Source organism: Calonectris borealis, chromosome 1 (genome assembly GCF_964195595.1).
Source record: "Calonectris borealis chromosome 1, bCalBor7.hap1.2, whole genome shotgun sequence".
Taxonomy (NCBI): domain Eukaryota; kingdom Metazoa; phylum Chordata; class Aves; order Procellariiformes; family Procellariidae; genus Calonectris; species Calonectris borealis.
In genome coordinates this window covers 7,236,328-7,362,259 of record NC_134312.1, presented here as the reverse complement: position 1 = coordinate 7,362,259, position 125,932 = coordinate 7,236,328, and the positions used below count along the sequence as shown (strand labels likewise).

At 41.7% G+C, this 125,932-nt stretch overlaps 4 protein-coding genes across 15 annotated transcripts; 1 reads left to right on the top strand and 3 right to left on the bottom strand.

The window, feature by feature from the left end:
- Positions 1-25,201: 25,201 nt before the first annotated feature.
- CDC123 (cell division cycle 123) lies at positions 25,202-63,638 on the bottom strand. 4 transcript variants are annotated; one of them, XM_075143657.1, is made up of 14 exons: positions 63,417-63,503; positions 62,849-62,938; positions 62,256-62,327; positions 59,890-59,944; positions 59,023-59,055; positions 55,344-55,439; positions 54,526-54,632; positions 46,667-46,715; positions 44,957-45,032; positions 41,855-41,977; positions 38,091-38,119; positions 32,487-32,615; positions 30,583-30,720; positions 25,202-29,772 (listed from the first exon to the last, which is right to left on the bottom strand). In XM_075143657.1, the coding sequence occupies exons 2-14, from the start codon at positions 62,890-62,892 to the stop codon at positions 29,746-29,748; spliced, it is 978 nt and encodes a 325-aa protein (XP_074999758.1). In that variant the 5' UTR covers positions 62,893-62,938; positions 63,417-63,503; the 3' UTR covers positions 25,202-29,745. The 4 variants fall into 4 exon arrangements, with proteins under 4 accessions (XP_074999758.1, XP_074999749.1, XP_074999772.1 ...); XM_075143648.1 differs by lacking the exon at positions 62,849-62,938 and having other exon boundaries at positions 63,417-63,638; XM_075143671.1 differs by lacking the exons at positions 41,855-41,977; positions 62,849-62,938 and having other exon boundaries at positions 63,417-63,638.
- A 57-nt stretch (positions 63,639-63,695) lies between these two features.
- Positions 63,696-77,302, top strand: NUDT5 (nudix hydrolase 5). Of its 2 annotated transcripts, XM_075143605.1 has the most exons (10): positions 63,696-63,835; positions 65,718-65,822; positions 68,003-68,111; positions 71,705-71,772; positions 72,892-72,944; positions 73,622-73,729; positions 74,280-74,375; positions 75,383-75,484; positions 76,617-76,670; positions 76,953-77,302. In XM_075143605.1, the coding sequence occupies exons 3-10, from the start codon at positions 68,049-68,051 to the stop codon at positions 77,060-77,062; spliced, it is 654 nt and encodes a 217-aa protein (XP_074999706.1). In that variant the 5' UTR covers positions 63,696-63,835; positions 65,718-65,822; positions 68,003-68,048; the 3' UTR covers positions 77,063-77,302. The 2 variants fall into 2 exon arrangements, with proteins under 2 accessions (XP_074999706.1, XP_074999713.1); XM_075143612.1 differs by lacking the exons at positions 76,617-76,670; positions 76,953-77,302 and adding an exon at positions 75,876-76,609.
- Positions 77,303-78,355: 1,053 nt separating this feature from the next.
- SEC61A2 (SEC61 translocon subunit alpha 2) lies at positions 78,356-94,664 on the bottom strand. Of its 6 annotated transcripts, none has more exons than XM_075143531.1 (13): positions 94,345-94,464; positions 93,084-93,151; positions 92,083-92,216; positions 89,121-89,186; positions 87,169-87,247; positions 84,121-84,252; positions 83,868-83,977; positions 83,094-83,247; positions 81,972-82,132; positions 80,795-80,992; positions 80,379-80,570; positions 80,152-80,228; positions 78,356-79,462 (listed from the first exon to the last, which is right to left on the bottom strand). In XM_075143531.1, the coding sequence occupies exons 3-13, from the start codon at positions 92,179-92,181 to the stop codon at positions 79,276-79,278; spliced, it is 1,455 nt and encodes a 484-aa protein (XP_074999632.1). In that variant the 5' UTR covers positions 92,182-92,216; positions 93,084-93,151; positions 94,345-94,464; the 3' UTR covers positions 78,356-79,275. The 6 variants fall into 6 exon arrangements, with proteins under 6 accessions (XP_074999632.1, XP_074999624.1, XP_074999641.1 ...); XM_075143523.1 differs by having other exon boundaries at positions 94,349-94,464; XM_075143540.1 differs by lacking the exon at positions 94,345-94,464 and adding an exon at positions 93,956-94,297.
- Positions 94,665-99,655: 4,991 nt separating this feature from the next.
- DHTKD1 (dehydrogenase E1 and transketolase domain containing 1) lies at positions 99,656-121,365 on the bottom strand. Of its 3 annotated transcripts, XM_075143490.1 has the most exons (17): positions 121,184-121,365; positions 119,173-119,328; positions 118,187-118,398; positions 116,200-116,394; positions 115,610-115,879; positions 111,096-111,267; positions 109,338-109,536; positions 108,144-108,456; positions 106,965-107,049; positions 106,159-106,298; positions 105,609-105,759; positions 104,281-104,387; positions 103,027-103,191; positions 102,559-102,641; positions 101,273-101,442; positions 100,676-100,761; positions 99,656-100,198 (listed from the first exon to the last, which is right to left on the bottom strand). In XM_075143490.1, exons 1-17 carry the CDS (start codon positions 121,347-121,349, stop codon positions 100,097-100,099), a joined length of 2,772 nt encoding a protein of 923 aa, XP_074999591.1. In that variant the 5' UTR covers positions 121,350-121,365; the 3' UTR covers positions 99,656-100,096. The 3 variants fall into 3 exon arrangements, with proteins under 3 accessions (XP_074999591.1, XP_074999601.1, XP_074999610.1); XM_075143500.1 differs by lacking the exon at positions 103,027-103,191 and having other exon boundaries at positions 121,184-121,362; XM_075143509.1 differs by lacking the exons at positions 118,187-118,398; positions 119,173-119,328; positions 121,184-121,365 and adding an exon at positions 117,294-117,596.
- Positions 121,366-125,932: the final 4,567 nt, after the last annotated feature.

The following is a 125,932-nucleotide window of genomic DNA, read 5'->3' as shown; positions in this document are numbered from 1 at the left end:
GTCAGCCTGTAAATCTAAGTTCTCTTTTCCTTATTTAACCTGCATCTTTAGCATCACATGAATGTGCCTTTTTTGTGATAAAATAACTCTTATTTGAAGTAACTGGTAATATAGAAATCTCTGGAGCCATTACAGTTTTAATGAGAAGTGTATGAGATGCTCCTATTAGGCAGGGACCACTGGCACAATAGACCGTAACAGCCCCTTCGGAGTCATTACAGTCTGTCATGTCAGGCTGAATTTAGGGAGTCTGTAATCTTGCTTGACTGACAAGCTCCTGCAGAGCTATTGTAGCTATTTGAAGAACAGGTAGTTTTAAAAAATGAAAATCTTATATGAAATGTTCTCTCTGGAGTGGCTGCGTATAGCAGGGCATGCTGCAGCTATGTGGCTCTGTACGGCTGTATTCAGTGTTTAATTACATACCACCAGATTACAAGAACATTGATAGAGTGGTAAAAGGAAGCACGCAGAAATGCCAAGACTGCCGATGAAGCCTCAGTTGGGGCCCTTTTTGTGGCTGCACGGTGGCAATCTCTCATTACCTGGGCATGGCTCTGCAGCTCTGCCAAGGGTTATGTCAGAAAATGGCTAATGAGCAGACATGGCTGATGTGCGTTTGAAATGGCTACACATGCTGCACGTGCACCCAATCACTCTATGCAATAAAAACCCAAACCCTTATATTGGAGATGTACAAATTCCAAATTTTTCATAAAGCCTCCTATGGAAATTTAGGCGAGAAGTTAAAAATCAACTTCTATGATGTGAGATATTTTATTTCAGAATAGTGATCTAATTTGTGGAGTAATATTTAAAACTATATTTTTACCTCTTCGATCCTTCCAAGTAATGTTGGGGTTGCATACATATGGTACGGCTGCGCTTGACCACACTCACTGCTGGCCCTTAATATGGGCGCTGTGCAAACTACATTATAATGAGCATAAATAAAGGAGTCACGTCTGCTTTCCAAGCTCTTTCACTTGCAACCTGGTTTTCTTCTGCTTAAATACTATAATATTGGATCTCTTTCCCAAAGTTGTTTCTGAGTCATACAATATAATCTTCCTTTTCAATTTCAAATCAGCACTATTGATGCTTTTCTGCAAGAACAGCAGAAACGTGCCTGTTGCTCGGCTGCCCAGGTCTGAGCCCGACAAACCAGCGCCCGCACGTCCGTGTCCGTGCTTAGGGTTAAAACCCCACGTGCAAGCTATAGTTTCATCTGCAAGGCAGCAACCTCCAGCATCTGAGCCGGAGCAGCTTCAATGTAAAACAAACAACACCCAAGCACATAGCTGCTCTCCGCTGCCTTTACTACCACGTAGCAACCTCAGGTAGTGGGTTTTCTGCTTCCAGCAGAAAAAAATTGGGCCAGTCTTACCGAGAAGGTGGATTATTGGTTTCACATGCATAGGTACGTACACACGCAAACTACAGTGCAGCAGGAGGAAGGTTATTTGGTGCTGGTCTGTTCACGTGGGTGCTGATAGCGACGCTGTCATGCGTGAGTGTAGCCCTCAGCAAGCAAATCAAAGCAAAATGACATCTCGGATGCTTCATAGCCTCTAGGACAAGCTTGAGATGAAATAAAATCCTGGAGGAAGGCATCTTCAAATTTGGCAGCATGGGTTACTGTCTTAATTTTGTTAGATGCCAGGTCTGACTAGCACGATAAACATTCCCTTCAAACTCACTTTTTTTTTCACGCATTCACAGCATTTCTTGGTATTTTCAAGGATGGGAATGTTGCAGCTCCAGTGGCTGACCCAAGGTGGAGGAAATCCTCTTGGGAATTATACTGAGTCCTGAGAAAATTAACTTATGACAAGAAATGCTCACTTAAAAAAGAGAGAGAAAATTGATTATTTTGAATTAGAACTTTAAATGCTTATTTAAATGAGAAAATTGCTTATTCTTTAAAAAAATGGTTCAATGCTATTTCTTTCATTAGCATAATAATTTAAACAACCACAGTTTGAAAGGTGTACTTTGGTAGGGGACCACAGATTTGGGGTTTTCACCACAGGTGAAACTAGTGCTTATGGTTGGGTTTTAATGTTTTCCAGGTTAGTTTTGACACCACAAGTTCAGTACAGAAAATTACACACTCAGCTCTAAGCGTGTCCACAACAGCAGACTGTCTGCTGCAGCTGATGCCAACAGCAATGCTCCTTTGAGCTAACTGAAGACTTTTCAGTGTCTTTAGGGGACTTTGACTTGGTCTGTACATCAAGAGGATGCACGTGAAGGAAAAAAAGAATCCACGCCAAACAAGAGACTTCTGCAGGTTTTAGATACACGGTGTTTTGTGTTCTTTTTAAGGTTAATTACAATCAACGTCCTTACACCCCCCCCTTAAGCACGTTAAAGCCTTAGATCAACTTAAGCTCTTTAAGATGACCTAAGGCCCTTGCTCATCTTAGATAGCTAAAACACTCCCCAAAAACATACAAAAGCAAGGGAGAGGAGATGATAGATGGTTGCTGCCTGTGCTGCTTTTCTCACAGGGAGGAGGGAGTTTAAATTGCCGTAGGGTTTTTAACCATGCCCGTAAAGTGGAATAAGCAAGCACTGATACAGGCGTGAATCCTCAGCCTGCAATTAGTTGCCTGAAGACCATCTGGTGCTTGGTTAAGACCCCAGGTGCTTGTATTACTCGTGAGGTTCATAGATGCCAGCCAACCTCTTTAAATTGTGACTTTTCTTCCCTGGTTTTATTCTCATCTGAATAAACCTGGGAAGTTAGAGTACAAAAGTCTTGACAACATGATGCAGAGGCTGCTTGTTTCACTCTGGAAAAATTGGGATTTAAAAGAATAATAACCAGGCTGAACACATCACTTAGAATCTGCTGTGCCATATGTGCATTGCAATAAATCCTTAAACTCAGCGTTGTAAATCACAGTCGTATAAAATGTAGTGGGGGAAAAAAACTATCACTGCCAAAGCAGAAGAGAGAGGAGTAACATGGTGGTAAAGATGAACATGAGCAATGGGAGAGCAGGCAGGAGCTGGACAGGAGAGCAGAGAACAGGTGAGAGATAGGCAGGACAAAGAGATGAGGGACAGGAGATGCTCCTGGGGCAAAAGTTACAGAAAGCAAAACCACACACCCCACTCGGTTCCTGGTGTTGAGCTCCAGAGACCCAAACCTCGGTGTTTCCCTGCTGCCAAGCACCCGGTGTGAAATCACCACCAAAACACATCTCGTGACTTTAGAGAGCTGCCTGGCTAACACAAACCCTGCTCGTACCTCTCCTCTCTCACTCCCTGAGCTATGGAGGTGGAGATCTGGGCTTGGGATCCAACAGGCTGAGCCTTACCAACAAGCAAAGTTTTGGTCAAAATGAGAACTGGATCTTTCTTCGGTTGGTTTGGCTGATTTGGCTTTGCACGCTTGGTTTTTGGGGGAAGCAATCTACAAAGTTTACATTGAAAGGACATTAGGTGATGAGGTAAGGACTCAAAACCTGCAAAAATATCAAAAAAAAGAAGTTGTGCAAAGACTTCCAATACAACATCATAATATAGGTTTACTTGGTTTGAGGTTGGTTTTTTCCCCCCCAGGATTTCTCCCTTGCTGTGAACGGTTCAGCATAGGGAATTCAGCTGCACAGCGAAGGAGCTGCCCATAAGGGTGTCCTTCCCATTCCTGCCGCCCCATGTGGGACACTCAGGCTGGATTTGCACTGGGAGACAGGAACAAGTCAATGGGAATTCGGGCACACAGAGTGCGGTGAAATGCCGAGTGCTCTGGAAGATCAGATCCCTGGCGTCGCAAATTGAGCACCCAGAATTAGCAAGCGCGTTTGATCATTTTGGCTTTAATCTCTCTGTGCCTCGGTTCACCAGCTGGTGATATTGCAGGAGCGCTGTGAAGATAAACGCATTAATATTGATCAGATGCTGAAGCATTACAGAGGCGCTTGCGAGGAAATTCATGTTGAATTCAGTGTGTGGTTTGACCGGCATGTGTTAATGTGGCCTAGAGCAATTCGCTGGATTAAAATAACCCCAAATGATAGGTGATCAGATAATTAAAGGATGCATCACATTCCATGTGCACAAAGGCCCAAATTGTGGCTGTGCAGGCTGTTTAATTCTGGCGTTTCCTAGCTCCTGAGAGTTTGACTTTACAACCTTACTGTCTTCTGCACGTGGGGTTTATAGCCCGTACCCTGAGGAAGGAGGTTTATCTGAGCACGCCCTCTCTCTGCACCACCTCCGTGCACGTCCCTGTTGGTCTCCTCCACCCCCAATAACTTTTGACTCTCATACCCAATTCCAACCACATATAACACCACTGTAGGGAAGCTCAAAAAGATAAGTTTTCTGTGAATGAGGAGGCAGAGTAGAGAGAAAAGATGCAGTTTTCCCTCCCCGGAGAGAGAGAGGTCGCTTTGCTGGATGCAAGTGCAGCTGGAGACACGAGTCCATAGGACGTGGGGCTCCACTGGTTTAGCTGCTCACCACCGCTCTTTCATCCGATGGGCTTGTGAACCTCAAAATAACAGGTAAAGGCCAGATCCTACGGGCTGTGAAGCAGTCAGTGGTCACAGCTACGCTGATTGGCACCGTGGAAGAGCCTCTCTTCCCTCTCCAGCCTGGCCCATGGTTGCACTGGGTCCGTGTTCACCCTGAGGATGGATCATGACTCCTTATCTTCATGCAATATGACTGTTAAGGCTGTACATCTGCTATGAGTTTTCATCTTCCTGAGCTTGACATGCGCATCTGAGCCACGTGAATGTTGCATTTACACAACTCACTTCCAGGGGTGACCGGCCAGGGTCGTCCCCTCCAAAGGACGTGTCTTATTCTGGATGTCTCCTCCGCTTGCACCCAGGAGAAACGTCGAGAGCCTCCAACACCATCTCACCACACCGATGGAGTCAAATAATAAGTGAAGAGTGGAGGAAAAAATAATTAAATGACACAGGCGGGGGAAGAAGATATGGAAAGCCATTCACTTGCCTATGAAGTAATCGCTTTTTTCATTTGAGCAGAACACTCAGCTATCTTTTATACTGTTGTTGGTAAAGTCCTCTTAGAAGCTGGAAATTAATTTTCTTTTTTTTATCTCCTCATTTTCTCTCTTTCCCATTTGGTGAACATTGCTGTTTTCCCATGTTTCTCACAGAACTGAAATGAACTTGGCTCATTTCGTTCTTTCCTTCCACAGACATCGACGTTGCTGAATAACGAAGAGAGAAGGAGCTTTGCTAATTATCGGCAGTCACCGCATTAAGTCCAGGCTGACATTCCACTCGCATGCACGAAGAGGCGCAGTGCCATCGGCAGGCGATGAGATGTGAGACAGCAGCCAGAGCTGAGTCTCGTTGCTCAAACCGACCCAGAAGAGAGATGAGGTGGTTTAGTCTTTACCAATGGGCAGATTCCCCATCCCAATACGTTATTTAGGCCTGCTTTCAGTGATTTCCCACTACTTATTTTTAAGCATCAGAGGATTCCAGGTTCAAATGATTATATTTGTTTTCAATCATGATATGACACAGAAATACACATTTGGAGCAGTCTCTCCATTCTGGTTTTCTACATAAACTTGCTGCCTTTATGAAATGAAGGCTGAGATTGTCCCCTTGGCCTTTCACTCCAGGTGTTGGCTACCAGAAAAAAAGTGAATGCCTTGGAGCAGGCAGTGGAAAAATCACATTGGCATTTTATCTTCCACAAAGAGATCTCCATGCGTAAAGGGAGGTCCGACTGCCAATAGGGAGATCTGCTGGGGAACGTATTCTTCCCCTTCCCCCTGCAAAAGCCCCAGGTTGAGGACCAGCATCCCTGGTTAACTGGACAGCAAGCTGGGAAGCAGCTGACACAGCCTGACCTCGCATTTATTCACCCCATTTCCCTCTCCATCATGTTATTCATGCCCTGAAGGCCTGCATGAGGCAAGCTCGGGCCACTAGCACCAGCTCCTTGGCAACAGGGACAGTGGTGGGAAGGAGAAAGAAATGTTGCTGGGCATATCCCAGCCTCTTCCAGCCCTGCAATAGCTGGGTGGACCTTAGCAGCCCATGGGAAGCTGCAGACCCCCAAATCCAGGGTGGGACCCATTAAAAGCTTGGGGTTCCATGGGTTGGTAAAAAAGCTAATGGGTGAAGAAGACCTACAGGAGAAATGGGTCCCACCTGCTTGGAAGAGAAACGTAGAATTTCACGTAAGCATGAGCTTGCTCAAATCTAAACTTTTGTTTACATAAAACCGGCTTTTGCAATGGATTCAGGCCATGCCCTAGAGGTCCCCGGCAGGGTAAAAATTTGGGGTAAACCCCAAATTTAGTGGGTGCTTTAGAAAAAGCATAAGAGCTTCGTTCCCCCAGAAGAGGGACATGAAGATTGCCCCGGGCTGTGCCCCAAGTTCAGCTCTTCCTACATAGAGGGTAAATATCTGAACTTGAAGCTACCAGTTGGGCTGATAGAGGACATCTAATGCAGGTGATAATCCTGTTCACAAGACCAGGCATCACTCAGGGAGTAGCCATAAACCTGGCATGGGGCATGGGATGATCTTTTGGATCTCGGCTTAAACACTGTCTCGCTCTGCACAGTCCCCATCAGCAAACAAGTGATGGAGTTGAGCTGAAGTTGCCCGAGGGCTAAATCAGCGCCCTCCACTCTTTGCAAGCCACTCTCCATTTACACAACAAAATTACCGGATGAGTTGCCAAGCAAAGAAAGGGTCCAATTTTGCAATTTTAGCCAAAAGTATCATTCACTGCCAGAGCTGAAAACAGAAGTTGCCAGTGTTTAGTAAAAGCAGACATTTTTTGGAAAGTTTTACTGGAATTCCCGCCTTTCAGGCCGCCAGGGCCAGTGTCAGCCGGTGTAATTCTTCCAGCTGTCCAAATTCATGTCTGCTGGAATGTGAGAAGACTGTGAAAAGATCTCCAGAAGGTGAATTATGCAGAGTTTGGTGGAGAGGGGAAGGATTTTAGTAGAAGGCTGAATCTCATTTTTCAGAGCTCTAAAACTCAGCTGGAAGAATGTGCTTTCATTTAATTGATATGAAAGCTACTGTGCCACAAAGGTTGCTTACACGGTGGTTGATCAAACGCGTGTTTCTAAGCCTTGTGCCACAATGCAGGTGGCTTTCCTTGATGGAACTGAAGTTCACTTTGTGCTTTTTGAAAACTGTTTAATTGAATGGTGTATCTTAGGCACTCTCCCTTAATTAAATTTGCATAGGCATAGAAAGTGAGGAAAGCCAGGGTGCTTGATCGAACTCTGCTCTTTTCATTTAGCAATACCCATTTTCCCCTCCACCATCGAGCTGCCAAACCATCTCTCAGGCCAACTATGGGCTGAATCACGCCTTCACGGGCTCTCGGCGGCTCACTCTCTCTCGCCTCCCACGCACGCACGGGACTATGAGCAGTGACTGCTGCGGACAGTCTGCTCTACAGCCACATCAAACCCCAGCAGCTGTCAAAAAGAGGCCCCTCACCTTGACTTCGCAGTTATTTCTGCTGGAATGTGATGATCTCTGTCCTATTTACCATCAAGGCTCTTGTCTTGATTTATCCTCGCTGCACGCTGTTTGATAAGCAGCAGCAGCATCTTCGTTATGGAAGGAAAAACTGAGGCACAGAGAAGCCTTTGGCCTGATCAACCATGTCATTGGCATGTTTTAATTGGGTTGAGTCTCACTGACACTCTTGCACCTTAACACAACCCTTCATGGACACCTGAACTCCAGCCCCCAAATGTAGGTCTATGTCTCCAAATAGAACAAAAGCCTGGGGTGAGAAACAGCTCAGGAGCTTGGCTGCATCTCTCACCGGCTGCTCCTCCAGCCTCACTCAGCTTTGGCTAATCGCTTGGACCAAAGAGACTAATTACATAGTGGTGTCCCATGTCTCTCCACGGTTTCTGTGACATGGTTGCGGGGCTCCACGGTTGGGCTGGGACCTGGCTCTGCTCAGGAGAGGCAAGGCAGAGCGCAAGGAAAATGAGCACAAAAGCAACTATTTGGAAAGAGCCAGGTATGATCGGGCAGGAGCAACCTCCTGCCAGCTCCCCACAACCCCCCGGGCTGCCATTGCCCCAAAATTATCTACCAGACGAAGCATTCAACCCATGTTGCCACCACCTCGCTACGCCCACGAGTGACACCTTCTAGCTGCACCCTCATTCCTTCCTCTCCCAAACCGAGCCATGGCTTTTAGCTTTTCTCCACACATGGCATCTCCCATACAGCCGCTGATCGCCCTCCCACCGGAGAGGAACTCGGCCACTCTTTGTTCCCACAGGTCACTTTTTGAGTGGGACTGCGCTGTGTTTTGCCATGTCCATGTGTTTCCAGTGCCTGCTGACTGCGCCGGCCGTGGTCAGATAAGATCTAATCAGGGCTCTGCAGGCAGGAAAACACCAGCTAGCGCGAGGTTTTACATTGTGCACCACCATCTTCCTCGCTGAGCATTTCCATGTAAATTCAACGCCCTAACAAAAGCGTTTTCTGCTCTATGTGGCCTTTGCTTTATTCCTGTTTAACCACAATTCAGAGCTTGCCTGCTGCAGCGCAAGTTCTGTCCTGGTCCCATCTCCATGGTAAGACCCCAACTACCTGGGCGATAGTGTCCCTTCTGAAATGGACCTTGGTGGACATTCTCTAGGAGAACTGAAGCATGAACCTCACCTCCCCAACTTGCTCAAGTATCAGAGCCCGTAAGCTTCGGTTTCGTTTGCAGTGATGGTTTGACTTGATTCATTCCCATGTTCAGAAGTCAACAGCAGGTTGATGTTAACAATCCAGTTGTCAACTATAGCTATTAGGGCAAACCTGCCAGGGTTACCTGTGGAAATCCAATGCCATTGCAATGATTTGTATGCTTAAAAAAAAAATCAGAGAAAAGCGATGGTGTCCACCCGTGTAATTCCCATGTAAGCTGCCGTGTTCAAATCCTTTTTATTTCAAGACTAATGATGCACCAGGCTGCAGGGTGCAGACCCTTGGAAACTTTATACCTCCTTATCCTGCCGAATTGTGTGCACCACAGGCATGTTATACAACTGTTTTTTACAGTTTTAATTAGCCTTAACTAAGAACCCTAGGCCAGGATCAAATGGTAAGGAGGTGACAGAAGGGTTTATTTATCTGGCAGAGGTACCTTAACACAGATAGCCACAGGTCTATGGCCAGATGACTTCACCAGCATGAGCAAAGCCCCACAATTAGGGTGAGCTCATCCTGCCCTTGTACAGCTGCTTCCACCCTTCTGCTCTCTTGGGAAAACAGACAAACATCACCAAGCATTGCAGGGACTGTTTGGAAAGATTCAGACTTCTTGGAGATTGTGCATGCACCGTTTACCTTCACCCTTAGGTTTTGGGTGCATCTGCTGTGCAGACAAAGCCATTGCTCCCCACCAGTGTGGTTCAACTGGGGAATCACGCTGTGGATGAAGGTCTGGAAAAACCACAATGCACCTGCAATTCTCCCAAGAAGCCCATGACAAAGACCTGGATTCATCTCACCTACTTTCAACCTTGAGCACACACCACATCTGAGCTTGCTGTCTTGCTTAAGTCCATCCAGTCCACCTCGGACACCTACCAAGGGGATGGAGGTGCCCATTGCTCAGCAAAGCGGGGCTGCTGGCTCAGCACCTCACTTCATCGGACGTGACCCATCCAAAAGACTCCCTTGGTTTCCATCTCACTGCACATCTAAAAGGCAGAGTGGATTCTTGTCCTCTTGCCCACCATCATCAGGGCAGGTTAGATGGGTGGCTGGTTTCCAGCAGTGCCACTGCTCAGGCAGTTTCTGACTGTTAAAGCAAAGCAGATCTACCGAGGGCAATGAACTGAAAATCACAGCACAAACGAGAACAGATCTAAACCAGATCCTGCGCTAATACCTGAACATACCACGTTTTCCTTAAAGCCTTGGTTATTCACATCAGGAGCTGGATGGGAAGAGTCTGTTTAACCCAGCCTATTTGATTCTTAATTTATGCACCAAATGAGAAAAATAAGATTTCAGCAGAGTTTTTTTTCAACAAAAGCTTCTTTAGTTAGTGAAAAGGGCTGTTGCAGAAATGCCTGCCCTTCTCCTGGAAGGGGTAATACTGTTCTTGATGCCGTGTGTCTTATTATAGCACCGTGACATGGGTCTTCTTGTACTCTGGGTTACTCTGTGTTTGTCACGGGCTGGAGCGCACAGGATGGCTGTTCAGACAAACAGCTCTCTTCCAGGAACCCACCGCACCAGCAAGCCTGTAATAGCCACGTCTGTGATGTTTTCGACCCAGCACAGGCTCATTTGTTTTTCCCGTTACCTCCCAGCACAACAACCCCATCCGCCCCGCCGCCGCTTCCCGTCCCCCAGCTCCGTGCCACTTCTTCCTCCAAGAGGAGCCTCTGCACTAACACACACGATGCCTTGCTCTCCTTAAAAATCACCTCCCAGCCAGACCTGTTTGCCTGAGAATGGCTGTCTTCAGAGTATATTCTATGGGGGGAACCATGGCTGTTTCCTCTTCTTTCCTCTCTTTTCCTTACTGCTCTTATTATTCCTCCCCCATCTGCCTCCATGCTGCCATAAGAAAAACAGCAACAAGGTCTCCTCGCCTTCTCCCTTAAGGGGAGTCTGGATTAATTTGGAAAAGCCAGGCCGATAGCCATGTGGGCATGCAGGTGTATGAAGAGTGGGAATATTTTCCTTTTAGGAAGCAATTTTTATTAAAAAAACCCATAGGGTGGCTGTGGTCGGGGAGGAGTGGGTGCATGAGCTGCTGATGCAGGGGTAGATCTTGTAGGTATCAATTTGGGACCACTTCTCCTTATATTCTATGTTATATATAGAATATAGTAATTATAACAGATATTGGGTTGTTGGGTAGGAAAAGAGGCTGTAAATGAAAAATATATGAAGATACATTTGCTCCCGATGGATTTTTTTTTACTGCTATACTGCCAGCTTCTCTTTAAGTGGATCCACAAGGTTTATTCATGGCAAGCCAGGACATTTGCTTTCCCAAAGCCGAGGCAGGTTTCAGAGAGACAGGCTGGTGGCCGAGGCAGTTTTCATGTCAGTTTAATACCAGGCGACTTCATATCAAAAATTCCTGGTTTCAGCCAGCTGTGCGTGATGGCTCCCGACTTCAGCGTTCAAAGTGCCGAGTGGCGACCGACAGGTCTGAAGGTGTCGTGTCACCATCATCATCCCTTCTCCAACATCAGTTTGAAGCCAACGTGGGATGATCCTGGTAAAACTCCAGTGGAGAATTCAACAGTCAGTGGAAATAAAGTTATTGCCAGTTTGGCATGGGGGAATTTGTAGAAGTGCAAGGACCTAAAGAAAGGGAAATTATAGAGATATTCATAATTGGCACTACTTTTTACCTACTGGCACTGTACAGGAACAAGGGACATTTTGTGAAAGATAATTAAAATTTAGTAAGAAAATACTATTCTTAAGACAGAGTCCAGCATTTCTTCCATCACCGGCCTCTCAGCCCCGGTGCAGCGCGGTTGTGCGGGCGCCCAAAGGGCTTTCACCTTCGCAGTCCTGCCGTTCTGCACTTCAGGAGCAGAAGTGACACTGCAGCAAGGGGCTTTAACAGAAAGACTTTTCTCCCTGTTTTCCCCCTTCTCTAGCAATGCACTTTTCCACCATCACGAGTTTCTTTGGTTGGGCTGTTTCCAGCCTTGGCAAAATGAATCTGGAGCCAAGGAAGCATCTTTGTTGTTTAATGGCTTGGCAGTGTGGCCTTGCTGGGGATGCTCTCCCACCCTGCCACTTAGTGATGCTAAATCAATATTAACCACAGGAGCTCCCAGCAATGGGCTCACGCAGCCTGTTTGTCATTCTGATGTGCCCTGCGCCGAATTGAGAAACCAAGCACTTGCTTTCCTTCACCCAGCCCTTCTTGTGGGAGGGATGCTCCTAAAAAACATTCCCCATGCAGCAGCTGCCTCCAAATCCTGCCTTCGGGCCTCCTCTGCTGCAAAAGCTACGAGAAACATCGTCTGAATTTCGCAGCTGAGACGAAGCAGGCGTCTCTGACCAGGATTGCTTCATACGTCCTCCGCTGAACCGGCTGCACCCTCCTGCCGTCCCCTGTCTCAGCCTGGAAACGCCGTGGGAGAAAAACATCACATTTTTGATCAGCACATAAAAGAAGGAGGAAAGTCAGGGACCAAGGGCTTTTTCTACAAGGCAGGTGGCATTGCACATAAATAATAAAAAGGGATATTTTTTTTTCTTCAACTTTACATAGATAAATTGAAAGCATGAACAAACAGCTACGGTCCCAGCGTTGCCCCGACCATGCCTTGACACCAAAAGAGAAGCAGCCAGGCACTGGCATCAGCGAAGGGGATGCCAGGGCCAGCCGGGCACTCGGGGCAGAGCTCCATCGCAGGGGGGGGAAGGACGGATCCTAAGCAGGTTGTTTGAATGCAGCGGAGAGTTTGCTTCGCATTGCTTCAGACTGCTTAGTAGATCGGTAGGACAGCCTAAGGTCCATCTCTTTACGCAAAAGCCCTGGTTTGCACGGGGAGCTGCCCCAGGCGATGCAGAGATAAATGTGAGTTGCTTCCCAAAACCGCTGCTCCCTGCACCTTCCCAATCCCCACCGGCCTCCAGCTAACGTTAGAAGAGCCACAGGACTGCTCTTCGAATCACTTCTGCCTGTAAAGCTGTGGTTAGCATCTTAGACGGTATAAATTTGGAGCTGTGCTGATTTCTATCAGCAGAGAACGGTTTTTTAGTTTTTTTTTAATGAGAGAAGGTATGTGCTAAGGAGCACATTTGTTTCCACTTTTGTATCTGAAATGAAAGGGCAACTATTCTTGTTTGGGGATAAAGTCTAAAGGCCTGCTGGCAGCTCTCTCCCAATGCGTAAAATAACAATTTATTCTTCTAACCATAAGAAAACATTGTTTTTTCCTTTTTTCTCAGCACAACTGAAAATGTGAATTAATGACTCGTTTCCCACATTCTCGACTGAAAAGTCAAAAAGCTATTTTTTGCCTTTATCCTGAGCGCCCAGCTCTCACAGTAGGGTCAATAAAATGACAAAACCCCAACGGCGGCAGGGCTGCCAGCGTTGCCCGTGCACTCATGAAGATGTGCTGCAGGAAAAAAGTCTTTCTGCTGCTGCCGCATACCCAGAGCTCTGGAACTAACGTGCCTGCAGCCCCGGGAAAGTGTGATGGGTTTTTGCCCAACAGGGAAAAATATTTCTTTCAAGTTTTCCAGTTGTTTTAGAAACTAAGGAATGATGATGCTTTAGTAGCTCAGGGGCTGTAACTGAGGCAGACTCCAGCAGGACTGATGCAGGAATAGCTGTTATATTAGAAGCTACTTAACCAAGAGCCTTTATTAAAAAACATATTGGATTCTGAGTATCTAAAATCCGTGACTGCTTTAGTGATTTAGTCCTTATTCAGAGAAAAAAGCAGTACAACTGGTGCAATGGTACAATGTCATTATATTTATATTAATTTATATCACGAAGACAGAAAAACCACACCGATCTGCAAACTTTCATACTGCTATAAAAGCCGAGAGCGAGTTTGTGAACTACGACTGAAATATCCATTTTCACAGCCGGCTGATGGGACCTTTCTGCTATGAGTGCCGTGCTGTGATTTCTCCCCGCAGTGAGGATGCGCTGCCAGACCGGGGGTGCGCAAACTGAGTCCCCCCCATCCTGCACGGGACTGTGAGCCCCAGACACACCAGGAGACCACAGTATAGGTTGTCCCCATGCAATGCCCAAGCTGGAGACCCTAGGCTAAAGAGGTTGTGGAGGGGGGGAAAGAGGGAGATGGAGGCAGAATTGCCCTAGCAGGATGTCTGGGGCTGCTGCTGGCTCGCAGGGCTTGAGCAGGAGCAGGGGGAGACGGGGGGGGGGCTATTCCCTGGCAGTATCTGCATCAGGCCACTGTCTGGGCAGTGCAAACTCATCTTTGGATACCAAGATTTAAGTCTGTGGGAAAAACTCAGTAAGACCCCATAAGCCATTGCATCCCAAGCTGAGCCTTTGGTCCAGGTCCTGGGCACCTTCTGTTGCCCCAAACCTGGTTTTCTAGCAAGACGCTCTGTTGTCATCCTCCTCAGGGGTTTGGACTGGCAGATCCCTTAAAAGCAAGCGAGGATGTGGCTTTGTAAAGGTGCTTCAAGGAATTCTGCACACAAATGGTGCTCAGGACCCCTCCGGATCCAGCCCTGCACATTCAGCACAGCTTGCTGGTGCAAAGCTTTGAGGAGTCTTTCAGGTTCAGGCGGGCTTCTGTGCTGCAGCCCATCACAAAGCCTGTGAGCAGGCCTGTGGGTGCCTTTCTTCTTCAGCATTGCAGCTTATTAAGGCTTTTCACAAGGAATATTGGCTTTTGTGCTCCCTTAGATGAATTGGCAGGCCCTAATGAGCTATGAATGCAGTTTAATAAAGCTCACATTTGGAGGACGGAAATGGGTCTGTGGAAGGAAATGAATGAAGGCGGGAAGGCGGGGGAAGGAGGGCAGAGAGGCGCACGGCCTCGGAGCATGAAAAAGCCAAAGATGAAATTTTAAGGACTTGCAGAGTCTTCAAACAAACCTTGGAAACAGCCAGAAGGGAATATCTGCTTCCCCCAGGTTGTTTTTGGGAATCGCTCATATCTATGCTAAGTTACTGGTTCCCAAACGTGCTCCGGGAGCTGGGACAGGAATGGTAGAGGTGAAAAGCTGGTCTGATACACCTGAGACCTTCACAAACAGGCCTGATGCTGAAGAGGAAGCTGCGGAGAAGTAGACTGTGCCAAGACTGCAGCTTTACTCCAGAACGATGTGAGCAGCCACGCTGCAACGCCCCGGATTCAGGGACTCAGCCCACACCTGACTGTGTCGGAACAACGAACCTATGTGAGATATCCCAAATGCTGGAGTCATCCCACTGTGGGGCAAGCTTGGACCCGGACTCTGATGTCCTCCCAAAAACCCACCCTGCAGGCAGACCCCGGGCCAGTCCAAGCCAGGAGCTCAACCTAGTGTTGAAAGCTGCAGAAAGAGGTCCAAAACGCATCCCCTTAGTATATTTTCTTTGGCAGCCTCTTCCAGCACAGGACAGACTGATGGGATGTAGCTAATTGCTTAGCTGGCCTTCGTTACTGTAACCTGAGCATCGGGTTTTCTGGCTCCTTCTGCTTTCTCTCTCATCACTGTCCAGAGCAGAAGTTGGCTCCGCACACACCTAGTTCTCCTGATCAAGTACGGATGATGTTCTGAGAGCCAAATCGATCCCTTGGTCTCATCCTAGCAATTTAGACTGAAAATATACTTGGCTTGCTTGCTTTTCTGGATTTTTGGGGGTTCGGGTGAGGGGTTTTTTTGGCTTATATATACAATAAATAACCTACACTCCTAAAAACCAGTTTCAAGGACCAGTCTGTTAGGCGACTCCATCATGCTGGGTTTTGCTTTGACCACTGCACCAGGAACCACCTTTGTAGCACGTCTTGCCTCAACCTCAAGGACAGGTCAGTTCCCGGAGTCTTTAGACTGGATGATGCCATCTCGTGGACAGCTCCTCCAGCTGTTGGAAATAAATCAGATTATTGCAATTTGCATTACCACCACGGAGCACGGTACCATGTAAATCTACTCCCTTCTCCTCGTTCTCCCTCGGGGCTGAATCTTGGAGAAGGTGTGAGGTTTCTGCGGAGGTTTTGGGTGCTCCGGGGCAGGGGGGCTGCAATCTCTCTGTGTTTCCTGGGATTCCTCTATTTAAGAAACATGCTTTTGCATAACTGTGCACAAAGCTAAACACACATTCATAAAGCATCTCCACCCACATACCCAAAGCACAGCGAAAACACTCAAGCTGGAACAAAGGGTCACCTTACACTACCCTAGAGATACATAATTACAAGTATATAGGCAATAAGGCATACTTTATGCTTCCTTTTTAATTTTTTATGTTAAAGTACCAGACTTGGAATACTTAAGTTTGTGTTCAACTTGCAAGGAGTCTCACTGTTGGAAAGGCTCAGCTCAAAATCTACAAATTCATCACTGCAAAGGGCATGGTGTCATTGTCTACAGGATCCAGACCCAGGTTAACCTACATGCAAATATTGGTTGGATCAAGGTAACCATCTCTCTCCTGTTCCGCTCTCCATTTTCACCCCTGTATGCCATGCTAGTAGTTTTCTGCCCCTTACTTTCTATTTCTCCCATGTAGTCCCTCCCAAACCTAATAAACAACATCTGAATTTCAAACTAATAGAATTTACTGAAATCTGACAATTAGACAAAATTCAGGGTTAAGTCGCTAGGAATCCTAAATCATTGTCTTAATTTTCCCCAAAATCATTATATTTTCTTTTGCCAAAAGATGCTCTTAGGTAAATATTTACCAAAAAATGCATTTTTTTTAAACAGACCTGAATGGTATTGTAAGAAAAATCATCAAACAGGAAGAAAAACAGTATAGGCTAGGAGCTAGCTTTTATAAATTGTACTTTAATTAGAGTGGGAAAACAACTTCTTGAAGTTACCAGGTGTGTTATTATCTCTACGTTAAGAGTCTTTTGTGTTTCTTATTAATTAGTTTAATTCAAAGATGCCCTTCACTTTATTGATGACAAAACATATCCAAACTGGGAGTGTTGCCTTTAATTAGGAGAAGCAAGTGCTGGATCTATGAACAGAAACATTTGTAGGAAGTATGCAGCCAGGATTAGCTTGTTTAACAAGCTGTTGGAGGCTCATGGAAAAGGTTGTGAAATATTACGGGCTGAGCACAGCCTCCACGCACGCAGGACTGCGGGCAGCATGATGGATGTGACTCCAGCGGGAGCCAGGGATGGAAGAAAGATGTGTACAGATGTTGAGATGCAAAACACATCCCATGTTTTAGCCTGGTTTCCTTAAGGTGCAGGGCTTTTGTGATTGCTCTGTCTCTCCATCTATCCATGAGAGGTCCAGTGGCCAATTTCTACCAACTTTGACAGCTAAAAATCAAAGATATGAAATAGCTGTGTGTTTTGTGAAAAACAACGGTTGGGTGAAGGAAAAAAGTCTGAAATTAGTGCCTCCCTTAACAAGCTGCAATGTGAGGGCAACGTTTATCTGTTCTGTTTGTCCTTCTGGCTGACCACTTAGCCCACGAGCTGTGAGCCCAGGCACCGCTCAAAATTAGCCCTGGGAGGTTGTGTCTTGCCTTGCCATGGCTGAGGAACAGAAGAGAGAAGTTTGAGGGCAAACAGGGCATTTGGGAGGGACGTGAACTTAATGCAAGGGAGCCTGTGTGGACACAGGGGATGTGAAGCCTTTGGAAATCAGATTTAGCTCTACTGTTCGCAGAACAATTTCTTGCATTTATTTGTTTTAGCCTCTGCTTTGGCTCCTTCTGCTCTTTTTTGCATGGGGAATGCTCAGTCCAGCAGTTCTTCCCCACGAAATCCTCTCCCTGCACAGCTCGGGGTGCTGTGGGTGCAAGGCGTGTGCTGGAAGTCCTAACTCCCGTAATGGGTTATCGCAGGAGAGAAGAGTGAGCTATGAAGGAACATCTCTCTAGGAAAGACCTCCTCATCCTTGCCTGTGGCTGTGGTTTTCAGCCCATCACCAAGGAGTCCCTGGAGGTCATGGATGCGTACTTAGGTGCCTGTAAGAGGCGATGAAGGCAAGCAGCCCAGATTTCCCCCATCCAAGCTTCTGCCAACTGAGAAGGGCTGAAAGCTGCTCTTTTCCCTTGTTTTACAGCAGCCTCTTTAGGCCTGGAGACCTGAATCGCAGCGTCACACACGCATCCTGCCAACATAGCTCCTTCCCTTCCCCGCTCTCCCTCTAGATGGATGGAACAAGACCACTTGGAGAGGCTCCTGTTGCTGAAGGACACCCCTACGATGGGCACAGAGCATAAGGGAGAACCTCCTGCCCAGGGAGGACCTTTTGCAGTCAGAAGTCCTTGTTGAAGAAACCTCAGAAGAAAATGCATCACCGGCAGCAGCACACAATGCTGTGCTCAGGCTTCGGAGGTTCCCAGTAGCTGGTTAATGCCATTCCAAACAGAAACCTGTTTCTCCAGCTATAAATGTCAGCCGCAAGACTGATGGTTACACGTGGCAGTTGCAGGTGTCTGGAATGACTCCAGTTAATTTATTTCAGGGTTGGGTCCTATTTTTCCCCTACGTTAATTTTAAAGAGGGCTTTGCAACCATGAAGTCACTACAGCCCTTATCTCCTGACACATGAAAGCTGTAGGCTGAATAACTTATTAGCAACCTCGATAATGAAAAACACTTCAATATTTAGGACTAATGCAGATTTCCTGCTGAAAAACAATAATATGTAAACAGCATCTGCAGCCATGTGCTCAAGGTAATAATTAAGGAGAATTATCTTTGCTATATGTGTTAAAACAACATAATTGAAGTTAAGAAATTATATGTCCGTATTAAAGAGAAGCAGATAATTTTTTGCTTAGGAAATTAACATCAAGTGGAGTAACTATTTCCATACCTAGAAGAATCTCAGGCTGAATAAGAAAAACGAGAACCAGGTGCCCAAATATTACATCCCAGTTTCTGTGCTCCACCCTGAGAGCCCAGCGTGGAGCAGCCTCCGTCCCTGGGCAGTGCTCCGCTTTCTCCCTTGAAGAGGGAGACTGTGAGGGTCTCAGATGTTCATGGGTTTATGGAAAAGATCCTTCTCCCTGAAGGACAGGGAAGCATGCTGAGCATGATTGGGGGAGCAAGAAGTAAAAGGTGGTTCTTCTATTGATTGCCAAGGTATTTCAGATGTCGGGTATTTTATTTAGAAATCCATTCCCTAATGGCTATCCCAGTAAATAAATCTCACACGCTCCGAGATGGAAGGAGTCATCATCAATCGCTGCTTAGAGCCGTGCGGGCCTGACTGGTGAAAAAGCAGCAATTAGCACTCATTAGTACTTATTTTCAAGTCTTCTTTATGGAAAAGAGTCATCAAAAGCAAATCGAAAGTGTCCAGATTAACCAAAGTTTTTCGATAGTCTAACATTTCTGACTTAAAACTCATTTGAAGTTTATCTGCTAGGTAGCAGAACGTAGGCAAGGCTTGCGCAGACTTAGGTTTTGGGGTTTGTTTCTACAGTGACTGATAAAACAAACTCACGCTGAAGGTTTTCCTGCCCTCAGGGCATTCGCAATAGATTTTTCTCATGGATTCGTTATGGACTGTTAGAGAAACCACTACTGCAGCCTTTCCTTCGGGAAGGGGCTTTCAGAGCATCTCATCACTCTTGCCCATCTTTCCATCTAGCTGCCTGTTTTCATGATGTTTAATATTTTTAAGAAAGCTCTTGATCAAATTAAGTTAAAAATTGAGAGGGGTTGAGCAATAAACACACACACACAGAGCATCATCACACATGATTTTCTATAATTAAAAATTACCAGCAAATAATATTAATGCCTTTTTTTTGTTCCTTACTAAGAGTAAGAAGAACATTCCAAAGAACACGAAATGCTGCAAGGTAAACCCTTTGGGACAGAGGACTTCCAACACCATGCTTTCTTCTTTTTTACATGCCTAATCCCATTCTGCATCTCCTCTTCAAAAGATCTGCTATCCCTTTCCCAGATGTATGCGAGCACAGAAGATACCAGATGAGTTTTCTTCCCCTTGCTGTGAGATTAGAGAGAAAAACCTATCTCCAGGCAATCAAAATCTATCATCAAGCCCACCAGGTCTTTTTGCAGCTCAGTGATGCCAATCAAATCATTTCTGTGAGAGACTTACTGCTATTCCTGGATTCTGGCTGACTTCACTACTTGGTGTGGATCATTGCCTCCTGGAAAAGGGAGAAAACCCAAATCCAATTCCCCCTCCTCTTCATCCCCGTGCACTGAGAAGGGCTGGACCACCACGTCCCCAAAAGAAATGGTGGCAGACACGTGCACACAGGAAAACATGAAGGCTTCCATCTGAAATCAGTGAAATCAAGCACGGATACAACTTTGAAAGGGCACGTGGCACCCACAGGTGAGATTTTAAGTTTGAGCGAGGGTTGTCTCATAGAATCATAGAATCATTAAGGTTGGAAAAGACCTCTAAGATCATAGAGTGCAACCGTCAACCCAACACACCATGCCCACTAAACCGTGTCCCTAAGCGCCTCATCTACACGTCTTTTAAATACTTCCAGGGATGGTGACCCAACCACTTCCCTGGGCAGCCTGTTCCAAGGCCTGACCACTCTTTCAGTAAAGGAATTTTTCCTAATGTCCAATCTAAACCTCCCTTGGCGCAACTTTTTATCTCACTGGATAAGGCAGAAATTTTCACCGCGTCTTGAAGAAGTAGGGTGAGGAAGGGTCTCAAGTAAGACTGAGCATAAGCAATATCATTCCTGCAGGTTTCCCAGACTCCCCTTGTAGCTTCCCTTAGGGCTGGGCTTAGAATGTTTTTTCTTCTGAGATCTCTCCCTGCTCATCTTTGCTACGTATTAGCTGATTTCTTTTAGAAACAACACATGGCTCAGCACCTTTTCCCATATTGAAGGATTCAGATTTTTCTGATGAATCATGTTTTCTTGTGAGAACAATGAACTGTCCCATAAACTATTAATTTAAAGGCAGCTCTTAGTGCATCCCTAAGGCTGAGCTTGAGTGGCCAGGAGGCAGTGGCTGAACATGCCTTGCACTCCGGCTGCTGAGACACTCTGACCCAGGCTTGGGCAACCAACCAACCCTCCCGGCTCTGCCAGGGCCATGGCGTGAGCATACATGCCATTGCCCACAGCACAGCTGCAGGACACGGCTCCCTGGCCGAGACGACACGAACGCAGATCAAGGAGAAAACCCCACTTTCATTGAATGCAGGGAGAGATGAAAAGTGGCAGCTCCGGGGGATCCAGGGCACCCACGGTGTCTTCCTGCTGCAAGAACAGCGGGCAGGCACTCAGCCAAAATGTCCCAGAGAAGCCCTGGCAAGGGGTTGTGCTAAATGTGGCCAAGGAAGGCGAAAAACCCACAGGGAAAAAAAGTCCTTCCTGACCCTAGACCCAGGGCGCAAGCGGCATCTTCGTGCTGCAAGAGCAGCAGGCAGTTAATTAGCCAAAATGGCCTAGCAAGGGGCTGTGCTCAATGTGGCCAAATAAGGCAAAACCTCTGGGGACCAGTGACAATCTGCCACGGGGGAAAAAATTCCTTCCTGACCCCAAACCAGGGCACCCGTGGCATCTTCTTGCTGAAAAAGAAGCATCTAATTGCTGCAAGGGCAGCAGGCAGGAACTTATCCAAAATGGCCCAGAGGAGCCCTGGCGAGGGGCTCTGCTCAGTGCTGCAGAGGAAGGAAAAAAAAAACCCCTGGGGACCAGTGTCAATCTGCCTGGGGGGGGAAAATCCTTCCTGGCCGCCGACCCGGGGCACCAGTGGTGTCTTGGTGCTGCAAGAGCAGCAGGCAGTCGCTTACCCAAAATGGCCCAGAGGAGCCCTGGCAAGGAGCCGTGCTCAATCATAGAATCATGGAATCATTAAGGTTGGAAAAGACCTCTAAGATCATCGAGTCCAACCATCAACCCAACACCACAATGCCCACTACACCATGTCCCTAAGCGACAGAATCATAGAATCATTAAGGTTGGAAAAGACCTCTAAGATCATCGAGTTCAACCATCAACCCAACACCACCATGCCCACTACACCATGTCCCTAAGCGACAGAATCATAGAATCATTAAGGTTGGAAAAGACCTCTAAGATCATCGAGTCCAACCAATGCTGCAGATGCTCTGCAATGCTGCAGAGGAAGGTGAAGAACCCCAGGGACCAGTGCCAATCTGCTCCGGGGGAAAAAAATTCCTTCCTGACCCCAGAGCCGGCGATCGGCTGTTCCCTGAGCATGTGAGCAAGACCTGCCTCCAGGCCCCACCGGGTGGTCACACGTACCAGGGATGCCACCACTGCCTGACCCCTTCCCTCCTGCAACCCAGAGCCACCTCAGGGGCTCCCTAGAGAGGCAAAAAGCCCCCAGCCTGATCGACTTCCCTGGACAGCCTGTTCCAAGGCTTGACAACCCTTCTGGTGAAGAAATTTTTCCCAATATCCAATCTAAACCTCCCGTGGTACAACCTGAGGCTGTTTCCTCTTGTCCTATCACTTGTTACTTGGGAGAAGAGACCAACACCCACCTCGCTACAACCTGCTTCCAGGCAGTTGTAGAGCGCGATGAGGTCTCCCCTCAGCCTCCTCTTCTCCAGGCTAAACAACCCCAGTTCCCTCAGCCGCTCCTCATCAGACTTGTGCTCCAGGCCCTTCACCAGCTTCGTTGCCCTCCTCTGGACACGCTCCAGCACCTCCATGTCCTTCTTGTAGTGAGGGGCCCAAAACTGAACACAGGATTCGAGGTGCGGCCTCACCAGTGCCGAGTACAGGGGCACGATCACTTCCCTACTCCTGCTGGCCACACTATTTCTGATACAGGCCAGGATGCCGTTGGCCTTCTTGGCCACCTGGGCACACTGCCGGCTCATGTTCAGCCGGCTGTCAACCAGCACCCCCAGGTCCTTTTCCTCCGGGCAGCTTTCCAGCCACTCTTCCCCAAGCCTGTAGCGTTGCCTGGGGTTGTTGTGGCCCAAGTGCAGGACCCGGCACTTGGCCTTGTTGAACCTCATACAGTTGGCCTCAGCCCATCGATCCAGCCTGTCCAGGTCCCTCTGCAGAGCCTTCTGACCCTCAACCATACTCTACGATTCACTGGCTGCTCTCCAGTGACCAACGTATTTCTTGCAACATTGTGCCTAAAATGACACACCAGTACACCATCCCCACATCAAACAAAATCTCCCTCATCTCTTCCATCCCCCTCTCCTGCTAGCCCAGAATGACACCTGCCTTTTTCCTCCCCCAACAGCTTATTATCGCCTTGCATTTAATGGTCTCTATTGTAACTTACCCACTCCCACTGCTGCTCTGCCAGCTCTTTCCCCATTTTGTACTTGGATGTCTGATTTCTCCTTCTAACTACAGCACTTTGCACTCACTTTTATCAAATTTCTTGTTATTTCAGGTCATTTTTCCCCGTGTATTTCAGCCATTTCAAATTCTGATACAGCCCTGGAAAGTGCCTGCGTGTATTCTCAAGTCGGTGACAACCGCAGATTTTTATACAGGCTATTTATTTCACCGCTCCAGTCATTAACGAAGTTATGGAAAAATACAGGTCCTACAATAAAATGTATAGCGGTCTCACTCAAAATACCCTCTCTGGCTACATACCAATAACTATTCCAAGTGCAATTTTTCTGCTACGTTGTGATAATTTACTTCTTTTGCTTGTAAAAAGGATATAGTGAGGCAGAGAAAACATTAAATGCATCAGTTTTCTCTGAATCATCCATCGTTTTTTCTCCATCCCCTCATCTTTTCACACTTAATCACATGCCTTTGCTTCTAATTTCTGCAGTTTCATTTTGATTGATCCTTACAAGTCCTCGCTATGCCATTTTTCCTTCACATCAGGAGATTGCTGCTGGGCCATTAAAAAAACCACCTCTCCAGTTATCCCACCCATCATCTCCCAAACGGGCCCAGGCACCAACACCCACGCTTACCCAAACTGCCTTTTGAGGTCCTTATTCTGCTCCTCTCACATCCCTGCTTCCTCAAGAGCACCAAATAGCAACTCCACAGTCACCTTCACCTGAATTACCTCTGACTTTAAGATTTTTAACCACTTCTAAAAAACCTGACTGTAATCCAGAACAGCCAACTCTAGAATAACACCCTGTACCTTCTGAAATACAAACTCTGTCCTCTGGAAAAAAAAAAATCCATTAACTCTTTGTCTTTTCAAGTCTTCCCATGTTACTTTCCCAACAGATACCCAAGTAGCAAATACCTCCCATTTCCACCAGACTTCATAATTTGGGGATATCAGTGGATGAAAAGCTGGACATGAACTGGCAACGTGCACTTGCAGCCCAGAAAGCCAACCGTATCCCGGGCTGCATCACAAGAAGCGTGGCCAGCAGGTTGAGGGAGGTGATTCTGCCCCTCGGCTCTGCTCTGGTGAGACCCCACCTGCAGTCCTGCGTCCAGCTCTGGGGCCCTCAGCACCAGACAGACATGGACCTGTTGGAGCGGGTCCAGAGGAGGGACATGGAAATGATCAGGGGGATGGAACACGCCTCCTGTGAAGAAAGGCTGAGAGAGTTGGGGTTGTTCAGCCTGGAGAAGAGAAGGCTCCAGGGAGACCTTACTGCGGCCTTTCAATACCTAAAGGGGGCTTATAAGAAAGACAGAGAGAGACTTTTTACCAAGGCCTGTAGTGACAGGACAAGGGGCGGCAGTTTTAAACTGAAAAAGGGTCAGTTATATTGACGTTAAAGAAGAAGTTTTTCATTATGAAGTTAGTGAGACACAGGAACAGGTTGCCCAGAGAGGTGGTAGATGCCCCACGCCTGGAAACATTCAAGGTCAGGTTGGACGGGGCTCTGAGCAACCTGATCTCATTGAAGATGTCCCTGCCCACGGCAGGGGGGTTGGACTAGATGACCTTTAAAGGTCCCTTCCAACCCAACCCATTCTACGATTCCCAAGCTTTGGAAATACAGACACTGTTCATGTTCAGCATCATGCCTCCAGCCCTTCCTAAAGCACAGGTCTCTCTGTTCCAGTGCTGCAGTTTATCTCCCAAAGTCTCTGCAATGCCCATCAACCATTTTGACATATACTGACATCGAGTTCCTCCTGTGTATTCCTCATACCGGTGTACAGATGTTTTAGCTTAACGTGTTGCTTCATTCTCTCTCCTGCCTCTTACAGTCCCAGCTCCAATGAATAATTAATTTACATCAATGAAGTGCAACAGTCACTCAGGACATACAGTTTCATAGCATAAACTAAGACAGAAACCAAAATTTCAAGCCCATCCACCACCTGGATTTGAGCCCAAAAGACTAGAAATAACAAGCACTGATTGTTTTCTTTCTCTTGGCTAGAAATGCTGTTCAGGAGTCACAGATCTCTCCTGAAAGTTTATTTGTAACTAGCACACTTCCATGGAGAAAGGCTCTGAGAAGCCAGCATTTTTGACCAACCAGCCAACCAACCTTTGTCTACAACCTGCCAAAACACATCATTGGAAGAAGCCTGGTCAGTTATTAAGAGGACCTTAGAGCAGTCAAAACACTACAATAGTTCGCACACGGAAACACAGCAGGTTCCCCCCCCCCCCCCAAAAAAAAACCCCACTCTTAGTGCAGTGTCTGTGTCTTTATTACTATAAAAATCTATAAACACACATTACTGTTTAAGAACTCTGTACCTTTGAGAAAGCTTCAGGTCTGCACAAAATACCCCTGTTATGGCAACAAGTCTTATTTTAATTCTATATAATTTCAAGATGACCACAAGTTGGAGACTTTCTCTTTAGAGAGGTCATCAAATTCAAACAGAAATAAAGACACTGTTAATTCAACATCCAGGCAAACTTTTGTTAAGACAGATTTATTAAGCCTCTGAATATCAGCATTACCAAGTATCCATCATGAATCAAAAGCACTATGGTCTGTTTCTGTATTACACGTTAAGGTCCATCTTCTCTTAGCCAAAGATATGTATTTTAGTTTATAGTATTATTTCTTGAATTGACAGACTTGCTATCCAAACACAACCTGAATTGTATAACCTTGGCCTCCAAGATTGAAATTATTTACCAGTTGCCAAGCTGATTTGTCTATTTATACCCATTGACAGATACCCTGTGGTCTTCTCCAGCTATTTGACACTTCGGATTTGGGACAGTTTGTGAAAGCTAAACTAACTCAGTCGTGCACAAAGGTACCAGAAGTATTTCTACACAGGTTTGTGCCATGCTATTTCCCATCTCCATGCTACCACAGATCTGTTTTGGAATCTTTTAATCTGGCAACACTCTCCTGAAAGCCTGAAACCATGACAGTTTAGTGTAATATTCTATATTGCTTAAATGGGCATCTGAACTGCATCTCACCGAGTACCTTTTTTCTGGCCAGCACTGCATCCTGGACATCAGCAACAGGAGAGTGCATAAGAATGAGATACATGACATTTCTATTCAGTTGGGATTTTTACAAGCCATACACTGTGACTAGAATCCAACAAGTGGCATTCATTTTACTGTGACTCCGAGCTGGCTATTATTCCCCTCCTTTTAGGTTTTTTTTCAGATATTATAGAGCACCACTCAAAAAAATCTCTAAGAGGGAGGGAAAAAGTGGACAGAGAGAGGTTTTAAAATTCAGATCAGTATTACCCATGTTGCTGCTTATTTTAATCTTAACGTTCACCCAAATATCAGATTGGTGGGTTAGCAAAGATGAGGACAACACTGGAAAAAGAAGAGTCAAAGGAGTACAAACAGAACGGACAGTCTGCAGCCCAGAAATAAAGGAGCATTATTCCAAATCCTGAACTAAGCCAGTACATGTTAATAACTGCTACTTATGGGGTTACTGGAATCCTGATCCCCACTATCCATCTGGGAGATTAAATATCGCAAGCATTGGCTGTGAAACAATGAAGACTTTTCTTTGGCGCTCCCGGCAGAGCTGCAGTCCAAGAACTGAGACTCGCTACACTCGAGCCGTTAGACACAGACAGACTTCTTAAGGGATGCAGTTTGGCAAGCATCTGTATAAAACAATCGCATGCTACCTCACTCTAAAATTTCTCATGTTTGTTATCTAGGTGAGATGACAATTATCTTTATATAATGTTTTAAGCATATAACTAAGAATATATAGCGTACCGTTAGTCCTTACTCAGCAAATGGTTATCATATCATTGAATCACATGAACAAGGGCCCGAACAATTGGAATTTTGTATTTTCCAATTTCTGTATGATGGCTAGAAGCAGAAACTGCTTTTATGATGTCCCAAAATAGAATTAAAATGTCCTACACTATTCAGTTTAAAACTGATCTGAAGCATTTTTAACGTACCAACATTGGCTTCCTCACCTCCCCAAAAGGAATATGTTTGTTAATTCTCCTCACAGATCAAAAGGTCATATGGGATGAAAATTCTTTTAGAAGACGAATCTTTAATCTAGCAGGCAAAAAAAATTCAACATCTGGTTACCTGAAGTTGGAGAAAGAAGCAAAGTAAATATAAAGTACATATTTAAATTGTAAGGATATGATATTTTGGGGAATCTTACTATGTAGAACAGATTTTTATAGTGGGGACTCTTTCTGTATCAGGACCTGAACATGTGACTACTATTTTTGCTCTGCTACCTTTTATGGTTTTCATTAAGACTAAGCCCAGAGGAAGTGGCACAAGTTTCTGCAACTATGAAATAAAGTTAGTTATCAATATTTGATAGCTTGGCTGAGCAGTCCATTAATTCAGATTGGTCATCTGTTAGCAAATCATAGGCGAGAAAAACAAACTTTGAATTCACTTACCACTAGCACATGACTATAAAGAGAAGTTTTTGAGCATGTTAAACAGCTGTTGAAACTGATGAGGGAGGGAGGGGTAAGCGGTGCCAGAGGGCACCGGGTAGGAGACAGGAGGAGCACAGCATGTTATTATGGTAGTCCTTTAACTAGAGGAGCAGCACAGGCTAGCAACAAGCAAAGCCGTTTAGGGAGCCAGGTGCTGGGCCAGAGTCCGATTCCACTGCGATTTGTCCTAGAAGAGCTGAACTAAAAATGCAGAGCACCCACATTGCAGTTCTTGCAAATGTATGAAAGCTGCCAGCAAACGTAAGAGCTCTGCACGGGGATGCCGTTTTCAGGATAAATAATAAAGTCAAGAAGTAAAGGACTGTTAAAAGGCTACCGCTCCAGCCTACTCACCTAAAGGGACGCTCTAGAGTGCACAGGTCCCATCAAACTGGTCCCAACACCATATATGTTCTGGTGAATATCCAGCACAGAAAGCTGTGATAATGGTAAATTAATTAGTGGAGCCCACAAAAAAGATGCAGGAAACTATCTTACAGCTTTAAACCAAGAATTTTTGAAGACAATACTCTGTAGTTCAGAAGCATTTATGAATCTGTTGGAAATTCTAGGGCGTTATCTGTGTAAAGGAAGTGTGGTTAGATCATCACAATAGTTTAAGTTATGGCTAGAAACTTCAAAAGAAAAAGGAAAGCTCTCTTGATTTTTTATGTTTTGAAGTTCCTACCTGATTTAGACACATTTATACTCAAATAATCCCTCTGATAAGGAGGGATGAGAAAAACGCATCCAAAGTCCTGCAGCACAGCAGGATTAGGTATAGTCCCGCCCTGAGTTAATGATCACCTAATTTGTGTACAAAAAGCTATTGAGAAGGAGATTCCATCGCTTCAAGGTAGGGCAGATCCTGTACTTTCAGACTCCAGGAGCTCTAATCTGTGATGTTTCATCAATGTATTTGGTAGAACTGGATTCTTAATCTGCATAATCTTTAACCAGAGCAAGTATTCATTCAAAACTGAAGCTAAATAAAGACAGCAAGTAACAATTTAACATCTAAGAACAGACTGTAACCGAGCACCGTATCAATTTGACAGCAAAAGCAAGGCAAAGAAACATGAACAGCTTCATGTACACACAAAGTATCACATAACTGGTTCGAAATAGGAACCAATTTCCAGGGGCTATGAGCACCTCCAAATGTCCTTTCGTTTCAACAGGAATTGTGCACACTGTTAATAAATTACTGATGTCATGCAAACACCTACATCCAAAAGTCAGTTAGTTCTTCGTCTGAAACTGCCTCTCTCCTACCTCCCAAATAACAGCAATCAGTAACAAGAGCTTCTGTTTCCCCAAATTTAGCCAAGCTTCCTTTTATACAAAAACCATGAAGAAGTACCAAATGAATACAGAATTTTAAGAGCTAAAAGAGTAATCATTTTCTTAAGAAACTCAGAGATGTGATACAAAAGAAACAAGACTGAGTCCACATATAAAATTACAGGTTGATGTTTTGTTTAACTATTTATACTAAAGCCACAGACGATGTCTAGTATGTAATCATGTTAAAAAATAAGTTTCAAGAAAGCTTTACTATGAAAATGAAATGAAATTTGGTGAAGTTTAACGAATTTCATAGCTTTAGCTACTGTGAAAATACTACTTTACTTGAAATGCATTCAGAATTTCAAATTCCTGAAATGCAAAATTTTCAAACCTTAAGTAGTCTACTATAGCTATAGCTGTTCTCTGAAATGAAGTATTAGCCCTCACAACAAATAATAAAAAAAAATCCCTTCTCCACTTTTTTTTCTTTTCTTTTTTAACATAACAGAAGGATGAGAAGTATGAGAAGTGCTTCCAAAACAAAGTCAATATACAATTTTAAAAGGTTACTACAGAAAAAAGTATTCCTTTCTTTCCTTGTGACTATACTATATTTTACGCAAGACTGTGCCTAAATTCAGAGAATGCTTGATGTTTTAACTGCACAAGCATTAAATGTTGTCATATTTATCACTGAAGAGTCCGATGGCACACTTCAATGGCATCAATCTTCACATTATGGGATGGGAAAGCAGTCGTTCAGTTGCACTCAGATTGTTGCTTGCTTGGACCATTGGTATAATTGCATTTAACCTGGAATCCAGTGAGAACTCACCTGACCTTTCATGTTTCCCTGAAAAAGCTTTTCTACACTTTCATATAAACCAACAGACACAGAGGATGTTCTTTCATTGACTATAAAAAGCAGGTTTTCTTTAAATCGATAGCTTAATAGTTACGCTAAATATAGCTTTTGCCACATTTCTTGCTTGTAATTCAATGTAATGCTTCTTGATACCTCAGTCATCTTCTTGCTGATTTCTTTTCTGTCAACGGAACAGGAGAGTTCATAATGTTAGGACACAGTTATCTGAAGTAAGAGCACTAATAAATCATGACAAGTGTTTCCAGATACATTGGATATTAGACAATGACTGCATTTCTAAGCCATTTTTTGAATGGTGAGAGATAATGTTTCCAGCAAATGGAACAGAGCAATATCATCCCTCTCCCCCATCCCAAACTACAGGATTTTATCTCCAGTAAAGAACAAGATTTGCCCATAAGTTAACCAACAGAATATACAAGAACCAGAAAACATGATGGTTGTGGCAGAAGGCAGTGGTCAAGATGAAGGCAACCTGCCCTCCCTTCCCTAGCTTACAAAGATGTCATGTTTTCATGTCACTGTTCATCAAAGGAACAAAGAAATTGTATTGAAAAAGGAACAAGTGTTTAAGGTTTTTTCCTAACGTACTTATCTTCTAACTTTTACAGAAGTTCTTAAAAGCATTAGCTTCAGCCATTCAAAAAATACATTTCCATTTATACTACATTTATATTTACATTTAAATAAGAAAGAAAAGAGCTAGGTCCTTCAGTAAGATTTGTGAAACTATATTCATTGCTTCCTGTAAAGATAAAATTAATTAACTGACATGAGATCAATATGAAAGCTTGCTCTTCATCACTTTAAAAAAATAAATCAACCCAACAATACATTGTATGATGGCTTCATACATTACTTTCTCTGTAATTATGTAACCTATGTTAATTACAAATGCACAATTCCAGGCACTTTGATGTTGCCATTTCACAAAGACGGAAAGTCAGAAATTTTTTTCACTACTTCTTACCAGTTTAAGAAAGTCAATTAATTTGTGAACATCCTCTCCTGTAGAAAGGTCCACAAAATCTTTCGGCAGTCGGTAACTCAGGTATGGACTAGGCTGGACAGTAACATTACTGTTGGTACAACGGAAAACTGGATAGTCCTTTGGAAAAGATATGGGATAAGACAAGAGCAGTGTATGTCAATAAAGGTAGCAATGTTTCTTGAACTCCTCCGTGAAATTGTTGAGTCACTTTGCCAATGAGTATATTTGGCATTCATTCAACTAAACTTGCGCTTTCTAAAAATTGTAGTTTTCTTATTAAAAAACTCTGCCCGCTTAAGAGCAAAAGTTAAAATGATAGTAACAGTCAAATAAAGGCATTCATTCCCTCACTTTAAAGTTTCTACACTGTATCAATTATTAATGCATTTAATATACATACGCTTATAACAGTGCTGTAATAACGGAGCTATCAGGAACTTTGGGCAATAGTATCTACATAAATATGTGGATAAATATGTAGAATCCCTAAACTTGTCTTCACAGTTCCTTGTGTAAACTCATGTTTGCAAATATAATCTTACTGAAATTATGATCTAAGCTTTCCAACCAATTTACTTACTGAAGGAAAAAAAAATCTCTATAAAATATCCGAAAGTATCTCTAAACACTCAATTGTAGCAACAGGTTTTGGATAACTTGATATAATTTTCAGTTCAACACATTGACATGCAATATAATTGTCCACTGTATGGCAATAAGCAGCTTCATTTTAAAGACAGAATTCAATAACTCCACACCAGATTCTGTGATCGGATGTAAGCTGAAGCATGAAGACAAACCATTCTACTTTTCATCCAGGCTTACACCAGAGAAAACCTTGTAAAGCGTCTGGCACTGAGAAAAAGAAATCCTCAAAACAAAATTCAGGTGTCCCACGGACAGCTCAAGAATTGGGAGTGTGTTTTAACAAAGGAGACAGCTTTTAGCAGGAAGGTTCATTGAATGGGTTTTCATACAGCAATAGCCACACAGTGAGACTAAGAGAAAATGGCGTGAACGATAGCCTGCGGAGTGGTGTATTTCCCTTTCAATGTGTTATGAAAATGGAGACATTTCAGTTACCTCTAACGCAGTTTAACAGGTAGAAAATAAAGAAAAGCCCACGCTATCCGACTAGCCATCTCTCCTCAGACAACTACCAAGTGTTTTCCAAGATGAAGTAACATGCTACTTTCTATCTTCTATCCAGCTGTCCAAGGACTCGTTAAGATGTGAGGACTCGGTCTCAAGCATGCAGTGAGAAAAAAGCTGGAGTACAAATAAATGAAGACTATTCCTCCTTCTCTGTATTAACGGGAAGTTATTTGTTTTTACGGAGGCAATGCAGCTTGGAAGAGGGATAGAAAAGCCCTGCTCTGCAAGTCCAGGGAGTTCAACCAGAGGACAAGGCTTCCCTGAGGGTATTCGATATGAGGAAGAGACAGAAGTTAATCTTCTTTTTGCCTCCCCCCAAGCATAAATCTGGAGCTCTGGGAAACTGTATGACAGATATCAGGAACAAAGCAGAACTTTAAGTGATTAAATAGAAAAGTAACAGATTTTAAGAGAAATTGAAAAGAGCGCATCAAAACTGCATAAAAGCAAGTTTCAGGGCATCTTCTTCGCAATGTGGTCAAAGCTGCAATATGGGCTTGTACTGTTTGAACTAAAAATTCCCTTGCAGGCATCTAAAACTAGCATGTGATACTTCTTGAGATTAACTACTGTCTAATAAGGTAGATTCTACTTACAAGGAGTTTGCGTTTCATGAGTTAAGGACACCCATTTACTTCAATTTGATTATAACAAAGAAAGAAAGAAAAAAAAAAGGCCATAATGCCTGTTGGATTTGTTAGCCAGCCTCCCTCACGGCAGGGCTGTACCTGTTCTGTTGCTTCCCCTTCACCCTCGTCTCCTTTCAAGTTTTTCCCAGAGGTCAGTTCTTCCCATGTAAACAGCAGGGAATCTGTTACTTCACCGAATGGGTTAAAATCTATTAACCAAATCTTACCCTGCAATGGAACAACAGAAGAATTAAAACAAGCCACAGAATTAAAACAAGAAAAAAAAGAAAAAAAAAAATCAGAATACACATATATTACTGTAGTATGCTTGGCCTTTAGATAAAAAGATGTCAAAATTGAAATCACCTGGTTTTAAGCACTTAAAATATTCTAACATCCTTTACATTAGACACAGTTTTAAAACACGGCAAGCTACGACTTACTAATTTATTTTATTTATTTTTTTAAAACAGAAGATCAGATAGAGCTCAAATAAACTGAATTCAGTTCAATGCAAGGTGCTTTCAGATGAGACCACAGAAGTTCTGCCTAATCCCCATGGTCCTCCAAGATTCTCAGACAGCATGAACAAGGAATGGGAAAAAAAAAACAACAAAAAAACAAACAAAAAACCAAAAAACCCACAACCCCCCAAAAAACTAAAACAACTCCCACCCAAACAGAGATTTTGCTTTCCATCAAAAGCCACCTCAGCACTGCTGTACATTCAGCAGTCTGAAGAATTGCTGTTCTTGGTCTCAGAAGGGACTCTAAAAATACAGAGTGGGGTCTGCAAAATGCTAGTGGAGATCATGAAAGCTGAAAAGTGCTGCACAGATATAGACAACAAGTAAAGAATAACTTAAAGGCATTTTTAATATAGCCATTACTAGTAGTCCAGACTAGTTTCTCCTGCCTCATCTTTAATACATTTGTGTTCCAAACAGTTCTGGTAGTATGCACAACAGCATGCCTGTTTTACAGCTGAAAAATGAAAGCAGAGAGACTAACATGACATATTAATGGCAACAGAGACGTCTGCAGGGGAGCAAGAAATAGGTTGCGTTCCTTGAGTCATCTCAAGATACAACCCCCAGCATAGGGCCATCTTTTCTTACCCAAGAAAGTGTCATCTATTCTAATAAAACAAAACATTATAATAAATTATAATGAAATATAACTACAACTGCTAGTAAGAATTTGAAAAACAAGTATTACATCTGGAAGAAATCAGATCTATCAAATACGGAAAGAAAAAGGTTGCTGTAACATAAGCAGGACTGAAGGGTTTTACTGTGTTTATTAAAGATCAACTGGAATTGGAAACCAAACCTGAAGACTGTGTAGCTACTAAAAACTTATTTTGCTTTCTCTTTCTTCCCCTCATTCCTGAAGGATCTTCTTTCTTTAAAAGATCTTCCCTATCTTGATACAAACAGCAAATATCTTCAATGATTTACACCACAGCCATCTGGTTTCTAACTTACAAAGATGTTTTTGAAGCCTTCAGTCACAGTAACGTGGAGACTTCCTCTCCCACCCACACTACCTAAGCCACCCCCACAGGCACTAACACACTACAGAATAGGAAACGCATGGAAAACCATACAACGGAGAACAGAAATGCTCTGGCTGATCTGTTATCACCCATAGCGAGTTACTCATGCAGGTGGGGGGAGTCCCAGCACAGAAGAAACCAGTGACATTACTTGTAAACTGGAACTGAGCCAGCGCCCCAACTGGTGAGTGTGTGGTTGCACGCAGGCTTTCACAGGGCAGATCCACGGGGTAAAGCTCTCGCAGAGCAAATTTTAAGAAGCCAAGGCACCGCAACAGCAGTACTAAAACCAGGCTACAAAAGAAACTGCGAGTTGCAGGGACACAGACCTGAGTGGTTTCTTACTTGTTTCGGAAGGGCGAAGAAGCACAAATCTGCGTGGCTAAGTTGTAACACCTCTGCACTCATATTGACACCGTCGGTGCAGAGAGCGAACAGGGGCAACCTCTGCTATCATTTTCCATCTCTGTTCCTCTTCAAAAGGCAGTCACAAATTCTCATTATAAGTGATGTTTTACTTTTGCTAATGGGGACATCTTGTTAGCTCCAAGGCAGCTAATGAACCAATTTAAGCACAGACAGAAGCAATGGCTGGCAAAGTTCGTTCAGCAATTCAGAGAATCTTTCCTTGCATCAGAAATGTTTATACTTAATAAAGGACTTCCCTATGAAAGGTTTTCAGAGACTCCTCCTCACCCCAAATACATGAAACTCAGCTTTTTCATAGGAACTCAAGACCATTTCTCTAGAGAAGAAATGTACCCTGCAAAAAAATGAAAATTGGTTTTGAGACTACTGAAAGCAACACCCATTTTTTGTCAGCACCCAGCAGTATTTCTCCCCCCCTGCAGACAGCAGTACACCATCTACAACACCAACTGTTTCCTTGAGATGGTCTTAAATCTGCACTGAGCTTTGGTAGCGGCAAATTGATGAGAAGTGGCAAAACAAACTAAATATCCCTTTTCAGAGCTCATTAAAGGGAGTGTATATAACTCTGGGTCAGTAACCAAACTGTCTTTTCTTAAGATTACGTGCTCTTTCAAGTCTTACACGCAATGTCATGATTTAAATGTAGTTTCAGATGAGTTGCACTGTGTATCTAAACAGCAGTAGTAAAGCTATTTATCTGCCATCTTCTGGTATTAGTAATCTTTGTCATATGAGAGCACAGAAATGCACAAGCCAGGAAAGCAAAGTTGTGCGTATCTGGAGGGGAAAAAAACCGCAACCTTTATTATATAAGATTTTTTTCTCATCCTAAAACAGGAACCAATAGATTTAACATATCATGTCAGCTTCATGCTTTGTTTTACTAAAGCATTAAGCAGTATGCTGCTGAAAGGAAGTGCCTATGACAAAGGCTGTTTAAAGGAAGTTAAAAGACAGATAAAATGCGAACTGAACTGTTACATCTCCCTAACTCCAGCTGCACCTTCATGCACAGTGACAATGCTCACAAGGCAGAGACACAAGCACTAGTTTGCATGTTAACAAGAGCAGCTGTGAGCTAGCACTGGTCTGGAGCCGCTCACTGCATTTCTTTGCCTTACCACAGTGACTCGTCTTGAACATGGTTACAAGTTGTTAACACCTGGGAGATACACACAGAGCAACAGCAGAGCTGATTCTCAGGCTTGTCAGCTGTTGCACAACGATTGTGAACTGCTAGCAACAACAACAAAAAAAGAAGTAGATCCAAATGAAAACAGGCTACCAGTCCTGCAACATAACTTCTTCAGGACTAGGTCTCCACATGATCCAGCTTGGAAGACTGTATGGCAGCATTTCTTCCTTAAAAGATGACTTGTCTGCAAAGTCAGGCGCTAGCTCAGATGAGCTCGGTGAAGAGAGTGTAACAGGAAAGGCAGACACATAAAAGCTTGTTCTCAACCAGGCCACCGCTGCTTCTATGCCACCCTCCACCTCAACGAGCAGGACCTGCGGCAGCCTACTCCGTACAGTCTCTCAAGTAACTAAAGCAAGCGTGGGGAGGGGGTTGCTCTCATTCACAACCATATCAAAGAACAAGCTTCTCCAAGCCAAATATTTAGAGTTGAAAAGAGTTTAAAATAAGCAGACACTGGACATTTCTCTCATTCTGTAGGTGAGGTTGCCGTGCAACCAGCCTGATGAGGAGCACAGGCTCTGGAAATTAATCACACTCCGCAACACTCAGTATTCTTTTGCTGCCTATAACTCACATACAAAGGGAGCGATGAATAATACAGTTGCAAACCACAAAAGTATGTGTGAAAGGAGGAGGATCTGACACACAAAGGGCTATCTGGCAGTTTACAAGACCTGAGGGTAGAAGGCACCAAGAGATATCTACAAACAGATATATTTTATCTTGACAGATGAAGAAACACTGCTCCTTTGAGATCACACAGGCTGAAACCTTCTACTTACCTAATTTGTCTTCACGCCTCAGCTCGGAGGCAGAGTACCCAACGGCAGAACCTGGTTCAATGACCTGACAGCATCCTCAAGTCTGCCGACCTGAGCCTGGGCAGGTAATTTTCATTACCATTCAGCATGGCTGTTTTTAGCCCGCAGCCCGATTTTAGGTACCTACGTTAAAAGTTGTGCTGAGTAACAGTAGTTGTTTTCCACATGACACACATTCCTGTTTAGTTTCTGTTTTGCAAACTATGGCATGATTTACTACTACACAATTACAAAACACTTTAGCAACATTCAAAGTCTGAATCAGGACTTACTACAAATACTCCCAACTCAACTCAAATAAAGACCTCCTCCAGTCCCGTAACTGTAAACAAGTCAACCAGTGAGACTCATAAATGTATATAGCAAAAGTATATAGCTGGTTTTTTTACATTTCTGATTAAGGATTTGGAAAAAATTTAAGCTAAAACAAAGACTGACTTCTCAGGCACTAATGTGATTCCCAAAATCAGGTTGTGATTCCCAAAATCAGGTTTTGAGATTTAAGGCTACATAACACATTTTTGGTTGTGGTTGCTTTTAAAACAATACATGTGTGCCTTTCAAGCACAATTCATCTGACCTATTTCCCTCCATTGACACTAGGGAAGTCAAGGTGACTAACTCTAATATTGGCACCTGAAGGTCAGAGGGGGACATTTCTCCCCACTCCGTCACTATCTGGATGTTCAGGGTTCTGACCACTGGGTTCCGAGCACTCAGAATCAGAGCTGGAGCAGTTTGAGAAGGAAAAAACAGCTTCCACCTGTCACAAATTGGGCACGCCACATTCATATACTCTTTTGACAACTATCCCTTCGTACCCTAGACTTCCACATATGAAATACAAGTTACCATTTTCCAACCTCACACGGATAATCTGAAGAAACAGTAACGATTAGTTTCAATGAGTTCAGATGCTATAGGGAAAAACGTCACAGAGGGAGGAGGAGGAAAGCACAAGGAATGTTTTTTTGTAAGAATCCCCCGGATTTTTTTTAGTGAGCAAAATACCACCCCAGCTTTATTTTTTGAAATATCACAGCCGTTCTGGCTGAATGTTCAGATACATTTCCATCAAAAGGACCGGGAACCTTAGCAACAGGTAGTACTTCACTAAAACAATTTAGTAGTGTTGCATAACATTGTTTAAGTACCTATCTTAAAAGAAAATGCCCCAAGCCTGTCAGTGTTTAAGAGGCATTTGGATAATGCCCTTATTAACATGCATTAATTTTTGGTCAGCCCTAAATTGGTCAGGCAGCTGGACTAGATGATCATTGTAGGTCCTTCCAATTGAAATATTCTATTCTATTCTAAATTATTTCAGCAAAGACTCTCCGTGTCATAATGAAAACTAAATTGTCTTCAGTAGATTCATAGAACTGACAGAATTGCAGCTGAAGCTAAAGTTATGTGCTTTAAAACAGACTACTTCTCTGAAGATATTTACTAAATAATTACATCACTAGCACAGACATATTTACACCCCTAATCCTATTATTCTCCTACTGCGGACAGGATCTAACATAGAAAAAGACCTGGCGAACAGAATGATAACATCAAGTAGTTCCTTTTTTTTTTTTTTGCCAAGACTACTTCTAGGAAGATGAAGCTATTATTTGCTTCATCTCTATAGCATTTCAGGAGGAGTTTCCACAGAATAAGCAATTATATACAACCTATTGTTCACTTACCCTGCTGTCTCTGTACACGTCAAAAACAACTGAAAAGGAGAAAAATAAAATATATGTTAATCTTAAAAGATATATAATTTCACAGAAGATGTCTAAATCTGAATAGATACTTGTGTACACAGCACACTCTGCAAAGTCAGTATGTCTAAAGAACTGCAAGCCAGAATTAGGTTCATTTCCAAGAGGGAGTTGAAACATTTCAAGAACTACTGTTAATGCACTGAGAGATCAGCTGCCGGGTTTTTCCATTTAATGCTGGTTTCTTCTGTTGATTTTTCCCCCCAAAGAAGAACATTTGATAAACTCTTAGCACAGAGAGAAGCTTATCTTCGACATTACTGCTGTTCGGTTTACAGCAGAACGGAGAAATTTCAAGGAAGGATCAAGACTCCACTGCGTTAGACACTGCGCAAACATTTAATATGAGAAAGTTCCTGCTTGAAGGAGATTAAGGCTTCAGCAGATAAGAAGACAAACAGGTTGTAGGAACAAAGAGGTCAGTGGGTGTGCTGAGGAGGAGGTGGCAGCGAAATGGCTATGTTTAATGTAACCCAGAGCAGAGATAGCACACCTACCAATTATCAACAACGCTTTCAAACAGACCCTTTGCTATTCGGTGATTGACGCAAAGCTGCCCTGCGTAGCTCCATTGTTGTCCCTCCCCTTGACTTAATTAAGCGTGAATCTTTGTACATGCATCTTTCTACTAGCTTCTGCTCTGTATGGTTAAACAAATCTTTGTCTTTCTATTCAGCTAGGGAAAATCGACAGGTAAGCATTCAGGCATGACTACATGCAAAACTTGTACCAGAAAGAAAGAAAGCAAGCAGAAAGAAAGAAAAAGAAAAGCCAGATTTAGAAAAACCTCAGACTAATGCTGTATTGTCACTTTCTCCACTAATAAGGAAGGGAATATTTCAGCTAAGAGATTTCCCAATATATGTGGGAAAAACTAAACTTAGGATATGACTGAAGAACACTTGAGCCTCAGCGACTACTCAGGAAGCTGCCCATCAGTAACAGGGATGTTGATTGATCACGTTCATGCATGTACAGCTACTCAGCAGCTTAATCTAGCATTTCATGCGAAATTGGCTGGGCTAAGGGCAAACCACAACTCAACAGCACCAAAGCCAGTCACGTAACTGTTTTTGACCATGTAGGCTAAAAATCCACACAGCTTTTTGCACAAGCTCAGTTACGTCAATTTAAAATGTCATTCTGGGATTAAGTGCTATGATTTTCTTGAGAAGACAAGCCCGCGGTGGCTAAGTCATCAATGTGAAGAGGAGCACAACAACCCTAAGTTTCTTCTCCAGCTGTTCAACTGAACTTGTTGCCTGTACCGTGTATTCTCATTAGTCATACTTCACTAATGGAAAACTTGCATCTGAGCTTTATTATAAAATGACGCCTCTCAGCTTAAAGCAAGCCTATGGCAATCATTGAGGCTAATGGCATTTAGCAGAATTTACATCCCTGTTAAGACTGACTGCACACCGGTGACTAGTTCGGGACACTCACAAACACTGAACAGACAAGAAAACCTGAACTGCTCGCTCTTCTTAGGGACCACCTCAGAGCAGGAGTGTCGTGGGCCAGTGAGACTGTAGTAAAACTTTACCAGCAATTGCTCAAAATGGAGGGTAAGCCAAGGCTCAACTCTACAGTAAGTATCAATACCTCCAGAATACTCTTCTTACTGGGCTCTTATGAAAGGTATTTAGGAGGTTCTAACATCATTTAGAAGTATTTATAAAGCATTCACCCATCTGTTATCCTACTGCTCTGACTCTGCAATGCTTCAGCTGCTCTGACTCAACTCTTCCATCTGGAGATGCTACCAGACCAACTGGAAAAAGCAGAGCAAACAGCATCAAAATCCCCAACAAAACAAGAAGTCAGGAAAAAGAGCTATAATACCTTTCCTTTTAAAAGCAAACAAACAAGCAAACCCAGATTTTTATTGTTAACAATACATATGCTACCAGATAGTGGATCAAGGGATAAACTGGGGGATGAATGAAGTGTGGTAAAAAAACCCAGAAAATATTTTCTGCAGGGCATTTCTCTGCAGAAGGACAAGTCACCAGCATTTAGTGCTTAAGAACAAAAGGTTAACAAACCTTCATGCCAGAAGGTCATCCTGAAACCTCCTTTTCCCAGAAGGTAACACAGATGGCATAGTTTTATGTTCTTTACATAAGATGACACTTCAGACCTTTCAGTTCACCATACAGCAGTTTCAGAGCCCAAATCTAGGTATCAGTTTCCAAAAATAGTGCCCTGAATTCTTATCTATCAGTCGATTACATACCAGCTAAAATTACTTTGGAGCACCGAGGAAAATGAAAAGACAGTAATCAGAATGTCAGATCTATATGACTGATCTTACTTCAAAACATTAGGGCTATGGACCTATTAAATTAGTACACTGATGTCCAGACTACTAGTCTTCTCCAAGGAGTGGTCCTTGAGAACTTCTCTGGACTGAAATAAAGGAACCCTGCAGAGTCAAATTATTAAGAATTTTAAAATAAGGTAGACTGGCATTAGAAGGTATCTTTTTCAGCAAGTCAGACAGGACAGATCTATTTGACTGCTCTGGTGGCTCGGCAAAATAATTAACCGTGTTCAAAACTTACTTAAAAGGTTGAGTATTCAAAGCTTTACAGAAGACAATACAACTGCCAGACAATTCTTACGTTTATGTATTTTACTAAACTGAGGTTTGGCCCACGCCAGATCCAATTTAAATTTCTTCATCATATTTTTCACCACTCCTGATCACCCATCACAATGGAACACTATTCAATTCTCACTAAACCATGTCAGGAAACTATTTCCAGTAAGATTTGCAAAGGACTCCACATTTAAAGAACAAGACAATTTACTTGGGCTGCTTAGGTATATCAAATACTGTGGCCTTTATTCAAAAGTTTCAGAAGCTAAACTGCTGCGCATCAATATTCTAGGAGAAATTATTATAACTCTTTGAAAAGAAACCTACAAATCCTTTCTTCGAGGAATACATCAATAATTTAGCAGCAAACACCTGGCAACATCTTTATGAACAAGTATTCTTCTTACTACTGAATGCCTTTTTTTAAGCATTTCCTACCTCACTTCTCAGGTTTAGAATTTTTCTTAATTAAAAACAAGTATAAGGGGAAAAAGCCTTCAAAAAAAAAAAGTCATTATGCCTTCTGAAGGGATCTTTCACTCATTCGTTGTGTTTTTCTGAAAAGCTCCAGCCTATTCCTTCAGGGTTTTTTTGTTCCCAATTTTATAGTCATTCAAAACCTACATTGCTCTGCGTACTCTAGCCACAAGAGCTGTAAGACTCTACCAAGTTAAAAAGAACCAAGCCTTGTGAAAGAAATAGCTATGAAGAGAGAGATGCATATCCACAGACTTAAAATACTGGGGATGCCATTATTTATTGAGAAGTACCCATTTTTCCACTGATCTCCAGCAGTAAACTGGAATTTATCACATTGCAACTCGGTGCGCTGTGGAGCCAACGAGCCTGGCTCAGCAACAGGGGCAGGAGGACAGGTCTCATTTCTGTGGAGTTTGCCCTGCAAGCCCTTTCAATTTCAAACCTCCCAATACCCTGCAAAAGAACTTCAAAGAGGTAGACCCTTCATTTCTGTTTTTAAGTCTTTGTAACTATGTATGCAGCAAGTATTTAAAAACCTTCATAAACATCCTCCTTCCCTCCCCCATGCTCCCCTTGCTAATTGAAGCCTTAAGATACTTACAGTCTTCATCCAGGAATTTATACTGCACGTGTTTCTTGAAAAACTCCTGTATTGATTTACAGATCTCCTCATGTTGCTTAGAGATATGATCGTAGTATTGAGTGTAGTCCCTCTGTGATATACCTGTCAATAATTTTAGTAGATTATAAAGAGCTTTAGGCATGCAAAAAACCCAACCAGACAAAATGCAGTTATCAGAGACATGCATGTTATAATTTATATTTCAGAAGATGGGGTTCTCCCAAGATTCAACCATTTAAGAATTACTTGGCTTTATTCTCCAATATTTAAAGCACTTCCATTAGGAATTTTTTCCTTGAACAGTTCTGCCCTATATTTTGTGAACCTCATTTTATATATACAATCTTTGACTATTTTAAAGTGAATTTCAGGAGGAACCTTTGCCTGCATTTAAGTTTCCCGTTCCTGTCTTTTCCTTTCAGTTTCATTCCCCCTGGTTACTCCGGTCAAAAACCTTTTCTGTTCTGCACATCAGATGTAGACCAGAATTTGGAACCATGAAATGAAAGGGGCAGAGGCTAGGCTTGCACATTAGAAAAGATGATAGATCCTAGCATACCATAAAGATTTTCACTTAACTGATTTTTTAAGCATGGAATAAAGCGTACCTGTTTGATAAGGCACTACAGGCGAAACCTTAAATCCTAATATCAATGAGATGGCATGCAGTCTAGTACCTTATTTCTTCCATTTAGCCCCCCAAGGGCTGTCTTGCATATCTGACATCAGATACTTCACGAGCTCTTAATTTCAGACACTTGTTTGTCTACAAGACAATCGTTTAAGTTGACATCAACAGGATTATACACTTGCTTGCATCTTAAGTGACAGAATTCTCATACAGGATGCGTCAACATAAGCCACTGCAATACCCTGCTGGACAAATGTCAAATCAAGACCTGCCCCATTAATGCAGAATAACTCACTCATGCTATTTAGGGGAAGAAAAAGCCAGAATCCCCCAAGAAAGATGTATCGATGGCAGTTTGCTGTTTTAACCATATACAAAACACAAGAGATTAAGTTTTACTGTAAGACAACACTGACTACCTCCAAAGATGTGCTCTTTAAAAAGGTTCATATAAAGTTTATGATGTCAGTGGAACTTTGAATTGTTAATACCACTGCAAAGCTTACTTCGGGTCTAAAAACAAAAACCAAGAGATGGTGGCACCTCAGAGGATGCAGATGCGTAACTGGAAAATCATTCACTACACTATGCAATATCACTCCTTAGTTTGACTGACAGACTTATTAATTTTAAGAGCACGGGAACGTATTGTGAAAAATCTTGGAACTGTCTTCAGAAATGCAGCTGGAGTGCTAGCTAAAAAAAACCCCAACATACTGGCAGATCTACTAGGTTTTAAAACCTAGTAATGAAACGCGCAGAGTGTTTAGTTAGCCAGTAAAAATGCTTTGAGGTATTTGAAAGTAAATATCACTATATATATTCCATAATAAATCTACATTCAAATGTTTTAGAGGTTATTACAGTGATGATATCTCTGGCAGTTGTGGTGTTCCAGCAGCACATAACGGGTCAGGATTCAGCTCTTCCCCCTTCAAAAAGCTATGTCAGTAGCCATTAAGCAATACCAGCTTAACGGAGAATCTCTGCTATTAGCAAGATAAACTCTGTTACAGAGAACTGTAATAAACCTTGCAATTGGCATGAATGGATAGAGAATGGAAAGATGAGTGTGGAAGCACCAGAAAGATCAGCTAAATAAAATGGCTTTGAGAATGGTATGTGTTGGCAGCACCTAGATTATCACATCCCAAAACATCCATGTGGATTTCCATAGGACACCCAGACCAGGAAACAAAGAACAGTGAGTACGTTCCTAATGATTCACAGAGGTGGGACAGGATGGAGAGACAAATTGCTGACAGCTCCTAACAGGTACAAAAAGGCACATCCAAAACAAGCACATAGTCACCATGCTGAGAAGAAGCCAGAAGAAACAACGAGGACCAGATAGCTAATATCCCTTCACTTCCATATCAAGGAATCCTGGACAGACTACTTGTATATATGCATCTTGGTGCTTGTGAATAGGTAGGTATGAGACAGACAAAATGAGCAAACTTGGTTTTATTTTAAAGCAAAAAATCACCTTCCTTCCTCTAAAGTCTGGATTAGAGCTTTGCTACATCACTGCTATAACATCTCCTTGTTAGAAGGGTTTAGGCAGAATGACTCAATCTCATATAAGCACCAGTTCTGTGCTATTTACATTTCTGTTCATCTTTAAAGATTCCATGTAGACCACACCAAAAGTGAATTCAAACTCCAGGATAGTATTTAGCCTGAAATCAAACCCCTCAATTCAAGCAACCTGTATGTGCACTAGATCTCTAAGCTCCTGTTATAGTTAGCAGAGAATAGTCAATACACCTAGAGGAGTATAATTCAGCTAAATTTACCCTAGAGCTGCCTAAAATACATGCTCTAGCACAATCTGCCTGTCCTCCAGCTGTCACAGGTATTCTGATGCACCCATCAGCTCTTTGCATGCTGTGGATACCCTAGCTGTTCAGTGCCACTTGAAACATTTTACATTTAGGTTTTTGAACCAGAGTAAAAAAATCGACAGGTTTTCTGACTCAACTACACTGAATATAATAAGAGCTCAGACACCTCGTACATCTGTGGACATGTTCTGACCCTCCCCCCCCCCCCAACTTTCTGCTTATAATATCCACATGTGGTCACATTTTATCAGCATAATACCCAACTGCCTCTGTATTAATTCTGCAAGCTGGCTACGATGCCATTTGCTCCTGAATATAAGAGTCACTTACAAAGCAGCCTTTGGGTGAAGTTTCTGAGTTAGCAATTAGAATTAAGAATATTCCCACTGTAATATTGAGCATGCTGTGTCGTCAGGCTTTCAAATACAGTGGAAAGAGAAATGTGCACGCCACATTTTAAATTACAGAAAGAAGAAGAAAACATTAATTCCAGAAAGGAGGTGTGATAGGAAAGAACTGTCTTCAGATTTAGCTCTGATTCAAGGAATCAGAGAAACTCCTAAGAACTTCACCTAATAATTTTATCTTTAAGAAAATCCTTACCAATAAGCTTGTTTTCCTTGACAAAGCATCTGAATTCTGCACCAGGGATTAGTTCACACCATCTGCGAAGAACAAGCTATAGAGGAAAAACAAACGACAAAGTATTGTTTCAGAAAAGTAATAGGTAACTTTTTGTCAATAGGTATACCTTCTAGTTTTGCTGTAATGATAAGATGACCTCTGAAGTTATTCCTGATACAAAAAACCAAAACAATCTTAACCTGCGGTTCACATAATCATCTGAGCAAATACTTCAAAGCAATTAGACTTAATATTAATTTCATAGAATCACAGAATGCTTTTGGTTGGAAGGCACTTTTAAAGACCATTTAGTCCAAACTAGTTTAAAGTAGAAAGGTTCAAACTCGACATAAGAAGAAACTTTTTCACCGTGGAGACTGTCAAGCATTGGAACAGCTCCCTGATAGCGGTTGTACAGCTTCCATCTACTGAGGTTTTCAGACCAGATTGATAAAATGCCAAGCAACCCAATTTGATCTTATCGCTTACCCAGCTTTGAGCATGAGAATGGTCTAGAGACCTCCTGAGGCCCCTTCCCACCTTCATTATCTTACATTCTTCCACTTTGTATGGCATTTATAACTGTGAAATTATTTCTGAAACAACTTCAAAGTTACATTAATGATAAAGCATGGAAAACAAAAAACACAACACAACAAATCTGTCATGGAATTGGCAGAAAGTTGCTCCCTAGTCAAAAGAGCTGATGAGCAGAATTAAATTTAACCAAATCAACCTCTATTCTGGTATACACCCAAGTAGAATTCTGTGACGCCTTTGAAGGCGCAAACCAGTTAAAATAAGGACACGGGACAGAAATAGTAACCAAACTATTATAGTCAATAGGACAGACTGCCTGGTAATTAAAGCGTATCTCTAGCACTTTCTCAAGTTTCTGCATTTCTTAAGCTGAAGTATTCAGATTTTGAGGGCCTCAATTACTGCTCATGGGTACTGGAAACTCTCAACACCTATCACCCGCAGAAGAAAAACCTCAGTAATCAAAGGTGACACTCCTAACTACAGTGTAAACATGAAACTCTTTGTTTCAACTTTCAGATGTCTTGGATTTTTAAAGCACATTAAGATAGTGCTTTAAAAAAAAACAGGGTTCATTCACTTTTCTAAAGCCCTTTAAGCCCATAGGATGATAACAAAAGCTATATTTACATAAAAATTATTATTAGAGACATGACCAGATGCTACCATAAAAGCGATAGCACCACATGAACAGTTTAAGGCATTTTTAATATCTACATTGCTAACTTAACATTTTAATCTGGTAACCAGCATATGAAACAAGATACGACAGGCCACTTCAGGATGTCCCCAGCCACCACAGCTAGTTTCTCTCTTAGTAACCTCAGTTGTGATATTCACAAGCAATACTATCAAGAATATATGACTTTCAGTTATTGAACTTGTCCTTCCTGGCAAAACCTGACAGACATGAGTAAACTGCAAGGAGGCTTCAAAAGTCTGAACTTTAGCTCATCTCTGATCTGAAATTAAATGAACTCCTTACGAACTGTAGCGCTTAACCAGGCTTCCCCACACTTCCCCACACTGCCCAAGCAACACAATTAAAACAAACAAAACAAATTTTATGGGCACATACCCAAGCACAAATGGCAGCCTACCTGTGAGCAATTCGTTTAAATTACCTAGAAATCGTGTAGAGAGTCTTACCTCGTAGTCCAAGGAAGGATCAGGGGAATCATCAGTGCAGTGAATAAATCTGGAAAATTAAGGCACAGGCATCAAAATCTGCTTTTACATATAAGATTTTAGCCACAGTGAAAAAAATAACCCTGAACTATGAATCACGAAAGCTACTGTTAAATTATCTCCAAGACGTACAAACCAAGTAAATTCAAGAGATCAATAACAAACCTCCTTTCGACAATCATCAGGAGGTAAAAAAAAGGAAAAAAAAAGTTTTCCTCTTTTCATCTAGTGTAATTTGGAAGCACTTAAATTTGGACAGGGACGTGGCTAAAATGTGAGTGTTTATTCATTGTTGAGTTTTTTGTTTGAATCAACAGTGCTGCTCCTTTCCTCTTTATTGTTATCTTGGCATAACTGTATTCTCAAAGAACCAGATAAACTTGAGCAATCTAATCTAGTTTCATTGCAGCATGTTTTCCCTAGTACTTTTAATGTTTAACTTCCTAAACCACACAACAGAGACACATCATCACGCCTTACAGCAGTTTATTTCCATGAATAAGGGATGCAAAACAGTGCCACTCGGCACTTCTGATTCCACAGCATGGTAGCTTTCTAAATTAAGAGCCTTAAGAAATACTCTTACAAATCCCTTGAGAGTGGGAATAAACAAAACTATTTCCATAACTGCAAGCAGATGTCAAGGTTTTGTCCCTTGTGAGCAGCTGACTCTGTGTGCCACCTTTCAGGAACTATCAAGAATGGAGGCAGTTATACCCAAGCCAACTTCTACGTACCTTTTTGTCATTTTACAGCAAACCTTGCAATAAATCCTGTAACTTTCAAAGGGAATTAGCAAAAGAACATGCATTTTCCTTCCAAGTGTACTCCCTGAGCTTACTGGCAAGAAACTACTTCGATGCACAGAACTGTGTAAAGGGTCACTGCTGAGCAATAGTCTTAAATGGCAACACTGACACTATCTCCCTTTGGCACTGAACTTAGTTAAGGAATCCAAAAGTCTAACATCTCTAATACAAGCATTGCATTTGTAAGACATAGCTGCCCAGCCTTCGGTTTGAAGCGAAGAGCTATTGTAAGAGTTCATGCAGTATGCAGCCAGCAGAAATAAATTTCACATGTTTTAGTTTAGACTTTAATATCCACTACACGCAAAAAAGAAGGGCAATAACAGGCATGCTTTCCAAAAGTACTGTAATCAAACAGATCATATATATCTGTAAGCCTACGTAAACAGGTAACATCCTTCAACTACAGTTTATATGCCCCACAATTTAAGATCTGTCGAGGCAATAGAAACAAACTCACGAGAGCTTGCAGTTTTGCTAGACTCAAAATTCCTCCCTTACTAGCATATATGCCTATCATGCTCAAGAAAATATATCACACACACAAAAACAATCATAAACTATATATAAAAAGGCAGCTGAAGTCCAGCACATGGAGTTTTACAGTCCCTGCACATTAGGACCCGTCGTACCTCTCACAGACTTCCATATCTGAGGTCGGGGTACCTGCAATCTGCTTCATTCCAATAACATGCAGTCTTTTCCAGCAGTCAAAAACCAGCCTTATGAACAATCAAAATTATCCCCTGCTCAACTCTCAAATATTTTGGGTGAGAGCTATGTGGGGAAAGATACTTCCTCTTTCCTTGTAAGTCAGAAAAGGAAATCCTTGGGTGCCATCCCAAGTCACAGACTGCTCAGCTACTGCTGCCAAATCAAGCAAACAGGCAAAATGATGAATATAGACAAAAATACTGCAAGACGCAGTAATGTTATTTTTCCTGAGTCTTAATGATACAGGACTGAGTACAAATGAGGAAAAAATGGGAGAACGCCACGAAACACAAAATAAACTAAGGTTTTGTAGTTTCATTTTCCTTCTAAATAGTATCACGAGTTTTTGTCAACAAAAGGACATTACTATCACCCCTTTTTTGGGGGTAAATTTTGGGCAACTTGAGGTAGTTGCAATTTTATATTTTTTACCAACATATTGTAGCATCAATCGTTCAGACCCAGCTGAATTCATCTATTACATATGGCCTTCTGACCATAAGAGGCAGAAGGCTAAGAGGGGTTTGTTTAACCCGCATCCTATTCAGGTTTGGAGGTACTTGAAAAAAACAATCAGAAAGACTTCAGGAACCCAAAATCGAGAGAGATCTGGGCTCTCTTTTCCAAAGCCTTTGAAAACTGTCATTTTGACTACTACTAAGGCTGAAGGAATTAAACTCTACTGCTTATAGGCCTTGTGCTGTGGTCAACAGCTTGTTTACAGATTTATACTTAGATGTCAAGAACAGAAAGATCAAGGTCTCTTTATATGTAGCAGCTGTATGTTAATCTCCAAATGCATATTCTTGACAACAGAACACACTACATGAAGCCACTATGCTGTTCCGTTTTCAACACTGAGAAAAGTAATTTAAGAATGTCTGTAAGACCTCCAGTACCTATCCTGCTAAGAGAGCCATGAACTCATTTGCAAATCTCTGAGATTTTTCTGTGGATAATAAACTACTCTGAATATAATTAGAATTGTAAAAGTTATTCTGTACCTGACAGTTCCCGTGCTATAACCTCATAGTTTATTTTTAAACCTTAACAAAAAAAAAAAAATTAAGGAGAAACTTCTAACAGCCTTTGATCTGCATCTTTATTTCTTGAATATTGAACCTTGCTGGAACTTTAAGGACTAAAAGAAATAGGAAATTCATGCACCATTCCAAAGAGGATCTTGTACTACGCTGTAAATTGCTAGGAAAAAACGGGATGTGAGTAAAACCTCAAGAAAACAAATTCATCAAAGGCCTCATTTTCCACATCCTCTCATGAGGCACTGTCTACCTCAAAATAGGCTATACTACAGTCTAAACCCTCAGCTACTGTTCTTGCAAAAAGGTATCCTGAGTGCCAAGTCACATCTTTATGAGCCAACACTGCCTCCTATGTTCTGTTAGGAGAACACAGGTTGTTATTCCTCCACATCTCAGAAAAACTTTATAATTTCTTTATAATTTGTAATTCAATATTTAGAAGCATTAAGTCTGGTATCAAAAATGTAGTCAGAATGCTAGCAAAAACCAAAAAGGATTGAAACATTTGCTAGGTTTTAAAGTTAAAGAATGTGCTTAGGAGCCTGATGGGCTAAACCTCGCTCAAGAGCAGACTTTCTCAATTGTTCTCAGAAAGAAGCACTTAAATTTTAACCAAGCCCTCTTATAAACACCTATATAAAAAAAATTGCATCTCCCTTCATGTTCCTTTGTATCTTGCACATTAATACATTTGGAAAATTTTCCTTGGCCCATGGGAGTTGTTTCACCTGTTCCATTAACCTAGTAGATATTTCTTACCTACTAAATGTGGCATAGACGGTCCCTTCACTCTGTTTCCTGGGCTTAGGCAGGATTGAGTGGCTACTTTTAGACTCTCTACTTCACCTGTCTAACCAGCTTCGAAAAGTTTCAGGAATGAACTTCTGGAAGTAACAGGTCCATAGCACCAGCGGGTCCAATAAAATACTGACAGTCAATTTAGAACGCGTAAGTGCACATCAGAAAGCAGCCGTTCTTGCACGTGACTCATACCACCCCTCTATAATAAGTCAAAGGGCAATCCCTACAAAAGATGTTCTCTCCATTAGGTTGCTTTTCAACAAGGTTGAACTTACAGGACTTCTTATTTCACCTCTATGGTTATGATTATTAAACAACTGGAAAAATAAGAAGACTTCAGTGTTCAAAATCCCAATCTGCAGATTTAAAACATCCAGTATTGCCTTGTAGGACAGGAACAATCTCCAAAGCTTGACAAAATTTCCAAGGTTTATTAACGAGCATGACATAACAACAAGCTTATCTTATAATTGAAAGGGTATTATCATATCATTAGATCTATTGCTAATATTTATACCAGTCTCAAGGTGGGCAATTATGTCTTAACAAAATATAGTCCACACATTCTAACAATAAGGAAGAAAACCGTATTCTAAACCAATACACTCAACAGGGCTTTAAAAGGATTTTTGTTCAAAAGAGGAGTTTTAATCACTTAACAGAAATCCCAGTTAGAAAGGGATTTTTTTTAAACACATGTCCAACAACACTAAGGACTAAGCCTATGTTAAAACCTGAAAAGTTAAGGATCACACCACCCACAAGTTTTTACAAGTTTTTTTGTGAACTCAGCTAAGTAAAATGCAATGCTTACTTTGAAGTAGAAACAACATTGACTACATTAACGAGTGCATCACTCTGAAGTCTTTGTTATTTTATACAAAATTAACAAGGAGAAAAGTTAACTCATTATTCTGAATTTTTCAATCAAACAAAGTGTCAACATCGTGAGAGAATCCAAACTTTTAAAACAGTCAAAGCTCATCCAGTCATGCTCAGTATACCTGCATTAAGGCCGTATTTTTTAATGGTTTGTATTGAATTATTGCATAGCTGAAGTTTTCTTGGAACTTGAGACAATTGAGAATTACAGCAAGGGCAGTTCCCTGACCTGAACAATGTATAGATCAATACCAGATAAGCAGACAGGAAATGGGAGAGGAAGGAAGAGGCAAAGAAAGTGGTTTGCCTTAAGTCCCACATCACTGGCAAAGCTGGATTAAGAAACAGATCTTCAAATTGCCTTTGCAAAGTCTTTTCCATATTATGACCCGTGAATTGGATTTTTAAGTTAATACAATTGAACAGAGAAAAACAAACAAACAAACAAAAAAGGGTATACAACATTTCAGCTGTTACTTATGCAGGGCAAGAAACTTCTAGACCATACTGAGTATTAATGTAAGAAGCAGAAATACAGTGCATTTATCCTCCCTCTGAGTAGCCCTTCCAAGGGATTTGGATATCTTTCATTTGTTCAGCACTTCAGGTTCTTATGCCAGCTACATTTTTAATTTCTGCTTGCTAAGGACTAGGGAACGGGCAGCTAATCAATAGTATAATTAAGGAAGACCACTGTTCTGATTCAGCAATGATCATTGCACTGTTTGGGTGGGGACATTTTGTACGAATAACTTAGTAATTTAGAAATACCATGCACAGACTGGACAATAATATAGGCTTTAATCAAGTACAACATATTCATAAAATATAAAATACATAGAGACCAAAGTGATTTTACACATTACACACGTCCCCTTAGTCATAAGTACGACTTCCATTCAAATTCATGGAAACCGCAAGGCTGCACTGCCCATGTTAACTCGATCTTACCAAAACAACAAAGCCTGTTCTGGCAAAAAAACCTCCATAACCCAAATTTATACATTAGATTAGCCTTTATAGGAAGGGAAATAAATACAACACTTCTCAAATGAAACTTAACCTTTAGATTAGGTGATGATCCCACAATCATGTCACAAGGTTTGCTTATTTACCACCCACTAGCTGAGCTGTGCTGTCTGGTGGTGTGCGCAGTCTTACCACATTGGAAAAAGAGTCTAAATCGATTGGACTACTGCAATTTGAGGTGTTGTCTTTCTGCCAGAGGTTATTCTCCCACAGCAGGATCAGTAGAAGAGAGCGTGTCTGCTACAGGCTGCCTAGCCACTACCGTTGTTAGTCTGGTGTGAACTGAAGGTGAAATTACTGATGGTTCAAGTTAGCACCCACGCTGTGAAATCTCACAACACAGCAGCTAGAACGCATTCATTGCCTCTGCAACTAAGTCAGCGCTGTCTGCAGAGGGCAAGGTGACTAGCTGAGGCACTAACTTTACCTGATACGAGAGAAAACCTGACAGAAAATGCACCGATTTCAGTCTCAGCGAAGGTGCTCATTCTACCACGCAAATGGCATAAACGAAGAGCACAAACACACACACAGAGTTGCCACATCTTCTAAATCAAGTGATGCTTGCTAAACACTTGATTGTGTCCCAAACTCATTAGAAAGTGATTAACCAAACAGGAATTCTCCAAGGAGCTCAGGGTGCTTTTTGCTGAACCTCCTTCTATATAAGGATAGTAGAATACAAAACCCATAGTATTTAATATTCACAAAGGGATGATACAAAGTGTACAGTTCTTTTCAGACCCACAAGACTCCGTCCTGAAAGTAGTTACAACAAAGGGCACATTAAATTTTAGTGCTCAACCCTCTGAGCAAACTGTCCTCAAGACACCTGGCCAAGTCACCTAGCCTCCCACTAGCGGAAACCATAAAAAAAAGCTCCTTGGTAAGTCACCAAAGTCTTCTGAGAATCACTATTCACTCACCTGTGAAATGTAAACTACAGATTTGTCATCTCCCCCATCCCTTTCATTCTCTATGATCCCAGAATCATGAATTCTCAATGCTCACAATTGTTTCTCTAGTCCAACATACTTTTCAAACTGTCTTCTCACCCCAACATCATCTCCCCTCCTTCTCAGTCTCTTCCCCTGCACCTCATAATGTTGTAGGCTAGACATAATGTAAAACCGAGCATCAGAATTGGACTGACAGTGTTGCTAGCACTGCATAAATGCAGAGATAAGGATGAGGATGCTACCCATAATTTTTTTAACGTACCAACAATTTGGGGGAAAAGAGTGTTACTAGAGTTGCAGGAATAAAAAAGAAGGCAGTTGCACACCATTAATGCAACTGGCTTCACGTTTTAGACAAGACAATTCTTATCGGGTCATAAGCTACTTAACAAAGGACTATGATGCTTGGTAAAGCATAATATGCTATAAAGCACCTAGAACAAGTGCCCTGCATTTGACTGAGTCTCCTAAGTATTGCAGTAATATAAATAAGCATTGAATAATTGAAAGCGATCTCTTGGATTCCAAGCCATGATTGCCCTTTTTCTTTTAAATTCTGCTTTTCTGGAAGGAAAAAAAAAAAAAAAAAAAAAGGTAGTAATAATAGTAACAAGAACATTAAATTCCAGTAATTTTATTTTCTTCCAGAAAAAGGCTGTATTTTAGAAATGAGTGACATGAATCAGATGCAGGTACTACAGGAGAAAACTGTTCCCATACAATTAAGTACTCTCTTCATGTAAGCAGACAAAATAAACCCCAAGCACATCGTATTCGTAATTTTATCTATATTATCCTTAGTCATAATTCCCGGAGTGCATTTGTTCAAGAGCTACAAGAACTTAGCTCAGAAGGAGCTATAGGAACACATTAGCAGAAGTCTCAGGCATCTTCCAGGCAGCCACACAAACTTCAACAGCTTTAAAATTTGAAAGGGACATGGTAAAGTCATGCTGTATTACCATGAGAAGTGGCAACAGTAAGGTAGGTAGCAACAAGTAAATGCCAACAGGGGTGGAAGGCAAAAAAACCCCAAGATTAAAACATCACTTGCTCTGGAAAGCAACTCAATAAAAATGGTCTTTTCCATAGTGTCATTTCACATGTACTACTTTAATATAATGTCTTCCTGTTTTGCTTTTCACTCATTTGCATATTAAAATCAAGAGAATTAATATAAGAATAAAATGGAGGCTGCTCTACTCTTGTCAACTGAAACGAGGTAAACAATTCTGGTTTACTAGGAAAAACTCACTCACGGTAAGTAACAATGAAGATAATTTGCCTCACAATTCTCTGCACTAAATTGGACCTGGCATTATTTTTGCACGGTGGAGGGAGACAAAGAAGAAGGAGGGAAGGGGTGGGGGGAGCTTCAAAGAACAACTTACTTATTACTGTACCTGAAGCTTATATTACTGTACCTGAACAACTCTTAAACATGAATATGTATTTTCATATCAGATATTTATCATTACTGTACAGTAAAAAGTTAGATCTTTCAAAAGAACTGAAAAGTTACCCTCAGAGGGTCGGGGGTTTTTTTGACTGGGTATAAGATTGTCTCCTAGAAATCTACTTACGGTTGAGTGAGGTCACGAGTAATGAAGTCTGAACTCTTGAAGAGGAGGAAGATGTCACTGAGAGCTTTACATTTCAGAGAGCTGTTCATTGCTATCCAGTAGGCATCCTAAACAAAAAAGGAGATTATCCAAAAATGCTCCTTTACTAGCAGGAAGGAATGCAAGCTGCAGATCTATCACCACTAAATACTATGCAACATTTGAAATACACGCAGAAAATTATTTTTTTATTTTGAGGAAAGCTTCATTAGCCGTTAAAGAGACACGATAGTTATTGCTTTTCTGATGAATACTCTGTTGAAAGCAGAGCAAATCCATTTTAAAAAAACTTAAGTTTTTGCCTTACTGCTTCCAGGCACTTTCTTGGAAGGCTTGATTGAACACAAGTTTCCCTTGAAAATATGATACAAAAACATTTGGGTGCACCCATCCTTAAGGTATAGTTAGAGTACCTAAAAATAACTAGAGGGAAGTTTATTGCTTTTTTAAAAAATGTGGGGTTTATCCCAGGCAAAGTTTTCAACTAGTATCCTAAATGAGAAGAGTCTGACCATCATACTGTTATCTGTGACAAGGATACAGGGTTTTATGTGAGAAAGACAGTGCTGTCTTGCATCAGCCTCACCAAACAATGCACCATCTGGCTCTAATCTACCAGACCAATTTGTGGTGTAGTACTTCACTGATATCTTGACTACCACTCCTTCCTTTTTCAGAACCACTAGTCTCTTCTACTTTCCAATGCATTAAGATAAAACAACCAAAAAAAAATCCTTATGTTAACATCTGTTACAAGTTTTGGGAGTCAGCATTCTTACCCTTGGAGCACTCCAGTTAAGTTTAGGAAAAACACTACCACCCAAGGAACTTATTGCTTCTTGAACTTTAGCTGTAAACTCAGGAAATTCTGGTGCCTGAACAAAGAACAAGAACAACAAAAATATCAATTTCAATACATTTAATAGTGAAGTGTAGCCATTTTCTAAATACCATTAGAAATACATATTGTAGAAGGAATAAACGTGTCCAAAATCAGGATCCAAGAACCCCCAAAAAATAACGTATTTGTAGAAATAGATCACTTAAGAATCAACTCCGACATTCTTTCAATCAGAGAAAATTGAAAATATGTTTCCAGTTCTCACTCTCATTACTAGCAAGATTCCATGAACTTCAGGGGAAAACCCAAAACTTCGTAACATTCATCATGAAAGCTGCAACAGCTGGCAAACATGCAAGTCAAATAAACAGACCTTAAATACATACCTGTTGTTTTATATCTGATGGTAGATTATTGTATACAAATAAGATCCAAGAAGATTTAAAAACAAACAAACAAACAAACTTTCAAAAACAGTTTGTTTAGAATTAAGCATCTCTTTAAAAAATCTAAAATGCAAATATTGTAGCATTCTGTCAAAGTATTAAAAGGTAGAAAGAAATCAGTTTTGTTTTGTAATAGTTCTCTAGTTGCATTTAGGAGCACAGTAAGAGAGCAAAAGTAAATAAATCAATTCACAGGCAATTTGAGTGATAGCTCCTCATTTAAACTTTAGTTTTACAAAATGTTGTTGGTAATACTTTAACTTATCAGCTCCTAAATTAGGTCTTAAAGTAGCTCCTTAACAATATATTGCATCAAAATAGAGGACACACTGCAAAGGTACTGGTTGGATTAGAAAACCTTGTCTTGTAAAGAACATTGTCAATACTGTAAACATAAGATAAGGGAAAAAAAACTCCTCAGGATGCTACAAACTCCACTCTGAATGTGGTGCAATAGAAAAAAACCAGGTTGCTGACCTTTAAAATAATAAGAAAGGATTTCAGGCATATGTCAAAGATTTTTCATGTAATAGGATTTATAGCAAAAAGTATGTAAGAACACTATTTCTGCCTAAGTATTTTTAAACTCAACTCAAACTTCCAGGCTAAAGCTAATTGATGTCTCTAAAATAACAAAGAACTCACAGCCACACAAGTGATCACAAAAAATTCATACATTTTGGCATTTCCTTTCCACAGCCCCCCCCAAATGCAAACAATTAATAAACCCTCTCACATATTAGCGCAGTGACCTAGACTGAACATCAAACATTCTGAATTTTTCCTTAGTATGTTACCTAATCTCCATGGGAAACTACACTTGAAAAACTGAAAAAGCATTTTTCTTATTTTACTTTATTTTTAGAGCTTCAGTCAATTCTAGAAATTGTTCCTGCAGGAAGTAAAACTTTTCAGCCACTGCATTCTGATCCAATCTCCTTTTGTTTTGACAGAAGTCAGAAGTCATACTATATATGTAATTCCAGCACATACTAAGCCTCCGCAGGGAAATGTTACCATAATGTCATTTGATTAATACAAGTGAGGAAATATACACAAGAGGATAGCTCTAAGGCTGCAGAAACAAGCTAGATTCTAACATTTCTTAAATTCTGAATGCCTGACTTTGCAACCATCGATAGTAATGCGCGTTTTTTTAAACACAAAATTTTCTATAATTCTATATTCTAATTCTTCTTCAGAATATAGAAGGGGCAAGGAAAACAAGTTCTACCTGACAACTCAGGTGAGTCATCAAATCAGAATAATCACGACAGCCCACCTTACTGCTCCCTGAGCCAAGAAACCAACAGAGAATTATAACCTAGGATTTATCGTTAGTAAGATACAAATGGCCTAGGCTGACAGCAAATGCAGAACAGCAGTCTCCAGCCTGTCCCACTATTCTTTACACGTCATGTTCCCTAGTGTCTCCCTGTTCAGCTTCCACATCGCTACTTGATCCATTCTCATCTCTTGCAGTAACTCCAGATGCAGCTCCCCACCCTTCTGCATTCTACACAGGCTGTTTCTTCACTCTCTTCATCAAAGTGGTAGCAGGCAACACTTAACAGCACAGATGACTATTTCCATTCTCTCACTGGCCTCAGAGCAGTCCCTGGTTTTCGGGTAGAGAAAGCATATTTGCCACGGATGGAGTCTACAGAGCAATCATCTACCAAATTTACGAGACGGTAAAGAGCACATTGTGAAATTCTACTTTTAGAGTCTCTTTCTTTGACCAAATGTGGGTGTATTTTCGTAAGAACTAGCCACAGGCACAAACCGTGCTTATTATCAACCGTTTTCAAAGTTCCAGGTTTGGCGAAAGACAAAGCCCTGCCAATCTCTGAACAAGAGCCACCTTGGAGGCCAAAACACCCCTCTCCTTCCTCTACCCCACTTTTATTGCTGAGCATGGTGTTATATGGTATGGAATATCCCTTAAGACAATTTGGGCCAGCTGTCCTGGCTCTATCCCCTCTTCTTCTCTTGCCTACCCCTAGCCTAGTCGCTGGGGAGGGGCGTGGGGCAGACTGGGAAAAGAGAAAGCCTTGATGCTATGCGAGCACTGTTCAGCAATAGCTGAAAGTTAACTCCATCCCAGCCAGCCGCAGTAAAACACTAGCTGTAAAGCTGCGATCTGTACACAGTACACAATGCTTACTTAGCTGAACTGAAATCACTTGGCCTATACCCTTCTGATGGGTATCATACCTCTTGATTATGTATTTCCTTATTGTGTTGCACACTATAACGAAACCTGATTCAAAAGTCTGATATAATTTCTTTAGCAACATTAACGTGACCTTCGCAAAAGATAAGATGGATACCAAAATCCTTGTTCTGAATAATTTAAGATCTAAGGCATCTATTTTATCAAAGCTTAGCTATTTGAACTGAAGCTATTAGCGTGTGCAAATTTGGCATGTATTAGTTTTAAAATCTAGGCTAGAAATTCTGTGCTAGCATATGCACAACTCAAAGCAGGGCTGTGTTTATATTGCACCTAATCCAACGTGAGCAATTCAACACTATGTTGAACACTGGGGAGTTAATAGGACTGAAATAATAGTATCAATGGCAAACAAGTGACGCAAGTATATTAACTCTGACAATGATAGGGCAATAGCAAGTTTCAAAAAAGATGTAAAAAAAGATCAAGGAAGCCTGGTTCGTATCCATCAGGATCCTGATTCTAAGCCAGGCACAGTGCACGGAGAGCGTAATGACAGGAAAAGGAAAAAAAAAGATGATAGAAAAAATATACTTAGGAGGAAATAATGGCACAGGTGTAAGAGAAGAGCTGTGAAAATTGAGCTGCAGGGGCTTCGTTTCTTCTGCATCCAGTCTGATTAAGTAATTGGGAGATATTCAAAGTGGTGAAAATGAAAGACAGCTATATTTAGAGCTGTACTTCAGTTCATTTCCTATAGTCTAACAAGTGTGTGATTGTTGGGGATGAAGAAAAGCATTTTATTTTTAGTTAAACAAAATTAAGCCAGCAAAACTTTTTTAAAGTTACAGACATCTACACTGCCATCTGTCTAGAATGGTCTGAAAAATGTTAAATACAGCAACAGATATGTCTAACTGGCACCAAATTTATATCACAAGGTTGCAGAAAGCATACCGCTTACAAACCCACGTTAGGCTTTTACAGGACCTTACCGTAGTTGTGGTAGTATTCTCATCATCCGACCACTGTTAAAAACAAGAACAAATCAAAGGTTACTGGCTTCCTGAGGCATCCTTTATAATTTATGAGAACATCAGAATTCATATGGCTTCCTACAATATGCAGATCAAATCATTGCCCTGGAGCTCCAGGTGATGTAGCGTAACATCACCATCCTCCAATTATCACGGCTGTAAATTAAGACAGGAAAAATATTGTATATTCAGCAGAAGCACTATTCTAAAGTACGGATAAAAGACGACACCTATATATTTTAATTGTGATTTATATCACAAACTTGGACATTTCAGAACTCAACAGAGAGTCTTCCCTGTCTAAAGCTTGTCTCCAGCTCCAGCACTTCCATCCTTAGGCCCATGATCCATTAGTTTCACTTGTATTTCTTTTTCATCTCCTTTTTGTATGTCTGTCACCTCGTGCTTACAACATTTTTCAGCGTTTTTCTTCTAGAATACCCTTCTGAGCTATTAATGCCTCAGAAACTTTCATTGTTTCTGGAAATAACTCCTCCAAATGTACTCCTCCTTCTAATTTTTCAGGGCATGAAACAGCATTAAGTTCAATTCCAACATCCTTCAACGTTCCCTACTTATTATTACAAATGCAATTACCAAAAAATAAAAAAAAAATTAAAGAGTCTTCTGTGAAAGAGCATAGAAACATTTTAAACCTTCCCTGACGGGGAAGTATAAATAATGATGGGTTTACGTTTTTCAAGGCAACTACCATGTGATTATTATTTTTGTGAAGTACTCTCCTCAACTATAAATTATGCAGAAAAGGTCACACATTCATATTTTTCTCAAGAGACTTGACATTAAGTTGCGTTTTATACTGACCTGTATTTCCTCTGCATCGTCACTCCCCTCCTGAGCATGACTTGGTGGATCTTCTCTAAAACAAAAGATTAGCAGGAAAAAAAAATTAAGTACTGGAGTTTGACTTGACTGTATACATTACATTTCCACAGCATCTACCAGCTGCTGATCTCAAAATGTTTTGTAAGAAGATTAAGCCTCAAAACCCCTGCCAGAGAAAAATCAGAGCAAGCCAGTACAGAAAACTGAAGACCAAACACTCTGGCATTAGACTTGGGCCCTACCCAAAACACTTTGCTTCTTTCAAATTAGCAGATCACTTTCTGTTCTGAAAACGCCATAACTGAAGCTTTTCAACACCCTATTAATCATTCTTGTCCAACTTCACTGTACTCTCACAGAAGCACAAATTAAACTTTTTTTTTTTTTAAACAAGTTCAATTTAAATTATGCTTTGCCTCCGTACTCTTTTTCCATGTAAAAATTTTAAAAAATTGAGTTTCAGATGTTGACCTGTGAATTTCTGGTACTGAAAAGAAAATGTCCTCACACTCCACACGCAGAAAAGAAAATCCTACGGCAAGGGGATATGCAGTCAATAGCTTCTTCCTGAAACGTTCCTTTTTCTACACAGGTGAGACTGCTGTTGTAAACATTAGCATATCTGGGAGAAAGCACTTGATTGCAAATATTCCTTTGAAGTTTTCGGTGACTTTTGAAGTTCTTTAGCCAATATAACTGACTGTGAAGATCTTAAAGGAGAAGACCAAGCTCTTGAAGAAGACTTACCACAGCAAGACAGTGTAGCAAACAGGGTAAGTTGAAATGTACGTCCCTGCCAAAACTCAACTCTTCAACAAGCTAAGTCTCTGCAGTCCCTTAATGCACTTCCATAGGGATTAAGCTATCAATGCAGTTTTTGAGATCTAGAGGTCAGATACCGGTTCACTGAAGATTAAAAGCGATCTTGGTCTTGACTGCAAGAAGATCACCTTCACTTCTAACTAAGAAAGTTCAACTCAGAGAAAAACTGGTTTCTAAAAGGGATTTTAAATTGGAAACATCTTAAAAAAATATAATTTGAGTCAATTATACAGCTGTCTATTATGCCACTGAAGACAGCAGAAATTGTATAACAGAGCTGTGAAGTCAAATCCTCAGTTTTAGCTTTTCTGAAGGCTTATTAAAAAATAAATGGCTGCTGCTAAATAAGTTGCACAATTCTGCAGAAGCAGGTGACAATATTACTTCTTATCCAAAATGATTTAAAAAACAATTCTAATTTTCTGAATACCTTTTATTAAAAAAAAAGAATTTTAAAATTAAAAAAGCTCTTTCATCTTTACAAGGTGTTTAAACAGCTTCAATTTTATATAAATTGATTCCTGAGAAATTAGACATAGCTCCCTTACACTCACAGCCTAATTGGTTGCTCTGTGAGAGGCAAACTACCAGTTGGGAAATGATGGAGTGTGGACTGATTTCTGAGTCTGATCATTAACAAGATGTATGCATGCAATAATCATTTTACAAGGAAGCCATACAGTGAGATTCTAAGCAGAAAACAAAGAACAAGGCCTGGGTTCTTACCAACTGTTTTTCCTATCTATCCACCTCATTCTTCTCCATCCAAAATCCTGGCATAGGTATACATCCAGGACATTCAGCCTTGTCATATGCATGGATTATATGTACGCAAATCATTATACAAACTCAATAATCACTAAGATTTTGTATATAGCTTATCTTATTGAGACTTAAACTCAGGTAATGTCACTTCACCCCTGGATAAGGCAGCAGGCATGTGAATGGCGTGGGACAGGTCAAGCCTCTGAACTGGAGCTAACCGTATCAAAGCAACCAAACACAAACCAGCAGGCTGCGCACCCGAGAGACTGGTAGACGCCGCAAGGAAAGGTGGAGAAAAAATGAAAGAACTGTCTCCACTTGGTCTCCACTTGGAATGAAGTGTATTACATGGATTTGGGGTGAGGCACTGGAACAGGTTGCCCGGAGAAGCTGTGGATGCCCCCTCCCTGGAAGTGTTCAAGGCCAGTTTGGACGGGGCTTTGAGCAACCTGGTCTAGTGGAAGGTGTCCCTGCCCATGGCAGGGGGTTGGAACTAGGTGATCTTTAAGGTCCCTTCCAACCCAAACCGTTCTGTGATTCTATGATTTTAGCATCTGCACCAGGCACCAGCAAGTCAAGTTTTACTAACAGCAACAGTCAGCCCATTCACATGCTCATACAGTAGGAGGTTTACTGCAGCCAGACTGGTCAAATTTTAAAAAAACTCATTATGCAAAATATAATATGTGTATACAAAATAGTGCTGTGAATATAAAGTAGTATTAATATTTGGAGGGTGGTGGGAAAACACTCTTTACCTTCCGGAAACCACAAGCGTTCCATCATCCAGCAAATATTCTTTCACATTCTCTGGTAGGGGAAGTATAACGCTGGAAGAAACATGAGAATTTCTTTAATAATTTATTATTAATATTACTTGTTAAAATAATAACGGGTTTAATAAAAAGAATTTGTTTTTTTAATAAGAACATACCTCAATAAGAGTATGTTTTATTCTCTAATGCCACGAAAAAACCCATTTCTCTTTCTCCCCTCTCATCCCTTCCCAAAAAGCAATGCCCATTTTCTCTCCAGGGAAGTAGAGGAGAAGGAGGCAAAAAATATAGATGAAATGCACAAAAATGCCCCACTCCTTCAAAGCTCTAAGAAATTAAAAGAAAGAGTGTTTGTGGCCAGCGAGAAAAAGACAACGTATTGCTCAAACTAAAGGTTTCTCTTTTGAGATCCAAACCAAAATTTGCCTACACCACCCACATGTTCCAAAAATGCAGGACTATCACTAAACTTACCAAAAATATGCATGTGTTAAACACTAAAAACCATAAAAGATTAAATGCTTTGATTACTAAAAGCCTGATGTCAGCGCTTTTTGATCCAGCAGGACAACTACCTCGAGCTTGACTTTACTGAGTTACTGGTAGTTCTCGTAACCATCTCGTGATGCGCAGCAGCACCTTAGAAACTACAGAATTTGCTACAGCTTCTAGAAATACACAGGAACACGAAGTCAGCCACTTGGTTTGGGTGCGTTCAGCCTCAGTTTCTTTGAGCAACCAAGTGGGAAGAGCAGTGATGTGGGTATCAGCTGCTGCTCAGCGCGGAGTCCCAGCAGGAGAGCAGGGAGCACAGGGGTGCCCAAAACATCCCCTCAGGGTGTAGGGACGAGACCCCAGCTCCCGGGACTCCAGCTGATGGCTCGATCAAGCCTTCCCCAGCTCTGCCCCACACAGGTCCCTTACATCCCACCCAGCCCTGCCCCAATACCAGCCCATTTCCAACGCAGCCCAGCCCCACACGCCTTCCCACTTTCACAGCTCCCCTGCGCCCCCCACAGCCGTTTCTCCCTGCCCCTCGCCCAGCTTAGGCCTTCGCCCGGCCGAGGCCTACAGCCAGCCCAGCCCCACGCCGCCAGGGCCCAGCCGCCCCCGGCCCCACACCGCGCCCCTCGCTCCCCTCACCTGCGGATGGTGACGGCCCGGAAGAGCGGGTACCACACGGAGAACTGGCAGTGCACTACTTGCTCTTTCTTCATCCTCCCCCTCAACTCAACCCAACCCAACCCAACCCAACCCAACCCGCCCGGTTCGGCCGGCCTCGGCCCGCTTCGCCCCGCTGCTCCCGGAAGCTCGCGCTCCACCCGGAACCTCCCCCGCAGCTCTCAGCGCCACCCGGCCCGCTATCGGCGGCGCACACGGCGCGGCGCTACCCGGCCCCGCCTGAGCGGCGCACACAGCTGCCGCCCTGCCCCGCCTCGCCTCGCCTCAGCCGCCGCCGCCTCAGCGCTGCTCGGTGCCGGTCCCGCCCGGCCGCCCCCGACCTCACCGCACCCGCCCGCGGTAGCGGCTCCCCGCAGCAGCCCGGCCGCTCTCCCGGCCTCGTACGTGTGTGTGGCCCGAGCGGGGGGGGTTTCCAGGCGGTTACGTTGAAAACACGGGCGGCCTTAGGGAAGCTGCGGGTGTTTTTCCCGCCTAGCAGGCTTTGCTTTCTTGCTTTGCATGTGCTTGTGTAAGATTTCATCTCTCCAGCGTTATAATGGAGCTCTGCAGTGACAGAGCTTCCCCTCTCTCCTCAAGCAGGGCTGCATTTCATTTATTTTGGGGAGAGTCAAGTAATAACTGAATAATACGTTCTGTTTAAGCCCATGTGTCTGTGTCTGTGTGTCCCCTGCGTGGAGGGCCGAGTCGTTCCCATCCGATGCTTTCCTCAAATGCTCTCGCGTCTGCCGCATGAGACTGCCTCCCCAAGCCCTCTCACGCATCAGTTGTCTGGAATTGATCACAACTGGAGATGCTGCTAACCCTCTTCTGCTTATGCAAGATAGTCTTTGTTGTGGTCTGTTCTGCAGGGCGAGAACCAGTTATTTTTCCATATTTTGGTGCTGAGTGGGTCATCCACTGATGAGAAAAATGAAACATTTTCCCCACTTTTTCCTTCTCCCTCTCTTCCGTCAACTTCTACTAATTAATTGTTTTTGTTGCTAGAATTATATTGCTGAAATGCAAGTGAACTGAGTGATGGTAACAAGTTTAAAGTGACGTAGGAGTTTTTAGTGATGTTTTATCTTCAGCGCATATATCTCAGCGTGCTGTCGGTTAAATCGCGCATAAACCGCTGCCAGTGTCCCTTTTCACATTCTTTATAAGAAACCCTGTATTTTGTTTTATCTTGAGCTTGCCTTAGGACACCATTGCTGAGCTTCCATTAAATCTGGTTGCTGTCAGCTGGGATGTGTAGTTTGGATCAGAGAATAACTTTTGAAAAGTGATTTAGAAAAGCTAATCATCTATCGTGTCTTGGATAGGTTAATGTAATTCCCTGGTAGCTTGGCTGCTCCCTAAGCTAATTCACAGGCCTCAGCTGGCTTCAGTTTTTAACTCCTGGAAAGGATAATTTGGAAACTGTAGAATGGTTGGGCATTGCCTTCAAAGGAAACCACTCAATAAGGGAATAAGCAATGGGAATAAAGTTATACCTTTTATAAATGGTACGCGTTTTTCAGGTCTGAGTTTGAGCCCTCCAGTGAAAGAAATGGAACAAGTAGCATGATTTGCCAGCAGTAGCCTGTAATACCAGCCGCAAAAATCATCAGAGAAGGTGGAAGCAGGCCAAACTTTTTTTTTTCCCCATAATTTATAATTTAAGCGCTGTTGATTCGTGCTAAGAAAGCTGATAAATGTGGACACTTTGACATAGTCTTAAAATTGCACCGATAACTCTTAAAAATTTATATTCATAGAGCTTAATCGTAAGTCAGGTTCCCAGGCTGCTGTGCGAGCTGTGTTGCATTTTTAACTCAAATGATGCAGTGGTAATTTTATGAGATGGAATAGCCTTCCTGTCTGAGGGCTGCGAGACAAGGTCTATTCTGAAACCTAACATGGGGCTTTAGAAATAAAACATTGTAGCATTAAGTTTAATTTTCAGTTGCAGCTAATTTTGTTTATGAGCAAAAGGTGTTGCCACCCTTAGCAGTATGACTAATGTGAGGTAGCGGAATTGCAGCCTTCATTTAACCAAATGGTATTTCAGCTTTCTAACGGCAGAAATTCTCACTTCTATACAGTCAACTGAATTTGGAAAAAATTACTTTTTTGGTGGAACTTTTTAAAATGTCACTCATACGTAGAGTTATTGCACCCACTTGTGGAGGAGATCAAAACTACAGAAGCTGAGCTAGATGAGTCTTCCTCTTGTTTTCATCAATTTTAGATTTTAGTGATAATTCAAACCACTGAAGCTGTATAATTTTTTGTTTTAAGTCACAAGCCACCCTTGAATCTCTCCGCTTCAGAAGAGAGCAAGCTGTGTTGAAAAGAGCTTCTGCCATGAGATGAGGTTCTAGTGTGTATTTGTAACTGACGTAGGTAAGTATTAATACTGTTGTACAAACCATTACTATAGCTGCTTGTGGGATTTAGGGTACAATTGTGGTAATCCGTGTTTGAGAAAGATCCACTGATACTTGCAAGCTTATGTAGAAGGATTAGTATGATCAATGGAACAGGCTTTCCTGTGAGGGGAGACTAAAAGAGGAAGACTTATTCAGCCCGATCAAAAAAAGTTTAACAAGGATATGGTTCATTATCTACTCTTTTGATATGTTTATGTTGTCAATCAAAAAGGCTATAATTCTTTCCAAACATAGGAGGTAAGTTTGTTGTAGCTAGGTATGTCTGGTTTTTATGTTTTTAAAGCTGTATACTTCGGGCATCACACAGAGCCTCCTTTGACTGTTTCCTCTGGATGACCAGGAACCTCTTGGAACTGCTATGCTGGGCTGCGCTTCTTCTGCATAAGTTTGGTGGAAAGCTTCATCTTGTATTTTAGAGTGGCCGTTGTCCAGCTACAGCTCTTAAATCCTAAGTGAAGAGAGTTTGAGACATTGCTGGCTCAAGAACAAATGGGTAACAGCTAACTGAACTAACGTGGGATAGAAATTGGAAGATAACCAAGTGAGGTTCTAGAACAGTTTTTCATACAAAGAGTAGAAAGGTAGATAGTAAACCTACGTAGTTTTAAGATGGAGCTTCATTGCTTTGAGAAGAGATTATAGAACATATTTTTGAAAGAATGGAATTGGGTTTAGTAGGTCAGGGTTCCTTTTCAGGACTTATGTTACATAAAAACAATTTGAACGTTTGACCGCTATGACCTACTTCATCCAACAAGACTGTCTTAAGACTTAAAAAAGAGCCTGCCCTGTATACTGAGGAAATGGATTTATGAACGTTAGTTTTAATCCTGCTGATATCCAGAAATATTTTATGCTACCTATTCCTTTTAACTGCTTTCTGGAATTAAATGCAAATCTAATATGTAAGAAAGCTGATTGTTGCTGCATGCTCTTAAACGTTTCACAAATGTGCAGTGGATGTTATCATAAAAGGATAAAGATGAAGTAAAAAATGGAACTGCTGAAGTTGGATATGACAGAGAAGGTGATCACTCGCTTCTGGTACTGTTCATTGCTGGAGACCCCACAGAGCCTTATTAAAACCCTAGTTGAAGTCAAGGGAAAGATTCTTGTTGACTTTATGGAAAGTTTACAACCATCAACGCTAAGAATGATAGAGATCTTTAAGATTAACTCGTCTCTCCTGGTGTTTAAACTGATTGCTTCTTTGCACTGTCTTTTTGCTCATGATTCATGCTGGTTTTCAGGACTTCAGTATTACAACTTAATATCAGAGGTGAGCTTCCTTGGAATAAGAGTTTCTGTGCTGAAAGTGCCCCATAGCTCCACAGTGAGACAGGGGACTAATGGTGAATCTCAGATGCATCTTATTTTTCCGCTGCCTGGTGTGTCTTTCAGCTAGAACTGGATTGAGAGAGTGAGAGGACAATCTTAGCTTCCTAGGGAGCATTAGGATGCAGGCTGAGGCATTGAGCTACACGTGCAGAGCCTTGCTTTGGGCATATATTCAACTGCCTTTTGCATGGTGTTAGCCACATCATTCCCAGTAAGAGAGACTAACTCCATGTGTCACCTAGACTTGCAACACATGGGTCACTTTCTGACCTTGTTTTTTTGGGGATTGAGTCATTTACGTGTTTATTTGTGATGTGTGTAAGGTGGAGGTAGGTTCTAGTTCTGGTTCTTTCGCAATAGCAATTTTTACCACTGAAGTCCTCTTAGTGTAAGGTTTTTTTCCGCTTTCACAGTGGAATGCATAGTCCTGTTGGGGTAATGCTGTGTTGACAGAGCACTTCACCCAGATCAGAATGAAAGAATTTGACTGAAATGGATGAATTTTGTCTCTGTGTGTGTCTGACCTTTGAATAGTTAAGGAGGTGTCTTCAGCCAGCATAGTTACTCGGCAGCTGATACTACTATTACAACTATGTAAGTCAGGGATTTGACCCAAACTTCTGCTTCTCCTTTGAATTATTTGACTCTGAAACCATCTGGTGGAGCTGAAAATGTGAATTGCACTTGCCATCACATGTCCTTAACTTTCTCCAGCAAGTTTTATTTGTTAATTTAGAATGCAGAAACGAACCTTTTAACTTTACTCTGAAAGCAAATATTGACTTTGTTTCATAGTAATCTGGACTTTGCACAGGAGGGGAAAAGCCTGACATTCCTGAAAATGGCAGCTGAGACATCCACAGAAGTTCCAAAAACTGCTAGACAATTCGTCCTTAAAGAAGAGGTATAACATGCTTGGTTTTGACACATGTTTTGTTGTTAAATAACAATTATTTGGGACTGATCAGAATGTTTGAGAGTGCAGATGATAAATGCTATGGATGCTGTATGTTTGTAAAATCTATTCAATAGACAAAACACTTCTTCCTGATGGTCAGAGAGTTTAAAAAAGGTGGCATTTCTCTTTGATAATTTGTATGATTATTTCAACAATGGGGAGAGAGAAATCTAGTGTTGCATTATTTTAAGCTTCTTTTTTTGTATTTTGCAGCTGTTTCTTGTATTGTCTGTTCAGGCTGTTTTCAGTGTTCAGAAATAATGCTGATACCTCTGAGAGACTATACAAATCAGTGGCTCATGAAACTCAGCCTTGTTTTCTATTCCTTTAAGATGATGAACCACTAAGAGCTGCCTTAACATTTAGGATTGTACCTTCTTTGATGCTTTCTGAAAGGGTTTGAGTTTAGATAATTGCTATTCTAAAGACATTAGTAAGGAGGTAGTAAGATTTTTTCAGAAATGTTGTGCTTGCATCTTCACAGAATCAGAAAATATCAGGTCCTGAGGAAGGAATTTGGAGATACTTCTGGGTGCTTACTAGGAGCACTTTCACCCTAATTGTAACTGCCTGTATTTGTTTCTGTTCTCTTTTAAGTGAATTCTTAAAAGTTAATCTTTGGTGTTAAAGGCAGATTTGGCAACAGTGTCACGCTGTTGTTATAACGCAACTGTAGTTTCTTTTATCGAGCGTTCCTTCCTTGGAATGAACACAGTCTTGTAATTTCTTTAGGTTTCATGGTACAAAACTTTTTCAGGAAAGGAGACACTCGCATTGTTGGGATATATTTATCGCTTTTCTCCTTGGGTGTTTTTTTAATGTGACTATTTCTCAAGCATAAAGCATTTCATTTTTGTAAGCTTTTTGGGTTTTCTGTTAAGACCTGTATTTTTGCAGGTAATTTTTTCATTTTATCCTCTTTTTTTTTTTTTCATAATACCTCTTAGTTCTTCTCCTTTGGAATACTGTACTCTTTGGTATCACTGGAAGTTTGTAATTAGATCTTACATATTTTAAGCTATTTAGTTTTTTCAGTCATTTTGTGGGATTAATACAGGAGAGTATTTACCATGCCTCTGCCAATGGCCTGTATATTAAAAGTGGTTCTGTAACTCTTCAGTAACTACGTGGTCTGATGTTGGAGTATCTTCTTCCATGAAAGTAATGGCTGATCTTATTTCCTTCTTCCTGTTTCTGGGAACCCACAGGCAGGCTGTTGTAAGCAAAGCAGATGTTATTTGCCCATCAAAGTAACAGATAAAGCAGTAAAAATCACTAATTCTAAAATTGAGTGTAAGTGCAACACATCCTGCAAAGTGTCCTTAGGCCCTAAATAGGGGATTTAGCAAAACAGAGGTTATGCTTCTGGGCTTCTGCAGGTTTTAATTGTGCACCCAATGAGGCGGGTGACAAAATTCTCTTCTTTTTCTAGGGAAACCTGGCAACTTTCAGTTTTCTCACCCTGTAGGCTGTTAGTATCAAGAGTTTTACCAAACTTTAGAGGATTGTGGAATGCTTCCATTGTAAATATTTATGCTACATGTCCTATAATACTTTTAAATTATTGCTCCATGACAGTAGAGCCCAAAAGCTGTACTTAAGAATATCTGATTAAAAACAAGACACTTTGTTTGACGTGTCCTACTTTTTTCTTTTCTTTTTGTCTTTTTGGAGCTTGGATAGGTGTAATTTCTTACAGACTAGGGATTCCTTTTTCCTCTAAGATTTGTGGAGACGGGATGTGGTTCTGATTTCAGCCATTTTCCTCTTTCTGCTTAGCAAACGATAACTTGGTGACAGGGGTAATGATCTGCCAGTTCTGTTGAATGCTGCAGCAATATGGGACCACGATCAATAATCTAGTTCTTTGTGTTCTCTGCAATGTTTAAAAAAAAATCATTAACACAAAACATTTGGCTGTGTTTACTTAGCTGAAGTATATATATTCCTCTCCTTGGACAACCAATGGAACTTGATTTTCATCTATTTCTCTTTTGGATCTTCCTGTACTCTACTTCGGCAGTGATTTAGGAGTGAATGCAAAGCTATTTAAAATATACCTGAATGCTTCCAAATGGAATTACTTCTTGTACCTGTAATAAGCATAATATACTTCATCTTCTCCTTTCCTGCTGTTTTTGTGACCACAAAGCCATTAGAAAGCCCTTTTGGGAACACATAGCTCTCCTTTTCCAATTCCTGTTATGTGGAAATACTATACTTTCTAAAATAAATGCCAAAACTCCTACTGTAAAATACATGTAGCCGCATTTACAACCATAGGAGTGCTATTGTTATTTCAATTGCCTGTCAAAATAATTTTTCTGAAGAACAGATTTTAAGAATTACATGAGTTCATCCAGCTCAGTTATAATTTACTGGACACCTGGATCGCTTCTGATTTGCCTTCTGCCTCCAGCTGATGCTGTACTGTGCTTCTGTACTCTAGTTATAGCTGTATCATATATTACATTTCATTTCTCTATATTCTCTTTTTAGTTGGTGAATCTCTCAGTTTTAATTTCAAGACCCACGGCCACACAGGCCCTATTTGCTCCTTGTCCTGCACTGGAGGATTGTAGTGTGCCAACCACATGAATGGCCTTTCGGACTTCATCCTTTGCTACAGTTTAATGTTGTGGTTTTTTTCCCAGATCCTCTTTTCCCCTTGCTTATGCTTGCTCCATTGCTGTCAGCAGTGTGTCTCATTACACAATAGGAAGTAATTTGTTCATCTTACTGATTACTTCTGATTTCTGTGGTCAGACCTATGGCCAACTTGATAGAAAATTCTGGAGACAGGCTTCTTGTCTGCCTACACCTTTAGCAAAGCTTAAAATACAAGTTACATTGAAAGAAGTAAACTGCTGGGCTAATACCTAGGGATTTTTCCCTTTTAAAGGAATTACATAAAAGATGAGGTAACATCACAGGGCAAATAAACTCATTTAGCTCAGAAAAGACATTTTGTAATAATGTTAATGCCAAGCACTCAAATCAGCAGCTCTCAGAAATCCTAAAAGGGCAGGTGTCTATCACTGCTCGCAGTTACAGAAAAGAGCAGTTACACAAAGCCACGGTCTGAGATCACGGCAAGAAAAGTTTCAAAATAGTTTAGATTTCAGTCTTGCATGCTTAGCTATTAGGCCGTGCTCTCTGATAAGTGGGCACTCATCAATCACCAGCGTAGCTAAAGTCTGTGCAGACCAGTGACCCTTTTTCAGCTGAAACGTGACCTTTGCAAAATCCTTCTAACAAGATGAGGGCTTTCCAGTACATAAAATCGTTGAAACATCGTTATAAAAGTCACGTTAAGAAAAGTTACTGGGTTTATTTTCTTTCCTCTTCAAGAACTTGGAGTAACTGGTTTTTTCCCTAATAGCTACAGGAATGTTGTTGCATGTTCCTGCATGTATTCTGTTGCTGAGAACTTTGTCTTCAAAAGAATCCCAAAATAGTTGTGTTGTTTCTCCCCTTAGCCCCCGAATATCTTTGGGATTAATCTTATAACGTATTTAACAAAGAATTCTTTATTTTAGGTAATTGTAGAAAGAAAATGGTTGAAGCTTGAAGAAACAACTTACACTGATCCCTTTGGTAAAACCAGGTAATTGCCTCTCTGGCATTTCAGATTCCTATAATGTTCCCAATTGTACAGAATAGCCCCAAGCTAGAGAATATGAGCATTACAAACCTATTACTCAACACAAGATGAGATCTATTCATTGTGCAATTCCTTGATAGTTTGTACTGTTCAGAGAAGAAAAATCTTACTCTTGCAGATATGCTAGCATGTGGGATCAAATTCGGCTCCTAAATTCTTTTGGGCACATTGGATCCTGGTTTGCCTTGCATTTTCTGTTCCTTGTAAAAATGCTATGCAGAAGCAAGTCCGAGCTATGCAAATAGACTGTGATGATTCAGAGAGTCCGTCCCGTGGCTTTTCTGGTTCTTCATTAAGGGCTTCTTTTTCCCTGCTGATGGTGCTGGATCTTGCATACTATTGGTTACTGTCCTCTTGTATATTATCATGCCTGTCCAATTCTTTTCTATGCTTTAGTTTTGCTGTATTTATCTAGATGTGACAACATGGCTTTACTTCCCTCCTTTTAATGCACTGCTTTCTCTAGTGCCTCCCAGTTCATCAGCAAAATATCCTTTTAAAAAATAGCAAAGATTGGAGCTTTTGTGAAAGGATTTTTATTGCTGGTGGATTTTTGCTTTTTACTCATCCCGTTGCTTATTTTGAGAGGGAAGCTTTGGTCTTCCTTCCCTATGCGCTCCTCTTGCGCTCAAGTAACTGATCTGAGAGTTCACAATAACTTACACTGTAAACCTCATGCAAAAGGAAGATAAAAGATAGAATGCACATGGTCTTGTTACAAAACTGTCTTTCAAAATCTGACATGCTTAATATATAAATTGCTTTATTCTGTAGTTTTCCAGGATCACTTTTATAAGACTTGCCTGTTCTGTGACAATCATTTATGTCTTTTTCTCTTCTGCCTTTAAGTAGGCAAAACAAAATTATACTACAGGCATTTTGTAGTGCCAGTACATGACACAGGGCTTGCCGAAGGCCAGCTGTTTTCTTATGGGGCCTCACTGTGTGATGGTATATTTTGCTTTTAAATACCTGCCTAGCCAGGGTAGACGACAACTTACAAATAAAATGGGTATTGTTCCTTTTAATGTATTCATTTGTTCTTTTCTCTGTGTTAAACAGAACTTGGGAAACAGTAAAGCGTACTGGCAACAAAAAGGGCATTTCAGCTGATGGTAAGACGTTAATGACTTTTTTGTTTGCATTTTTTCCTATGAAAGTTCTTCTGATAAACTCACAGTGCAGAGTTAGAGCTGATCTATTTCTGAATGAATGAGGATGCGGAACAAATAGCTCAGCAGAGCTTGCTATACCCCTGAGCTAATGAAATGCTAACTTCAGTGCTGAAGAATCAGAACCTTACTGGGAGTGTTTTCTCAAGATCATTGTATTCCCTTTAGAACAATGGAGCAATTTCAAAGACAGGATGGATGCCCTGATACAGAGTAGCTCACAGACTGATGAATTGGGTCTGCTGTTACGGGCTAGGGATACAGTTCTCTTTGGGCAAAAGAGGGACATGATTTAGCTATGAGAGGAGCGTACAACGGCTTCCAAAGTCTCTGCAGGCAAGAGAGCCCTTCCCTAGATTCTGGTGGGCTAAGGCTCGGTCTTGCTTGGTACGTGTGCCTCCCCTTTGCTGGGGTGCTTTGAAGATCCCGTTTTGGGCTTTTATTTCTCACTGTGCATGATAAAAGGAGCTTAAATTCATAGTTCAGGATCTGGAGCAGGCATCTAAATGTTTAATGCTCAGAGTAACAGTACTTGGGTTCCTTTCCAGATCTAGCACTAAATACTGACTTCCTGCTATACTCAAATACTATGTACTTGTGTCTTCCGTCGCCACTTGTAGGTGTAGCAGTGATAGCTGTACTACAGAGAACTCTCCACTACGACTGCGTTGTCCTAGTGAAACAGTTCAGGCCCCCAATTAACGGCTATTGCTTGGAATTTCCTGCAGGTAAGTGACTGAAACATTAAGATGAGTCACATAAAGCTGACAGTTAAGTGTGTTTAGATGTGCTTGGCAATGTGCTTAATGAAGTAGCTCTAATCAGAAAACCGTGGTGAGCTCTGTAGATCAGTGTGCTATTCAGAAATAGGAATATTTGATATGAAGAACACAAAATAAGTTCATTTTAGCAGATTGGAGACATTTTGCACCATAGTCTGATGGTAGAATATTGCATTTCCCTTCACTCCTCCTTTTTCTAAGAGTCAAAGCATTTGGCTTCTTTCACTCATGAGAATATTAATGCCATTTCCTGGGACGGTAGCATGCTTCTGTAGGTGATTAGCTGATGGTGAGATGGTCTTGCTGCCCAAGACGTGGGCAGCAGCATGATGAATCCTGGAACTGGAATCCTTCCTAACGCCTCAGTTTAGTCCTCTGTAAAATTAGGGTAGTGACAATGTTTCACCTCCTTTGTAAAGCTGGATTAGATCTCGGGATGGGTGTTGTGGTTAAGTGCTAACTTTTTAATTGTTCTTGTGTATTATTTATCTCGCAGGCCTCATTGAGGAAAATGAGACTGCAGAAAGCGCCGCATTGCGAGAGTTGGAGGAGGAAACTGGGTACAAGGGGGAAGTCATTGAATGTACTCCAGGTCTTTGCTTTTTTATTCTTTTTCCAAAGCTAATTCTGTCTGTGATGGGTACTCGACATGTCTAAAATGCTCTAAACCAGAGGAGAAATCTATGCAGAAAAGTCTATGCAGATTAGCAGAGGGTAGTATCCCGTGGCTGTACCAATGAGACTTCGGTCCTTTATGAGTCAGTTGCTGAACTCCTGTTAAACATACAGGACTAAAGTAACAGTTTCATGTCTGTAGGGGAAAACTTTGCTATTAAGATCCTTTACACAAAACCCAATTGTTCAAGCTGTGATTTGGCATGTTAGTATAAAGGTCTAAATTGCTGGACTTAATGTGAACAACATCCGAGAGCTGAGGTAGAACAAATAGCTGCATGATGCAGTCTGAGTGGAGGTCACCCTCATGTCAGCTGCGGGGAGGTGACAGTACTCGGGTTCTCCAGCCGGAAGGAAGAAAGGAGAGAATGCTTGGAGTAAATCCAGAGATCCTTTGGAACGCGATTGTTGCCAGTCCAATGCTTTCCTACATAAAACAAAATGAAGGCAAAATGAGGATCATAAATAAAACTTGAGAAGGTAGGTAGAAAGGTGAGGTAACTTGCGTATGATGTCAAGTAAATGTCGTTACAGTTGAGACTTGGCTCTTGATTATCCGGTACAACTGCATGCTGGGGACTGAGAGCGATGGAGGCAGGTGATGGCAAAATGAGACTCTAACAGCCTGAGGAAGTCTATAAGGGAACTATAGCTTGCAGTTTAATCTTCAGTCTATGGAACAGAAAGTAAACCTAGGTGCTGAAAACAAGTCTTACAAGGAATCTGTAAAAGAGCTGAGAGTTACAGAAACATTACTTTTAAGAACATGTGAAAACAAACTTTTCACAACTTCCAGCATGAACTTCTGCCAAATGTATGTTCTCCTGTTGTATCAGATATATTTCTGTGAAAGTTTTTGTTAAAATGCCAAGGAGCCTGACTTCTGCTTTTGAAAAATTAACCTCTACATGTGCTTGTTGGCAGCTCTCTGCTTGGACCCAGGTTTGTCAAACAGCACGACACACATTGTGAGCGTCACCATTAACGGAGATGAGGCTGAGAATACAAGACCTCGGCAAAAACTTGGTGAGTTTTGTACCATTTATTTGAAAATTCTGAGAAGACAACAAAATGGTGGGTGCATCTCTTCTGTCCCAGCTGATTTAGATGCTGTACATCCTTCAAGTCATACCCTGCAGTCTAGATAAGCAGAGCCGTGTTTCTTTGCTGAATTCATTGGGGAGCCCAGATGTTAAGTGTCAGGTGTTGGCACACCCGGAATGAGAAATTCAGGTGCCAAACTTCAGTGAGGGCCATAAGCACTTGTGAACCTAGATATTCCTCTTAGTTGTGGCTTGACCCTGGAAGTAACTACAGCGTCACTCATGATCAGTCAGCTATCAAAATGCTTTTTAGTTGTAAACTCAAGTGTATTTCAAAATCTATAACTTGACACTTCTTTTTTTTTCACTTGCAGATGATGGAGGTACGTTACGCAGCTGTGCTCACAGCGACATTAAGGTCAAGTGTGATCGTCGTATGGCAAGTTTTACTTAGAAAATGTCAGTTAAAACTGTTTTTTATTTGGGCTTGGTTAATCTCCTGACTCTAAGCAAGCATGCATGAGACTGGCTTTGGCCTGGACATGAAAACTCCTGTGGGGCATTATCGCATCAATTATCTTCAAGGATTGCACCTATAGCACCAGTATCTCAGGAAATACAAATTACTGAATCCACAACAGCTGTAGATCGAGCCCCAAAGACAACTGATTCAGATAGGCAGGGGAGGTGTAAGTCAAGATAAATTCAAGAACAAACTCTTCGTCTTTGTGCTGGTTTTGTCTTCAAATGCATCTACAATCCATTACTGTACCACTATAAGCCAACCCAAAGTCCACTTCAACAGTGTATTTTCCATCTTAGAAGGGAGAAGGTCTCCTTTTAGAAGGATTCTTACCCTCCATAGCTGTCAGCTACACTGTGTTTTTCCCAGCTCTTTTCCCAGTTTCTTTCTGCCAAACCTGTTTTTTAATGATCCCCGTCACTGCCTTCCCCTGTTTAATCGGCCTTTCTGTGATATATGAAGGCTCACAGCTTTTGGGTGGTGATGAGCCAGTTCGTTTCCCCTTCCAAGTTGTAAGAAACAGGACACTGAGGTAGACTTCCTCTACTATTCACTAAATTAAAGGTGCATAAAGTTTTTTCTTCTTTCCTAGAATTTGTGGAAGTTCTTTCACTTCCAAAGAACGACCTACTGCAAAGAATTGATGGTAAGAGCTTTCTGACACATTCAGTGCACTAATGTGAGCTTCCAGAAACCCTTCGCTTCTCTTCTCGTAGCGCCTCGTGACATTTCTCATCCTAGAATACTGTATCTTAAACAAAACGCTGTGAGAGACTTGGCCAGGTAACAGCGTTAGTGATAGCGTTAGGTGTTAGCATTAAGAATTCATGTCTGGAATGCCATACATCTTCATTTTAGTAAAGGACTTAAATTTCTGTAGAGGAGAGGTTTTAGCAGCATCTCATATTTACTTTTTTTTTATTTTCAGAACTCATAGCAGAAGAACATCTTGCAGTGGATGCCAGGGTTTATACTTACGCATTGGCCCTGAAGCGTGCAGCAGAAAAACCGCTCCAAGTTCCTTTTATGAAGTTCTAAAACTAGAAGATGAGAAATGTAGTTGAAAACTGCCCAATTCAGATGGCTTAGAAGTATAACTCTTCTTGTAGTAAAGGTCCTTTGCTTTACTTGTAGAGCAAAAAAGAAGTATTTGTAGGAATGATTCTGATATTTTTATCTGGAAATATGTAACTGACAAAAAAGCGTTTCTTCTAACTGCTCATTCTATCAAGCCTTGACAGAATAATCACAATTAAAATGCTGTTTAATTTTCAGAATGGCTTGTTTCTCGCTCTCTTCGTCATGGCACTTGCGTTTCAGTGTAAGGAAGATGCTTCAGTAACTGTAGTTGGCGTTGTAACAGCGATTGTTCAAACGAGGCAGACGGCAGGCAGAGCGCACTTCTCCCTTGTCCACCAGCAGCATCGTTTCCGCAGCTGTAGGCGATTCCCGGCCACAGGAGCAGCGACAGCTGCACAGGGACACTGCGTACGTGCTGGCTGCGGCGTTTGCAACTGCAGTTTCAGGCACTCCCTTTTATGATTTAGACCTGAAGATGTTGCTATCCTCTTCCAGCCCTAATTAAACTATCCAGAAGATCGGTTTCTTTCGTCTAAGAAAATAGACTCTGACAAGGATGATGACAGTAGCAACAAAACGTCCACTGGTGCAAACCAGAACGGCGCAGGGCCCAGCCAGGGGATTCTGCTTCAGGTAGGGGCTGCTCACCTGCCCCGACACAGCGCCGCCTCGCGGTTCTCCCTCTCCCTGGGAGACGTCCGTGCACCGAGGCAGCACCTCAGTTCAGTCCAGTCACTTCTCACTTCTGCCAAACCAACCTTCCGTGTATCTGCGCAGTCAGCTGCTTCTAATTATGTAAACAACCACCACTGCTTAAAGGTTAGGATCTAAAGGTTGTAATAAACATACGCTAATATCAAAGTCTTGCCTCCAAAATAAATTTGGATGAGGGTGCATAATTAGGAGGACTCTCCTAGCTTAGAAATGAAGCAGAAAACTTGCTTCACAAACAACACGATGTTACTTTTAAGTTACACATGAGAGAAGACAGAAGAGATGAAAATGTGAAATCAAAGGGAAAAAGGCATTGATTACAGCTGAGAGAAAAGCTCAATGGTTTTAAGGGAAGGAATTGTGAGAGTTGTTTTTTAATTCAGGCTGCTAAAAACTCATCAGAATTATATTCTAGAAAGAGGAAGGATAAAGATAAAAAAGGAGCCTTTCAGACCTACCTCACTAACAAAGCATGTTAGAAATGATCAAAAACTGCATATGAATTACATCTTGCACAGATAAGACACAGGAGAGAGCTTAATTAAATAAGTTTATTGTCTAACGTTTACAGTTGTTACACTGCCACTGTAAAGTGCGACAACATAAATAAGTTTTCAGCAGGAACTCCTCGTTCCCCCCCTTTCCCTTCGACGAACACTGCTTTAGGAACCAGGCCTTGCTCTTCAGACTCACAAAAGCGAAGTGGACATGAAGTTCCAGTGGCACAGTTTTCACAAGTACATGTTTAAACAAAGCTCCTGGGCTGACTTGCTAGCATGACGGCAGCTACCGTGCCGTCTCACAGGAGGCCCAGGCAAGACACGGAAGGGCCCGAGGCCCGGCGACGCAGCAAATCTGCCGCAGAACCAGTTCACAGGTGACGTGAGTGTCAGTCTCCGGTAAAATGTTTGCTTGTCCACCCTCACAGCTAAGAGAAAGGTGCCTGGGTGGAGGCACCACGAAGGAGTAAGGAGTGTGGAGTTCAATGATGGGGAAATGCAAGTTAAAAAAGTGTAAAAAAAAAAAAAGAATGTAAAATACCAGCTACAAATAAATTTTGTCAAGAATACTGGCACGTGGCAATCTGAACTCAGATTTTATTTCTTCCTATTAAGGACAGGGAAATAAATTTAACATTTTAATGCTGTGTGCAAAAATGTTTACCGATATCAAACTGATACATTTTACCATCTCACTGTAGTGTTTGAACAGCAAGGTAGATGAATTGGTTTCCAGCATTACAGGCAACACTAGATAATACTTAAACAAGATAATGTAAACTTTATTCTTAAGGCAGCTGGTACTAATGCTGCGCACAGGCACTGCTCAATGCCCGTTACAGTAATGGGACACGTAGCACTTTAAAACAAGTAAAAATAAAATAGCATTATTGGACTAAACGACGCGTGTTGTCAAAATACTTTCCCTTTCACACAAACCATGAAATATTTGGACATCTAGAAAAATAATGCACCTACTCCTCCAACTTCAGCCTGTTCTTTTACAAATATTTCAAAATACTGATAAATAATAGTGACTGCAAGCAGAATGCCAGTGCCGGACCCAATGGCTCCTAGAAAGTCAGCCAATACTGAAAGGGCACCAATGCACAAACCACCAAACGCGGCTGCTGTAGGGATATACCTGTACCAACGGAAAAAAGAGAAAAAAAGAAAGTACTCATAATCATGAATTTTCATCCAAGGATTCTAACAATACACCTACTACTGAAACAACCAACTAGAATATCGAGCAACAAATTTAACGTTGCAAATGCAACTCTGCCATTAGCTCTTACTATCTTCCATATTTGCACAAAGTAGAAACTAAAATAAATATTCACTGATAGGAAAGCTGTGTGAATAACTGAACGCTGGCAAAGCTTTTCAGTTAAAAGTATAAAAGTATACGCACGCTATGCAACCTCCACAGGACCAAGAATAACTGCTTTGACTTAAATATGTAGGGATAAGTCTATCTTTCAATATAGATCTGCAGGCTTTGCAATACTGCACAAAATACTGCTTTTGTAGTGTCATCTTAGTTCAGTAACGGTAACTTAAACACCTGTAAAAATCAAGGTATCTTCCTTTTACAAACATGGAAGAGATTCAACCCAAATTCCCTCATTATGCCACTTAAACAAAAGACACCACAGGTTAATCTCTTACCTACACCTTCTGCGTTACTATGAAAGGCGACAGCTGAATGGGAAGAATCTTGACATTTGAGTGAAAAGAGCTTTTTCCGAGAGTATCTGCTCCAGCTGACACCTCCCCAGCACTCTGAACCGCCCAGTACAGCAGCACCGCTGGAAGTCAGCCTTTCCTTACCTGTTAAGCTCGTGAACCATTGAAGTATCCCTGTGGCCTCTCATCACCATTTGCTGTTCTTTGAGTTGCTTGGCAACCTGCAAAAAACATAACTTTATGAAACTGCTGCGGTGTTTCATAGTCACCCAATATTTAGTCAGAGTAATAACTGATCAATTAGTAGCTAGTCAGTTCTAAATTAGAGGCAGGGTTTGAAAACATTTAGGCACGTTTATCAGAACACCTACATCTTTTGCTGATGACCCAGACACCTCAATCCAAGTCTTTGAGAAGAATGCACAGGATCCCAACATAAATATTATATACACTATTACATGGACAGGATCCTCAAATATTGCACCCATGGATTCTGGAGGGGACAAGTAGTAGCACAGGCCACCAACAGGGTAAGAGCGAGCAGGGCCACCACCACTGACATCCTGTGAGAGGGGAAGAAAAAGGCAATTAGCTATTTCTCACAGATCTCTCGCATTCCCATCCTGTATTTAAAGAGGAATTCCTCTTCAATGTTTAAAACAGCTTTTAAATACAAATGTTAAAAAGTAAGTCTTCCAGTTTTCTGCTTCTTAAATACCAAAGTTTCACAACGAAGTAACATATACATATAATTTTGTGCAGTTAAAAAAAATGGTAAAATACTTACTGCCCACTGTCCTAATAAGTTCACCAAGAAGTTGCCACTAAAACGAACAGACAACATCTGGGAAATGACATAGAGGTTCGAAACTAAGGCAGACTGCAGAATGATGGGAATGTTGGAGGTATAAAAGAGCTTGATAGGATAGCTACTGTACTGTCCACGATACCGTGCAGACTTGATAGGTAAATCAACACGAAATCCCTACGGGAAAGAACACAAATGCACCAAGCTTATTTCCAAGACACAAGGTATTCCTAGTATGCCTAAAAGCTGTTCCTGACCACAGAGTTCTTGCTATTAAACAAGGAGTGCAAGGTCTGAGACAGGCTTTCTGCTAGGCTAGATTACAAATTTTAAGGATTTATAAAAGTGTTACTGCTTGGTTGTATTACATTCTTTTTACATAAACATTATTCTCATCTGCTAAATAATAGGGTTTGATAAAAGCCTTTAATGGCTTTTAACTTAACTAGCCAGTTACCAGCAGACTTGTGTGTGGCAAGCCCAGCCTTCTGTTTTCTGGGGCAGGCTCCTACCTGAGTAGACCCAAGAAATGCCACATAGATTTGAAAACCAGATAATTATTTTTTTTTGCCAGCACTCTGACTTAACAGCTTTTTTTAAAAAAAAAAAAAAATCACCATATGGATCTCCTTTAGTGTCCATTTTAGTAAATACTTAAATTTAAAAAGGAACACTAGCAAAGTATTTCAAGAAAATTAGGGAAAAAACAGTAAGCTATGCATTAATTACATGGTTGTTTTCTAGAACAAATCTGTATCATGCACACCCAAAGAAGCAAGGTTCTTAAAAGAATACCTTTGGACAGAGCTAAAGTCAACTATAAATATCAAGTATATCATTTGTGTGATACGACCACTGCAGTTCCAGAATCCAGTTTTAGTGAAAATACTCTCATAGAGTGTATGGCATTTAATGGAATGTGAGATTACATCACTGCCCGAGTACGTCTGGCTATAAAATTTAACAGCTGTACTGTCACAGATGTATGTTACAGAAATAACAATATTGAAATAAAGAGAGGTCCTTACTCAAAGCCAAACTACTTCAGTTACTCTAGTTTAACTTTTACATTTTTTCCCAATGACTGCAGTGTCTAGGGTCCATGCACTTCTACCTATGCAGTTGCAGAGCTACTACGAGGAATTTCTCAGTTTACCTGAAAATATATGACTACAGCAAATACAAATACTGTAGCAATCAGATTCATGAGATTGGGCAAATTCTGTCGGTAAAAAGCCTCCCGCAAAGCCCGGACTTTGTCAGTTCGTGTAGCCAGAAGATGAAATAATGCAATCACAGCACCCTCAAACTCTGTTCCTGCACGAAGAAAAAAAGTAAAAGAATTTTTAATCTGTAAATTAAAAACACTTTAAAAAATAGTATCTTTCTTTTGAAAATTTTAAGAATGACACATATAAAATCAGATATAATAGGACGTAAATCTTGTTACAACAAATATATCACAATATGGTATTCTGGTTTAGCTTATAGAATGTAGAATAATCTACCAAAACATTATTCCTGGTTAAAAAACAAACAAAAAAAACCCCAAGTCACACACATGATAGAATACTCTTTTTCTTTCTTTTTGGGGGCAGGAAGATGATTGGAAGAAATAATAAACGAGGAGAAAAATAGCTTTAGAAAAGCAGTAATAAACGCAATAGACAGAACGACTAAAAATCAGGTGAAAATGAAAGCAAACTAAAAACATGGCTCAGGATTTCAAATATATGCATTAAACTAGTTAACTGCTTGATGCAAACAGGCTGTATGGTAGCTTGGTATTTCTAGGGTCTGAGGACAACCCGATGTCAAAGACTGGCTGAGAAAAGAACAGATGGTAGTTTTTGAAGAATCAAACCAGCTTAAAGTAGTTTGAGGCACCAACTATAAAAGTATCCTATAGCCACCAACAACAGTTGGATCATAAACAACTCCTCTGAACATACAGAATTTCTTATCTTCTCTATTTCTATCGACTAAATGATGCTAAAACAAGACTATGTCGGTTTGGAAATCCAAAAATCTTCAGTCAAGGGCTTCAAGTCCCTTTTTAACTTCCGCAATTCAGATCAGCAAAGGCAAACTTGTAGGTTATTGATCTTTACATAAGTCAGACAACATTTTCATCTTCAATGTTAGAAAATTGACTTTAGAAGTTAATCAACACACATTAAAACATTTTTTTTAATATCCCTCCAATAAACACCTGAGAGTTTACATATAGTATACGTCCACTGAAACACGTTGTAACTAATTGTAATTGCACACGTACCTCTGCCAGTGTTGATGGTAGTGGGACTAAAAGCCTTCCAGACAATGGTTTCACAGATATTGGTAGCAATAAACAGGGAAATACCAGACCCTAAGCCATAACCTTTCTGTAGCAACTCATCTAACAGCAACACAATCAAACCAGCAACAAACAGCTGTGGGAAAAGAAACAAAACTGAGCAAAAACAAGAATAAATCAAGTCAAGAATTGTGTATTAATTCCCTGCTTCAGTATTTTCATCATGTTGGAGAGTGATCATTAAGTTTTTCATCTAAAATATCATTCATGCAGTATTTTTGCCCTCTCACGTACAAATGCTTGTGCATCTCACCTGGCAATGATCTCTCTGACTTTTCAACACTGACGCTAGCAAACAGATTACTCAGTAAGCCCTTTTTTCAAAAAAGTGTTTAAGTTTGTGCATTTACTGCTTTGTGTTACAGGATAATGTCTCAAAGCTGCATCTGTGCCATTTAGTGAGAAGTCCTCCATGATACTCAACAGCAGCTACTGCTTTCAAAGTCTACTAATACCTGTATCTTGAATCAAACAGCCACTCCTATCTGAAACATTTTTGGTATTAACTATCCCAACTTTCTCCTCCTTTATGGAATATTTAGAATTTCTCATATATAGACAGACAGATATAAAGGATGATGCTTTACAGCATTAAAAATAAATAAATAAATGGCAACCAGACATAGAAAGGTTTTTCCTTCCAGCTACGCTGCATCTAACCAGCCTCAGTTACACACAGAATAGCTCATTACAAACCTGAATTATAATAAGAAGGCAAATTCCAGCACCCATTTCAGCAGGATCTCCATACATTCCAGTCATAACATACACAATGGCTTGCCCAATGGTAATAATCATCCCAAATACTAAAACAAGAGAGAAAGCAAATCCTTTAAAAAAATCTGCTGAAATCACCTACCAAAGAAATCTCACATCTAGTATCACTTAGGCAGGCTGCTTTCCCAAGAATAAAAATATGCTTATTAATTTTAATTGGAGCAGTGCTTACATTTCTGAGCACCATTGAACAAGGCTCTGTCTTTTGGAGTATCACCAACTTCAATGATCTTCGCTCCAGCTAGCAGCTGCATGATCAAACCAGATGTCACAATGGGCGAGATACCTAATTCCATCAAAGTACCTAAACAGGAAGGAAAATTAATACAATTGCCATTCAAGCATCTCCCCTACAGAATTATACTCTGAGGATATTAGGTCTGTTGAAAGGTTTCTGACCTATAAGGAACATTTTTCATAACGCTTCTGTTGTGGTTTAACCCGGAAGGCAGGCAAAGAGCCGCTCGCTCACTCCCCCTGTCCCCCTCAGTGGGATGGGGGAGAGAATTGGAAAAGAAAAGTAATATTCGTCGACTGAGATAAAGACAGTTTAATAGAACAGAAAAGGAAGGGAGAATAATAATAATAATAATGATGATAGAATATACAAAATAAGCGATGCACAATACAATTGCTCACCACCCACTGACCGATGCCCAGTCAGTTCCTGAGCAGTTGTCACCGCTCCCTGGCCAACTCCCCCCAGTTTATATACTGAGCATGACATCATATGGTATGGAATACCCCACTGGCCAGCTGGGTCAGCTGTCCTGGCTATGCTCCCTCCCAGCTTCTTGGGCACCTGGCAGAGCATGGGAAGCTGAAAAGTCCTTGACTAGGGTAAACACTACTTAGCAGCAACTAAAACATCAGTGTGTTATCAACATTCTTCTCATACTAAATCCAAAACACAGCACTATGCCAGCTACTACGAAGAAAATTAACTCTATCCCAGCCGAAACCAGGACAGTTTCAAACATGTATATTCCAGTACAAGTATGATCAAAACAGACTGTTATCTCCTCACAGAAGAAGGCTGCTGTGTTAAAATCTGTAATGTTGAAGGCAGCATGAGAAACCTATGTAGCTTTTCACTTCAAGTATTTTTGTGAAACCATGCCAACACTAAAGGTCAATGCGCGCTGAAGCTCAGCTTTTTGGCATATCATATCAAGGAACCTTTCACTGGAAAGCATCTTGTCCCTGGTTGTTTACTCTGTCAGTGCTTCAACTGTCACATTTTCCAAAAGTTTAGTTTTGAAGACCACAAGGAAGATGCTGCAGATCCACAGTGGCTGAAAACACCACTGTTGGAATCCCTGACTCTAGTTAAGAGCACAGAAGCTTAGGATTAAACTAGTTCTTAACAAAACAAACACATGTCATTAAGATGTTCTACTCTGCCAATTCACCTACTAGCGCAATGTCACCGAGGTATCAACTTCCAACTGTATACAACTCAAACAGGGCGATATAACTCCATTTCCCCCTTTTTTGGAGGAAGTATCATTCTGCATTTCTCTTTTCCCATATATCAGTTATTTATTCAGAAACTGCTTCCGGCAACTTCTGCCAGTAATTTATTCAGAAACTTTGAGTTACATGTGCTGCTTAATACCACCATTGGCTGCCCCTTCCCTCTTACAGTATAAGGAAAAAGTGACTATCCGTTCCCTATCCGCTTTTTTCCAGAGATGAGGACTTAAAAGACATTTGGGTTACACACATTTCATGGCAATTTTATTTTTTAGGATCTCTTTCTATAGATTAATATCTACCTTAGACTCTCCCTGGTGCCTTTTCCCAAGCGTTTTTTTTTTTCCAGTTACACTACATCCTTTGTGGCATGGTAGATTAGAACTGCATGCAATATTCAATTTGTGGCACCTTACAGATTTATACAGACATTTCTTCTGCTCTTTTCAACTAGTTCTTAAGCCATTAGGTCTTCCCTTATATCCCACAATAGCTTAATTTCCTGAAGAGCCTTTAGTAAGTAATCTGAATTTAACAAAGGGTTTTTCAGCACCTCCCCTATTGCCTGGAGTCTTCATTTCTGCCTAACTAACAGAGTCCTCATTTCAGTTCTAATTTTTAAAAATGTTAAGCATTATTACACTATTTTTTTTTTCCAGTGTTTTCCCTGCTATCAAAACGTAAAACATGAGAGCATTGAAGTCATTATTATAACGTGGTTCTTTCATACTTGCATCCTACTTGCTGTTCAGTACTATGTTAAATATCATGTCATCTCTCTACTTCTCCAACAGCAACAAAATTAGGATGTCAAAAACTTTAGTCTTGACCTCACATCCTCCAATGACATCCAGTCAGTTGACTTAGGCGTAAATTAACTTCCCCACTTGGGCTTTTTGTTGCCTTTACAGTCTCTCTAGTCTTTTCTTGGCCACTGTTATCATTCTGTCTGGGTAGGGGGTAGCATATTGCCACACACTGCTAGTGAGACACAGAATTTTTACATGCACATTCTGCAGTAGAGTTTGGAACAGCTAACTTATTTACCTTAATTTATTATCTTCACCGGTGTGACAAAATTTGCCATTCCTAAATAATTTGTACCTTCACATTAGAGGGTTCCATTGATTTTCTTACTTCCAGCCAATTTTCTATGATAGAGATGAGGTCAGTGTCCTCATGTCAGGTCACCCATCTTAAGTTTTAGACTTCTAGCATTAGTTTAAGTCTTCTTACACATTTGGTTGGAACACACTTGTCTATTCTAAAATAAGTTAGTTTGGCTTTGCTAAACTATAAGCCTCATCATCTCTGCCCTTAGCTTTCCCACCTATAAAATTACTCATCCATAATGTTGCCAAAATACTATGAGGCATAACTGACTTGCACACATAAGGTATTTTCTAGCCAACACTCTCATACTGCATATTAGTGCTGCTCATAAGTGGTGGGGCAGAAGATTCCCCGTCCCTTATATCAATCAGAAAGAGACAGCTCTACAATTCAAAACAGAATCATCCCAAAACTTGAGAATCAAGATCAATCTCATCTGCATGTCAAAGGAAACCCCTATTCCTAAGATGAAGAACTCCTCAAGTATCAGTGAATTTTAATTACATCTGTGTTAAGAACTTCACAAAGTGTTTCAACATAACATCTGGGTTGTATGAAATTTAACAGCCAACCATTTTTCTCCTGGTCTGTTTATACCGCTACAAAACAGAGAAAGGAATAATCTACTAACCTCTGTTTGACGCAAGAATGACTCGCATCCAATAGAATGGATCTGCAGAATCTGATGACATGATTCCAAACAAAGGTATCTGTCGAAGTGCACATCGGTATTAAGCAGATATACAAAGAAAGCTTGCATTAATCCAAAAATCTTAACGTGTAATGATTTAATTGTTATATTGTTCAATATAATTTATACCAACTTTTTTTAAAATTAAACCAGAGCATACAATAACAGATATACCGACACCATCTATTTTAGTCCTCCAACTGGGGTATGACTCAGAGGACTAAACTATGTAAACTAAGACCCTCTCCTACCGGAAAAAGCAGAAACCCCTAGAAAGAAGAGTCAGGGCACATAAACCAGATTACTGAAGTTGAAGATGTAAATGCCTGACATATGCAGTTCTGGAGTACTATAACCCCCCAAAAGAACAGAAAAAGCGTAATATAAATAGGTTAGCCACCACAAATCATTAAAAGAATGGGGAAAAATATTAGATGATATTCCACCACTTATTTCACCAAAATTTTTGCAGCAATTTTGAGTTAAAAAAAAAAAAAGAAGAGGGAAAACTATAGCAAAACATCTTTGAGAAGACAGAAGAAAGCAGTTGTTGTTGTTTTTTTTAAACGGTCCTAAATAGAATTTCTTTGCAGTACAAATTAAAGATACAGCATAAACTAAAATGTAAATATCTTCCTCCAGCAAGTTTAAATATTCAAATTCTACAGCTGAGAATATGTTTTAAAATATCCCATATGAAACTGTCAAAGTTAGCCAAGTTTATACAAAACCTCCAATGTTCTATATGTCAATACTGAGGGATTTTGAGCTCTTTAAAACTCCTCTTAATCACAAAAGCAGTAGACGAGGAATCCAAGCAATCTCACAGATTAATTCCTGAAAACACTAGTCTATACCATCTGATTTCCTATTCAACTACTATAATCTTTTGTATAGATTCAAAATCTTAATTACGCATATATCCAGCAGCTAGGAAACACAGATAAACTACATGTTCTTCTAGCTCTAGTATTATTCCCACCTCCTCCTTCCAAAAGACCAGGTAGGTACAAGAGCTGGGTTTTAGCCTTTCAACAGTCCTTCAGAGTGGTAAACAAACATTATTGAACTACTGCTCCAGAGTCTGGAATGGGTAAGTTAATAAACCTAACCCAAAAAGCCTGATTCTGAAGATGTACAGTTCATTTTAAATGTTCTAAGAGATCTAAAAGTTCTAAAAAGTACATATTAAGTAATACATGGATTCTCATTTTCTGCAATATCTAAGTATTCTTTAAAAAACAAACAACACTATCTGTTTACAACCCAGGTACAGGTTCTAGGAATTCCTGCAACTGTGAGTAATAAAGATCACGTAAATGTTTACAAAGACCTGTGTTTTGGAGGGGTTTTAGCTAACATCTTTGCCAGTATATTGACAAAAAAACAAGTTCTAAATGTCAACTTAAACACCTCAGAAAAACATTTTTCTGCAATCTTTACAACCCATCAGCTTGTTCAACAGAAATCAGGTAAAAACAGTCACTTTTTTCACTTTCAAACTTGTTACTGCTAAAATTTATATTTATCTATGAACAGAGGGTAAAGAACTCATAATATTGCTCAGTTTGTTTAGACTACTCAATGAATAATTACCTTGGCTGTTTACCCTGCAGCCAGTATCATCATTTGATAGGACCTTTCATATAACAAGAAAAAACATTATGTATTTTAGACTAAATAGAAAGCATTAGTTTCTGAGAACATAATCAATAATAAAAACTATTTGAGAGAATCAGATTTCTTTAACTGAACTTTAAATACCTAACCATAAAAATACATAACTGAAACTGGCAGGTCAACATGAAACAAGAACTTCTCATAGTTTTAGCATTCTATTTTAGATGTACAGAACGCACACTTTCTGAAACACAGAAAACATCAATACCTACCTGGCAGCACACTAAGAAAATGAAGAGCGTGATAGCCGTCCATAGTACCTTCTCTCTGAACTGGATCTACAGAACAGATCGTAGAGATGAATGTGTTCATTGTATGTAGAATTTTCACTGTACTCTCACATTAGTACTAAATGCTCTATCATTCAGAATTAAATGCGAAGATATTGAACTAGAAGGCATCATTTCTCATTAGAATTTATTTTTAATGGGATTTCAGATTTTATAGAGACACAGTCATGGGCTTCTCTGTAGTCAAAGAAAACTTATAAGGGATCTGGCAGACAGCATAGCTGACATTCAGTCAATAGAATATATTTTACATATAGTATTCTAATACAGTGGGTATTTACAGAGAAGCAACAGTATGGCTAAAAACATGGACGTACCAGAACAAACATGAAAGATTAATGCAAAAAAAATTATCTTCAGTGATCAGTGCTCTAGGCTTCAACAGATTGGAGGCACTGTTTTGTAAGGTTGGAAGTTGTTAAACTAAAGCACTATAAAGTTTTTAAAGAGATTTAACCACTATGAAGACAAGTGATAAAAATTAGAAGAACCATGAGTTTTGGACAGCAATTAAAAATATTTAGAATTAAGTTCTTCAAAGGGTGCTAGAGGAAGCTTAAATTCACCACTATGTTCATGGACACAGACCACAAAATAATTTTTAAAGACTTTTTTTTCCCCTCCAAAGTATTTTTATCGATGTAGATTATATATTACTTTAAAAAGAATGTCAGATCAATGATCATTAGTCACTAATACATTGAAGAGAATCTCAGGGTCACAACATTTGAGGCAACTGTAACTAGTGCCCGGTGCAAGAAGAGAAGAATCACAAGATTTAAGTTCAAACCAGAGGATTACTCAAAGCACGAGACAGAAAGAAATGCACTTGAAGAGACCAGAGAGAGCTAAGATGCAGTGTTATGTTCAAGTTCCCACCTCTCCTCCATGGACCGTAAACATTAGGATAAGTGTGTTCACTGTAGGCAAGAGTACAGCAGCTACTAAAACGTGACATGAACTAACATGTAAGATAGATACAGCGGAAATACTAGCTCTCTGCCTCCAACCACTGAATCTGCCTGTAGAGAAGTAACAAGAAAAAGGATTAGTGCCTGGTTCTATAGGTACTGAACACCCTACAAACCAATGCAGCAGCACAGCTTCTCAAGCAAAAGAAAACCCAGAAGTAGTCTGTATCTTTATAAGTGAAATCATGCACTTACTTAGAAGTAAAGTAATCCCAGTAATTTAATTTATTTCCTGATACTGCCTCACTCTTTTAAAAGAGGCCAGATGCTAAAAATACTTATAGTACAAAGTTAAAAAAAGAAAAATAGTGACAGCAGCAAATAAATCCAAACAGTATCTTGTGTTAGACTTTATGCAGTGCTGACCCACTTTACCAAGTGCTGTTTGAATTCTACAATTCAGATTTTAAGTACAGACTTCTAAAAAGAAAAATGCTTAACCAAATTATCTCTGCAACCCAACAGTTAACCTTAGCTTCTGAGGTATCAGTCAAGCTCTACAATTGCTCTGGGTCTCTCTGTAACTGCGGTGAATATGAGCATTAGAAAAATTCTGCATCACCCAAACCACAGTTATTCACAAGGAAAACAGTCTCTATGATTCAAAAAGACAAAAAAGAAAAAAGAGGCATCCGAATCCATATGCCAGGAACAGCAAAATATAGACTGGTACCAAAATATTCCAGTCACAAATGATAACAAGCACAGGGACAGTACATTTCATCATCTTATCTGATTCAATTGGACATTTTAATCCTTTGACATTTTTCTTAAAACTTGTGAAAATGAAGGGACTTAAGCATCATCTTCTTGGTGTTCTGAACAGCGTGTTCTACTTAGAAAAATCTGTGCATATGAGGGAAATATGAACCGATACAACTAACTACAAAAAGTAGCAATTGCTTCTGTTTATCAAGGTGGCCAAAACACAAAAGCAACACTCCCTAGTGACAGAAAAAGTCCACTTCCCTCATCAACCATAACGGCAAAATGATTCAGTGAGGGCCCAACTGAATCAAAACTTCATCTTTGCTTAACAATCAATACAAGTTTAGAAAAAGAAATCTATTTTCTCTATTTTGTTATCTTCATTTGTTGTCCTGGCCTTAACCAACCCACTAAAACCATTACTAATGATGTCTGCCAGCGACAGCTTGCAAGAAAACAATAAATAACAAAGAATTACAGTAATATAGAATGAACTAGGTCAGTTGATAGACTACACACAAGCAAGGAACATAACTTAAAACAGTCAAAGGGCTCTTCAGTCTAGGAAAGATATTCCCAATTATATTTTCACTTCAAATTTGTACAAAGCTGACAACTAGCAGTCATTGCCTAGACAGCGACCTAGATAGTAATAAAGACAAAGTGACCCAAATAGCGAGGACAGGGATCTTGGCACCCCTCTGGGCATCCTTCACCTGCTGATGGAGGACGTGGGCAGACTGAGCCCCTCTTCCTCTCCGGCAAATAGAAAGGGAGGAGGAAAAAACCAAGAGAAAAATCACAACTGTCGATGAGCTTTACAGAAACATCAATATGTATAAATTTATCTTAGCTTCCTCTTCCCATCCACTTCACCAGACAAAAATGGGATGGATATAACAACTAATCACAGATATGCCATAAATCAGCACCAGAAGATTGCACGAAGGTTCACCAGTGCAGAAACAAAGATGGGTTCCTTCCACCCAGATCTGGTGCATCCAAATCTTAGCACAGGGTCTGGCTCTGGAAATTCCTGCTCTGAAGATGCCTTTGTCTGACCTAAATAATTTGTTTGGAAACCTGTCCCAAGAGGGAAAGATGCTGGAAAGCAACAAGGAAAGACAGATGGAGCAAAGAGCCAGGGGATAAATCCCAATCTTTTTAAAAATCAATTCCAGAGGGGAATAATCAGCAGTTTTTACTGTGTCTTCTCCATTCAATCCAGCAGGCTCAGCTATGGTTACTGGCACAAACATCTCTGCATCCAGTCTTAAACTTCGGAAATCTCTCATCAACAACATTGTCTCAGATGGTGATGTTCCCAGCTATGCATTTCCTTTTAGGAATATAAAAATCAACATTTAGCTCTTAAGGAATTTTCATGCCAGTCATGACAATGAGTATTAAGTAAATTTGTTACTCTAATTAGAACCTTTGTCATCTAGGTGATATGTGCTTGCTTGAGTTTTGGAAGTAAAAAACGGTGGGTTGGTTTTTTTTTGACAAGGCAGGTCTCTTTCTGATCTGTAGAAATTAACTAATTTTAATCTAGAAAATGTTCCAAGACATGGGAGGAGTTTCTAGGGCTAGGGGAATAGAGAGATCAGCTGTAAATGAACTCAGTTCACTGACTTCAGAACAAAGAGAAGTATCACATCCAGTAGGTGAACAGGGAGCAATTACCTGAACTATATCACAGATCACTTTCCCACTTCATTAAGGTGAATCACAGCTATGGGAGTAGGAAATATTTTGTGGGAAAGGAAGAACTAAATTTGTGGTTCCTCAGTTACAGCGCAAGCCTTTTCAAAGTAATATATAAGCCAGCTCACAGCCCAGAGTTGTGACCAGTACTCAAAGCCAACAGTAGTATCCACAGGTAAAAAAAAGCTTGAAAACTCTGTTCTAGTATATGAAAATAGATTCAATCATATGGAGCTGAAACTAAATAAACCTAGTCTAGAGATGAGACTTTTTAAAAAAAATTAGTTAGCATAATTACCAAGTGGAACAACTTATCAGAAGGCTTTTAAGAATTCATCATCATGGTAATCTTCTACCTTAACATGGACTCCCCCTCCTCCAAAGAATACGTCCTACTTTAGGGCCCACTGTCTGTATTTATATTGAAGTGTGAACTTGAATATCACAATATTCTCTTATCTTTGAGCCAATAAAAGTAAGAACATAATGTGGCACTCACTTTTCTCTCCGGTTTCTGGATTTCAGGTAACACTGCACAGAATGGCTTAATAACTTCTAAAAATTTTACTGTTCCAGAAAAACACACACACACACAAAAGAAGAGAGAAAAATATATTAATGAACCTTTATGAATTTACAAAACTTCATACAACTTTATTTAACTTCTAGGGGAAAAAATAAAGTGTAAGTAACACTTTATAAGTGAATTATTTCATCAACACACACTCTAATTCAATGTCTGAAAACTAATGCCCTGTTCTTAAAACAGTTGAAAACAAGGCAAAAATGTGGAAAAGAATTCTTGTTCTAATCAGATTTGGCCCATCCTTTTTTCCACAGCTGGAATCATTTTAGATGAGAAGCAGCACTGTATATATTACCACAAGTGAACTAAATTGTATTCCATCTAAAAATAAATGACCTAGTATCAGTCTGTCCTAGTTAAACACAGAAGCAAAGGATATTGACATCAAAAAGTATCCATGTAGAGATTATATTGTGTTTTACATAAGTATTTCACTGAGAAAATAATTCAGTCACTAAAATATGTTTAAAAATTGTGATTTAAATCCCTGCAACACTTATTATGGTCAGAACTTTGGCAGATTTTATTTTAACTTTCATACATCTCTCTATGCTTTTAAAAGAAACTGTGAAGAAAAGCTTAACAGTTTGAGCTCTTTTTCTGGGAAGGAAAAAAAAAAAGAAAATCAAAGCACATGTGCTTGGTGGAGAATTTGTCCTCCAAAACTTGTACATTATTCCCAGCCCCAACACATTCGGATAGCCACAGAAAACAATCATCAAAGAAATGCATTTATTATACTGCAAGCCAAGGTAAGTAACATTTTGGTCGAAATGCACGTTTACTTTTACACTTTGCTGTGACATATTTCTCCTTTATTTATTCCAAGCCCTCAGACAGCTCATCAGAAGATGCATCTTGCTCCATAAAAGGCGGCACGGCTCCCGCGTTAAAATATTAAGGCCAGAGGGAAAAAAGATAACCCAGCACAAAGCGGTGCCAAGCGGTGACTCGTCTCTGCCCGACAGCAAGGAAACTTGCTCGGGAGGAGGGTGCTCCGCTGCCGCCGCCTCCCCGGCCTGCCTGGGACGGGCACCTCAGGCACGCCGCCACCTCAGCCCGGCGACCGGCCACGTCCTCCCCTCACGCAGGCAGCGATCCCGCTCCCCAGGACCGCCGCCCCCGGGCCCGCTCCCCGGGCCGCCCCCCGCCCGCAGAACGGCGCCGTCCGTACTCACTGCCCATGGCGGCGGCGGGGCCGGCCGCCTGCCTCAGCCGCTGTCACCGCCGCTCCTCTCCGCCGCCGGCCGGCGCCGTCACGTGACGCCGGCCGCAGGGCCCCATCCCCTTCCGCGCAGGCATCGCTCCGGACGACTCTCTCTGCCCTGAGGGGACGGCGCTACCGACGCGGCGGGGAAAAGCTACATCGCCCCCCGCCAACGGCTCACCGAACGCCGCCCCGCTCCCTTCCCCGAGGCGAGGGGAACGGGATCCGCGGCGGGGGGAGGAATAATCGCCGCTAGGGGCGGATCAGGCTATCAGCGGACAGCCTCAGCCGCGAAGGACCCGCGGCGGCCGCGCTCCCAGAATGCTCTGCGCGCTGTGAGGGGGCTGTTCCCGCCCATGGGCAGGCACAGCACCGCCTCAGCGACGCCTTGAGGGAAGATGGGCGGGAACAGCGCCCTCCACACCAGCAAAACTAACTCTCTGATTTCGCTTTGGCTTGTATGGAAGGGGGAAAATATCTCCTCCTCACTCTGAATCGCAGCCGTGCTCGGATCTTATTAGTCTTCAGGGGTTTTGAATAGGTTTCCTTGATGATGTTGACACAGTAGTATCGATTGGAAAAGCACAGATTTAGTGCTTTGGCACCGCTGTGTTTTACTAGTACCCCAATCCACCCATACTGAGGAGTGATAATTTGACAGGTAATCTGATAATTTGATAAAATCACAGGTCTGTGGGTGAAGTGAACCCGGCAACGGAGACTGACTGGGAATGGGTATCATCAAAACAGGTATCATAGCTTCTTCAGAGCTCTCAGTTACAATAGGCAGTGGTCTGTAAAATGAGGGTTATCAGAATTTATTGCAGGATTTATATATGATCATTTAAAATAATATTTATTCTTTCTGAGTAACTCATCCTATGCATAGGCTTGTATTCTTCCTGTTTTAGGCGAAGTTACCAAGAAAGAATATGAGACGCATGAAGGATTAGGGTTCTTCCCCAACCTTGAATCTATATATTGGATTTTATTCTGCATTCCCTGAGAAGAAATCCTCTTAACCAAGACCTTGCTACAGTATCTTCAACAAATTTTGTTCAATAGCCTCCCTCATCTGAAATCACAGAGAAAAGCTTTTTCTTCCAGTTTATATAGTCATAATTTTACAAATACTAATGAGTTACCCTGTGGCAGTTACTTTCACCTATAGTTTCCTGACTAGTCTGACAAATGCCCATAATTAATTGGCCTAGCATCTCACTTGTAGATTATAATCTACAAATTAATAGCTGGGTTAATAGCTAAGCATCAGGAAGTTTCTTGTAATTACCCTTTGTTCAGATTTTTAGCCATATTTATCTTAAAAGTTCCTTAAATTACAGGTCTCGTTAGCTCGCTTGCTCACAGCAAACATTTCTATCGGTAAATCGCTGGCCTGTGTTTTGCCGATTGATAAACAGGAGGTTTCTTCAGTCCGTACTAACACAGATTCACCACTCCAGGTGGGCTGAAGAAATGTTACTGTCTCACCTACAAATGGGTTCCCAGTGACCGAAGTAAAAAAAAACAAAATGCAGTATTGTTTTCTTTGCTCATTCTGAATGAATACTACTGTGTTCAAAACCTAGCACCTTCAAAATTCAGGCTACATTCTTTTAAAAATCTAAAATAACATCACCATTACTAAAATACTTGTTTTAAAATATGTTTTCCTGATGAGTTTTCTTCCTGTCACTGAGAGTCACTGCTGTCTTTAATGAACTGCTCAACGTAACATCTCATTCCTTCAACGTCTTTACTTTTTTTCTTCCAGTCTTGCACTTCCCTCTGAAAATCCTGAACATCCATCCATAACTTCTGTCATAACCTCTGCATCTCAGCCCACACACCACAATGTGCAAGTGCCATAACACTTCCTCTCTTCCTAGTTAGCGTTTTTGCTATCTAACAGCATATAAAGCTTCACTCCTTGTTTTAATGACCCACAAAATTCTCCTGTCCAAGGATTGGGACCTGCTCGGTTACCCACTCGCCCACCTTGTATACTACTTCATCTGGTGCTTCCCTGAATGAAGTTTCCTGCACACACAGGAAACTTGCTCCCGTTGTCAAGCAGCACTCTCATCTGGGGCTTTCGCAATTTCTGCTTCTCTTTTCCGAAATGCTTTTTTGCAAAAGGAATCCAGCACTCATGCAGGAAGAGCCAAGTCTGCATGCAGAGCAGAGCATGGCACGCAGGCTGAAAACAGCCTCGTGTGCATCCAAAATTGGTGGGAGAAACAGCGTTAACCCCTAACTCAGCAAGTGCTTTGTCTTGCTCCTGGCAGCTGTTAGCCATCGTGGAAGAGCGTGTTCTGCAGGCAATTTGCATCAGCAACACCGAGGAGAGCCCTGCTGAAGCTCTCCCTTCCTCACCCCAGCATCCCTGGGGGTGCTCCATGGCACAGCAACACTAGACTGGGGCATTTGGCAGAGGAGCACTACAGAAATCGCTGTGTCTACCACGAGCAGGATAAAACAGGCTCTGAACACTCAAGCATCCTTTACTTGGTTAAATAACCAAACCTGCACAGCTGTGTGTGAGCGGTGCGCAGCAAGGTCAGGCTCAGGCCACGTGAAACTCAACATACTGGGTCTGTTCTTCCCTTGTGTGTATTGTTATAGGGAAAAAGTGTGGGTTTATGTATTCATCAGCTTGGAGTCGAGGCTGATGATTGTGCTCTAGAAGTTCCTCAGCTACAGCTGCAGCCAAAGCAATGTTACTCTTCAGCCTCCTTTTTCTAGTTATCAGTGCAGAGGTTCTTTGTGAGCAGAGCATCGGGAGATAAATTGTACAAGAAGTACTGAGCACAACACAAGTGCCTGTTCCAGCAAAGTGTCTAACAAACTGAAGTATACACGCCAAGTATTATATCCAAACAAAATGTAACCATATCCCTGTGAAAGAACAGCTGCTGTTATTAGATAATATTCATGGTTAAAACCAGCAAGAAGTAAAGGACAGGCGGAGCTCCAGCTGTCCTCAGGAAAGGCGATTCCAACCTAGAAGAGTCTACTGCCAGGGACCATGGCAAGAAATCCTCAGAAATCTCAGAGCAGAAGTTTAAACCGGAGTATATCTTGATTAGATAAAGCTATTCAAAATGCATAAGAAGTTGTAAAGTTTGCTAGAGCAAACATGATTTCATGTCACTGTGATGGATGTGCTAAAGAAGTCATGTGAAACAGATTACAGAACAGGGATTACAGAGGTTACTTCTGGGTCATGTAAGTTAATGAGTGAATTAATTAGGGTAAAATACCAAAGTATGCTTCAGAGATGCCTTTGGGAGCTGTTTCCCTAGGTGAATGCGCACCCTTCCTCACCTACCAGGACTTTCCATCTGGAAGTGCTGGATTTAGTTAAATCCCACTTGTTTTTTTACAAAAAGGTCTTTGGCTTGTGGTGGGCCTGGTTTATCCAAGCATGCTCCCCCAGATAAGTTTGAGAGGAGCAGGGAGGTACCAACTTCACAATGACAACTAGACCAGAAAAGAGAAAATGCTGGGAAAAATCCTGTGATGATGGGAGCTGCCATGGGGTAGCAGGAGGGCAGTCAACACTGGGGTCTGCCTGGGCAGCTTTTACCTCCCCCTGCCATCTGGCTTCGTTATTCTCCTGCTTAACCTCAATGTTTTGGTCATTTATCCTTTGCTTCCCCATTAAGACTGATTTCTTTCCTGTCCCCAGATGACAGCTGTGCTGAAACCTTCCCTCAGGGACCTGCGGGGCTAGAAGCTGGATGCTGACTGCTGGGGTACAGAGCATTTGGCTACACAAATGTCTCTGCATTTGGGAGCGGAGGGCAGTTGGGGAACAAGCAGGCAAAGGGTTTTTTCTTTTTACATTTCTTCCAAACACTTTAAGTTGAAAAAGTCACACAAGTAGAAGGGAAAGAGCAGTGGTGTAACAGAGCCTTTAGGGAGCCCTAACAGATCCCTTGTGGAGCTCTAGCTGATACTTACACTAGTGCTCTAAATGGACGCAGAGCTCCCACATACTGTGGAGGGAGGAAGAATTGTACTTGGTGGAAGGAGAAGATGGGATTCAGGAGAAGCCCTCTCAGAGCCCTCAGGAGAAGCTGCAAGAAGGGGAAGACCCATGGTCGCTCCTTGCTTGTGAGGGCTAAAGCTGAACTCCTTTTAGTCACTGTCCTCTCCTGCTCACGTTGTCTTGTTGTTGAAGCAAAGGTGCATTTTGGGAACTTCTTCAAATGGCTTGAATACATATATCTGTTTGAGCTCCTTCAGAAAACCTGGCTGATTACCCTCCTGTTCTGTCATTTGCTGCTCTTCCTTTCACTGATTTCTTCTATAACCTGTTTTATTAACACATCTTTTCAAGACAAAGTCTGTGATATCTGCACTGCAAAGAAGAGTTTTTGCTTAGGAGCCTCCCAACAAGTCTCTAGATGAGGACCTCCCCCAATGAAAAAACAAAACCAAAAAAAGTCATGATGTTTGGGTTTCTTTGCTACAGCAGATTTTTTTGATAAGCCACTTCAACCTCCTAATTTTCTTGCTTCTCGCCCTTCCAGCTTCTGGTGTATTTGAAAGAGGCCACACTATTACACCTTTCAACAAGTTGTCCCTCAAACTCTCTGCAGCCTGCCTTATTGCACTTTTCTGTTTAGCTTGCCACAGTTTTGGACTCTGCTCTGTTGCTCTTACTTGGTCACAACTTCAGCCTTCTTCCAGCATGAGCAAGATTTTGTGCGGGAACTAAGGACCGCTGAAGGAAGAAACTGAGCAGTCCTCGAAAACAGGCCACATTCATGAGAACTGATGAAACAGCACAGCAGCCTGGGACTGGAAAGGGGACAGTTTCTTAAATGCCCTTCCCTTTGGCTTTACTAGTGAGAAGTTCCTCGTCAACACAGAAGACTAAACCAATGGGTCAATTTAACAGTACAATCTTGAGGTTAAAAAAAAAAACAAACCAACAAACCAGAAGAACAACACTGAGAAGAATTTCCCAGGTAGGAGGTAGTGTCAGCCTTCAGGATAGCCTCTAGAAACTGGCTGGGCCCCTACAAAATATGGTTCTAAAACATGGCATGATCCCTGCAGCATGCCTTCCACCCTGCAAGCTTGATGAGAAAGCACTGGTTCTCCAGGCAAGACAAACAGTGGTGCCTGAAGCCTTCAGGAACCATCCTGCAAGGTCCCCCCCAGGAATCCTGCTTTAACAACTTGTGTTGAGAAGAGCACCAACAGCTGCAACAGATTTCATTCCTGGCCCATAGGAAAAGAAATGAGAAAATCCACAACACACTGCTATAGAAATGGCTCATTCCCAGGCACAGGGACCCATTTATTCAACCAAACAGCACTAACACTTCTGTGGAAACAGAAACTCTTTCCACACACACACCATGCCAGGGAACTGTCAAGTGCAGATAAGCAATGTGATACAAGGTATTTTATAGCCACCTCACCGACCTGCCCCCTGGACTGTTTGTTTTTTTTTTAAGAACTTTAAAAAGATGTTTTGTAGAAAATACTACAAGAGAATAAGAAGTATCTAGGGTAACAGGCATCACCTCTCATCTTTAGGTATTCCCCTACACGAAAAAATTGCTTCGTCATTACAGAACTTGTTCCATTCTTTTTTCCCATTTTGGAGAACTAAGAGTCTTAAGGGTCTGGCTTTTGTTCTTCTTCATAGGAGGAGGCACCAAACATGACTGACAGCAGGAGCAGTCCATCCATTGAAAACTTAGATAAACGTGTTGGTGAGAATGTCTTCCTGCTGCTGGTGGTGTAGGGTTCCAATGCCAACTGCTGGGGCTGGTAAAGGAGGTCTACTCACAAGACGGAGCTGAAATTTGAGTCAGGAGGAAATGATTAATGAAGCACAAGCATAGGATTGCATCCTGAGGTCCTCCGATGCCATGGTGATATCTACTGCCAGACACTGGGCAGTCCCAGCTGGAAGTAATGCAGGAAGTTATCCTCCACCTCCCAAAGACCATGGCTCCAAGAACATTATAGCGCACGATCTGCCAGAGCAAACAGCAGCTTTGGATTCTCCTCCTACTCACTTCAAGCATGTTGTTTCCTACCCGGGATCTTTCATCATCCTGTCTACTTAGACTAAACACCTGGTAAAAGAAAGCTCCAGTCCTTCTCATCACCACTAAATGCTGCTATAAAGAGCATAAGTATCTTAAATTAGAACACATATTTGGTTTAGGCATCAGGATTAGTTTTTTGTGTAAGCATCACAGAATTTTGCGTACAAGGAGAACTTTAAAGACTAAATTTTAAAGACTAAAACACCATGGGGACGTCTTACCTTAACGCCCAGCTGCTTTTCAAACCGTGGTGACACAAAGGACCATGGACCCATGTTCTGTGGTTCTTCCTGACTCCAGATGAAGACTAAAGGAAGGATAAGGGTACATTACAAATGCACATATTTATCTTTTCAAAGCTCAAGAAAAAGTTTTTTCTTTTGTAGCACCTCTGCCTTTTTTGTCTTGGCACTATCTTTGAAATGAAGGCTTATCAGATTGAACCCCCTTGCAGATCACAGCTTGCTGAAGTCAAACCAAAAGTATGTCCACCATTAGGGTATACTGTGGGTATATTCTGCTTTTCTACTGCCATTTTCAAAAGCTACTTAAAGGACTGGACTGCAAAGACCAATGCAAAAAATGCCCCAAATGGTTCACTCCGATTTTTAGTAGTGCTTTAGTACAATAGCAGAGAGACAAGTTCTTTTAGCACAAGAGGTAAACATTTGTATTATCCCACTCCAGAAACACTAGATGTATGGGGGGGAGAGCAAAGAGGAGAAAGCCACTACAACTCTTCATCCTGAAAGACAGGCAACAGATTTAGTTCAGTACTTCAAAGAGTCTAGAAACACAAAGGTAAAAATCTGGCTGACCTTTCGCACGGCTGTATTTGCTCAACTCTTGCTGTAGAGCTTCCAGAGGGAAAGGACACAGTTCTTCAAGTCTCAGAATTGCTGTGTTGTGCTGTTTCTCTCCTAGTGTCTCTCTTTGCTTCACCAAAGCATAGTAATGTTTACCGGAACAGAGCACTACTTGGGTGACACTAAAGAAAAATAGGAATGTTTCCAAGTTTAGTGTTTTACAGAAACTCTATGCACAGTCGTTTCACACTTTCAACAAAAATAACCAGCCAAACTTTAAAGACAACTTTATGCAGCTAAATTGCTACCCTAGACCATCTTTTATCTTCTTTGCCTTCCCTTCCCTCTCACTCCCTTCCAACAGCTGGCAAACTAGCCTTTGGGCATAGTATGCCACAGCCCAGAGGTCCTGCTTCTTCAGTAATCCTGGGAAAGTTATCTTATAATGGGATTCATCTCTCTTAGCTTTAACTATCTAAAAATTAAACACCTAGTCAAAGCTAGTCATCTATGCACGCTCCGTAGAGAATAAACCAGAGAGGGAGAGAAGTACCTCCAGAGGACAATGCTCTCCCATGCCAAAGAGGAACTGCCTGCTGGAGATACGCAATACCCTCCAGCAATCAGAGAGGTCTTGGCTGCCTAACCTTACTGGACGAAGGCAAGGAGAGAAACGTCACCCTTTGTGCCTCACCATTCCACTTAAAAAAAACAAGATGCTAAGATACTTCCAGCCTTTTGATTGTGGGTGAGGATGCAAACATCAGGGATGCTGTCAGACTCCAGTACTACTGGGACAAGGACCAGATAAGAACCTCAGGAGGGAAAAAATGAAGGCCAGAATTACCCATTGTGAACAGGATTCTCTGCAATATCTGAAGGGAGGGAGATATACACACGCAATTTATTATTGCCCTAACTTCACTTCATCAGCTCAGATGTTCCAACACCAGAACAAAAATTTTGCATCTCTTCACACAACAGCTGCTCCCAATGACTGTTAGCTAATGGGCATGGCGCAGAATAGCGGCCATCAGATTAGTAACTATGGTCACAACCTCCCTGAGGGGGCAAGGGCTGAAAGCCTGAACACTTTACTATTATGCAGACAGATATGGTAACTACCAACAAGTAAGCAGAAGAAAAGGAGAGAAACAAGTAAAACTAAGTCACCCACCATAAAACAATATTTTCCCCAAAAAGTCACCTCTTTCATATCACCTCAAACTTGAGCTGTTAGGTAGGAGAAAGGGACAGGACATCCTTTCTGAGCTTATCCTCTAAGAAAGTAGACCTACCTTTTAGGATCTACTGAGGAGTCACCAATGACAGGCTTGAATGTTGTCCTTGGGGCCATTTCTTCAAAACTTGATACAGCAGCCTACATGGGGGAGAGTTGGAAGTTACCAAATCTTGCTGCCTTTTCCCTCAGGCCAGAGTTCGGGAGAGGATACCGAGACAGGGTTTTGGTACGTACGAAACACACAACTCTCCCTCTCCCTCCCATCCCTCCGATGAAAGGTGGGATGATAAGATTCCCAAGAACACCACCAGACCTAGAATCAACCGTACTTCTAGCTCACCTCCACCTAGCTTTAATCCTCAACCTATCCTGCCCCAAACAGGCAAAATCCCATTGATTTGACCCCAAAACAGAGAGAGGAGAACACAGAGGAAGAACAAAGAGAAAGGGGAAGAGAACACAGAAGAGAGGGAAGAAGAGGAGGGGAAAAAAAGAAAAAAGAAAAGAAAGTTTTTCATCTTACAGGGAGCCTGAGTAACACTTTGGGAGAAGCAACAATGAGAGGTTTCCTGAAGTTTCGGACCATTTGCCGCCGGAGTAAATGGAAATACTGTGCTGGGGTGGTCGGATGCACAACTGACATGTTCACCTGGTCCCCATCGACTCCCTCTTCTGAGCTGTCACACATCTACATAAGGGGAACACAGGCAATAGCTTGTCAAGAAGCAAGCAGTGAGCCAAATATGCAAGACAGAATACAGGCACATAAGGCATGCTGACTAGTATAATAATAGAAGAGCAAATATACCGATTCAGACATCGATCGCCAGGGAAGAACAACTTCAGAGAATAAATGGCTTTAGCATTTAACTGGCAAGATTATATCTGAACTGCCTCCTTCTAGCACATCGTAACCAGGGCACGACAGTTTTTCTAACAGTGGAGAGGTCACGACTTCTTCATCAGAGTGGCAGCACCCCTCTAACCATGCTGCAACCCCCTCCTTAAGCCATTACTCAGATGAAAAGGCTTTCATTTACTTACTACAGTCACAAGGGCACAACAGTGATTTTTTTTTTTTTTAAATGTGCCACAGATTTACTAACTGATATTTAATAGTGCCCAGTGTGCTGTTTGTATGCTCTGTGCATAGTGGACAGATCTAGAAGTGGTTTGCACAAGAGGGTGGCTGCCTGTTTCTGATGCCAACTCCCAAAACGTTTTCTATAAGAAGTGCTCATTAGAGGTCTGCTATTTGCAATTCAGCAACTCTGCTACTGGACTCATTCTGTGGTACAGTGACATCGCTGAGGAGCAGCAATCAGAAAAAAGACAGCAGGCAGTACTGAAGCATGACCCACTAGGGCTGCCTGCAGAGGGCACAGGACCTCTGAAAACACTATGCAAATCTCATGTTAGGAAATTTCGTGTTACCACACACCCACTTGGGCAGGTGACAGAGATGCAACAGGAACAGCAAGCATTTATTACAAGGTTCAAAGTCTTAGAACCAGAGTTGTTGTGGCGGCATTTAAACCAAAACTGCTTCCTCACCATTTCCAGACGTGCACCTTCTCATCACAGTCCCCTTTCTACCTCCACTTTCAGCCCAGCCTGTTTCTATCTCATCATGATGGTATGATCCTGGTAAGTCTCCAGCTTCTGATGCCACTAGCAGGTACATCAGGAATGGGGCATTTTGCAGCAAGACTCCCAGAGCATTGGTTGCCAGTGCTGTGATGAGGGATATGTGAATCTGAGAGGTGTGGCAGGGTACCTGCAAGAAGCGTTCCATCCGGCAGGACGAGTGCTCAGGGCCTGCACCATCATAGCCATGGGGAAGAAGAATTACTATCCCACTCTGCAGAAGCCATTTGGCCTCACCTAAAAACACACAATGAGGAGGAAGGAAAGAATGATTTCCACAGAACATAAAGCCACAAAACACGTATTACTTTGCACAAACTGCTCACGAAAAAAGAAATTTCCACATCACTAAATACAAGCCTGAAACATGCTGCTGGCATTTTGCCATGAGATTCACAACAAGGAAACAGCACACATAAGATGATCTGAAGTTTCTGAAATTATCATGTAACTTTGGGCTTCCAGAAGACTTAAGCCTCCATGTGGAGCACGTGACATGGTGAAGATTTTAAAACAGTCTAAAACATCACCACTGTATGCAAGAATCCTCTTAATGGAATTGTCCTGACTAACAGGAGTCCTCAAAGGTAACTCTCCAGTAGGCAAACCCCTAACCATAATTCACTGCATATTTTCTGCATACCTTGTCATTTGGTCCTCTGCAGGTGTGACCCAGGCAGTATCCTGTAAGCCAGTCTAACTAACACAGCAGTACTAGCCATAGGCTAGTTCCCCTGGGCTCCTGCGCTATTTAAGGGATTACAGTTAAACCCAGAAGGTAATTCATCCCAGCCTCAAATACATGTTGAAGATGGGCGGGATAGGAGGGCCTCTGAGAATTTCCATCTATGATTATAGAGGGAGTGCAGAGGCCTAACTGAGGCTAGATACCAAAACTCTGGATGTTTACATACAAGGAAACCCACTCTAGAAATCCATCTTAGCATTTTCTCAGCATGTTCCAGCTCAGAGAGGTCTTTTTGCAGTATCTGAGCCATCAGAAAACACGCTAGAGTCAAACTGAGAGGTTAGTTGTAAGGTGCTGTTGTTTGATTGTTTGTTTTAAATAATCACTATTTTCCTTCTGTATTGCTTCAGGAATTTTTCAGTTGCCTCAAGAAGAAAAGGTACAGCCCAAAAAGCTATCAAACATATATACACACAGTAAAATAAATATATGGGGATGGGTAGGGGAAGAAAGGCCGTTAATATAATCAACTGTCCTTTCAGAATGACTGTCTTCTGCCAAGGTTGGGGTGTCTTTCATCTTAAATGGATTGGTTCAGAGAAAAGCTGCATAGAAGTCAGGACCACATAGGCAAGCTCACAAGACTTCCTGAGAAAACAGAATTATTTTCTCAACACGTTGCCCTTTTACTTTAAAGACGAAGGATTTTCTAAAAATGTACTTCCTACAAATGATTAATTTTTAAATATATTAGCTCCTTGTACACTCACCTCCAGAGATGAAAGTGTCAAATATTATCTGGGCTCCATTAAAGAAGTCTCCAAATTGAGCTTCCCAAATTGGCAGTAACTTAGGGCTCTCAATACTCATTCCATATTCAAAACCAAGCACAGCTTCTTCAGACAAGGGACTGTTACTCACCTAACAAAAGGAAATTGTTGGGAGGGGTGGGTGAGGAAGAAGACAACCCAGGGTTAAGAACCTTTGGAACTAGGCACAACAGTGCTAGGCAGACTGAGGACATGCACTCCTAAAGGCAATTGATGGTCACCTCTTTTTTTAATTTTGAATGAAGACAGTGAGGGAAAAAGAATAATAGCTGATCTCTCAAGGAAAAGCAAAACCCCTGGTTAAATTTGTAAAGAGGGTCACTACAAAGAAGGGAGGTGCCCTGACAGTTTTTGTGTCTCTGTACCTGGGCCTGTACCTGCATATTTGCCAGAATATGCAGGCTACCTAAATACGTTTCAGCAGCTTTAAAACATGCATTCTGTTTCAGCACAACTTGAAGAAAGTTGTCTTGTGGACCACAGAACCTACCTCTAGGAAACCCTTCTGGTCTGGGGACATATGATTCAGAGGAATGTAGGTATCATCTGTTTCTTGGCAAACCAACATCGCGTGTCGTTGGCTAAAGGTTCCTCTGCCAACATCTTGTCCACTTAGTCTGATATTAAACCCTTGCCAAGCAATAAACAAAACACTGGATTAGTAAGTCATGTAAGAAGAAAACATGCAGGACAACAACTCCCCACTCCTAAAATATTACTTCTCTTGTTAAGTCTCTTCTTGGATTTCCCCTCATCAGCAACATCAAATTGGAGATGGAATTCTTAACCAGCAACAGCTCCAACTCACAAGCACAGAGATGCTCAGACACTTCTCTTTTCTCTTCTCTGCAGCCAAGAATTATTTTGTGGTAAGTGGTTCAATTTACTGAAGCAAACTGCAAAATATGTGCATTCTGTATCGTATGTAAATGGAGATATGAATTCAGGCTAGAGAGGAGGGAAAAGAAACTGTAGCATGAAACACTCGAGAAGGTAAATGTACGGGAGGCCCCACTGATGTCAGCTGCATTGCTCATGTGCTTAGTGCTAAGCACCAATTTTTTTGGGCGGTGGAAGGGAACAACAATTTTTTGAAGATGTTTAGTACTCAATCTACAAATATTAGTGACATACAGGATTCATATTTACCTTCTCTTAGTACCATGCAAATGCAAGTTGTCAAATTCATACATCATATGAATCTTTGCACTTAGAAACACCTAAAAAGTCTAATGTTATACTTTATTGCCATCAAAGCAAAAATATTTTATTGTCTGCTGTCTAGTTGCCTCTTACCTTGGCTCAGCAGGGAACCAAACGCTAAAGTTTCGGCTGTTGCCCAGTCCAGCTTTTTTCCTTCCTCCATTTTTTGAACTCTTGACTAAACAAGCAAACAACAAAGAAAAGTTACTATTTTGCCTTTTTCCTGTAGCTCCTTTGGTGGCACAGATCAATATTAGAAGCTAGGAAAAAAAAAACACTATAGAGAGAAATGTTATATTCCTGCAGCCAGCTTAGGTTGGTTTGGAATACACACAGTCTTATTTCAGCACATCCTGAAGAAGGCTGCCCTGTAGACCACAGAACCATGGATGATCCACATGGATGACCCACGTGTTCACTTACCAGACAACAAACTGTGGATTGACAAATTAGATCTTAGTCTAAAAATATTAAAAATCTTAGCACAGCATAGAGCGTGCTCTTGACAGACTTTTGGTTTGTCTGGTTAGCAGTGATGAGAGACACCAGGTCTAAGTATTTCAGTCTCCAGAATTGTCCCCTGTCCTGGCCTGCAGAACGGCAGACAAATGATCATACCCAGCTGTGGTGTTCCTGCCTTGGCCTGGGAAGGCAAGATCATCAGTTTCTGAAATATTCAACTCATGGCCTCTCTCTGGCTGCCAACCAGACACCTGCGCACGGTCATCATTCATCAAAGGGAAACGTTCACAAACCCAAACCAATCCAATTATTGCACACAAACTTATGAGCCATCAAAAGCTGACTCAAACTTGGCCACATGTGCATGCTGACGTTTATATATATAACACATAAACAGTCACTACTGGCTTTAGAAACTGTGTACACTATTACCAAGTTCCCGATTCATTCTCTCACAAAGTACTCATCATAATCGTAAAGCATATAAATGATAGTCATTTATCATAATAGTTTCTATTATTTGTAAGAATAATAAACTGTATTTTCTATAAGCTTTTTTCTTCATTGCAACGAAATATTGTTGAAATAACAAAATTAAGTATATGGTCAGATTTGTGGGAGAGGATGTGTCTTTCTTCAAAATCAGAGGAAAAATAGCATAATCCAAGCCTTGAAAAAGAGAGCAAGCTGCTTTTCCTAGAGATTACTATGCTATTCTCCAACTGGCAGCCTTGCTGTGTTTAGAGTTTCTCCTGTAACGGGTCACATCTTTGAGCAATGGGACTAGAAGCACCATTATGCTCTACTGACCTGTGCGTAGGTCTTCAGAAGATGGCTGTGCACCTGGAGTTCTTCAGGCACCTCTACAGACTTGACTCCAATAAACTGCAGAAGTGGTACAGGCATACCTGTGTCCCAAGTGGTGATTTTAGCAGAAGGCTCGACGAAGCCTTTCCAGTGAGCCTGCAGGTTGGTAGGAGGTGGACTATACAAAGTCATGTTGGCAAGATGATCATTCAGTTTAGAATAGTACGTCGTCTTTATCTCAGATACTTCAACCTCAGTCATGAGCCCAGCAGCTATCAGGTGTTCTGCGTACGTGTCTGGGATACTTTTACGGGATCTGTCAGGGAGGGAATCAAACCCCACAGACATTAAGCCTGAAATCAGTGTCACTGCAGAACAAGGAAATACCACCTTACTACTATCAGCTACCATGGAAAACTAAAATAATGATGTCCCGGTGCATTATACTCATTTGCATCAAGTTTGCTTCCCTGGCATTTCCAGAAAGATAACAATTCTCTTGGATATGTGCTTTACAGTCCTTACAGCTGTGCCTGTTGTTGGCAGTTACAGGTAAAAGCAAGTAAAAAAAAAACCTCCCAGTTAGACTGACTCTGTGCTATCATGCACATTTTCTTCAGACAAATTGATAATAGGATTTCTGTATTAGCTGAGAATCAAGCCATCCATTCCATCAATGCTTCACCTAAAATACCAGAATTCATGGGCCAGTAAATTTTTATGTGTATTTTTCTTTGGGGATAAGGATGGAATCTGAATACATCTAAATGCTCATAAAGATGAGTCCCCATTGGAACGAGCAGGACCAGGCAAAGATGAGACAAACATCATACTGGCTTCCTGCCCATTCTCCCACACTATCTAAGCTTCCTTCTGGCATACAGAAGACAACTTTGCCTTCTGATTACTAGCCACCACGAATTTGAAATCTAAGGGCTATGTGCAAAGATTATTTTTCAAAAGGCATCAAGCCACATATTCAAGAACTGACACCAATGGTTACCTTCATTAACACATCATTATCAGACTCACATCTTAGTCAAGGGCTGCTGACAGTGTAGCTACACTTACATAAAGACTCATCGGTATGGCGATGGATCTTCATTATACAGAGACTTCTACTGCAGTAGCAGGCAATACTGAGTTGGTGTAGACACAAGTAGGTTTTGGGTTCCCCCATCAGCTGCGTTACCTTACCTGATGATTTTGTACATGCTGGGGTTGGTGAAGAACGGCTCATCAAGTTCATTGTGGCCCCACTGCCTGTAGCACAGCAAGTCTACTATCACGTCCCTGCGGAACTGGCGTTGGTACTCGACAGCCAGTCGTGTGGCACGGACAACTTCTTCAGGATCATCCCCATTCACATGGATAACTGCACACCCAACAATTTTACCTGCCCAGGGATTCAAAACATAACAACAGTAATCACACTCAACCCCTTCCAAAGAAAGCAGACACAACCTACTCTGTTGAAAATGACAGACAACTCATGTGAAGTGTATTTAACAAAAACAAATCTACAGAAGATGCTTTCTGTGATGAGAGCTGGGGTAAGGAGTAGGAGTCTTCCCCAAGAATAAGTGCAATTAGCCCAACCTGTTGTATTTGTCACAGTTTGAGCACAACTACTTTACCAGCACTAAATTCCCAGAGGATTTTCTATACACAGTTCCTACATCTCAATCTGGGTGGAAGTCTCTGGGGAATGGGAGAGAACTATTTGATCGCTTCTCTTTCAAACAAAAAATGAGTTTTGTTTCCTTCTTATCCTAACCTATCACTACTAAGAATTCATACAGGCCAGAAACAATCTTCTCCCTTGTTAGTCATTCTATCCTGCTATGCCTGCTCCTCCAGGCAGAAAGGTCTCTTCATTAAAGAGAACACTGCAAAACTCAAATGTCTTAACACCCTCTTCTGTATGACAATTTGGCTGCAAATCTTCCCAGCAACAGAGTGCTCCTCTTGTACTTTATCTGCCCAAATTCTGGAAAATTAAGATGCTTCAGCCATTCCTGACCCATGTCAAGTTTCCCTCCCTAGCAAAATCCTGAAGCTCAAATGGGTAACACGCCCCCTCCTCACTGACCAGGTAAGAAGAAAGGAAAACTAAGGATGCAGGGAAAAAACAAAAACAAAACCAAAAACCCCACAAGACAAAACCAGCCCAGGGAAGAAGTAATAACATATGCTATCTACCTTATCAGATTTAATGAATCTACCTGTTCAGTTTGATGAAACCATAAGACAAACACAAACATGATGTTAAGTCTGAAAAACATATAATAATATATTTTTAATTCTAGGAGACATACACAAGGGAACTAACTACTATGTCTCTGATCCTGCTGATTATAATACAACTATTTATCACTAAGAAAGACCAGCCCAAAACAAAAGACTTCTAGTTTAAGCTTAGAAACAGCATGAGACTCATCTTTCAATTAAAAGCTCAACAGTTCACCCAACAACAAAAAAAACTGAAAAATGAAGGAGTATCTGATTTATAAATCTTGCTCAGAAAACACACTGGAATGATTTTTATTAAATTTAACAAGATATATTTAAAACACATCTATTATACACTCCACCACAATACATTTTTAAAAGCTGTCAATGACATGGCAGAAATTAAATGAGTTACAGCCTTCACAGTAATCTTGCAAATACTGTATAACATCTTGTAAAATGTGACAAGATTTTCCCTTGATATTTAGTCTTTGCCATAAAGCAGACGGAGGAGGGCATATTTTTGGCATCTAAATTTTTGCTAGTAGGAGGTAATGATTTTAATTTCTACTCTATCATGAAAATAGAGATATATTAGTCTAACTCCCTAGAGTTGACAGGCACTTGCTATAAAAAGCCCATAGAATAGCATATATTCACACTGGAGTTAAAAATCCTTTCTGACACAGCAGGCAATCTTCCTTCTGATTCAACTATACATACCAATATCACTACAGTACAGAGATGATCTTCCTCGCTCTGGAGGAGTGGTATAGCCCAGCTGGTTATTAACAATCAAATGGATGCTCCCACCAATTCTGAAATGTGGTAGATTAGAGAGGGTCAGTGTTTCAGGAACAATCCCTTGCCCAGAGAAAGCAGCATCGCCATGAACCTACATTAGGGAAGAAGATGGAAGTCTCATTAGAAAACACTGGAGGAACAGCAAAATCAAAACCGTAACTCAGTAAGCTTTTTAAATTGCAACTTTTATATTGAGTAGGTAGAGCAGATACAGTTTCAGCCACATCCACTCCTTAACCCCTTTCAGACTACTGTTTTCATGATTTGAGAGCGTATATAGTCTTATCACTAACACAAGGTCATAGCAGCCAGCATCTGTACCTGACTGCCTGATGTAATCCCTACCTGGAACGGACCAATAATCTCTTAAAATTGACCCACCGGTGTATAGGTGACTGCAAGTACCATGGCTATAGCAAGGCTGCAGCAGTCAGTAGCAAGTCACTGACCACTGAACATAAGGAAGCCCGTCACCACAGCATTCTCTACACGCTTTGCTGGAAGTTAAATGCTGGTGAACTGGGATTTATGCCTACTGCCACCTTACCAAATAGAGACAAAAACAGACGTGACAGAAAAAAAGTGGAAAAGGAACTGAATGGAAGCATTTAGTTTACAATGAGGGTGGTGAAACACTGGAACAGGCTGCCCAGAGAGGTGGTGGATGCCTCCCTGGAAACATTCAAGGTCAGGTTGGATGGGGCTCTGGGCAACCTGATCTAGTTGAAGATGTCCCTGCCCACAGCAAGGGGGGTTGGACTAGATGACCTTTAAAGGTCCCTTCCAATCCAAACTATTCTATGATTCTATGATATAAAAGTAATAAAAGCTTTTGGAAGGAAATAAAACCTAAGTTCTTAGTTATATTTCAAAACTGCAAATAAATGTTGTAAATAAAAAAAGTTTGGAAGGGGAGGGGAGACTACTGTGGCGTTCAACCCAGGTTTCCAAAAAGGCTAGAAATACCAGAATGAGTATCATCTAGCATTTCAATGTTTTGAAACTAGAGATAGTTCTCCATTGATGAATCTGATCACAGCTTCCTCAGAATGCAGATTCGATCCTTTGCAGATCAAAATCACTACGCGGATTGACGTAGTTTCTTATTAAAACCAATTCTACATTCTAGCTATGGGATAATGGTTTCAAGCCTTAAGAGACTTTTGGAGGTGCAAGTACACCTGGAAGAGAGTAGAGGTGTAATCAACCAGTGAAATGGCAGCACTGGGTTTTATACAGTTCTAATGCAGAGACTTCTTTAAAAGGCATCACAGAAAACCAAAGTTAACTACTGCAAGAGAGAGCCAACACAGCATCCCCTCTCTACTCCTTACCTACACCTGTTCCTGAAGTGTTGGGTTTTTACTTTTCCATTCTGGTTTCTTCTGCTGCCTAAGAAGGCTATGTATCTTGGTGATATCATTTGAGTGAAGACCCTAGAACATCTGAAAGAACTTTATGGCCTTCAGTACATCCCAAAGCATTAAGGCCTACAGACAGTGTGACTATCCAACTACACAAGACTCTTCATATGCATCTCAACCACAGAAGATTCAATTGCTGTGGGGTAGGTAGGATTTTACTCATTCTAGCAGAAAGCTGAAAACAGTTTTTGCTACCACATGTTTTTTCTGGGCAGCATTAGTAAAGAACATGAAAGGAAGAGGTCACCATCAAGTTTAATTCATCAAACGCTGACCCTAACAGTGGAACATTAAATGTGAAATTTATTTCAGGGAGACCTTATTCTCAGATTTCAGTTCAAATCATAGACACCAGTAGAATCATAGAATCATTAAGCTTGGAAAAGACCTCCAAGATCATCGCGTCCAACCATCAGCTCAACACCACCATGCCCACTAAACCACCTCCCTAAGTGGGTCCTGCACTTTGGCCACAACAACCCCATGCAACGCTACAGGCTTGGGGAAGAGTGGCTGGAAAGGTGCCCAGAGGAAAAGGACCTGGGGGTGCTGGTTGACAGCCGGCTGAACATGAGCCTGCAGTGTGCCCAGGTGGCCAAGAAGGCCAACGGCATCCTGGCCTGCATCAGAAACAGTGTGGCCAGCAGGAATAGGGAGGTGATCGTGCCCCTGTACTCGGCACTGGTGAGGCCGCACCTCGAATCCTGTGTTCAGTTTTGGGCCCCTCACTACAAGAAGGACATGGAGGTGCTGGAGCATGTCCAGAGGAGGGCAACGAAGCTGGTGAAGGGCCTGGAGCACAAATCTGATGAGGAGCGGCTGAGGGAACTGGGACTGTTTAGCCTGGAGAAGAGGAGGCTCAGGGAAGACCTCATCGCGCTCTACAACTACCTGAAAGGAGGTTGTAGCGAGGTGGGGGTTGGTCTCTTCTCCCAAGTAACCAGCGATAGGACGAGAGGAAATGGCCTCAAGTTGCACCAAGGGAGGTTTAGATTGGACATTAGGAGAAATTTCTTCACTGAAAGAGTGGTCAAGCATTGGAACAGGCTGCCGAGGGAAGTGGTTGAGTCACCATCCCTGGAAGCATTTAAAAGTCGTGTAGATGAGGCGCTTAGGGACATGGTGTAGCGGGCATGGTGGTGTTGGGTTGACGGTTGGACTCAATGATCTTAGAGGTCTTTTCCAACCTTAACGATTCTATGATTCTAAGTGCCACATCTACACGTCTTTTAAATCCACTTCCAGGGATGGTGACTCAACCACTTCCCTCGGCAGCCTGTTCCAATGCTTGACCACTCTTTCAGTAAAGAAATTTTTCCTAATTTCCTAAGCAAGTAGTTGCTTCATGTCCGGGAAGTGGAGTTAAGATATGTGAGAAGGTGAAAAATAAGCCCCTCTTCAGCAGAGATGGACAATTAAACATTGCAGAAGTGTCCATGGTAGTTATCCAAGGAAGAGTTTTATAGTCTTCATACATTCTGAGCACACTGAAGTTCCAGAAAAGAAGATCTTCAGACCTTGGACAACTTAGCTCATCACTGACACCGGCACCTCAGCTGATCTTTACTCTTTTTACCTTCAAGCTCTGGCACTCAGGCTAGTGGAAGAATAAACAAATGCCAGAGTAAACCTCAATTCAGAGTTTCTACACTTGCATTTCTGGACCCCAAGCACTGTGAAAACAGAAAGCCCAAGGAGAAACTTCCAAACCAAGATTCTGAAAGAGGAAGTGTCTGCTTTCATCCCTTTCTTCTCGATTGAGAGCAGTTAACAGTCACAACTGTAAAAATTTGCCTTTTTATTTTTTTTAATCTAACTCTTGGACCTCCTAAAGATACAATCACAAGTACTGATTTCACGTTACATGAAACATTTTCTTTCTTTTGGGAATACTTTGAGTCAGTTTACTAACATGGAGGTGGCTAGCTTGGAGTTAAATATTGTTCTTCTCTACTATGCAACCTTCCCTACCACTTACCCTTTCAAAAACAAAAAGATAAATTTTTCTTGCATAGGGAAGGTCCATTTATCCTGGAGAATCTTTGTTTAAAAAGTCATAGTAGTTTCATTACTACACGGTGAAGATCTAATATTATGAGACAGACAGAATCTAAGAAGCACTAATATCTTATCAAACTAACTGACATAACTGCACTGAAAGACAAGGAGAGGATGCACTGGACAACAAGCTTTTCTTCCTGCATTTGCATGCCCCAAAATCTTTTTTTTTTTTAAATAAAAAAAAAATCAATAAAACCCCAACTTGCCTCCAGTTTTCTCAATATTTCAAATTCTCCCTTCTGCTTTTTCTCAGTATCCACATCCTTCCAGAAGGAAGCAAAACACTTATTTAACTGAAATATGTCATCACTTCTACCTGTAACTTCCTCCACGTTTATTATACTTCACAGGAGAACAGTTCTGCCCCAACTCAATTTTACTCCCTGCTTTAAAAATGTTTAAGAGTTTGACTCACTTGTATTTCCAAGTTGAATACAACGCAAGGAAAGAAAATTTATCAAGGAACTATTTAGGACTGCCTCCACAGCTACAAAAGACAGTTCAGGAAATAAAAACCAATTCCAGCAGACTTTCTTCAACAGTACCATGATAAAATGACAAAATTCTAAATCCTCCTGTATATTTTGCAACCTTGTTGATAGCTCTTCTCCAAACTCATTTAATTTAAAAGGCTAACAGTGGTGATTTAAATGCAAAAGTGGTCTGTGAGGAAGGGCACACATGGCTCTCAGTGCAGAGTATTATTAAAATAAAGGAAGGTATCAGAATCAGTTCTTCAGAAATCTTCGAAATGGAATTGTTTAAATGCAGTATCATCACATGTCACCTGGAAATCTTCCTTCCCCTCCTCCTTCTCCATAAAGGGGATCCCAGTTCTTGATATTCTACATTAATTCAGTTTTGTTTGATATTTCTATATACACCACTTCTGTCCATGTGCTAGTGCAGGAAGTCTTACAAAGATGTTACAAATTGTGAGTAAAATACCTGCAGGCAAATAACTTTGTCTCCAGGCTGTGCAGAGCTCTCTGGGGAGTAATCTCCATCGAGCAGAGTCTGTTGCCTTCCTCGTGTCTTGCCCACGGCCACTGGATTGATTGCTTCTAAGTGTGAGGGGTTAGGTAGCAAGGTGACGTGCACAGGCCTGTGTGAACCGAAGTCAAGATCTACAGAAGATGTCAGGTGGGAGAGAACATCCCCAATGGCTGCTGAATTCTCTGGAAACTCACTCAAACCACGCATCTTACGGAACATGAGCTGCATAGAAACAAATTTGGTTAAATCCGCTTTACGATTCATCAACACATTGAAAGAAAAACGTTTAGAAAACTGTATGCTCTCCTACTCCTGATTGCAAGGATGCTTCAGATAACAGCACATAAACCCCTTCATTAGAGTTCTCTTTAACAGTCTCCTGCGAAGATCTGGCTGAGGTGCTGACAGAAGGGGAATACACTCTCACACAGGTAACTTTTTTATTGCTTCAGCATTCACAACACAACAAACTTCCAGGTTTTTATTTCATTGCAAATAAATTAGGCACAAAGCAATGGTCAATGACATTGTAAGTCTCTTACCTCAGGCGGAAGCTGAAGTAAACCCGTGAGAAGATTAAGTCTTCCGCGATGAGGCATTCCAAGAATGATATCCGTCACACCGCTGTACGCACACATCTTGAACAACTCATGGAAGAAACCCATCATACTCTCTGCTCCTTCACCACCATACCGCTTCACCGTGGCAAACTTCGTGGCTAAGAAGTGATCAAACTCCTATTAAAAACAGGAGAACTTCAGTATTAGGCTATTTTAAGCAGCAGTCTTCTGTTTATAAAATTGAATGTTTGTACCTTTAAGGCACACAGACCTACGCATACCCCTTGAAAGTCTTAGCTCATTCTCCACCCACACAGTGTGAGACCACAAGTTATGATGACTACAAGAAATCAGCTCTTATCTCCTCTTAAACAGAAAAACGTTGGATTCAGGACCAAACTGTCTCTACCTAACATGGAAGGGGATGCATAAAGAAATATAACACTGGAGCAATTTACAAGTTCCTTGATAGTTTAGGTGGAAATTAAGGAATGGTGTTCTTTTACAGTATAAACCTTAACTATCCTGAGATGCAAAGTGCTACAGAAGCACAGCGTTTCATTTTGATTACTAGTAGACGCAGTCCTTAGTACATAGGTAGGAGAATGCTTGAGAGAAGGAAAATAAATTAATCTATATTTACTTCATTTTCCTCTCACTCCTCACACTTCACTCCATTCATCTATTCCTAGACAGCTCTCACAAGTGACCAAGTTTTGGAAGCACTGGAAGTGTCTGGAGTGTTTTGCAACTGAGGACTGAAAATAAACAAAGTCTGTAACTGAGAAGGGAAGACTAAGCCACAGCCAAAGATCCGAGCCAACTGCTGAACATCTTCTAGTTAAGCAACATTTAGTTCCAAGGCTATATGCAAAACTAATCACACATAGAAGCAGTTTTTTCCTGTCAAATTCTACACTTTAAGTACAGTTCTGGTCATACTGAAGTCAATACAGGATTTATCAGGGTCCTGGTTTCACCCTCCTGTGTCACTGTAAAATTCCTTTAACTGCCAAAGAAGCAAGAAAAATATGAAATGTCCCATATACTTCTGTTTAGTCATTGGTAAATATTACATTTAACACTCCTTCCACTTGGAAAACTGGAAACAGGGACAACTTCACAGATCCTGCTCTTCTACCTTTCCATCCTTCTGGATAACACAGGGAGAAAAGGGGAGAAAGAAGAAAATTTTTACAGTACAGAAGTATTGGAATAAATTTTCTCCATACGTTTTGCAAGTACATAAATCTTTCACTTCCTTACAGAATGCATTGAGCAAAGGTTCCTTTGCTGAAAAGCAGCAAATTTACCAGTGCTATATGGCTAACAACTCAGTCCAACCCTGTTTTGTTCTCCCAAAACCTTGAGAGACATCATATTCAAAGATAGTACAACAGATCGGCATGAGGGTGAAAGGCAAACACAGAACAGCTACATCAGAGCACAAAATTTCATAGAGCTCTGTCCAACCTTGCATTCCCGTTAGTAACATTTAATATAAGCTGTCAGATCATTAGCCTACGAGGATCTCACTTTTGAAGAGTGATTACTCATTAATTTGTAGGGTCATTATTTGTGTCTCCAGATGATAAAGAATATATGTCACATGAATATATATTACACACAATCTATGTTCTAATTAGTTCTAGAAGTCTTTTGGGGTTGGAACTGGTTGGAAATATTTTCCTAGAAATAATTTCCAAAGTAATCAATGCAAACCAAAAGGTATCACTATTTGTTTCAATAATGGCTGCTAAGTAAATTCAGCAACAACCTCCAATGAGATTCCTGCATTTGTGTATTGCACTTTTTCAGGTAAAACCTTGTACTTCTTCCTCTTGCACACTGTCAAAGCCTTTCAGAATAGCGATTGCTCTTTTTCTGCATGACTGATGTCTGGAGCAGTGAAGGGTTCATTACAGACTCCATGACTCTGCCTACAATCCAACAGTAGTGAACAAGGTACCTGGGACTCCAACATCAGTTTGCACAAGTGCTTTTTCTCTTCAGGTGTAAATGCTTCTTGTTTTAGCTCTTCAAACCGTTTAGCAAACCATTCTCTCTCCTCCAAAGATGAAAGCTGGCTTGTTTCTATGGAAATATGCCCGCAGTATATATGGTCAAGGTAAGCCAACACATCCTCTAGGGAAGCCTCTTCTTTTCCCATGTTTAGAAGCCCTGGGGGGAAATAAATGTTATTAGCCACCCCAGAGGACGGGGAAGCACTAAGAACTAAACCGTTGTCTTGCAATTACATTAACATTTTGAGTGTACAAATTAATGTCTTGTCCTCCTTTCCTCCATTTAAAAACAAAACTCAAGAAATGATTTTATAAGCACACTTCAGTGTAATTAATATGAGGGTCTCATGCTTAATTGTAAGGTGCTCAAAATGCCTTTCTGAAAGAGTTTACCATGAATGAAACAAAGTCACTGTTTTTGTGACTCAGTATAGCAGTTGGTATCTTGTGGCTCATAGAGATGAGCTCCAATCCCAACTGCATCACAAGTAAATAAGCACCTGTTTCGCAGATGGAGAAAATAAAGCACGGAGAAGGCCCTCCTTTGTTCAAGGCCACAGAGAGAGTCTAAAAGATCCAAGAAAAGACAAGTCTTGACTTCTGCCTCAGTGCTCTGGCAGCTTCACTACAGTGTTAAGTATTATGCTAAATCATAGAATGTTACAGCAACACAAGAAATTAATGTATAACCTCAGTAGTTCTAAAATCAAGTAAAAATTTTCATGGTTTCCAAAGATGCTAGAAGGTAGCCACTCATTACACGATGATTTCTGCAACAAACATGTAAGTAGGCTGAAGTTAACAGTTTTGCGTCCAACAGTTCATTACTGATTGAACCGCTGCTCAATATTTGGCTCTTCCACCGCTCAATATTTGGCTCTTAATAAATCACTCGTGAAGACAATTTGCTGTGATAAGGCTGCAGACTTACCTGTAGTAATGAGAGACCCTTGAAGGACTTCAGCCAACTCTTGGATTTCAGGTACCATGTTCATAACAGCTTGGCCAGCAAACAGTGGGTTTATTTTGGCTGCTTTGTGGCCATGTTCAGCATATGCAGTTATTAAACGAGCAAGAGCATGGTCAACTAAAAACAAAAAGAAAGCAGAACAGTATCGCGCACATGCTCATGTTTAATCCATTTGCAGCATCAACTCACAAGTATTATGTCCATTGATAATCATCCAGGTTCTGGCTGGAAAGACCGTTTTTCTAAGCAGTTGTTTTCACCTTATCACCCCACAACAGCTCCCATCATCAAACTGCTAAATCTGCTCACCCATCAAATTTTCAAGTAACTACAATCTAGATTTCCTCCACGGCTCCCCTAATAGCTAGGTGCCTGTAAACATACGCAAAGCTACTTCATTTTTCTTCGAATCTCTTTACAACAGGCATGTCCAACTCGAGAATGGCATGGTACCAGTGTACAAAGTCTTATTTCCTCAGCCGACCCAAATCACACCGCTTGTGCTTCCCTGTTCCTTGCTGGAATGACAGGAGGATAGGGTCTTAACAGTAATTCAGGTCCTACGACTTAAAAAAAAAAGTCTGTGTCTGCAGGAGCCACTAGCCAACAGCATGTGCATATGCTGAGCCAGACATACTAAAAATTCAAATACGTGAACAAGTTTTTCAACAAGACACCAGCAACACGCTGTTGCAGGCATTTGACTTCGAGATCAAAAAATTATCGACATAAGCAAAACTTGACCAGCTGAAAGGTCATGCACACAACATTACTATCAGAGAGCACACGTCACAGACCAGGTCAGTAAACCAACAAAATATATTGCAAGCAGAATCTGCTACAAATTAATTATATGAACCAGTTTATAATGCATTTTTAATGTGCGCAGTTTTTTCACCCTAATAAAGGTGCAGCACTGACAGTATTCAGGTTTTCCAAAACAATGCAATTCCTGAGAGCATTTCACAAAGCTACTTCTCTGACACTTGTTATTTCTGCTGCTGGCAGTCTGCTCCAGCTATTATGTTCACGCAGTCAGCCCGTTCCAACAGGTCCTTTTCTCTAACGGGTTCTACAACACAAGAACATAACCCTATCTCCCACAACACTCTCAGCAAGCAAGCCATTTCAAAGCAATTTTTAAAATGTAACGTAAAAATATATTAACCCTTTCCTTGCTTAACAAGGAGGTTACTTAGTGATGGGACTCGCTGTCCAGGAACTTACAAACTGATTTCACTCCTGCTTCCGCGCAGTGGGCTTAATTCCTACCGGAGTCTCCTGAGGTGTTAATGCACGGACGACACTCCTACCCCAAAGTCTTCTGCTTGAAATTATTTTTCTGCACTATAAAACTGAGCTAAAAGCATCACAGTTATTGCTACAGGAGAGAGTTATCTGTACTTAACTAGTTCAAGCACAATAATATAAAAGAGAAAAATCGCAGGCGCGTGGCACAGGTACTTTATGAGCAGTAAAACACTACAAGAGCACACCACGAGAGTAGCTTCAGCCACCCACGGTCACTCCAGCCCGCGGAGCCGGGCACGGCATCGGCAGCCTTCCCGGGGAACCAAAGCCAAGGGCTGTGCGGAGCGACCCGCACCGCCCCCAGCCCCCGCGGAGCAGAGGGGCAAGCGCTGCCTCACGGCGAGTGAACACCCGCCAGGACCCCGAGGAGATGCGTGGCTCCGGACGGCGCTCATTAAGGCAAGGAGAACAAAATATAAAGCGGCCTCAGATCGACGCTTCAACGCCCTCGGACTTTGGGCCGCCGGCTCCCTGAGGCGAGCGTGGGGCTGCCGAGCAGAGCCCGACGCGCCGCGGCGGGCACCCAGCCCCCCCGCTCGCCGCGGCGGGCACCCCGCCCCCCCGCTCGCCGCGGCGGGACGCGCAGCCCCCCGCCTCCGGGGCAGCCGCCGCCGCCCTCCCCTCAGCCCCGCGCAGCCCCGGTGGGAGGGGGGTGTCCGACCTGCTTTGCCGCTCGCCCCGGCGCCGCGCGGATCCACCGACCGCCCGCTCGCCGCCTTCCGCGGCTTGTAACCGTAGACGCCCCGCTCGGTGCGGTACCAGCGCCGCAGGCCGCCCCGCCACAGAGCGCAGCGCGCGGCGCCCGCCGCCGCCGCCGCCGCCGCCATGGCCGCCGCGCTGCCGCCCGCCAACCGCCGGCCGCGCCGACGCCGACGCCCCCGCCACCGCCCCCGCGCGGGGGTGGGGCCGCCGCTTCCCGCCCCGCTCCCGCAGCGGGGAAGCGGCCTCGGCGGCCGCGGGTGGGCTGGGCCCCGCGGGGGCCGTCCGTCAGGGTGGCCGGCCGTGCGTGTGGCCTTTAAATCTGAACGTCCAGACTATTTCTCTGATCCTTTCCGGACTTCAGAAGTATACTCCAATATCCTGGTTTTTCCTATCAAAAGGCTGCCTACATTTCCTATTAAACAGTCTCTCCTGAAACGTATCAAAGCTTAATCTTGTGTACACGGTATGCTGGATTGCGGTTAGACTGGGAAAAGACATAGTAACCTCATCACCTCTGGAAAACCTACCAAAACCAGACATGAGTTACAGAGAAACAAAGTTTTAACAAAATCTAAAAGCTTCATCTGAAGTTTTCAGGTGCCTGTGAACCATTTCCAAACACAGGAGGGACAAGCAAGCCATCAGGAGTAGTCAGCATGGCTTCCCCATGCTTGACCAACTTGATAAACTTTCAAGAATGAAGTGACTGGCCTGGTAGATGAGGGGAGAGCAGTGGATATCGTCTACCTGGACTTCAGTAGAGCCTTTGACACCATCTCCCACAGAATCCTCATAGACAAGCTGGTGATAAGCTGGATGAGCAGACAGTGAGGTGGGTTGAAAACTGGCTCAATGGCCAGGTCCAGGGGGTGGTGTTCAGTGGCACAAGGTCTAGTTGGAGGCCGGTAACTAGCAGTGTACCCCAGGGGTCTGTAGTGGATCCAGTCCTGTTTAACATCTTCATTAATGATCTGGATGATGGGGCAGAGTGTAGCCTCAGCAAGTTTGCAGATGAAACAAAATTGGGAGGAGTGGCTGATACACCAGAGGGTCGTGCTGCCATCCAGACCTCGACAAGCTGGAGAAATGGGCTGATGGGAACTTCATGGAGTTCAACAAGGAGAAGTGCAAAAACCTGCAGCTGGGGAGGGACAGCTCCATGCATCAGTACATGCTGGGGACCACCCGGCTGGAAAGCAGCTTGGCAGAAAAGGACCTGGGGGTCCTGTTGGACACCAAGTTGAACAGGAACCAGCAAGTGTACCTTTGCGGCAAAGAAGGCAAATGGTATCCTGGGCTGCATTAGAAAAGTATTACCAGCAGGACCCCTCTACTCAGCACTGGTGAGGCCACACCTGTCCAGTTCTGGGCTCCTCAGTACAAGACAGACATGGACATACTGGAGAGAAACCAACAAAGGGCCACGAAGATGATGAAGGGACTGGAGCACCTCACATATGAGGAAAGGCTGAGAGAGCTGGGACTGTTCAGCCTGGAGAAGAGAATGCTCGGGGGATCTTCTCAATGCCATAAGTACCTGAAGGGAGGATGCAAAGAGGACGGAGCCAGGCTCTGTTCAGTGATGCCCAGTGACAGGACCAAAGGCAATGGGCACAAACTGAAACACTGGAGGTTCCCTCTGAACATCAGGAAACATCTTTTTACTGTGAGGGTGACCAAGCGCTCGAACAGGATACCCAGGGAGGTTGTGGAGTCTCCATCTTCGGAGATACTCAAAAGCTGACTGTAGGAAGCCCTGGTTGGGCAGGGACGGGTGGACCAGATGACTCCAGAGGTCCCTTCCAACCTCAACCATTCTGTGATTCTGTAAACTTTGTGTGAATGCAGGCCTGGGAGGCAGGAGGGGAACTGTCAAGTTACCTTTCCACAGGCTTGGCTGTGCCCATGAATCTACTTTGTAGATTGCCTTCACAACGGGGAAATCAGAGAGTATTTTTTCCTTAAAATCAAACTGTGGTTATGTGCTTTTTGGAACAGGTGGAACTGGATTTTGCAACTGAATCAGTTACGACACCACAGTTGGCCAGGGTTTTTATGATATTCATAGTTCTTGGAGAGGGGCCACTTGTGTTCGTTGAGGCCTGTATGGTTTTATGCAGATTTATAACAGCCAATTTGGGAGAAAAATAAAAGTAAACGACCTTTAAAGCTGCAAAGAAGACAAAAGGATACAGCTATAGAAGGACAGTTGACATGTGGCCAACAGAGTAAAGCATAGTAGAAATGTGGCTTTGAATATTGATTTTTTCAATGTATATTAGAACAAAGAAACCTTGAAAATAATGTTGCAACATTACATGATTTTGTGGAGTTGACAGTAAAGAGGCAGAAAAGGTTGATATAGTTAAATGTTTCTATTCTGTGCTAGGAGAAAAAGACAAATGTTGCAGGCAGATCTCATGATGATGAAATACTTTTCCACAGTTCTTAAGCAAATATCGGTCAAACAGCAGATATCAATGTGGTTTTGCTTTAAAGCAGATAGAGAGTTAGTTGAATATTTCCCAATTAGCACTGATAGGAATAGGTTTGAACATTAAAAATGTTCCAAAGTTAAAAAGGACAAAATGAGATGGTTCAGTCACATAATGTGGATCTCAGAAAAGTAATGGAATATTTGCATATACAGGTTCACTTACTGGTTTAATCAAGCCTAGGCGTGGGTTTATGGAATATGTATCTCGTCAAGTCAACTTGTTGGATTTTTTCTGTGATTCAAAATTCAGTTAATAAAGATGTAAAGTACTTTGCAGACCTTTGCCAGCATAATCATCTTGCTTAGGACACGATTACACATGGCAAGAGCCTTTCTGTAACTATATCTAGGTCAATAAAAGCTTTTGTTGACTTTGGTTCATGTCTAAATGTGAGAAAGCAGTACCTATGCCAGCAGAAACACCGCTGCTAAGGGCGTATGCTCTGGCTCTGCAAGGGGACTCTCCTGGCCTGACTCTCAGGCACAGAGAGCCTGTCCTAGAGAAGACTCCTGTGTGAGGTGGATTCAGTGGTACCTGATGTTCTGGCTAAGAATACTAGAAATGCTTCAAAATCAAGGTTGTATATACTTAATAGTATATGGCTGACTACCTAGCAGATGTAAACTTGCAATATTTTAAATAAAAAATCATCATCAGCTGGGAGCATTTCTAAAGGGATTATAGTCCCTGCCACTTCAGTAGTTATATCAACCTGAAAAAACTGCCCACAAATTAAGCCCTGACAAAGTTTGTCAGCTGGAGGTATGTGGTGAAGAGAGGTTATCTTGGATCTGAGTGGATCTGAGTGTCCAGTGACACTGGACATAGCAAATGTGATTTATTTTAACAGGATGAGACACAAGCTTGTTCATCTTGAAAAAGTATATGCACTAAAATGTAGCTCCTTTCCAGGAAACAGTGACTATAAGTAATCGAAAAGTCTAAAAATTGTGGGAATAAAACAGATGGGTCTGAAAAAGTTATGTGAAAATCGGCTCACTTGGCAAAAAGATCATTTTCCAGATCTGGCTACAAGGAAATACTGAGTACACCTACAGATTCTACATTAGGCCAGTATTTGGCACAACTGTGATTGCTCTCTGAATACTGTGTGCATGTTTGGTGCCAGTAATTGAGGAAACATATTGAAAAAGTTGGGAAGAAGAGCTTCAGGAATTAAAAAAATCGAAAGACATGCTGTAAGTCTGAGACTCAGGAAATGAGATCTACCTGGTTTTCTTTCTGGTAAGTTAGTAGGAAAACTTTATCAGTATGTAAGTAGCCACAAATGAAACAGGTACTTTACAAGGCAAAGCTTTCCAAGCTATCAGACAACGGTAAAACAAGATTTACTTGCATGGCCTTTACAAAAGACAGTTCCAACATAGGCGTAGCTGTGTGGGAATGTGATATAAATACAGAAGGAGCTTTTGTTTCCTTTCAAAATTGTAGTGATTGTGCATTTTATTCATGTTAGAAAAGGTAGCAATATGCTTTAAAAGAAAATAAGCCCACATTTCTTGACATAGTGCCACTGAAACTGATGCTTAAGCCTAATATAATGCTGAGTCCGCCTTTTCAAATCAGTCCAAAAAAAAGGCTACAGGATTGGTGCCTTTGGAAAATAAAGCATCAGCACTAACATGGAGTTTTCCTCCCTGTTTAACCCCTTTTCTGTGTTTCTGGATCTCCTCCATTCTAGTGAATCAGTTTAATCAACCTGGTAAGTCACGATATTTTGGCAAATAAATGAAATCTTCGTGTAGTAGTGACACTTGAATGAAGTGTGTAAATAACAAGCATGACTTTGTCCTTTCAAACTTTTCCAGAGATTTTTAGATGTGTCTGCAAAATGAGCAATGAAGTTAAACAACAGGGAGGAGAGCTCTTTCCTGCAAAAAAAAACCTGTCTAGTCCTGTACTAGTTGGCAGAGTACACCTAAAACTCTGCATCAGTGAAGACAGTCTTGCATTTGGGCTGACTCTTGCCTCTGAATAAAAGGTGGCTTTAACAGCTGAATAATCTCATTACGCATATCCAAGCCTGCGCCTGCTGTCACGGTCAACATTTGTGTGTGCTCGTTGTAAGTCTAGAGGGGTGTGAACACTTTCCCATACCTAGGAGAAAGCTTCTGTCAAGATCTGGAGTAAATGTAAAATAAATACCAGATTCACACTCTGAAATTCGGGACTGTGCCAGCTTCTTCCAG

Coding starts and splice junctions, on each gene's coding strand:
- CDC123 (XM_075143648.1), bottom strand. CDS start 63,490: ATGAAGAAAGAGCAAGTAGTGCACTGCCAGTTCTCCGTGTGGTACCCG. Junction 59,056..59,889: donor ACGATGCAGAGGAAATACAG/GTCAGTATAAAA, acceptor TGTTTTTAACAG/TGGTCGGATGATGAGAATAC. Junction 55,440..59,022: donor AGAATACTACCACAACTACG/GTAAGGTCCTGT, acceptor TTCTTTGTTCAG/GCACCAGAATTTCCTGAGTT.
- SEC61A2 (XM_075143531.1), bottom strand. CDS start 92,181: ATGTTGTTGATGAGAGATTTCCGAAGTTTAAGACTGGATGCAGAGATG. Junction 89,187..92,082: donor GATTGAATGGAGAAGACACA/GTAAAAACTGCT, acceptor TCTGTTCTGTAG/ATCCAGTTCAGAGAGAAGGT. Junction 83,978..84,120: donor GTTCAATGGTGCTCAGAAAT/GTAAGCACTGCT, acceptor CTCTTGTTTTAG/TATTTGGGATGATTATTACC.
- DHTKD1 (XM_075143490.1), bottom strand. CDS start 121,349: ATGGCGGCGGCGGCGGCGGCGGCGGGCGCCGCGCGCTGCGCTCTGTGG. Junction 118,399..119,172: donor AGGGTCTCTCATTACTACAG/GTAAGTCTGCAG, acceptor ATTTCCCCCCAG/GGCTTCTAAACATGGGAAAA. Junction 108,457..109,337: donor AGCATGTACAAAATCATCAG/GTAAGGTAACGC, acceptor CCTCCCTGACAG/ATCCCGTAAAAGTATCCCAG.
- NUDT5 (XM_075143605.1), top strand. CDS start 68,049: ATGGCAGCTGAGACATCCACAGAAGTTCCAAAAACTGCTAGACAATTC. Junction 68,112..71,704: donor AATTCGTCCTTAAAGAAGAG/GTATAACATGCT, acceptor TCTTTATTTTAG/GTAATTGTAGAAAGAAAATG. Junction 73,730..74,279: donor TTGCTTGGAATTTCCTGCAG/GTAAGTGACTGA, acceptor TTTATCTCGCAG/GCCTCATTGAGGAAAATGAG.